Consider the following 143,670-nt stretch of genomic DNA (forward strand, 5'->3'; position numbering starts at 1 on the left):
TCTTTGCCACCAGCTATTGCAGTGCCACCCTCCCGGCCTCCACCTCCTCCAGGAAAAGTGCCTGGTCATGGCGGGAGCGGCAGAACTCAGCCAGGACCTGCTGGCGGTATTCCCGGGCCTCCCGGAGGTGTGCCCGCTCTGCTCGGAGCAGCTCCTCCTGGATGCCGTCCCGCTGTGTGCGTTGTGCCCGGCACAGGTGGCGCATCCGGATGGCCCCTGGAGTGCCTGAGACTGGCTGGGCAGCTTCTAGGCGCTGGACAGTGGCCTCTCCCCTGGCAGATGGGCTGTCTGTAGAGAGAGGAAATGGAGGGCCATCTTCAGCTACAGAACCATGGCATGGGGCATGAACAGGCCTTGGCTAAGGTCCCCAGGGAGTAGCCTCATGCTCGGGTGCAGGGCCAGGGAGATGGTCCCCAAGTCAGAGCAGTGTGGGGCTGGCACCCTGACAAGGACTGCGGCCATCCTGGGGTTGCCTGTCCCCTCCCAGTGTGTGTCTGGGCAGCCTGCTGCCCAAAGGGGGCCCCCACTTTGCCCATGGCCTTTGTACAGCTCCACCTGGAAAGGACAAGTGTCACAGCCAGCCCAGCCTGTGGTGCCCAGCTTCTCCCATTACTAGGATAGATGCATTGCTCTACAACCCCTGGACCCTCAGTCACTGGCTCCAGTAGGTGCGGAGCTGCAGCCAGACAGGCACACAGCCCTGGTGACACTACCACCTCCCCCCTGCCCTTCTGGCCAGGACCGGCTCCATCCAGCTGGGAGTTCTGGCAAGGTGGGGAGGCTGTCCTGCTGCAAAGGCTGGGCTGGCACGGCAGAGAAGTGGGGGTCAGGAGAGGAGGGAGGAGTGCTGTTCCTGCCTCCCCATCCCAGGCCTAACTGCAGCGTCTGCCTCTGAGGAGGAGTGCCCACCCTCCTCACCACAGCAGCTGGGGTCCTGGCCACATCGGCGTGGCATCTGCATACAGAGTGGTGGCACACAGAACCGAGACCGGGCTTAGAGGCCACCAACCCAATTCCCTCCTCCCTTGGTGTTGCCCCTGCCCCTGAAGACTTTCTTTTCCCCCTGGTTCTTGGGTAAATAGTTGCAGTGTAGTTCTGGCTTTGTGCTCAGGGGACAATTGAGTGAATGATGGTGAGGTTATGGAGGGTCCCGTGTGGGGTACTGTTGCAATGTTGAGCTGTTGGTGTTGGGGAAGTTTTGGGGAGAGGGAGGGCAAAGTTGATTTTGTTTTCACAACAGCCACACTGCCTATGCTGTTGCAGTCCTGGCAGTGGGTGGGGGTGGAGACCCCTGGGCAGGCAGCCTGGCATAGGCGGCGAGAAGGCTGATGCCTGACTCAGGGGGTGGGCCTGAAGATAGGCAGTGATGGCCTCATTCACTCCTGTGTGCCACCTTCGGAGGGGGTGATCATCTGTGACACTGTTCCGAACTGGTCAGCTCTGCTGCTGCTGTAACTGGATGTGCTGTGATACACGGCAAGCTTCCTCCATCCACTTGGACTCAAAGATTTCTCCCTGGGTCCCTCATACATTATGGAGGACATACTCCACATCATCGCTGCAGTGTATGTGCTGCAGCACTGCCTCCAGACAGCTGGCAAGGCTCCGCCAGTGCCCCTTCAGCTGGCCAAATGACCACTCAACAGTGCACTGGCAGCAGGTGATTGCCTCCTTGTAGTGCTGCTGCCAAACATCCAGGTGCCCCAGGAAGGGGCGCATCAGCTGGGAAGGAGCAGGTACGCAGCATCCACCATGTTCACTGGTGGGATGGCAACATCCCCAATGATCTGGTCCTGGATTCCTGGGGCAAAGGTCCACGCCTCCATCAATCTTTGGAGTGGGAAGTGGTGCAGCATGTGTGTGTCATGGGCCCACCCGGTGTTAACGTGCGTGAAGTGGCTGCGATGTTCTATGACTGCTTCAAGCACCCTCAAGTGGGCACTGTGCCAGTTGACATACTGCTGCCCTTCCTGGGGGGCAGAAAACGAGGATGTGGGTCCCAGTAAAAGCCCCAGAACAGTTGGAGAACCCAAGGATCCCAAACCCCACTACCACCTTCCCAGGACTGGCCAGCCAGATAACCCACTTGGCTAGGCCCACCTGGATGGCCCCACAAACATCCAAGATGGCACGGCCATTGGTGGACTTCCCCACAACAAAGGGCTGGGCACATCACAGTGTCCTGTCGCTCAGTGTTTGGAGCCGGCTGGGCCACCAGGTGCATTAATGTGCCCCTTGACATTCTGAATGCTCGCACACAGCGTCCAGCGTCCCAGGTGGGGAGGACTATGAGCTCCCAGCAGTGTTTACTGGTGGCCCAAGCCCAGATGTGGTGGCAGATGCAGGGGGCATCAAGATCTTCATCATCATTCATCATCAATGAGTTGACATGGCATAAGGTGACCAGTGGCATTCCTCAGGGTTCAGTACTTGGACCAGTGCTTTTCAACATATTCACCAATGATTTGTATATGGGTGTTAAAAACATACTGCCAAAGTTCATGGATGACACCAAATTATGGGGGAGTGCAGTCATGGTGGAGGACAGACTGGGGATCCATGCTGACCTTGACAGGGTTGCAAAAAGGGAGGATCAAACCCTGATGACTTTTAACATGACGAAAGTGCTCCATTTGGGGAGAAATAATCCGCAACACACTTACAAGCTCGGTGGTGCTACACTTACCAGCACCACAACTGAAAGAGACCTGGGGGTCGTAAGAGACCACAGAATGAACATGAGCCACCAATGGGATGCTGTAGCTGGCAAAGTAAATAAAACACTGGCATACATCCACCAATGCATGTCAAACAAGACTAAGGATGTCATCCTCCCACTCTACTCAGCTCTTGTGAGACTGCAGCTGGAGTACTGTGTCCAGTTCTGGGTGCCACACTTCAAAAAGGCTGTGGAGAAGCTTGAGAGAGTCCAAAGGAGGGCCACACACGATTAGAGGTCTGGAGAACAGGCCATGTGAGGAGAGGCTGAAAGACATGGGACTGGTTAGCCTGGAGAAGAGAAGACTTAGAGGGGACTTAGTGGCAGCTTATAAGTATATAGGGGGCGATATCAGGGCCTGGGGGAGCATTTGTTCACCAAGGCACCCCAGGGGAAGATGAGGAACAGTGGACACAAATTGCTAGAAGAACATTTCAGATTGGACATAAGGACAAATTTCTTTATAATTCGAGTTTCCAGGGTCTGGAACAGACTCCCTCCAGAGGTGGTACAATCATTTATCCTGGAGATCAAAAAACGACTGGATGCGCACCTTTCTGGGGTCATCTGACCCCAGCAGTCTTTCCTGTCCAAGTGTAGGGGGGCTGGACCTGATGATCTTGTGAGGTCCCTTCCAGCCCCTAACATCTATGAATATATCCAAGTAATCTTCCCCTTCGGTCAGGTCTGGGCTGACAGGGGTGAGGCAGAGGGCAGCAGCAGGGGCATGCAGGGTGGGCTCCATCCTCCCTGGAAGGGGCAGCCGGTACTTGCAGATCTGAGCCAGGTGGCTGACTCTGGCCCTGAACCAGGCTTCATGGACACAGCTCTGCAGCCATGGCCTGCTTGCAGCTGGCCCAGAGATAAATGAGGGTTAGCTGGAGTGTCCATACTACATCCCAGGAGGCTGTGTGGTCCCTGTCTGGGTCCAGCAGGCGTGCATCATGGGGCCACAGGTCCAAGGAGGCAGATGCTGTAGCCAGTGGCAGCAGGTCTCAAAGGTGGCAGTACCCACAGCCAGACTGATGTAGTGGGTATAGGGTGCAAGGGCCACCCTAGGTCAAGGCTGCTATGGCAGTCTAGCTGGCTAATGTCCCTAGATACCAACTGCCTTGCTCCAGCCTCCAACTCCCCCTGGCTGAAGAGCTGGGAAACGATAGTTTGCCAAAAGTGGCACCCTTTGTTGCATGACAAAGCGCACGTTCAGGCGTGTGCACTGAGGCACCAAAGTTGTGTCACTACTATTTCTGGAGCTACAAGCACATTCCCCCGCATGTGTGGATGGAGTCACTGTTAGAGTGTAATAAGTGCGCGTGTCTCAGAGCAAGAGTCCCTCTCCCCTTTTGAAACTGCTCCTAATACACAGGCATCCATTAGGGGTGTGTGAAGTGGGCCCGATTCGATTTGGATTTGGCCCAAATCCGGGACAGTGATTCGATTAGTTGATCTGGATCACTGTCCCTGATTTGATTCAGCTGAATCTGAACCTGAAGATTCAATGCCGATTCAGAGAATCAGCGATTCAGACACAGACAGAGCTTTGTAAGTTTTTTTCTACATACCTTGAGGTAGCAGGCACGGCTCGTGATCGCTGCAATGCTGGGGTGCATGGAGCGTCCCACAGGAGTACAGGGGTGGGGTGGGGGGAAACACCCTACAGATGCTCAGCGGCGAACTTGGAAGTGGATCAGAAATATTTCTGGTCCACTTCTGGGTATGCCGGGGAGCACGCTAGGGGGCCCCCCACGCCTCCCCAGCTCAGCAATCAGCCGCGGGGAGACCCCGAGTTCTCCCCAGACCCAGGAGGCACCAGTTGCCAAGCCGGGGGAGCCCCCCATGTGGGGGCACCGGAAGTGCTTCTGGTCTACTTCCAGGTCTGCTGCCGAGCTTACTGGTGACCCCCCCTGCGCTCTTGTGGGATGTGCCATGCGCCCCAGCATCTCAGCATTCACAAGCCCCTGCTACCTATAGGTATGTAGAAAAAACATTTAAAGCTGTGTCCATGTCCAAATCTGCGAATCTTTCTCGAATCGATTCAGAAGGTTCCGATTCGATTTGGAGAGATTAAAAGGTCCTCTGATTCGATTCGGATTTGGAGGTTCAGCCACTGAATCCGGCTGAATCAAATCAGGGACTGAAGCTTCGCACAGCCCTAGCATCCATACTCTGTAACAAATCTCAAAAGTTATCCGACATATTGGCCCCTCTAGGAATTTTGCCTGTCCGAATACTCCATCATAAATGCAGTCTCAGGAAGCCGTGTTTACAGAAAGCCCAGGAGCTATTAGCATGCTACCAGCAGGATATTTTTCATGAGGGGATTCTTATCTCTGTAACATTTTCCCCCTGTTGTTCCAGGAGAGCTTGGCTTTATTAAAACAAATTTTCAGGGCATGTTGCAAAACTCCCCTTTTCATTTAGATATGCTGTTTATTAAATCTGCACTAATGATTTTGAAAGAACTGAGAAGCCAGGTCCTTGGCAGATGTAAATCAGCATGGCTCCACTTAAGTATTTTGCACCTCCTAAGCATTTGGTCCATTGCCTCAGAATATATTGGAATTCGATATCTCCTAGAATAGGGAATATTGGAATAGAACATTTTATGTATGATTTATCTGTTTGGGGATTATGAAGTGGGTTGCCTATCCTATGTTGTGGGTTGGTATCTGTGAACTCTGGAAGCTTGCCTTTTAACTATATCAATACTGCGCATATTTTAATAAACAAACATTTTGGCGAATAAAGTTGCTGTTTTATGGAAAATGGATCCCTACTAGGCCTGTGCAAAGCAGCTAGTATTTGATTCAGATTCAGCTGATTTGGGGGACAGTGATTCAATTTGGTGATTCAAATCACTGTCCCGAATCGATTCAGCCAAATCTGATTTGGAGTTTCGGCTCCTGCCCACCCCTGGCTGCTCTCTCAGCCCTGCAATGGCTGCCCGCCTGCCCCAGCTCCTCACACTTGGAAAAAAAAGCCCCAACTCAGAGGATGCTGCTGGGGGTGGGGATCCCAGCTGTCCCCCACTGCCCCATGCTGTGTGGGGGGCTCTGCACAAGCCCCCTGACCCTCCCTGCTCCCCCAGCCCCCACATGGCTGCCTGGCCCACGCAGCTCTGGCCCTTTAAAAAAAGGAGAAAAACCTCGGATGCATGGTTCCTGTCTGGTGGGGGGCGATCCTCGCTGCCCTGCACCATGTAGGGAGCTCTGCATGAGACCTCTGAAGCCCAAAGGCTGCTGCAGGAACAGTGAGTCCCAAGGCTTTTCTCAGCTTTTCTTAAAGGACCGGAGCTGGGGTGGGCGAAGCACCCATGGTGGGGCTGGGGGAGTGAAGGGGGATTGAGGGGCTTGTGCACAGCCCCCACAAAGCATGGGTAGTGGGGGGCAGCAGGGAACACCCCCCTGCCTGGCAGCACCCCATGAGCACCAGGGCCACTGGGGACTGCCCAAATCACCAACGCTCTCTGAATCTTTTCCAAAGATTTGGAGAGCTTTGAATTAATTTGGACCTTTTAATTGGTCCTGATTCAATTCGAAAATTTAGCCATTGAATCGGGCCGTATCTCCTCCAAATCAAATCACTGCCCGAAGCTTTGCACAGCCCTAATCCCTGCAATGGGAATAAGACCACCCAATATTTGTTATTCTGACTTTTACAAATATCGGAGGGCAAAATTATGGATGCGCGAGTCAGCTGAGGTGCCAGGCAGTGATGAATATTGGAGCCCAGAAATGGCTTGTAGCATTTTTAAAGTAAAAGTTCTGTAGCTCCTTTAAAAGTAGAAAAGTCCTGTGAATATTATGAAGACATCATTAAAACACAGTTTCATCTGTAAGTTTTCGTAATTACATTTTATTTTTGAGGATGATAATATTATTAACTTTGCTTGTGAAAATGAGAGATTGACCTTGTTTGCGGGGGGGAGGAACCTTGAGAAACAATATGAGAAAAGCTTCACTTGTTTTTATGGTCTTATGAAGCTATGATCTGCTTAATCTAAGTTTATAGTAGGTTGTGCCTAAATTAGTATTCTTATATCAATACTTTCATTATACTTTGAATTCTCCACTTATTATTATATAAAAGAGCTCAAGTATACAGAAATAGTCATATACTGTATAACTAATTCTAATAGGAACACCATCAAAGTACAGTTGAAATATTTCAGCTTTCCTAGTTCATATTTTAGATTATGAACAGATGCAAAAGGGAAGAGACAAACCAGTGATGGAATGTACAATCCAATCCCATTTATATAACTAGTCCTGCAGGGCTAGCTTGAAACAGGGAGCTAACCCCTTAATCAGCTAAACCACTGCTCTGGCTTTCAGCTTCTCTTCTCCCCAGTATGAATGTCCTGGGTGGGAGAGATCCATACATGCTAAGTGCCTCGGCTCCATCGCAGGATGCCCGAAGCCCACCAGCCTAAACAGTGTTGTCCCCCAGCTGTTGAGTGATGCCGGCCAGCAGGACAGAACGATCGAGAGAAACTGAAGATGCGAGACACCCATTGTACAACTATCCTGCAGCACACAAACAACAGAATTCATACAGGAGCTTCCTCACCAGTACCCAACCTCTCAATGCCATACCACAGGAGACATGACTACGGACGTGGAACGAGAGGGTAAAAAAACCCCAAAAACCTGACAGTGAAAAAATGGACATTTCAGCCGCTAGGTCTTTACCACCAAGGGCTGATGAACCACAGAACAGGTGGTGATGTCAAATGCCTACGCACCAGAGTTGGATGCTCCAAGGAACTAATGAAGAAGTAGGGATATACCATTGGTTCAATCACTTGTGACTGCAGCACGGAGTCTCAGGCTATGCAACACCTTCTGCAACGCCCAATGCTTGAAGACACATGTACAATGGAAGATCTTGCAAAGTACAATAAACAAGCACAAGCACGTGCAACAAAATGGTCAAATGTGGTACAGAGACACGAAAGAGGTCATGCAGGTGAGTTGTCCACGTCAAGTCAATAAGTCTACTCAGATAAGACCCACTTGTGTAACAAAACGTGAAGATTTACAGCCTGTGTCCCCTAATCTCCACCGTATCTTTTATATGCACACACACACACACACACACACTCAAATGTGCGCGCGTGCGCGCACACACACACACACACACACACACACAGAGTGCTCTACAGAATTAGACAGTACCTCTAACAAGAATCAAATGCATAACAAAAGAAAAAGAAAAGGTGGAAGCAGAGGGAAACGGAGATAACTCTAGATGAGATCTGAAATGAACTGGAATGCTAGTGAGGTACAGATATTAAAGAAAGCTGTTTCCATTGGCAAGCATTACAGAGAAGGCTGGCTCTTCTCTCGGCATACAGTGTAATATGTGAGGGAAGCAGGCAAAGGAGTTCGGATAAATTCTGCAAGGCGGGCTGATGCAAGTCCACAGGGCAAAGAGGCTATATTGTCCCTTTCTAACTGGGTTTTGAAACGAATGGAAGGCAGCATAATCACTGGGAAGATGTGGATGCATTCCTGTTCACAGAAATGATGGCCAACAACACAAGTCTGCAGTTGCTACAGTCCAGACAGCTCAGACTTGCAGAGACCAGACAAGGGAGAACTGCAATAAGTGAGGAAGGGAAGATGAGAAATAGATGAGAAATACAACTGAGACAGTGCTGAGACAGCACTATATGAAGGAGATGATGCAAAGATGATGAGATAAATCTGCAGCCCCAAGAGATGTGAAAAAAAAGAGGAGAGTTCAGAATAGAGGGCTGCAACACTGTTCCAGACAATTAAAGCAAATGGGAAATTAGTTAATGTAATTTATTTTGGCTGTCTGGAAAGAAGCAGAAAAATACCTTAGTTTAACAGTGAAGGCCTTTCTTTGTAGAGCCGTACTTCCATCTGAGGACATCAAAACATTAAAACAGCCAACAGGATTAAAAGATGGAAAATGAAGCAGATTTGACATCTGGTTTCAAACTAGAGCTGATGTATCAGATGAACATGGTTTTCTAGATCTGGCATTTCTATATAATCTATTACAGAACGTGACACACATTTAGGCCCAACAGTTCTCTGCTAATAAAGAGGGAAGTCAGTCCCCGTAAGTAAACCTGGGAATATGGCCAAAGTAGGAGAAAAGGAAAGGATGGAACTAATATTAAAGGTTCTTTTGTGCCAAATCATGACCCAAGACATGCCTGCATGGCAGTATATAACACAGACCTATAATGATCTGCCTATTGTTTAAATCATAAAAAGACAACATCAGGAATGAAGGGCTGAAGCTGCAGACTTGTTTAAAGCACTGTTTCCCCCTTAAAATAACAACTGCAACAACAAAACCTGGAATTGATTAGAAATGTTATCATGAAGTGAAAATGATGAAGCGACTTTTGTTTGGTCTTAAATATCCCCTTCTGGTGTTTGCCCCCCAAACAGTCATTTCTGCATGATGTCACTGTGTAGAGGGGCTCCCACGCCAAATGGCTACACTAGGATGGGGCCTGTATGCTGCACGCTCAGCAGGGCTACGTACAGACATTCAAAAAGTCTGAGCCTGAACTGATTCAATCTTTGCAGGTTAGTTTAACCTACGTGGATTGAACAGACAAGCAAGTGAACAGACATTCACTTCTGATTCCAGAAATGCAGCCACTTGCCAGGAGTGACCCAGGGTAGAAGCTGGGGGGACACTACAGCAAGCCCTCCCTTCTCTTGAAGCTGGATGGAAGCTGAGCTGGGGCAGGCCCAGGAAGGCCTAAGTATGATGGGGGAGGGGTTTAAACCCCCACCCTGGCCTACAGAGAGCCCAGCCAGGGTCTGCCCAGCTTTCCCACCATGCATGTGGCTCAACAGCTCAACCCCCAGAGCTCTCCTCCCAGCCAGGAAGCGATCCCACTCTGCCTTCTCAGCTGCTGGGGCCAGTTTTGCTTGGGACAGCCCAGGAGCAAAGGCCAGATCGGGGAGGGAGGGGAACGAAATGGCACCAAGCCCAGGTGGGGACATGCACAGACCAGAATACAGAGGGACTGTGGTGGTAGGGGCTTCATCCTGGACGTGAGCCCCACTGAACAAAGGGTACCAGGCTGTGGGGGCAGGGAAGGAGCTCAAGCGTGTCGGTACTAGCCCAGGGCAGAGCCAAGCATGCAGCTGGAGGACCAGCTCCTTCTATCCACAACCCCTTCTACCCACTAGAAAGTGGCGCTACGCCCTCACACTGGCATGCACGGCACAGGCTTGCCCCGCTCAGCCTCTGGCATTATTACCTTTATCTCCCAGGCTGCCAGGTGCTGAGACAGGCGTGCCCGGCTCACTGCTCCCCTATGCAGCAGCAGTGGTGCAGCACAGCCCTGTGTACCAGGTGTAGGATGCTGCCCCTATGGTTTTCCTGACGCCATCTGCCTGCCTGGCAGCCGACTGCAGTTTGGCAGTGCCTACCAGTACTGCCAGTCGATGGTGGCAGGGAAGCCATAGGGGTAGTGCCCTGCACCTGGTACACGGGGCCATGCTGTAACCCCACCACTGGGTAGGGGAACAACAAACAGGGCACACAGCTCACAGACTCACCGTTTCTGCATGAGCCTGGTTAGGGATCTGCTACCGGATTCATGCTGGCAGCCCTCGTACCAGTGAGTATGGCGCTCGGCCTGGCCCCTGCTACACATGGTGAATCAATAGAAAATCAGGGCTGGAAGAGACCTCAGGAAGTCATCTAGTCCAACCGCCTGCTCAAAAATAGGACCAGCCCCAACTAGATCATCCCAGCCAGGGCTTTGTCTAGCTGGGTCTTGAAAACCTCTAAGGATGGAGACTCTACCACCTCTCTGGGTAACCTGTTCCAGTGCTTCACTATCCTCCTAATAAGAAAGTTTTTCCTAATATCCAACCTAAACTTCCCTTGCAGCAACTGGAGACCATTGCTCTTTGTTCTGCCATTTGTCCCCACTAAGAACAGTCCAGCTCCATCCTCTCTGGAACCCCCTTCCAGTAATTAAGGCTGCTACCAACCCCCTTCCCCCATCTTCTCTTCTGCAAGCTAAATAAGCCCAGTTTCCGCAGCCTGTCCTCAGCAGTCATGTTCCCCAGCCCCCAAACCATTTTTGTTGCCTGCCACTGGATTCCCTCCAATTTCTTCACATCTTTGCTATAGTGGGGGACCCAAAATTGGACAGTACTCCAGATATGGCCTCACCAGTGCAGAATAGAGGGGAATAATCATTTCTCTCAATCTGCTGGCAACACACCTACCAGTGCAGCCCAGGTTGCTGTTAGCCTTCTTGGCAACAAGGGCACATCGCTGGCTCATATTCAGCTTATTGTCCACTGTAACCCCCAGGTCCTTTTCTGCAGAGCTACTGCCCAGGCAGTCAGCTCACCTCCTCCCTAAACTGTTGCAGTAGTGTGGGAGCAGACTCTGCCTGTGAAGATAGAGGTAAAAAAGGCACTGAGTACTTCAGCCTTTTCCTCATCATCTATCACTAGGTTGCCTCCCACATTCAGTAAGGGACCCACACTTTCCCTGACCTCCCTCTTGTTGCTGAAACCCTTGTAGAAACCCTTCTTGTTAGCCTTCACGTCCCTTGCTAGCTGCAACTCCAAATGCACTTTGGCCTTCCTGACTTTATCCCTGCATGCCCAAGCAACATTCCTCCTTAGTTATCTGTCCAAACTTCCATTTCTTGTAAGCTCCCTTTTGTGTAAAATCACTGAAGAGTTCTCTGCCAAGCCAAGCTGGTTGCCTGCCATATTTGCTATTTTTCCTGCACATCGAGATAGTTTGTTCCTGTGCCCTCAGTAAAGTTTCTTTAAATACAACCACCTCTCCTGGACTCTTTAGCCCCTCAGACTGGCCTCCAAGGAGATCCTGCCCATCAGCTCTCTGAGGAAGTCAAAGTTTGCTTTTCTGAAGTCCAGGGTCCTTACTCTGCTGCCCTCCTTCCTTCCTTTTGTCAGGATCCTGAACTCAATCATCTCATTGTCACTGCTGCCCAAATTCTCATCCGCTTCTGCATCTCCCATATATATCTGTATCTATATAATCCATTATCTAAACTACGAAATAGGAAGGCTGGACCATTTCAACTCTACTTTGATGATATTTCTCTTAGAAGTATTTGCATATGACTACCTCTTACTGTACACTTCAGCCCATATCTATCCATCTATGAGATACACATCCCCCATATATATAAAAAAATAAAATACACACACATAGATATATACATACACACACACACACGAACATATATAAACACACAAGGCAGGAAAACTGTATCTGCAGAAAACATCAAAATAAAGCCAAATCTCGCTCTATTACCTGGACAATTAATCCTACTGGTATGAATTTTAGAAAGTCCTTGAGCTGTAATAATTTCAGACTAAACTATCAACATACATTAAGTAATTTGCATATATGGTTTTTAACTTGATGGTGTCCCTGCAGATTTTAATCTTACCAGTACATGATCACTGTTTTAGGGATTATTTCAATACACACCCATTAGCTCTTTCAACAAAAAAGAATGACTAGTATCTTACTAAAAACCAGATCCTCCCTGATGAAAATCAGTTCTGTGGAAGATAGCATATACCATAGTGCTTGGATGAAGGTCTAGACTTCTCCACTGGCTCAGCTCTTCCAGTACTTTGTCTAAAAAAAGTGGTTTCCCTGGGTCCTTGATCCAAATTCTCCCCTCCCACACCACTGTTCTCCATGTCAGTTAGATGCTGTGGTCCACTGCAGACTGCAACTGCCCATGTTCTATATATATTGTTTGTGGGGCAGTTGGTAATATTTGGGGATGAAAGGTTATACACATATATACAGTATTATTATTGTTAAAAATGAATTTATGAAATCAAGTAGCTTCCTGGGCATGCAATAGCCACTATTAAGGTAATATAGGAAAGCTTTAATTTTCTGTGCTGTTACAATGCAAAGGTGTTGTTTTTTTGTTTTTTTTTTAAAGAGTGAGAAATAAGTAGAGTGGAAACCCAAGACAGAATCAAATGACAAATGGGTAGATCTTTTTTCTGAGCAAAGCTCATTATTCTCTTTGATTTATTTTAGATGGCATTTAACATTCAGATTTATTATATAACACATGACTAAATGCAGCAGCGAATAAAGAAAAATGGTGCAGGAGTATCAGCCTGTCCTTCGAGAGCTGGATAGCAGCACCCCCCACTGAAGGCACTGTCCTGTGTATCGAAATGATCCCCGATAACGTCAAAAATGTAAAAAGCTATCAGATAGCAAATCTAAATCATTCTTTAAAGAAACCAACTGGACTGCTTGCCTTGTCCCCACCTGGAAATGCTCTTTTCTAAAGAATCTTGGGAAAGTGTTGATAAGCAATAATGAGAAAAAAATAAACCCTCTGCTATTTGCAGCTAAAGCCATCAGTAAAAAGGGTTGCAGAGCAATTTTGTATTTTCTGTGGTTACAAACACCTGTCAAACATTTTCTTTCCTCCAACTAAAATGCTCTACTGAAATACTCTACAAGCTGGAAAGCTTGCGATTAAATAATTTTTTTTGCAAAAATCCTGTTGTTCTAATATAAAAGATACCATCTCTACTATGAGTCCCGATTGCCTACAAAAAAAAAAAAAAAAAAAAGGGAACTGAACAGTCCCTTGAGTATACTGCCTTATTTTCAAACAGAAACCCATTGCCCAAATCGGCCACAAAAGAAAAGACAACCAGCACCCTGTCCTCAAAAACGTGGCATCAGATTATAAATCAGATTTCTCCTCCCTCCCCATCACATGGGGAAGGGCAGAGGTGGCATCTAGCCCGTCCCTCCGTGACCCGGGGCATCCCTGAACGTGGGGGGACGCCTGGCGGGTTGCGGCACCTGCCCGGTCACAGGGGCTCCGGGAGCAGGGGGGCTGCAGCCAGAGGGCGAGGGGATGCCAGCCCCGGGCACTGCACGGCGTTACCTGGAGGATGCAGAGCTGGCCCCATCCTGGGCTGGGCGCGGGGCGGGGCGGAGAGCCGCACTGCTGGACTCCTTCTCTTCTGCGGCACGTGCCCGCCAGTGCGCTGCCCCCTCCCGCCTGTAGGGGGCGCCGCTCGGCCCGGCTTGTCCAGCAGGGGGCGCTGCTCCCCCTGCGGCCCTCCCAGCAGGGGGCGCTGCTCGGCGCCCACCCCCGCACCCCCAGCAGGGGGGCGGAGCGCGGCGATGACACGCGCGCTGTGATTGGCGCGCGGGGGGCACTGGAATGAGAGCGGCGTTGGGATTGGCGGGCGGTGCCCCGTGGGGTGGAAGCCCTGGCAGGGGGCTCCCCTTTGCCCGTGTATTGGGGGGCCCCTCTGTTCCCCCCCACCCGGCTGCTCGGCGGCTTTTCGCCCCTGGGGGTTCCTGTGCCCCATCCCCACAGGCGGGGAGCGCCTTGGCCAATCAGCACGCGGCACTGGTGGTTGTTGCCAGGCAGATTATGGTAATGAGGCCGGGCGGCCGCCCCCCCTCCCGCTCTGCAGCTACCATTGTGAGGTGAGGACAGGTGGGGGGTTTGGGGCCGCCACGGGGCCTGCGGCGGCGGCCGGGGCGCGGCTCCCGCACGGGACCCCCTCAGGTAACGCGATGGGACGGCCCGGGGGGGAAGCCCGGCGCGGGGGCACTGCAGGGACCAGCCGAGGGTTTCGGGCTCGTTGTTTTAGTCGCACCCAAGATGGCGCCTGGGGCCGGCGGCGCCTTAGCGCCGGGGCCGGGACAAACCGTTCGCTCCCGCGGGTGGGGGGGGAGTTGGCGCACTCGTTCCCCCCCCGCCCCGCGGGAGAGGTACAGTCCGCTCCCCCCTCCCCGCCCGGCGCGGGATCCCCCACCCGCCCCGGACAGGGGGAGAAGGGGCTGCCCCCGCCTGTGTCCCCCCCGCCTGGATGGTATAGTCCGGACCCCGGCACCTCCTTGGCTGGGGGTGGCGAAGCCATCTTACTGCCCCCAGCTCTGCGGGCGCCTTGCGCCCAGCGTGGCCCGCGCCCCCATCCCCGCGGCCTCCTGGACCCACGTCCCTTTCCCTGGGCGCTGTCCCCTTCCCTCCACTCGGCGCCCGCGGCTCAGCCCGCACCCTGCCTCCCCCCCGCACAGTGGTTGGGGCGGGGGCCCTGGCGCCTCGCCTGCTCTTGGGGGACCCTGGGGCTTGCGGGCCAGGGGCTGCGCCCTCTGATTGGTCGGGGACCTCGCGCCCCTTTCTCCCATTGGCTTGTTTTGGGGGGGAGGGTTGCGCCCCTTCCTCTGATTGGCTGCTGGTAGGGGGATGCTTTGAACGGGTGCATTTTGGGGGGCTGCTGGGATTGGGGGGCTGGTGTCTGGCCTTTGAGCGAGGTTGCCTGGGTGGGGGGGTCCTGGGCCTGGCCTGGTCTTGGGCCTTTGTGGTCTCTGACCCCTGGGGGGCACCTGGGGAATGCTGGTTGAGGGGCCATGTGTCGCCCAACCTGTAGGAGCAGTGCGGCCCTCTGAGACGTGTCCGACTGGCGGCCTAGGTGTCGTGCAGTTCATGATTGTGCGCTACCCCCCTTGCCCAGCTGCCCTGTTGCTGTGGGGCTCCTTCTTCCTCCTCCCCTCCCTCCATGTCCTGTTGGGGGGCAGGCAGTGCAGCTGGGAGCTAGGCGTGAGTCTGGGGGAGTCAGAAAAAGGTGGGGGTGATACCTCAATCCTGCCTTGGGAGCATGCATGTTGTTCAGGGACTTGGCCCATCCGCCTGCTATGGCAGGAGTGGTGCCTGGGGGCGGGGATGAGTCGATGTGGCGTACAGCGCTGGGCACGTAGAAGTTGGGCAACCCTGCTCTAAATGATGGGCTGCCCCAGCAACACTGCAATGGGAAGTCCTGGAATAGTGACTGCCTTTCCCCATGTTTTTGGGATTGTGTTGATTTCTTTTTTTTTTTTTTTTTTTCTGTTGGGAACCATCACTGCCTGGTCGGTGCAGTGGTAAGGTGACATTTTACAAGAAGCCCATGTATTGGGATGTTTGACATAATTGCGGTAGGTGTAGCACCAGTGTCTGAGCAAGGAAAAAGTGCTCAGGAGACTTTTTATCTGATCACTGCACACACTCTTGTGTTTGTATTTAGCACGTTATGCCTCAGGTCCTCTGGAGGCCTGGCAAATTATAACCATGCATATATCTCCAACTAAGCAAAAGGCACTTATGCAGCATAATGCATTTGCAGTGTATTGTGTGCTAAATATTGAAGTTGTTTCTGAAAGAAAAGTCGAAGGTGTAAACTCCATCAAGGGAATATTTGTTTTGGTACCAGCTCGTGCATCTTTCCTCATCAGTTTCTACTATATTTTCTCTATATGATGCGGGAATGCTGCAGCTTGACCTTTGTAACTTCAGTGGAATCTGAATCTCTGAGGTCAGACTGGCATAGCAGCTGAGTGATGTTGTGCATACAGCAGCCAATAGACAGCTATTACTTTGCATAAATCAGGCATACAAATTATTGGCAAAACGGTATGGAAAAAAATGAGATATCAGTGTTTTGATGGCTTTAACCATTCAATAGATTGAAGCAGCTTCAGTATTTAACATGCAATACATTGCAAATGTATTATGTTGCATGATTGCCTGTTTCTTGCTTTGAGATATGTCTTTTGTTATATGTATTTATGTATGATGTTCTATCATTGTTTTAATGGGAATAAAAGATACAACTCCTGTATGGCTTCCCCATCTTCTTACAAATGTTTCATTATTACAGTTATGTGTTGGGCTTCTGGATATGCTTGAAATGCTTGCCAAAATGCACGTCCTGATTAAAGTGAGCTGTTGTAGGTGTTTTTTCTGTAGTCTGTGTCTTTATTATGGAAACACAGTAAATATCAGGTCAGCTAACTCCTTCATTCTTAATAATTAAAAATACGCATATTATTCAAACTGATCCTAAAATAAAAAAATATGACTCCTGAATTGTTGGAATTATACCCTAGAGATGTGTCCACTTTTCCCAGTGAATCCTTGAGGCATATGAATGGACTGTTAGTTCTATGGACACCCATAATTATTCCCTGAATTAAGTATATGGAAGCATCTTTAAAAAGCTATGTCCGTATGAATGGGATAGTGGATTGTATGTGTGGCTACTACTAATGTATTAAATTTGACAAGATTGTGTAATGAAACCTGTGTTTATAGCCAACAGCTGTCTCTGAGCACTTGCATTACTAGCTTTCAAAGAATATCTCTGTACAATCTCCTCTATATTAATTTGCAGTGTAATAAGTAGCCACCTTTATAATGTGTTTTTGGCCACCTGCAACCATTGCCAGCTGTGCAAACTGAATCATAATTGACTTGTTAAGGCAGCTGGGGAGTGAGGCTGTTTTAAGATTAGGGATTTTGTTTTTAACTGGAAGATGTTAATAGATTAATTTGCCACTCTTATTTATGGGTTATCTGAAGCATACAGAAGTGAAAGTGCACTGCAGTCCATAAGTGGAAGTACCTTGAATCGCCTTTTCTGACGTGCTGTAGTAAGCATCCACCTGCTATAATTGACAAATAGCATGGAAAATCAAATCATTCTAATGCACAGACTCAGTATGACTTTGAATCTTTGTGATAATCCTGATCACTTCAGGTATGAAGTTGGAAATTACTGCTTTCTCCTGATTTTTTGTTTGTTTGTTTTCACTTTCAACAGGGAGCCATTTTGCAGTCTCTGAAAGGTTCAAGTTACACACCTGTGGTAGTGCCACAGCTTTTGTCTTCCCAGCAGTTGGAGGGGTTTAAAACTATTGACTTAACTGAAAGAAAGAGAAAGGATAGAAACACTGAGAGGAGAAATGCAGTACCAAGGCAATTAGGGCTGCATGACAGGCAGCCAGAGGCAGATTAATACTTACTTTGTAAATGTTTTAGGGGCCCGACAGGCCAGATACAATGGCCTGGCAGGCTGCATCTGGCCTGTGGACTTGATTTTGCCTACCCCTGGGCCAGCGCGTTTCTATCCTGTCCTTTTTTCAAATCCTTTGTGCATTGTGTTTTAGATATTCTGTACACAGCACCTCAGGGGCACATATTTGGCAATGACCTTTATTTTCCTTTTTTATACATATACTATAAAGCAAGTACATCTTTTAAATTTAGTTTCCTTGTTACACTACTTTTATATTTATGTGTCTGGAAAATGTGATAGACGAGGTCCCCCTTCCTCAAGCTGCTTGTATTCTAAGGATGGGAAGGAAGTGTGATGGGCCCAAAGGCCAGAAACCTGCATGGCTCGGTGAGATCAGAGTAGGAAATTTTTGAGGAAGAAGTGGGTATGATGGAGGCTGTACCAAATTAAACGGAGTATAAAAATCAGGAAGCCAAGAACTGGAGGGAGAGAGCTGTTACAGAGGTAGATATGTATTTGAATAGCAACTGAAAAGAAGGTAGATGATAAATGAAAGCATAAACTCTGGCAGGAATTTGGTTGATGAAATCACTTTAGTCCAATCAAAAGAGGCAAGGATCGTCTCAGAGTGTTAGTGAAGTAAAAATTACAGGTGGTAGAGGAAATCATATTTCTTTGTAAGCAGATTTTTGCCATAATTCATGGTAGCCAGTTTGTAGGATCTGCTTTTTGAAAAACATTTCCTCATTAGGATGTTTGTCTGTCCTCCTGGGCCTCATTCAGAGCGTTGATTCTTTATATTCAGTGGTATAAATGAATAGATTTTTAGCAGCAAATCTAATAAACTGTGGGAGAGTGTTTAGGAACATCATAATGTAATTGTAGGTACTCAGATTATATGATGATGGATGTGATAAAAGCACTTGGATAGATCAATCCATTACACACAATTTGAGTAAAAAACTGTTTGTGTTTGGCTGAATTATTTTCTTTATTATACAGCTGAATAAATTGCAGCCATTCCTCCTTCCACAGAAATAAATAGATTCTCTTGTCCCAGCTGAATATGTTATTTCCATCTCTAGCCCACCAGTAAAACATAAATACTGTGGTCATGCATTACCTGATTAGCATCCAGCCAAAATGCACTAGAGCCAGAGTTCCTTGAAGCAATATGAACATTTGATGAATGAGAATGCAGAAGGAAGACCGCAGTGGTGACTCAGTAGTCAATGAGGTTATAAGTCTATTGTACTTCTCAGCCTTTTTGCTGATATAAGAGCAAATTCTTGCCAAAGGATCTCAGGAAATGCACTAGTTTTGCCTTTTAGGTGTGCTGGGATAATTAACTTAAGTGTAGGATAGAGTTTCTTGTGGACACGTGTAGTTCTACTTTTGTGCATGATAAATCATTCTTATATTAACAGCTGGAAGAAGACCAGCAGCATAATTCAATATAAAGCCTAGCTTTTATAGCCATCTTGCATATGGTTAGCAGTGAAAGAGAGTGCTTAGTGCTCAGCGCTTGTAGCATTAAGTTAATAACCATTGATGTTCAGGGAAACCCTATCTATGCAGACCTCTTCCATACCCTAGAGTAAAATCAGACCAGCCCTTCCATGCACCAGTTTTGTAAATGGGATTCTCATTTGAGGTACTGCAGTGTCCTGTGACTTTCTGAGCTGAAGGTGGATCATTCAGGCAGTTCCAATCTTCTCCCATGCTTATCCTCTTGGAGCAGGGACAACAATACGTTTTGGAAGCCACAGAATATTACTTTCTCTGTCTCTAAAAACACTCAAAGGGGCCACTACCACTGTCAGGATACGGCTGTAGTATTTTTATCAGTTCCCCTGCGTGTTCCCATTGTTGAAAGCAAACATCTCTCCCCAAGTGCAAATAAGCAGTGTATAAGAGCATATAAAGGAATATAAACAGACACAAGTCTTGAAGAAATATAGCTACTGTTCAGTGTTATTTTGTTGTCAAGAACGGCCTCATCAGAAACTCTGGGAAGAAGAAAATAAACATTGAGCTTAGCCCAGGATAATAATGCTATCTCTAGCTAAATGGCTTTGATTTGAGAACAGGTCTGCACAATGTTAGGCTGGGAAGGGAGTGTGAAAAAATGTACGTTCTTAATTTCTACAGTTATGCCAGTAGTCCCCTTTCTTCCCCACCTGGTGTGGATAAAGCTATATTGACAGAAAAGCACCTTTGGGGGATTTTTCAGTAGAGCCATGCTGGCAAAGCTGTTACCAGTAAAGCCTTTGTATTATTGACTATGTCTAATTTCCTTGCAAGGAGATAAAAGAAACTAACTGCTTTTTTCTACTTCCCTAACTAGAGGAGGAGGAGGAATACTTGTGCGGTCAGGCTGCCATAAAGTAGGTCTTTGCTCTGTAGACAGTCACATACCTGGGTGAAGCTGACCAGCAAAGCGTTCTTCCTTCATTATCCGTCCACGCTGAGCTAAGTAAGCTATTCCAGTGAACTTGCAGTTATGCCAGGATAGCTTCTGACAGCAGAGCTGTATCTGTCAGAGATCATTCCTCTTCATACCCTGACTGACAAACCTGTGCTGGCAGAAACTAATGGGGTAGGTCCAGTGTTGGGACCCAGAGTAACTGTGGCTTAGTCTTAAAATTAACAACTGGTATAAGGCCCAATTTAACGTTACTAAACATAACACCAGTTATACCAGCAAAATTGCATTTTTGCCAGGATAGTTTGTTTTGTTTGGGATGGTGTGGCAGCCAAGCAGCTCAGGATGCATTAGGGTTTGCCCATAGAGGTTAAGCCAAATGAACTGAAGTTGTGACTTTAAAGTGTTTTGGGTAAAGTGCATAGACCTCTGCCTAGATGCTCAATCAGAAGTAAAGTTGGCTTTAGCTTAATTCAGGCCATGCCCATGGTCTAGGCCAGCCAGGCAGGTGGCAATAAATCTCATTCGTTAAAGTGATGTCCTTTTTCAGAGTCAGCAATAAACACAGCCTCTCTTGGACACTTTGGTAACAAAGGGACACTCCATATCTTTGTCGAATGGAATGGATCCATCAGAATGGAGTTTTCAGTCTTTCTCCTTAAGAATTTAGGGCAAGCTAGTATTGGATCTGTATGCCTCCGTAAGCAGCAGCAATATAGTGTACTTGATATAAGCGTGCGTGCTTAGCCTCAGGACTGAAAAATTGGCTCTGCACATACCCAAGTGTAATCAAAACATTCATCCATGGTTCTGTGGTATTAACAGCTCCCAAACTGATTAGCTCCCTTCATTTTCAGGGCTTATGATGGTTTTAGGGCTACTATTGGAAGACTTGAAAATGAGTGGAGGTATTAGACCTGAAATTTGCTGGCTCTCCTCATTTCCAAGATTTCCAGTACCAATCCTTAGACAACTGCTTCCCCTTTCCCTTTTCCGGTACCAACTCCTATGCAGATAAACATGTTACAAAGTTGATGATGGGCTTGAAAGATGCTGTGCATGCGAGTCGTCTATGCACTTAACCAGGGTGCAGATAACCGATATGTTTTGTAATGTAGGCAGTAGTCAAAATATTGGGACTGGCACCACGGTATGTGTACAAGTAGAGTACACTATAATGCCACACTACCGAACCCAGGGCTTTGAGTACACCCCTCATTTACTCTTATAAGCTGCCAGCAAGATGGTTAACTGGGCTGTGGTTTTGGTGACGTAGATCAGTGGTCTCCAAAATGGGGTGCGTAAGACGATCCATTGGAGTGCGGGAAGGAAATATTAGAACTTCTATTTCTATTTCTATTTATATAAATATACATATATTGGGGGTGCGTGCTCAAAAATGTTTTACTGATATGGGTGCGTGATCAAAAAAGTTTGGAGGCCACTGATGTAGATGACTGGTTTGCTGAAATCTGAACTAACTGCACTTTGAAGTCAGTAGCACAGCTCTTGGGTCAAGATTTCAACCCCCATCAATAATTCACATTCCAGTAATCCAACGCTAACAACTCACAGCCCCCAAAGAAGCTGGATTCAAGCTAGCAGACTAGAAGTGAAGCATGTTGTTCTTCACTGCTAGCTTCTTAAATTTTCAGGTGTTCAGAAGGATGTGTTTTTGTTTGCTTTTTTACTTTTTGTGCACTTTTGTGGTATGGAAAATATTTAAATATTAGCATATCAATTTTCCTGTAAAGGACAGATGGTACTGGCAGAATTCACTTGTAGGTAAAGGTATGTGGGCATTGTAACTCCAAAAGTAGAAAGCAGCTACTATTCTGTGCATCTTAAATAAATATAAAGCAGTCTGTTCAAATCCCTGTTCAGCTCTTAATTGAATTATTATTTTCCAGAAGTATAATATTAGGGTCCTGTGATTGAGAGAATTAGTTAAGGGAGGAAATTAAAAATTAAAAGCTTGTGAGTATTTAGCAACTAATCCACTACACATCTTCTCTCCCTGGCATTGCAGTATCAGCACGACTGAAGTCACAGGGATCAGTTTTCATTTTCTGTTGCATCAATATATGGTTGATTAGTTTCTTTTTGTAGTGACGTTTTCTTACATTAGGGCCTTACTGAATGCACTACCTGAATCGATGCAACTATTGCTGTGCATCAGGACTCCTGAATACACTCCTCTCAGCACATTCTTTTTTTCACCAATGGTGGTACAAAAAAGACGGGTCTCTTTCCTTTCTCTTTGACCTCAACTTATGCCACCAGTGACACAGACAGTGTGCATTCTTTGCATTGGACATTGAGGGAATCATTATTCAGTGTATCAAAAAAGGAATACAATGCGTCTTCCTTGAGATTCAGGGTTTTTAAATCAATGCACTAAAAGCTTCCATTATGCTAATTTTTTTGTCTTGTATATATTATCCTAAAATCCTTCCATCTTTTCTTTTAATGATGGAAAGTTAAACAAATAAATGATTGAAGCCAGTACAGCAAAAGTTTTTATCATCTGGAACCCAGAAGCTAACATAGGTGTCATGCTGCGATGAACTGAAATGGCATGTTTTTCTGCCTCGTCATTGAGTTTGTAGCAAGAAATGTGCCTACTTTGGGTGAGGCTGTTGCTGGATTGTATGTGTGGGAAAGGGGTAATGGATGTTTTGTAATGGGGCAACTAGTGCAAGGTGCTGTTGTGGTTTAGAGATAAATCTGTTGGGTATTGGTGTGTTTGGTTTGGGAGCCAGCCCAGAATGCTAAATATGGGTAGGGGGCTTGTGCTGGGGATGGCAACACTGACAAAGGGACTACTGAATTCATAGTGGGGATGCTTCTACTCCTGGCAAGAGCTTGATTCAGGCCATATCTCTTTCCCATGCTCCAGAGTTGAGTGCAGTGAAAGATGAAAGCTTTACTAGAATTGGTTAGGAGTGAGAGCAGAGCAGGAAGAGAGTGGCTGGAGACATGGCACCCAAGAAGGCAAGTACCCTCCTGGGTCCTGCTGCTTCCTGACTGGTCTATTCAGCTGCTATTGCAGGACCACACATCACTCAGAGTCTCGGGTTTAACTCCACATTTTGTACCTTTTTCGTTTTCAAAGTCATTTTGGGGGTGCTCGCTCATATTTGGCTTCACCTCAACCACCCTTTCAATTGTTGAGGACTATTACTGGTAATAGAATAAATTGTATTGTTTGTCGCCTTACCAAAAATTTTGCAGAATTAATATAATTGCTATTACAAATAACACATGGCACAGCTAAAGAATAAAATAGGAAAGCAAAGTAAGACAGTATCAAAAGTGTAAAAATGGATTTCTGGGTAAGATTTCTAAAGGTATGGAGAATTACGCAGGCAAAGATGCCCAGAGAAACTTGCCAGACGGCAGAAGCTGCAAAATAGAAGCATCAACTTTGATGAGATCTTGGAATGGACAAAAAAAGGCAAGTGTTAAAAAAGTGGGACAAAGTCTTTGGCTCTGGGAAGAGTAAGTTCCCAGAGAGTTTCAAGACAAGGACAATTTTAAATTGCATCCAAAATGAACAAAGAGCCAGTGGAGTGGCTGGAGGATTTTGTTGATTAAGTTGTATTTCTTTACATGTTTAGGAGCAGTTGTCATGTACTGACACCTGGAAAGCTGGATGCAGGGTTTGCACCAGAACAGAACAGGGGGTTAAATAGTCAAGGCTGATCATTTCATGAGCTCTCTCTTGTTGGAGACTGCTCACAGGTATTTGGATACGTGTACACAAAACAGTATTGTGGGAGCTTTCCTAAAAATAAAGGAAAATGTGTGGGTTTTCTCCTCATCTGCTTGGTTGTTTCTGCCATGTCTTATTGATGTCTTGCTTTCACAGTGAGCTGATGTTATGAAGTATTTATATCCATTATCATTGCAGTCATCGTGTCATCACCTGATTTTGTACAGAGTGAGGCATAACTGCTATTTTGAGGAGGGAATTGATCCCTTCATGGTTGCTGTGGCTAGTTTAGCATCTTGCCCACTGGCATCACCTCCCGCGCACATCACATTCACATAGTTTAGCGTGAATGTAAGCCTCAAAGATGCAAGCAATTGATTGTTACCTCTGATCACATAGCATCTGCATCCATCCTTCTGATGCAGCAGAATCTCTCACTGACACTCTAGCATTGCCATTCATATTTTCCTAAGATGTCAAACTTTTACAGGTTGTATAGAAAAATGGCAAGAAATTGGAGAGAGAAATACACACAGGTTGAGAATGATCTACAGATGGGTAGTATAGAGAGAGAGCAGAGAATGCTCTCTTATTATATCAGATGTCTGGCTATCCTAGAAAAATGAGAAATCACCTTCAAAAAAGTGTAGAGGCCCAGGAAAATATTTGTGTGAGGTACATTGATAGCCCTAGTTGTAATGTCAAACTTAACATATAGTTGAACATCCTTGCAAATTTGTGTTAGATTTTTGTGCAAATTATTGTTGTATGTAGTCTTTATGTAGGATCTGAGTGGGGCAAAATCAACAGTTCAGTCACCCTAAAGTGGGACCGTTATGAAATAAGTGGTAACTCACCAATTACCACCAGGCTGGTGCAGCTGATTTACTGTAAACAGCTTATTGGATGTAAAGCATATAAAGGATACTAAGAGTTTTCAGTGCGCATGTCTACACAAGGTACTACATTGCCATAGCATTGGCAGACAAAAACCAGGATGCCACAACTACTTCACCGTAGCCACAAGCGTCTAAAAATAACCGTGCAGCTAAATATAGTGCAGCTAAAAATAACCATATGCCACCGGCACGACGCAGTAACGGCTGTTACAATGGCGTCGTAGGGGCACATGTAGATACACCCATTGCTAGATGAATTGACCCAGCTCACTCTACTCTTTAATACTTCCTTAGTCACATTCAAACTTGGGCATCTATTGCTTTACTATGCGTGGAGACAGCACTTGTGGGAGAACTGAGAAAAGTGGAGAATCTAAGAGTCCAGAGACATAACTGATTTTTTTGTAGGGATTACAACTGATATTGTGGAGGAATTTGAAGGCAAGAATAGGAGCCTCAGGGTGGTAGGGTTGCCAACCCTCCTGGATTAGCTGGGAGTCTACTGGAATTGGCATCGGTGACTACTGAAAGGAATTTGGAAAATAGATATTGTGAACGAGTTGAACAGTACCGTTAATAACATTACGTCACATTGGGGGAAAAAAATCTCCCAGAGTTGCTTCAGTCAGAGTTGGCAACCCTAAGGTTCATAAAGGCTGTCAAGAAAAGGTATTTTGACCTGTGTCCGCATCAGCCCCCATAAGCTCAGGCTTAAAACCTGTTCAGGTATTTCATGGCAGTGTCCCTTTCAGTAATGTAGGGCACAACATGGTTTCCAGCTCAATTGTTTTCATACTTTCTACAGCTGCACATACTTTTTTGAAAAGTCTCATTTGCCCAATGAGCATTTTGCACCAGCCTTATGGCATTGGTGCAGGTACACAGGGTGGGAGGTACTGCAGTGATATAAAAAGTGACTTGCAGAGTCATTTCTGACTTGAAGCCATGCATACCACTCTTTTTCATACAGGTGGCGGATAGGTTTGTCCTAATGGAGCTATTTTGGTGCACAAAACACATAAAGGGCCTAATGGAAAACAAAGGATGCCCTCACTCCTATCAAACTGATTTAGGAGCAAGTTCTCGGAAGACTGACATTCTCTGTTTAGCCTCAGAATGCTTTCTGGGTAGCATCAGTAGAAGCTACACATACCACACTGCCAGTATGTCTCCTCTTTGTTCACATGGCCTGTCTACTGGGAAATTAATTTTGTACTGCACTTTCAGTCTTTGGCCTCTATACTAAGCCTGTCAAGAAAGCTCCCAGCTACAGTCGTGGTTTGAGCACAATCAAAAATTGCAATCATTTAAACTTTTTTGCCAAACCTTTCTTTGGAAAGCTTAGAAGGAAACCCCTTTCCAGACCCAGTTCTGGAGCCAACAGAGACTTTGGCTTGAGAACTGTGGTTCCAGGGAGATGTACTGTGCTGCATATTTTGCTGATTATTGTAGCAATACACACAAAAAACCCCCTAATATTATGCCAATTTTTGGCATTTTGGAGCTATACACCTTCATCTTGCTAACCAGATTGCTTTTGAGGTAATTAAAGTAATCAACAAATCCCGCATGCTCCAAGGAGTTGGTGTGCCAAACCAGTTTGATCAAGGATCCTTGGATTCCACACAGGACCTTGGACTTATCACCTAATTGCTCTGCCCTAGTGTACTCTCTTGTAAGTCAGCTTTGCCCATCTGTAAACAAGTGTGCTCTGATCAAGATCTCCTCACAGCAGGCCAGTTCTTTGGCCAGTGTAAATTAACATAGCATAGTTCAAGTGCAGCTATAGCAGGCTATTACCGAAGCTGAGTCTCTGACTCATTAATTGTAGAATAACTTTTTCTTGACTTTATTGGGAACTCTCAGAGCCGCAGCAAAATTGTAAATGTTGCCCTAAACTTTCTCCTCTGGTTTGGCTTCTTCCCGTATTTCCTTGCAATGGCTTATCCATCCTAAGGCCAGGTTCCCGAGGATCAAATTGGCACTTCCACCTCCTTTTATCCTCAAGGTCAAAAAGACATTCCTGACGCAGTGAGTCAGCAACTGCCATCCTAGCTCCAGAAAAGCCCTGCCTCTTTCATACCATCTGGAGCTTGATATATCCATGCTTGCCACTTAATTCAGTCCTTGGCTTGGATAATTAAATCTTTACTAATCAAATCACAAAATTAAAAATAAAACTTCCAGCATTTATTTTGATTGTTTTAGGCAGTTAGTTATTGGATTAAAAGACTCGCTGTTGCTAGTCCAAGTAATTGAATTACTTATTGCTTACTTATCACCAATGGCCAAAATACAGAGTAAGTTGAAAGAAAGGACTCTCAGGAAAGATAGGCATGATAATAGGAGCTATAACCAAATGTGGGGTTGTTCACACTTTGTCATTGACGTTAGCAATGCTGTCATGTTCTACAGAGACTGTTATCTATACACCTTGGTAATCATATGCCTAACCAACAAAAAAAGAATTCTTTCAATGAAGGGAACAATAATACATTTGAAGAAAGCTGTATAAAAATGCTTGCTTACATCATAAATCACCATGAGAGAGTTTGGGTGAAAGATGGTATAGTGGGGCAATTATTATCTATTTGTAAACTCTTTCTTTTCTAACACTTCTGGGTTATAACATAGATGCTCCGAGTAGCTGGATAGACGATGGCCTAACCATTGTTCAGTGCACCTCAACTTCTATCTCCCTAACAATTTACGTTAAATGTAATCACACCTGGCTTAAGTGTCACTCACTGACCTGTCATTGATTGTTTCCCCCCCACCCTTGTTTGTTCTTTGCCTGCATTATGTTTATGGGCTTACTCACGAATGCAGCGTTTCTTTTACTTTTTCTCCAAAGCCTAATAGCATGAAGCTAACATGAAGTCACATCACACACCCTACCGCAGAAGCATCACGTGACATGTATATGATGTGTTGCTCATCGTGGGGGAGCCAGTGAGAGGCTGTTTTCAATATGACATGCTGTCTAACGGGTCATAAAAACCACTTTTCTGAGTTGCTTATTAAAAATAGAAAGGGTATTGATTTCCCACCCTCCCATCATTCAACTGAATGATGTTATGGTGACACTTTTCTGTATCTTGGATTTGTGTCTTCTAGGGAAGGCCTGTACTATGTATGTGCTCAGGTTCCATGGGGCTCCTTTGTTGCTGATGAGATTAACAGAAGGTAGAAGGTGCCTGGGTTTGTTCCTTCTTTTTTTTTAGCTTGTCAGCAACAAGCCAAATGCCAGTATTTATGGGAATAAATTATGACTAAAATAATTTGCATTTAAAATGCAAATGAACAAAAGCATCAGTGAGGGGCCTTCTGCTTTCTTCCCGGTGCACAGGCGGGTACTGGCAGCAGCTCAGACCAGCAAGGCAGTCAGTATAAAATAAAGTTAATTGGACTTGCTGAAAAATCAAACAGGCTTGGCCTCACGCTAATACCCAAGTCTGTGATTTAATGTGACATTGGAGACGAAGGACTGGGAAGGTGCTGAATGACTGACTAAACCAATCAGCAGAGCTGTAAATTATGCTTCTGAGATTCCCAATGGCAGATTGAGAGGGTCCAATAAAATCACAAGGGTGAATAAAACCTAGCCTGGAAGCAATTTGTCAAGATTTCTAGGCTTACATCAATTAGAATTTAAGCTCCATTGTTCTCTCTCTCTCTCTCTCTTCCTCTCTCGCTCAAAATTTTCTATTTTAGCAGTATTTGAATGCCAACTTGAGAATGCAGATCTGTGCATGGGGAAAGCTACCTTACAACCAGTTTAACTGAGTGTTCTACCAAAATAGAAAAAATTAAATTGAGAAAACAGTGGCTGTCTGAACATAGCATTTTCTTGTCAAAGACCTGGATTTGTTTCTCAATCCAATATCATGATATCTGGGCCATTAGTTACTGTGAGAACAGTAGAGAGAACACTGTTGATCCCCTCTGCTGAAGGCAGGCAGTAGCAAAGAATCTGATCCCTGGTTCCTCTTAGGTGAAACATGATCACTGTAATGTAAGGAGCTTGAGGGAGGGAAAGTGGGATGAACCTTGTTAAACTCCCTCAAAACAGTTACCTCATTCAGTGTTTCAGGAAGGGAGGGTTGCTTCTAAGCAGTTATTTCTGCCACACCTCCTAAAAGTCTGCTGATTTCAGTTATTGGTCTACCTACTCATCAGTGGCAAATGGAAAATACAGCTGTATCTAGGAATGGAAACAGAACAAATATGTTAATAAAATCAAGATGTTTCCTCTCCTTATAGTATGTTCCTCCATGTGATAGATAAAAAGGGGACAATAAGGTGTTACTCTTGTAATAAAAAATGACCACAGTGTATTCACCCATTTAATATCTTGTCTCTCTGTTCTCTCTTTATAGCCATGTTACAGAAGATCGCTGTGTCCTCTGTGAGTAGAAAGATAGCAAACAGATGAATCTCCAACCGCTGCGCCAGTAATTGGTTTGTCATTATGGAGCACCACAACAGGGATGATATGGACTCAAAAGAGGAAAGTCCACAAGTATGGTCTGAATCTGCTGAGCAGGAGCAGAATACTGCTCAGGTGACTAGCTGCTCTGAGAACTCTCTGTAATGACTTTCTGTAGTTGGGCTTGCTTACAGGAGCTCAGCCAATGGGTAGTTTCTCTGAAGCCTGCCAGCTTCTGCTTCAAGAACTAAGCTTTCATTTAAGAAGTCTCAACCTGGCCATTATGTTTGCAAAGTTAAGCTTCAGAAAGCAGATGGAGTGGAAGTTAATGCTGTGCCTGAGTTTGCAAACAACCCAAAGAGAGAACTAAAATAAAACCTACCATCATTTAAATACCCACATTGTCCATGATTTCACTGCTGATACAAGCTAGGGGTGTGTGAAGGGGACCCTATTCAATTTGGATTTGGATTCGGCCTGAACTGGGGACAGTGATTTGATCTGTTGATTCGGATCACTGTCCCTGTTTCGATTTGGCTGAATTTGAATCTGACAATTCAATGCTGATTTGGTGAATCAGCGATACAGGCACAGCTTTTAAAAGTTTTTTCTACATACCTTGAGGTAGCAGGCGCAGCTTGTGATCACTGTGGTGCTGGGACAGATGGGGCGACCCACAGCAGCGCGGGGTGCTCTCCAAGGTGCTCAGCAGCCAACCCAGAAGTGAACTGGAACTACTTCCAGTCCACTTCCAGATCTGCCGGGGAGCATGCAGGCCCCCCACCCCCCGGCCCAGCAGTCAGCCGCAGGGGCATCCCAGGTGCCCCCCTAGACCAAGGATGCACCAATTGCCAAGCCAGGGGAGCACTGAGGGGGCCCCTCAGCATGCTCCCCAGTAGATCCAGAAGTGCTTCTAGTCTGCTTCTGGGTCTGCTGCCAAGCACGCTGGTGAGCCTCCCGTGCTTCTGTGGGATGCTGCATCTGTCCCAGCACTGCAGCGTTCAGAGTCCCTGCTACCTAGATGTATGTAGAAAAAATATTTAAAGCTGTGTCTATGTCCGAATCACTGAATCTGTCCAAATCTCTGAATTGATTCGGAGAGATTAAAGGGTCCTCTGATTCGATTTGGAGATTCGACCGCTGAACCGGGCCAAATCTCCACCGAATCTAATACCGAAGCTTTGCACAGCTCTAATACAAACATGTAGGAATGGGGACATAATATAAAGATTTGTACAATCTGCTGTTAGTGGCATCTCATTTTTGGCATCCTGCCTAGTAGGAGCTGAGGCTATAGGTGGATTACCACAACTCATTTTTCTCCTGCTCATTCTCTAGTTATAGCATAATGTTAATTGGAAAAGGGGATGATGGCAACAGAACTACAAAATCTGCAGTGACCTGTAGGGCCAAATCCTGCTTACCTTTTTTACACATAAATAAGAAAAGATTTTGGCCCACAATATTGATACACTGGATATTTGTGCAGTTAAATCTTTAGTTTATTGATGCTGAACTATGTGACTAGCTGTCCTGTTCTACCCGTGACAAGGTTCCATTTCAGATGTGAATGAAAATCTTCCCCATATATGAGTTACTATAATAAAACACTTTGGAGATCCCTGTGCATACATATCTTCCTGTTTATCTATATTCATAATAAAGTGAAATTTTAGTTTTTAATAATAGTGAATATCTAAGCTACTGTCTTTGTTAAATTATGTCAGGGTCAGGAAGATGTAAAATAGCATGTTCTTGCTATGCTTGTAATTTATTTAGGTCTTCTAGGTGAAAATAACATTTATTTAAAAGAACATGTTCAAGAATGGAGGAGGAATAACTTTTTTAAAAGTACTCAAGTAAAATTGCTTATTTCATGTTTTATCTTTTTTCCAATTCACTGTCGTTTTTTAAGATTTAAAACTTGATAAGATACAGTTATGCTGTTGGTTAGAGCAGGTTGGAGGATTAAAATGAAAATTTAAAAAGTTTATTGTAGCTCACTAAAGCATTTCTATTAATTTTAGCTTTCCTGAATAGTTTAGGTAATTTTTTGAGGCAATCTGGTATCTGCCCAAGATCATGAGCAAGTCCAAAGAATTTGGCTTTTCTAATTACTTGATTTTTTTGGACTTGAAGGAACCACACTTCTCTATGCTTAGGTTTCAGTACCCATTAAACATTATCTCTTGCACTTGGGAATTGTAAGGATTAACAGATACTTACACTGTGCCCTCTAAATGCATTGTATTATGTGCATTGTTATTAATAGGTTTTATAAGATATTTTGTGTAATCTACATTTAGCACCTATGCTAATGTAGTCAGTCTTTTCCTGGCTGGGGTAGGGGGAATCTCAAAAGACTAAGTAAAATTAAGCAGGCAAGGTTCTTTGGAGAGACATGATATCTTTTATTAGACCAACTAAATAGTTGGAACAAAATGTTCTTTTCAAGCTTGCAGGCACGAACACCCTTCTTTAGGCATAAGAAGACTCTGCTGGTGTTGTGTTGCCAGCAGAGTCTCCCTATGCTTGAGGAAGTACTATTTAGTTGGTCTAATAAAAGATATTGCATCTACCCAAAGAACCTTCTCTGCTCCTTAGACCAACACGGCTACAACCAACAACCCTGCAACATGGTAAATAAAATTTAATTACTTTATAGCATTTTATATTTACAAAACAAGATGTTATTTAAAACCGTGAAAATACAGTATCTGCATACAATCTGGCTAAAATATTTTGAAAAAGGATACTTAAAGTTAGATTTGTATTTAAGTGGCCCAGTTTACCCAAGTGCTGAACGTTCAGTTCAGGAAGTGAGTATTTTTTAGTTAGCAATCAGCCTGAGAATACCAGCTTATTGCAGATGGGCTGTTGAACAGCTAGGTGGAAGATAACCTTTTTTGTTCATTATCACCTTAGTTAGATTTGAACTGCTGTCCTGGGGATGTATTTCTTTAGCAATCTTAGGATTCATTACTAATACTTTTGATTATATTTTTCTTAATTAAACGGCCATATTTTCTACTAATACTCCATGGGCATGTTACAGGGAAACAATCAAACACATATCAGAGATGCAATGATATTACTGGAAGCATATCTACAGAGTTAATAATTTTTAGCCATTCAGCAAATAAGAACCAAATAGTTACTAACCAAATATAAGGCTAATTGAATGAACTATTAAAAATTCAGAAAGTTATATTAACATTTCAAGTATAGATTAGTTGTGTTTTGCAAATTTCAAAATGGAGAAGAATGATTTAAGAACTAGTTCAAGGAAGGCCCCAAATAACATCTCTAGTTAACATGCAGAGTGAAAAGGAAAAACAGTAATGTTTTTTATGTCCAGGTTTCTGCCTTGCTCATATTTACCTTAGACTTTCTGATCCAAATTTCACAATGATTTTTGGCTTGCTTTCATAATTGGCCGCCATTTGGATTCAAGAGGTTTTTTCATTGTCTGTCTGTTCATGGATGCTCAGACATAGGCATAAGTCTATAAATATGTATTTAAATGTCTTGTCTTACGTTTCTCTTCCAGGTGCACTTTGTCCCGGAAGGTGGAACAGTGGCACAGATTGTGTACAGTGATGATCAGGACCGTCCTCCACAGCAGGTGGTCTATACAGCAGATGGCACCTCCTACACCTCAGTGGACACCTCGGAGCACACACTTGTTTACATCCACCCTGTGGAAGCCACGCAGGCATGTGCAGTTGTGTATCCAGTCCCTTTTCCCCCTGTGCAGACTCTAAAAGGAAAAATATTTGTTCAGGATTAAAGCCATCTACTTTTGAAGCATTGTGATTATAGGATCGGAGGCAAACAGGGCTGGAAGGGACCTCACAAGGTCATCTAGTTCAGCCTCCTGCTCAAGGCAGGATTGTCCTAGTAAAATGTCTGTCCGGCCTGCTCTTGAAAATTTCCAAGGATGGAAATTCCTGTTCCCAAGCTATGATCACTCTCATAGTTGGAGAGTTCTTCCTGAAATTCAACCTAAATTTCCTTTGCTGCAGCTAGAGGCCATTGCTCCTAGTCCTCTCCCCTAAGGCCGCTGAGAAAAACGTATCTCCATCCCCTCTATAATCACCTTCCAGATAGTTGAAGACTGCTATCAAGTCCCCATTCAGTCTTCTCTTCTCCAGACTAAATAACCGTAGTTATTTCAGCCTTTCCTCCTAAGTCTTGCCTCCCAGACCCCTAATCATTTTTGTCACTCTGTGCTGGTCTCTCTCTAATTTGTCCACATCCTTCTTGAAGTGTGGGGCCCAAAACTGGACAGAGTACTCCAGGTAAGGTCTCATCAGTACTGAATAGAGAGGAAGAATCACCTCCCTTTGTTTGCAAGGTACGATCCAGGATGCTGTTGGCTTTTTTTTTTTTTTTTTGCAACTGTTGATTTATATTCAGTTTATGGCCCACTGTAACCCCTACATCATTCTCTCTAATACTGCATCGTAGCCATCCATTCCCCAGTCTATATTTCTGGATGTAATTATTCCATTCCAAGTTCAGGACTTTTCACTTGTCCATGTTGAATCTGATCTAACCGATTGCAGGCCATTCTTCCAGTTTGTCCAGGTAATTCTGGATCCTAGCCCTACCTTCCAAAGTGTCTATGACTCCATCCAACTTGGTGTCATCTGCAAATTTCATAGATTTCATAGACATTAGGGCTGGAAGGGACCTTGGGAGATCATCGAGTCCAGCCCCCTGCCCAAAGGGCAGGAAGTCAGCTGGGGTCATAGGATCCCAGCAAGATAAGCATCCAATTTACTCCTGAAGGTGTTCAATGTAGGTGCTTGAACCACTTCCGCTGGCAGACTGTTCCAGACCTTGGGGGGGCTCGGACAGTAAAGAAATTCTTCCTTATGTCCAGCCTGAAACGGTCTTGCAGGAGTTCGTGACCGTTCGACCTCGTCATCCCTTGGGGCGCTCTGGTGAGCAACCGTTCCCCCAGATCCTGGTGGTTACCCCTGATAAACTTGTAGGTGGCCATCAGATCACCCCTGAGCCTGCGCTTTTCCAGGCTAAAGAGTCCCATGGCTCTCAGCCTGTCATCGTAAGATCTGTTTTCCTGACCTCTGATCGTGCGTGTGGCTCTCCTCTAGACTGTCTCAAGCTTCTCCACATCCTTTTTGAATTGTGGAGCCCAAAACTGGACGCAGTACTCTAGCTGCGGCCTCACCGAGGCCGAGTACAAGGGGAGAATGATGTCCCAGGATTTGCGCGAGAAGCATCTATGGATGCAAGCCAGCGTTTTGGTCGCTTTACTAGCCGCAGCATCGCATTGCAGGCTCATGTTCATCTTGTGGTCAATGATGACCCCCAAGTCTCTTTCTTCTGTAGTGCTATCCAACGTAGCACTGCCGAGCCTATAAGGGTGCTGAAGGTTTTTCCTCCCAAGGTGGAGAACCTTGCATTTTTCGGTGTTAAACACCATGAGGTTCTCGTCCGCCCATTTGCTGAGCTTGTCCAGGTCAGCCTGGATCACCCGCCTGTCTTCTGGCGTGGATGCTTTGCCCCAAAGTTTGGTGTCATCGGCGAACTTGGCCAGTCCACTCCTGACTCCAGTGTCCACATCATTAATGAAGATGTTGAACAGTATGGGTCCCAGGACAGAGCCTTGAGGGACCCCACTGGTCACAGGGCACCATGATGAGTGACTGCCATCGATTACAACCCTCTGGGTCCGACCACAGAGCCAGTTTCCCAGCCAGCGGATCGTGGTGGAGCCAAGGCCACAACTGGGCAGTTTGGCCAAGAGGTGATCATGGCATACCAGATCAAAAGCTTTTTTGAAGTCAAGATATATGACATCAAGCTCTTCTCCCTTGTCCAGGTGATGGGTCACCTGGTCATAGAAGGAAATGAGATTGGTCAAATAAGACCTACCCACAACAAACCCGTGCTGGCTATCCCTTAGGATGTTAGCCTGGGCCAGTCCATCAAGGATGGCCTCCTTAATAAACTTTTCTAAGATCTTCCCCAGGATAGAAGTCAGGCTAATGGGCCTGTAGTTAGCCGGATCCACTCTCCTCCCTTTCTTGAAGATGGGCACCACATTGGCCTTCTTCCAGTCTTCGGGCACTACACCAGAGCGCCAGGAGTTTTCAAAGATCTGTGCCAGGGGCTGGGCTATGACGCTCGCCAGCTCCTTGAGTACCCTGGGGTGCAGGTTGTCAGGGCCAGCTGACTTGAATGTATCCAGCTTCTCAAGGTGTTCCTTCACGAGGTCAGCATTTATGGAGGGTAGGGGATCCCTGGATCTCCCTGTCCCATAGCAGGCATGGGCGTCCCATGGGACTGATGAAAGACTGATGCAAAGTACCTATTGAATAGGTTGGCTTTTTCCTGGGCGTCAGTTGTCAGTTGCCCCATCTGGTTTAGCAGGGGTCCAACATTGCCCTTGCTTTTCCTCCGGCTCCCCACATATCTGAAAAAGGACTTTTTGTTGTCCTTGATGCTTGAAGCTAGTTGGAGTTCAGTTGCAGCCTTGGCTTTCCTGGTTTGCTCCCTGCAGGACCAGACCAGCACAGAATAATCCTCCTTGGAGGTGAATCCCATCCCCCATCCTTTGTAGGCTCTCCTTTTTAGCCGCAGGAGGTCCGCTAGGTCCCTGGAGAGCCAGGAGGGCTGCTGTGTCCTCTTGCTGCCTTTCTTCCGTGTTGGAATAGATTTAGCTTGTGCATTGAGGATCGCTTCCTTGAGAAGCAACCACTCTTCTTGAACTCCCATCTCCCTGGGGTCACGGTCCCTGAGGGCCTGACCGACAAGCCTCTTGAGCTTGTCAAAGCTGGCTTTTCTGAAGTCAAGGACTTCTGTGTTGCTGACTGACTTGCCAGCTTTACGGCGGATGGTGAAGGTGATCAGCTCGTGGTCGCTGTCACCCAGCTTCCCATCGATCACTAGGTCGCTGATTAGGTCATCCCCCGTAGCCAGTACCAGGTCAAGCAGCGCTTTGCCTCTCGTTGGCCCATAGACTTCTTGAGTCAGGTAGAGGTCATCCACGCACGAGAGAAAGCTTTGCGACCGCTCAGATTTTGCTGAGTGATCTTCCCACGAGATGTCCGGGTAATTGAAGTCCCCCATGACAACCAAGGTCCTGGAGCAAGCGGCCTCAGTCAGTTCCCAGGCGAACTCCTGGTCAAGCTCGGGACTTTGAGCGGGAGGTCTGTAGTAGACTCCCACTGTTGTGTCCCCTGTGCCGTATTCCCCCTGAATTTTTACCCAGAGGGTCTCTAGCTGTCCATGCTGGTCGCCAACATCAGCTTGCAGGGAGATGTAGCTTTCCTTCACATAGAGAGCTACACCCCTGCCCCTTTTGTCAACACCATCCCTCCTGTACAGGGTATAGCCCTCTATACCCGTGGTCCAGTCATGGGTGGAGTCCCACCAGGTCTCCATTACCCCAGTGACGTCATAATTCTTTGCACTGAGCAGGAGGATGAGCTCGTCCTGCTTGTTACCCAGGCTCCTGGCATTAGTGTACAGGCAGGCAAGTGTGCCCTTGGGGGCTCTTGCCTTGCCCACAGATTATGCCAGGGCTGGGGCAGGGGTGGGCTCCCTTAAGTGACTTGGTCTGCTGGCTTTGCAAGGGCCGCTCAGCAGGCCAGCAGTGGCAGTAGTCCCCCCATCCCCCATTCACTAAGCATGCACTCAATACTGTCATCCAAACCATTAATGAAGATGTTAAACAGTACCAGACCTAGGATAGACCTCTGGAGAACTCCACTTGATACCTTCTCCCAGCTAGACGTTGAGCCATTGATGACTACTTGCTGAGCATGATGACTCGACCAGTTATATATCCATTAGGGCTATGCAAAGCTACAGTCCCTGATTCAGTTCAGTGGAGATTTGGCCCAGTTGGGTGACCGAATCTCCAAATCCAATTTGAATCCGAGGACCCGTTAATCTCTCCGAATTGGATCGGAACACTCCTAATTGATTTGGAAAGATTCGGAGATTCGGACATAGACACAGCTTTAAATGTTTTTTCTGTGTAGCAGGGGCTGCGATGCTGGGGCACGTGGAGTGTCCCACAGAAGCACTGGGGGCTCCCCAGCGTGCTTGGCAGCAGACCCGGAAGTGAACCAGAAGCACTGGGGGGTGGTCCCCTGGTTTGGTGACTGGTGCTTCCTGGGTTACAGGGGGAGGGGTGCCCAGCGCGCTCCCCAGCACACCTGGAAGTGGACCGGAACTACTTCCAGTCCACTTCTGGGTTTGCCACTGAGTATGCGGAGGGCACTCCTGTGGGATGCTCCATGCACCCCAGCATCGCAGCATCACAAGCTGCGTCGGTACCTCTAGGTATGTAGAAAAATTTTTTAAAGCTGTGTCTATGTCTGAATCGCTGATTCTCCAAATCAGCATTGAATCTTCAGACTCGGATTTAGCCGAATTAAATCAGGGACACTGATCCAAATCAACAAATCGAGTCAGTGTCCCTGATTTGGGCCAAATCTGAATCAAATAGGGCCTGTTTTGCACATCCCTAATATCCACATTGCAGTGCTTTCATCTAGTCTCTATTTCCTTTGGTTGATAATGAGAATGTTATGGAACACAGTGTCAAAATTCTGCTAAAGCCAAGGTATATCGCGGCCACTACTCTGCCCCCAATTCACAGAGCCTGTCACCTTATCAGGGAATCGGGTTGGTCAGGCACAACTTGCTTGGTGACTCCATTCTGACTGTTCCCTAATGCCACCCCCAGTGCTCCTTCCTGCCCATAGCAGGGGGTCGGACTAGATGATCTGTCTAGGTCCCTTTCGACTCATTGATTCTATGGTTCCTGATCACTTTGTTCTCTCAGTGCTTCACAATAGATTCCTTGAGGATCTACTTCATGATCTTTCCAGGTACTGAGGTCAGGCTGACTGGTCTGTAATTCCTCCTTCCCGTTCATAAAACTGGGCACTATATTTGCCCTTTTCCAATCATCTGGAACTTCACCCAACGTCCACAAGTTCTCAAAGAGGACAGCTAATGGCTCTGAAATTACTGCAGTCAATTCTTTCATTACCCTAGGGTGCATCCCATTTAGTCCTTTTGAACTGAAAGCATCTAGTTTCTCTAAGTAATCCCTAACTTGTTCTGCCATTACTCTAGGCTGTTTGTCTTCCTTCTCTCTCTCCTGCCAAGTGTACTTGTCATCTGATAGCTGTCCTATTTGTGAAGACTGAAGTAAAAGAGGCATTAACTGCTTTAGCCTTTTCTGCATCAACTGTAAACTAGATTGCCTTCTGCTGTCTGTAAGAAAATTGTGATTTCTTTGGTCTTCCTCTTACTTTTGACATGCTTGTAGAATCCCTTTTTATGATCTTTTATGTCCCTTGGCAGTGGCATCTCAGATCATACCTTGGCCTTTCCAAGTTTCTCCCTACATGGCCATGCAATACTTTGATATTTTTCCCTAGTACTATGAACACATTTTTTGTTGGATTCATTTTTGAGTTTCAGCTCACTGAAGAGATTGCTGTCTAGCCAGCTTGGCCTCCTGTTCCGCTTCCCATTCTTCTGTTGCATTGCTCCTATGCCCTTTAAAGGTCCTCCTCACCTGACCAACTCACCTGGACCCCCTACCCCTCACACTTGCTTCCCAGGGAATCCTGCCCAGCAATTCCCTGAGTTTGCTAAAGTTTTCTTTTCTGAAAGTTCATTTTCTTTATTCTGCTGTTCTCTTTCCTTTTTCCCCTTAGGATCTTGAACTCTGTCATTTCATGGTTGCTATTACACAAGTTGCCTTACACCTTCACATTCTCAACAAAGGCCTACCTGTTTGTAAGCAGCAAATCAAGAAGAGCTTTCCCCCTACTTGCCCTGTCTGTCAGTTGTATCAAAAAATATCCCCAATGCACTCCAAAAAAATTCCTGGACTGCTTGTGCATTTATGATAGTGTGATGATTACAGGTTTCTCTTGCCAGCCACGGTTTTGCCAACCACAGTTTTGAGTATCCACACTTAATATTGTATATACCATTTTGACTACCATAGTATATAGTTTCGAGTAACCACGGTTTTCCGTGGCTACGCACCTGCCACTTTTCCCATAAGCCTTTTGTCTTGCCAACCATGGTTTTGCTAACCAAAGGAACTTTTAAAAACTTAACCCCAGCAGTTGGCAAGGGAAACCTGTATTAGCTGGGCATAACCACGTAGCCCTTGGTAAATAGGGAGTTCATAATATTTATTTGAAACAAATGTGGCAATCCAGAGATGATGAGGCTTTAAAGGATGCTGGTCTGGCAATTTCACTTTGGTTCAGCTGGCCTGTAACTGAATCAAAGGCGTTCTTAAAATGCTGATGATTGTTATAGATGCTGCACCTCACTTACCTTCCATAAAATTGTACCATGAATATTTAGGAATGGGAAGAAGTGCTGCTTAATTTATGCTTTTTCTGGAAGTGGGTTCCTTTATTTGCACAGCCAGTTCTTGAAATTAATGATGATAGTAACAATATACTCTGCACTTGTATAACACTTCTTTTTAGAGGGCCTCAAGAAAGCATGGGATTTAATCTTGCAGTTTTTGGTCAGACAAAACTATTGTTTTTAGAGGGATGCCTTTTGTCTTGAATAATTGTTAAATTAAATAGCTAATAACTGCTGCCCCAGCAGTCTATATGAAGTGCATGAATGTGTATGTGCATGTATGTATCTCTCTCTGTCTATATGTAATAATACTGAGAGAATAGATTTTGTCAAGAGCTGTTAGTCAGCCCTTTGCTGATGTTGCAAGGTTAATATCTATACCTTTAAAGGCCTGTATTTGATACGTGGCTCAATGCTGGCATTGTGTTCTGCTCCATGTTCTCTATACAGCATATAGCTCCCAACTACTAAATGTATGATTTCACGGACTGGGCTATGGATCCCATCCAGATTCTGCAAGAAGTGGGGATGGTGATTCAGTGGGTGGCTCTGTGTATTATGGAAACAATGCTGGAGGTATCATCTCTCAGTTTTTAGATTAAAAACTGCCATCCTGACCACTTGTAGTCATGAAAGATTTCATGGCAAATTCAGTGTGAGATTGGTTTGATATCTGATGCATCTTCTTTTCCCTAGCGGTTTTCAGTTGAATACAGCATTGTTTACTTCCTGCCATCAGCAGTAATGTAATGTTACTGAGCACCATCAAATAACTGTTGTATTTCATCCCAGAAGGATTGCATTTTAAAATGGGCAAAGTGACTTCTATACATAACATCAATAAAGCCTTTAAAGCCCTTTTGGTATGCAGATGAAAGGTGCTAGATAAATGAGAGATCAGTATTTTTTTATGGAAAAGTCGCTAGAGTGTCATTTTAATTTCTCTATATATAGGCTCATTGGGGTAAGTTGAATACAGCTGCCATGGCAATAAGCATTTTAGAAACTTCACAAACTCAATAATTCTTGTATAGGTTGCTTCTCAGCAGGGGAGTAATTCATCTTGTGTGAGCTGGGAATAAACTATCCTAAGGCCAGTTTGATAAGCCTTTTTCACTTTGTCTAGACTCTGTTTACAGATCCGTCCCAAGTGGCTTACGTCCAGCAAGATGCCACAACGCAGCAGGTAAGAAGCACCTTTTTCTATTAAATCATGAGTACCATAATAAGGAAACTGAGAAGCAGTGCAAAGAGACACTTATGGGTGTATATTCTATTATAAGACTTTGAGATTTGTCCAAAGGAGATTGTGTTCTTTCTCAGTTATTCACCAGCAGCACAATAATCACAAGCAGCCAATCCTGGAGTAATAAGCCAGGGCTAGCATGTCCAACATGTTTATGATTGGAGAAAAAACATTTTAACAAAGTGTGTTTAATTTTGAGCTTTAAAGGAATTTTGTTACTAAAATCCTGATTCTCTTTTTCCCTAACATGATGGATATTGTGTCCTTTGAAACTGTGTGTCAGTTTCTTGGGGTTTTTAACATAATTACAGGTATGTGAGGGTCTTCATATAGGGTCTCATCCAAAAGCCATTAAAGTGAATTGGAGTTCACTGTTGCCAGTAGACCGAAACTGTGAACTGGGCTCTGATATTCTTTATAACCATCAATGATTGGCTCCCGGGTCTTATACGCATATTACAGATGTCCTTGACTTGCACACTCGTGTGGAATTGAGTAGAAGCAGCATGGAATTAAGGACTATGGTTGTGAAGTCTGGATGATGAAGAAGAAAATATAGGATGGGTGGCAGGGAATTGTTCTTTATTGTATCTAATATGTCTGTAGAGATGGGATGTTGAGGAAATGTTAAGAAAATATGGATCCTTTCATTTCTAGGTCACTGGTTCAAACTCATCTCTGGTTGATAGTGACCTTAAATCATCATCATTTGCTAGGTGTTTAGTGGCCTGTGTGAAATGAAAATGGTTGGTCTCAATTTGTTCCACAATATAGAAGTGAGCTTTAACATTGATGTTAATTTGTAATCCTCTTGATGTTCTCAGGGAGGGAAGAAAGATTGAGTAGACACAGAGAATAAACTTCCCTATATTAGAAGAAAATCCTTCAAATTGGAGTTGAGTCACGTTGGCAGAGAGCAATTTGAGAGGAGCTTGCTGTGTTGGTCTCCGTACCTGTTATGGTTAGAAAGCTTCAGTGTTCTGAGTTGTCCATTAGGCAGTTCTCACCAGACTAGATTTGTGTTTTAAAAAAAAAAAGTAAAGCCCACATGTACTCCTGCCTCTTAAATCAGTGCCCTTTTAGCAGCCTTTTAACAGTAAACATGGGATCAAACTTAAGATCCTAACCCTTATGCACACTGTGCAAGTTTTGTACTTAAAACACTAGCAGAGAGTGCTGGCTTCTGTCATCACACCTGCGGTATCTCTTGATAATGACAGGACATGCCACCTAGGGCCTAAATACTTTATCTCTGTGTCCCCAGCCCTTCCATCAAAGGTTCATTTCACACCAGCACCCACAGCATTTCCAAGGCAGGGATTTCTAGTTTGTTTGGGAATTGTTGTCATATCATTAGGGCAGCAGCGATTTTTTTTATGTAGACATTTCCTGTAAGAAATCCCTGAACTAATCAGTTGTTAAAACAATAAATAATTATGTACGGTACATTTATGTTTTGACGTCTGATATATGTAGGAGGTGGTACTGTGATATATATGGACACAAGCTTTATATGAGGTTCTCATTGATGGCTGTTCTGGAGGCCTGCAGTTAAATACTGATGCCTTTTACATTGCAATTTGGCATTAGGAATAGCAATACCAGACAGTGCACTTCAGCCGTTGTTCTGGCTGTTTCCTAGTCAGTGCTGTTCCCCACAGTCTTCTGTAGTCATCATTGTAAAGCAGTCTCATAAATTGCATCAGTTAAACCAAAAACAACAACCAACTCCAAATTATTTTAATATACAAATTCCTAATAGGTTTGGTTCCCTGAACCTGTATTTCCCAGGCACCTGGGGAGCTGGACTAATTTACCAGTCACTAATATAGCAGCCAGTACTTTTATTCACTTGTGCCCAACTTGTCCACAGTGGAGCCTGGGCTGCTTTCTAGAGCAGAACTAGAGATAGAAGACTGATGCTTTTATGTGGAGGGTGGGTCTCTCCCGCTCTGTCACCCCCTGATTGCATTGTGTGTGTGTGTGTGTGTGTGTTTTATTTGATTATTATTTAGCCTTCCCAAAGCTTTCTATAGGTGGACAAGGGCTTATGTCTCAGTGTGAAAACTGCTTATGCAATTATTTGCAAAAGCCAACACTACTGCAGTGTTAAGGTGAAAAATCCAGATAGCCCAATGGTGCCCAGGATGTAAACAGACAGAAGAATAGAATTATCAATTCCATAGATAATAGAATTCAGGACTCAAAAGTAAAGACAGATCATTTCTGGTAATGTTACCTCAGATACATTAACCTGCTACATTGTGCTATGGTTGAAGTAAATCAATATACTCAATACTGTAAATTAAGATTTTTGCTACTATAACAAGGAGTAATACTGGGAACTAATGTTACAGATGTGCAATGTGACCACATGGGGAAGTAGATAAAAATAACTTTAAAATTTTCTGGTGCGTAATTGCGCAACTGTAATCTTGTAATCCTTATTTATATCACTGGTAGGTTTTAGAAAAAGAAACGGAGAAAAACAGAGGAGGTGTATTTTTTGCAATGGAAAACTGAAAGAGAGGAAAAAGTATAGATATGGGAAGAACCAAAGTAAAACCAAAGTCCACAGTTCATTAGTCTGAACAGGAATCAACCAGCTAAGGGCATTAAACCTTCTTGTTTCTTGCATAGTTATAATCCCAGACCATACCGACATAAAGTTAAAACTAAAAACTGGAAATGAAAAATTCCAAAGCAGCAATATTTCAATGTGGAGTGAAAGCTCCACATCCCCTTTTCCTCTGAAATCTGGAGTGTGTGGAGCTTTGTTCAAGACCATAATTTTTTTTTTTTTTTTTTAAGTGCACTTTTTTGTGTAGCATAGAGTTCCAGGAAACTTTGCATGCAGGGCATTGCCCGTATGTAAGTGACTGATGGAAATGACGCAGTGCTAAAATGAGTGCCTATAATTTTAGGTAACTGTGCTCTTGCCTGCTGCTGCTCAGAGCATGAATCCCACCAACCTCTCCGTGCTCGGCAACGTTGCCGAATCCCCACAGCAAATGGCTCTGGAGCAGGGTCCACAAGCAGATAGAGTAAGTTGCTAGGCACTCTTGTCTTTTAAATGTAAACGTACTCTCATTTCATTGCTCCGTTGAAACAGATGACCAAATATGTTTGAGTGATATGCAAAGAAATGCAAAAAGTTTTAGTGCAGGTTTTGAAAGTGTATTACAGTCTCGCCATATAATGTGGGGATTTTAGGGAAGATGATTTGTTCAACGTGCAGTGAAAGCTATTCTTTGAATTCTTCTCTCATCTATAAACACTTGAAAGTATTTCTCCAAGATCTGAAATCTTAAATTTAGCAAAAGGTAATTCCTACTGCTATATATGGCCAGAATCCTCTGGTCTTTTTGTTAGTCCCCTGCTAAGACAGGTTTTACCTTTTATAATGTTTCTTATTCTTTTTCCTGAGATACCTGTTTGGGATGTGGGGTATTTTGTATAGCATTTACATTTGCTTTCTACACAGGGGCAAAGTAAAATTACACACACATTCTGAAATCCCATAACTGTCTTTCATATCCTATATTATAGGTGTTTGATTTTGATTATCTCCTGCCTTATTGAATTCTGAATGTGTGCTTGGTGGATTGTTTTCACTTTTTTATGGTAGGAGGGCAAAATCATTGGTCAAAATATTCAGTGCTCACAATTAATAAATTAAAATAGAGGACTGAGACCCTAGATAAGTTCTTCAAACATAAATGGGGAGAGAAATTTGTTTAATTGCAAAGACCCTCTGTGAGGATTCAGCATTTTTTTGACTTGACGTATCCTTCTGAAAAGTCACTATTTTCTCTAGTCGAGTTGATATCGTCACAGAGCCCTTCCCAGCAAGGGTCAACACAGCATTGGCAGTGAAACATTACAGGGCACAGGACATCAACAGTCATAAACTGTGGTTTCACTCTCCCTCACTTTGCTTGTTTACCAAAGGAAACAAAGCATAGAGTAGACTGTCAAGAACTTCATTTTTTTTGCCTTTGTAACTGAGACGATTGTGTGGTGGTAAGCATACATTCACTGTTGTTGGAAGATTGGCCTAAGTTTGTGTTTTGAACTCTTTCCTCAGGCATCATTACCGGTGCATAACCAGGTGTTACCTCCTATGGAGGCAGTGGATGGTTCTGATCCTTTGGCACCTCTTCAGACCCAAATGGAAACAAAGGAGGAAGATGAGGAGGAGGAGGAAGAGGATGAAGAAGATGGGGATGACACCGACATGGATGAATGGGATCCAGATCCACCTAGACCTTTTGATCCCAATGATCTGTGTAAGAATAAGTGGAAGTATTTAGCATATAGGCTTCTTCCTGTCCCTGTTCATTTGGGTTTTCCATTCAGCCACTTGGTAAGCAGACTATTTGTGGCTTTAGTTATCATAACCGGCACCCCGAATTGCATTCAGAAACATGTATGCTAATGCCACCTTATTCTCTCTAAATTGGAACAGTTAATGTGTTCTGAATTAGCTGGAGCCTTTGAGTTGCCTTCTGGAGGCAAGTGCACTGTTTCTTTAGAAGCAGAGCAGGAAGCTTTGTTTATATATTTTGTTTAAAGATGAAAGCCCTCTATATTTCAAAGTAGAGACAGCCCATTGGCCTGAGTGCTGTAGTACCTAAGGCTGTTCCTGGCAAGTACAACAGTGAGATAATATCTTGTGCCTAAGTGTCTTTCCTGTGCTGGTAGAAGGGAATTTATGACCCATAGTCATGTTCTCTTTTGACTTTGTGTCGCAGGGTGTGAAGAGTGTAATAACGCACATCCCTCAGTATGTCCAAAACATGGACCCCTGCACCCAATCCCAAACCGGCCAGTGCTGACCAGAGCAAGAGCCAGCCTCCCTCTGGTGCTGTACATAGACAGGTTCTTGGGGGGAGTATTTTCTAAAAGACGCATTCCCAAGCGCACGCAGTTTGGACCTGTGGAGGGACCTCTCGTCAGACAAACTGAACTGAAAGACTGCTACATTCATTTAAAGGTTAGTCATGCATGTGTGTGTGTGTGTGTAACAGTCCAAGTGCCTAGTTTTTTTCATGTATTTAAATCTACAGCGCTGATTTTATTGACAGTATTTTTCTGACATTCTTATCTTATGCCGGTGCAGCAGTTCCCAAAATTGTACAGCCAGAGAACCACGTAGGTAGCTACAAGCAGATACAAAGCGTTCCTGGTAGGCCTCCTGATACTATGGTGTTGTGACTTATCTATATCTCAACACCAGGTAGTACGACTCTCAAAGAAAAGCAGAGGCTCAACACAGACACCCTGTCCTACTGACAGAGTGAAAATCTTGGCTCTTGCTGCAGTACCTCCTTGGAGAAGCTGTAGTTGTTGGAACAGATTGTTAAAGGCTCTCATTTCTGCATTATGTAACCGCTGCAGAACATTAACTACTGTGTTTTGATTTTTCCTCTCCTTGTGCCCAAGGTGTCTCTTGATAAAGGTGACAGAAAAGACCGGGATTTACAAGAGGACCTGTGGTTTGAACTGTCCAGTGAGGCTTTATGTAATTGGATGATGTTTGTGCGGCCAGCCCAAAACCACCTGGAACAGAACCTTGTGGCCTACCAATATGGCCATCACATTTACTATACAACGATTAAGAACGTAGAGCCCAAACAGGAACTCAAAGTATGTAACTGTTTACACTTTGTAGTTCATTTTTACTGTGAGAAAAAATGTAAATTGAATTGTACAATATATTCCAAATGCCCAGCATAGCTGTGATCCCACCTACACTAAAGATTTAAGCTGTACTGCCATCATGTTCCTTGACTTGGTTGTAATTATGGAATAGACAAGACCTTTATCATTATGGTTTATTGTTCTGGGATAATAAGGGCAATCTGCCTTGATAATGCATATTGGGGTCTGAATCAAGCATTTTGAACTCAGTTGAAAGACTCTTGTTTAACTAGCAGGCTTTGGATCAGACCCTTAATGAGGAAGTCTAACAAAAAAGTATGCGAAGATCTGTCTCCTGCTTTTTACTTGTAGCAGCCATTTCTTATACTCCATTGTTTATATCCTAACTTGATCTTCAGCCACTTATAGCTGTCTTTCTTTTCTCGTTAGCCCCACACTTACATGAATATGACTGGCTGCCTCTGTAACAAGTTATCTGTACATGAATGTGACCTCTTCAGCCTGCTTTCTTGTGACTTTTGAAGCTTAGAAAGAACATATGGAATCTAGTTTTTGATGCTTCTGATTAAGAACATTGTGACTTACTTCTGAATTACTTTTTTAATTCAGGTGCGCTCAGACTGGGGCAATTGAGAAAGACAACTTTAATTATAAATGTCCAGTTTGATGACTGGCAGAGTAACAAAAAGTCGCATTGCTTTTGTCTGGCATTTTCTGGGTCTCTTCTGTCCAAGCACAGGAATTTCATTATGTTTATTTACACCAGTACATAAACCCATGTAGACACTTTATTTTAAGTAGAACCATTTCTTATTTCACTTCAAAGTTATACCTAATCATTTAACATGTGTCAGTAGAAGCCAGAGGATTCATTATGAAAGCAGTAAAGGTGTCTGTGTGCACCCACCTGTCCTGAGAGGTGTGAGTTCATCCCTGCTCTTGGGTAGTGTTGAAAGCTGCCTCCTGTTGGCCCAGCTGTAAATGGTACCTGATTGTTCAGGCTGGGGACTCAGAGGTGTCTGGACATGATATTAGTCACGTCTATTCCTTGTGTACTTTTGGTTATAGAAGCTGGCTTGCCTCAACCACACTAGCCTGACTGATCTCTCACGTTTGACTTGACTTGACTAGAAGTCTGGATTGTACCAGTTTTCCAATTGTTTAACTAAAACAGTTTTAAATCAAACTTTAGTTAAAATTTATAGATTTCATAGACATTAGGGCTGGAAGGGACCTCGGGAGATCATCGAGTCCAGCCCCCTGCCCAAAGGGCAGGAAGTCAGCTGGGGTCATAGGATCCCAGCAAGATAAGCATCCACTTTACTCTTGAAGGTGTTCAATGTAGGTGCTTGAACCACCTCCGCTGGCAGACTGTTCCAGACCTTGGGGGCTCGGACAGTAAAGAAATTCTTTCTTATGTCCAGCCTGAAACGGTCTTGCAGGAGTTTGTGACCGTTCGACCTCGTCATCCCTTGGGGCACTCTGGTGAACAAACGTTCCCGCGGATCCTGGTGGTCACCCTTGAAAAATTTATAGGTGGCCATCATTTATGTATAGACAAACCATTAATCTCATTCCCTTCATTAGATGTGTCATTTGGGGTTTAAATCAGGCTAATAATGGAAAGTGAGTTTCTTCAGCACCATCATGTTTTTTTTCTTTCAGCTAGATTGGATTTTCATCATTGGTGTAGGTAATCAGTTGCATGTAAGGATGGAGCTAGGAGGATCATTTAGCAGAAGCTGTGGGAACCCTTGCATTGCTTGACGGACGGAGACACCGGTGTTGTTAATGAGCTGTTGGTTTCCCTTTAACCATAAATATATGTCCTCTTATTGAGGTTCTTGGAGAACAATACATGTTCACGAATGGCTCCATCAGCGGGTCAGGAGTGTAATTTTTGCCACTGCAATAAGCAGGCTTAACCCCATAGCAATTTTCTGTCTTGCTTACTGTAATTTCTTCCTCTGTCAACTTCTTAAATTTCTGTTTTCTAAATGAAGTGGGAACCAGACAGTTGAAGCCTAACAGGTGTTGTTGTCCCCCCTCCCCCAGGAAAGAGGACCACATTGATTCAAACAGCTATTACCTTAGCAAATTTTAAATGAGTCTTCACAGGCTATACACACCTATGCTCAAATACACATACAAGTTCTGTATTGGCATCCTTTAAGGTCATATAGACAGATTAACAAGATTAATCTAACTTCTTTGTAGAGGTAACAGTATGTGAGATGAAGAGTCATATTAGGAACTGTACCTTAAAATTAAATGGGTGTATTATGTAAGCAGTTCTGTTTTACTCCCCAGTGGGGGCACACTGAACTCAGCAGGGCTTATTATCAAGGTTAGAGGAGCAAAAGAGTTACTAGTTCAGCTGAGAAGCTCCAAGGAATGAGACTTCAAGCCTCCAATTAATTTCCCTTTAGTCTGGGTTCATTTAAGAAAATGTCTTTTTGCCTTACGTGTTTGCTCCAGGTGTGGTATGCTGCCTCCTATGCAGAGTTTGTGAACCAGAAGATCCATGACATATCTGAAGAGGAGAGGAAAGGTAATTGGGTGCTTTGTTTTTCCCCTCATCTGTGTGGCTGTGTTGCTGTTTTCCAAAAGAAGGTGGCTAAGTTTATCACCTATCATTGCATTCTACATGCAAAATTCTCATTGGATCTGAAGAGGAATTGACTTGTTTTAGGCCCATGATGCTGGATCCTCCATTTGTTATTACATGTGCTAACATAAGGATAATTCAACTTTCTGCATCAGGGCTTTGGTTAATTTGCAGAGGGTAAGAATGGAATTTTCTTTTGTGTACCTGGATATATTACTGAGTATTGTAACTCTGTTTAACCAGATGCAAAGGGAATGATTTTTGATGGTCACTTCATTCAACTTTAATTTCTGCATATTTTGGCTTCTAAGTTTTAATGATTTATTTGACACTTCCATTAGGTATTTACAAATGCAACTTAACATAGGAAATTTGTTAGGAGGACTTGGGGCCAATGTCACTATTTAATAAATTTCTTCTTTTCATTACAAATGTTCCTCAGTCCCATTCATTGTTACCCTTGTCTTTGTACAATTAGCTGGGCTCACACTGTAGTTCAGGGGTGGTCAGGGTGAAGCTTGTAAACCAGTTCGAATTGTGTAGCATGTTCTTCCGTTGGGGCGTGAGAATGTGGCCCAGAGAGGACAAGAGGGCCTGGAGAAAATATAAGATATAAATTAGTGGTGACTGAATGGCTGCTATTGCTACTTCCAACTTATAACAGTTCTTCGAGACCAAGAGAAGAATTGGCCGTGTTATGAGTGCAATCGTCGCTTTATGAGTTCAGAGCAGCTCCAGCAGCACCTCAACTCCCATGATGAGAAGCTGGACTTTTTTAGCAGGTATTTATTGTTAAGCAGAAGCTGTTTCCCAAAGCTCAGTATTTCATGTACTGCTTGTAGGCAATGATGATAGGTGAATCTCAAAAGGCTTTGCTTTATTATGATTCATGTAGAACTGTAAATGCATGTGATGCCTTGCAGAACTACTAAAAGAAAGTGCCCCTGCTGAAATGAGCTCACAGTCCAATTTGGACAAATATGGTACAGTGCATTAAAAGGCTCAAGAAGCAGAGAGACATTGTTGGGGTGGTGATGTGTCTAGAATACTGTACAAAATACCTGGTTTATATGAGGGGGCAGTAGGAGTGAAATTCTACCCCACTGAAGCCAGTGCAAGTTTCACCACAGATTTCAACATGGCCAGGATTTTAGGAATTTGAAGATGTATTGGAATCTCCAGGCATCTTGGACATACAGGTTTAGTCTAGAAATCACAAGAGGATGATTTTCCTGATGATATTTTTGTCTTATCAACTTGTTAAAACCTTGTTTCTTTGGCATTTGTTTCATACAGCTGGAAATGTTTTCCAGGATGCAAATAGTGTAGGCTGTTAGAAGGAAGAGGGCTACTTTTGGCTGCCATCGTAAAGACTCACGGGGAGCCAGTAGTCTTATTGCTTGTCTTTATGATTCTTCATATACTGAAATATATTTCCTTAGCACAGGCTTTTATTTCCAGGAGAAGATGAGATAAAGTTCCATTAATCTGAGCGCTAGTTTTTGCTGCCAACGTTCCTTCAGGTTTTGTGATATACTTTAGGTCATTATTACTGAACTAGGTGGTTTAACAATGATTGCTTAGAACAAAGATGCTGGAAATGAGTGGAATCCAAATCCATTTCCTCCTTCTCTAACCTGGAGCACTGTATGTTCTGCAGAGCAAGAGGCAGAGGTCGTGGACGAGGAAAGCGGCGGTTTGGACCAGGCAGACGGCCAGGGCGCCCTCCCAAATTCATGCGCATGGAAGTAACCAGTGAAAACGGGGAAAAGTGTGAAGAAGGAACACAGGTATACATGGGGAAGGATAGGAGGCTGGCATCATTTCTGATGTAACCCCTTTGTTAACAAAAGTAGGCTCAGATTCGCTATGTTCCACCAATGGAAGCCAAGGGTCAGAAAGGACTTCTGATTTATAGCTGTGTAACAGAGACCAGAATGAGGCTCTTCCTTTTTATTATTCTGGCAATGAAACTTCAGCCAGAAGAGAGCAAAGTAATTTGTTTCTATGAAATAAGTTGCATTTCTACAGCACCTTTTCATCCTGAAGCACTTCATCCATCAATGAAGTACAGTTATGGGATAAAACATGACAGCTGCTTAATAGTACCATAATATTGTCCACACCCCCTACACAGTAGTATAGGGGGTATTGTGTAAAGGTCACCTTGAGTTGAAACTACAGTGGGAATGTAGGTAAGTAGCAGAATTTGTCTTTGACATAAGGGCCCCATCTGTACTCTGGATATTTTTGCTGATGTAATACTGTTAATTAGGGTGTGCTTATTTACAGTGCTTTAATCCTGGTTAAAATCCAGGGGACAGATATTATTTTCCCTACGACATGCCTAAGGCACCTTAGTTTGGTCCTGTTCTTCCCTGTTTGAGTCCCTGAAAAGTCCTTAATGTAAAAAATGACTGGGTCCTCCTCCTCCTTGCTGTTTTTTGTGCCTTACTCTTAAACCTAAGATGGAAAAAAGTTGTTGTACCATGCTTTCAGAAACTCTAGCAGGGTAGAAGAAGATCACACACAGGTACCTAAGTACTGGTTAGACATCTGATAGGAGGAATGGGATCTGGTCCCTAATGTAGGCACAAGTTATACAAGCAGAAAGCAAGGCTGATTCATGCAAGGAACTAGATGGGTTACTGCTATAGCTAAATCAGCAGAGCCTCTCTGATGTAGACCAGGCCTATGGTTACTGCCGAGCATTTTATGAAATGTGTCACAAGGGATTAGTGGCTCGGTTTTATGTCTTAGCTGAAAGCTGACATCTGGAGCAGTAATTTGCCCTTTGGCACCATGCTGGAGCATTGGTTCAGTGCTGATTCAGAGGGGAGATTGCATACATTGCATATAAATGATTGTCATTCATCTTATAATACAAAAGTTAGTGTTTTCCTCAGAGTCCAAGTAATACTAGGTACAACCCTGCTTGGTTTAGCAAATAAGTCACCAGGTTGGGTGACCACAGAGAAATCTCACCAAGTATGTCCAAAACATAGAAAGGCTACCCTCTACTAAAAAAATCCATGCATAGAAACTGTATGGTAAGAACCTGCTTTATTCGGCATTACTGGGGCAGAGGGATGGAACCTATATAGCGAAGCATCTCATCAGGGAAGTTCTCAGACTCTGGAGCCCTGTAGCTGTGGAAGATTTGCAGTTATCATTGCACTTTGGAGCACAATGAAAAAGACCTTATGCTCTGCTGATTTTGTATTGACTTAGTTTGGTGCAATGTGCTATCCACTGCTTACACACTGACCTTGCTCAGCCTTTCATAGATTTTTAAGTCAGAGGGTCTTTCATCAGCATTTAATCTGACCTCCTGCATAACACAGACCATAGAATTTCACCCAGTAACTCCTCATAAAACTCCTTAGCACCCAAACCAGGGTTTGAACTCTGGCCTCAGATTAAAAGTCTCCACTGACTGAGCATTCAGGGCTCATAACAGGATGCGTTCCTTCTTGGAGTTACTTTTTTTCTTTTCTGCCAAACCTGCAATACAGATTTTCTGGAAAATCCCTTGAGCTAACACACACTTCGTTTCCCATTACCTAGCTTTTGTCTTGCATACAGTTCCCTAGTTATTTGGTGAGTAAATGGAATTATGATCAATTTTTTTTCTTCGGGAATTGGAATTTTTTATCCCAGAATATGTACTGGAAGCTGGGGGAGGGTGGATTTTGACTTTTTGTTTCTCATTCCCAACACTGCTTCTTCTGAGCTGATGCAAGGAAGCAGAAAAACAGCTCTGATGTTTAATAAATGCAAACTATACACCGCTGGGTATTCCTTCTGCTTGGGTATATCTAGCAGCTTTGCTAGATAGGACAAATTTTGGACATCAAAAGGTCTAGGTTGCAGGGTACTGGCAAATAATTTTCACAAGAGCTATACCGTCTGCATTTCCCTGGAGGCCTCGTTTATGCTGAGCATTTCACTTTAGAGTTTCCCACTGCACCTAATCTGGGTTCATCTCCCTTGATGACAGCATGGGAGGGGTACAAGCATGGGAAGGCCCTTTGTGATTTAACTGCTATACCGTCCTGATCCATGAGACAACATGGTAGCTAGGATGGGTAGGAGTGTCCACCTGCAGCCCTGTCTACACGAGTGCTACACATGTTGCATACTGTCAGTAAAGCTAAACTGGTGTTAGCAACAATGGAACGTTTTGGAGGAAATATGTCAGTATGGACACAGCCTGCATGTAATGAGTGTGATCATTTAGAATATGCAGGAGTCTGACTACCTGCCAATTGAGTATTATTAGAGCCTCTTTCAGTGGGTGGGGGGAATAATCACTAGCTGTATGATTTGCGATTTCAGGACTTGCTGCATTTTTCCAGCAAGGGGCAGTTTGATGAGGCTGGACAAACCACACTGAATGGGCTGGAACAGCAGGAGCAGACTCCAGTGCCACCAGAGACGCAGTCAGCACTGGATCAACAGCCAGAAGGCCACCCACTGCAGCTCCAGCAACAGCATGATGACAACGTGGTGCCTACGCAAAGCACCATGACAGCAGATGACATGCGGCGAGCAAAGCGTATTAGGGTAAGTGAAGAGGGTGGTGGCTCTTGCCCCTTCCCCCCCTTTCTCCCTGCTTTAACTTGTGGAAGTCATGATTTGCCAGCTGGTAGCGGCTGGTCTTTTCCCCCCCGGTGTAGTGTCTGTATCCAAATCCTAAGCACAGCATCTCACGTCCAGCAAATTCCCTCGTTCTGAAACTAAGACAAACCTCATGCAATGAGTTAGTGTCTCGTGAGATGTAGTGAGAATTGGTCATCAGTTGGAGCTGGTTCAATTCCAGCACAGTAATTCTTTCATAGAAACGTGGTCTGTCCAAGCTGGCAAGTGTGAATGCTCCAAACAGCCGGCTGAATCCTGGTGCTGTGGCATGGACTAATGGCCTGTTCAGAGCACCATCTGTGTGTCTCACAAATCTATTTGCTTTAGAATTTGTTGCCAAAGAGGCATCCTCGCCCCAGTTTGTCTCTCATCATTCAGATGATGCTGATGGTGACTTTCAATGATAACATTCCTTTGTTGGAATCAGAAAATCTCCCCTCTTTGTGATTAAAGCCTGGGCTAAGAACTTTGCATGCCAGGAACAAATGCTTTGAACCTGTGCTTTGTGCTAACTGAGGGAGCTGCTTTTCCACTATGTGTGGGAGGGAAATGATTGAGGCAAATAATCCTCCAAAGCAATAACTGTGTAATGGGTTTATTCTTTTTTTCTTTCTCCTCCATGTGTAAAATTGTGATTGTAGAAGGGAACAGCTGCAAACGGGTTGAGACTTCATTTTTAGGAGATGAGAGAGAGGGGATTAAAAAAAGAGTCAGTGAGTAATTCTCCTGGAAGACTGCAGCCAAATTTTATTCTCAGTTTAAACCAGTGTGTGTGTGTGTGAGACAATCAGTGGTGTAACTCTCAAGTTACAGTGACATATCAGAGAGCATAATATAGGCCAGTCATATAAGTATGGACCTGATAAAAGGGCTTGGTGTCTCTGAACGACAAGCTTATGCTATCAGTTTAACTCCAAGATGCCAAACAAGGTGGAAGCAATGTTCTGGGAACTGGTCTTTCTGCTGATTGTCCTCTCCATTAACAATACAAGCTTTGAAATGGCATGCTCACCAGCAGCACTAGGAATATGGCTGGTAGGGGCACATAGAGGGCAAACTATTAGTCAAGAGCCAGTGGCTGAAGCTCTGATAAGAAATAGCATTGGGCCTAATCTCACGCATGTTGAGATTCACTCTTTTACTGCAATTTCTTTCCTGAAAGCTGCAGCCCTGGGTTTGGGGAGAGAAATGGTTTCACTTGTTTGCCATAACTACTAGATTTAAGAAGGCCTGGAAGCCTTGCAAGAGAAGAGCGAGAGATTGCAAGCTGGTTTGTCTCATGCATTAGTCTGTGTTTCCTGGAAATTTGGAAGTGGGTTACGGGGGAGATGAGCAAGGTGCTGGGTTAGTCTTCTGTGATAGGTTTATATCACAGACCTCTTCCCCTTTATCTCATCAGAGTGGCACATTTGGCAGCAATTTGTTAGCAGAGTTCTATAATTGCAAAACAAAGGTTCTTCAAATCAGGGGCATCCGGCAGAAGTGCATGTGGCCTAGTTGCACGGTGTCCACCTATCCTCAAACTGTGATCAGTGCTTGCATTCTCTGATTTACAAGAGGATTTCAGCTAGGGAACTGTCACCGGACATTTTAACTGTAAGATCTGAAATCGAACTGTGGCAATTTATCAGAACTTGCTAATCAAATATTTGCACAACTCACTACACCCTTTTATTTCTGTGGGGAGATAAAAGTGTCATAAACCAACCAAGGGAAGCTGGAGTGCTGGCTTTAAATGTGGAAATGTCCTTTGTTTTCAAAGAACAGGAAAAAAGTTACAGCTACCAGCTGGGCTCTGGATTGAGGTAGCTGTATTATAGCCTGATTACTTGGATCAGATTTTTTTTTTTTTTTGCTTAGAAATAATAATGATTTGTATGCTGACCCGACGGGTGAGGGACAGTAAGAGAGTCCTGGCCATCATTTTATCTTTGTAAGTCAAACATTGTGAATTGCTTGTGCCTTTTGGAGCAGCAAATAAAGCATAACATGCTGGCAGAATTGCCACATTTTCAGACAAACATTTACAGTCAGAATTTTAAAAGAAATAATGATAAAGGGGCCTTGTTTGACTTTCAGTTCTTTTATTAGGCACAGACCTTATGAGTTTTATTATGTCTTCTTTTCTTGTGCTGTGAAATTAAATGTATATGTAGGTACCCTGGTAGATGACCAATATTAAAAAATGAATAGAACTTCTACAAGTGTTGGATCAATTTAATCTTCAATGTGTTAATATTAGTTGATGGCACCATACTCAATGGACTGACCTTTGTAATGACTTGTGATTCTTTTATAACAGCAAGAAAGGGGAGTAGCGTTCTTTGAATTTAAATAATAAAAAGTGACTTCTGCTGACCAGGACATGGGAATAGTAAACTGGTGTTTGAACAGTCAGACTTGTGCAAGCTGGTAAGGTGCAAGGTGGCTTTATATCATGCTGGACAATGCAGCTGTAGAGGCAGACATAAATACACACAGCTCTGCTTATGGATAAAAGGACATGGGTCCTGATTCAGTGCCCACTAGCCAGTGAAAAGGTTGTCATTTGCTTTAGTGGGTGCCAGATTGGGTCCATGCTAGAAGAGGACAAACAGATTCTCGCTGTTGAAGAACAAACCAAACGTATCATTACTTGGACAGATCTGCCACTCCTGCTGGGTTTCTTATCTACAGCTTAGGCATTGATTTACTTTTGCAGGTCTAGAACCTGAGGCGCACATTGAGAGTAGTGAATGCTACCTTTTCAGGTTTGTCCCACAAAGTGAATAACCTCCTTGTGACACTTGCTGTTTTACTTATTTCTGTGACATTGCACATTGTGAAAGGTGTCACCATGTAGTGTTACAGTAGCCAAAATAAATGCAGGGCATGGAAATACCTGTCAAAGTCCAGCAGTGTTCTATATATTTTGTGAAGATGGTAGTTTTATCTCTGAAGGAGCTACTGTATAACAGAAAGGGGTAGAACATAATATATATGCTTTACAAGCCAGAGGTGACAGCTTTCTAGTTTGAAACATTGAGACTCTCTGGAACTCCAAGGTCACATCCTGATAGGATCAATTCATTCCTGCAGCCTTTTGAAGAGTTCCTGGAGTTTACCCTTCTGGGGATTTTGAAATCAGAGCTTGAGGTCTTGTCTATTCTGTGTCAATATAAAAGATCCCATGTGGCACACTTTGTAAGAATGGTGCATTAGATCATTGTCCGTGCCCAAAATAAATCTTTCTTGCCTACCTTTTGTGTGGCCTTCAGTGTGTTCATTACCCACTGTCTAGTCTCAGGAAGGACTGCATTTCAAAAAGGCCATACTGACAGAGTTGTTCCATGTGAGCGGACACCTGCGCTCACACAGGGTACCTTGAAGGATAGGGGCACAGATTGTAAACTGGAACTTCAACAAAAATCCCCCTTTACTTCCCAGCAGTCTGACTCTTTGTACCCTTCCTACCTTCCTGCTGTGAATATTTCATTCTCACTGATACTACAGTCTTCACTGCATCACTGTTAAACTCTGTATCTAAGAGACTACAAAAGGTGAAAAGACACTGGATCTTAAACATTCTGTGACTTTCATCTTCATTCTTTAAGTCCCTGTAGACAGCTGTTAACTGAAGAGCAAACCTTAAAGTCCCTGCCTAGTTCTTACTGAGACAAAACCCGCACAAGTGATTCAGAATTTGTCCCTGCCTGATAGACCCTCAGGAGACTGACTACGGCTGCAGTCACATCTTCTGTTTTACAGTCCATTTCATAACATAAATATTTTTCTCTCCCCCAATGCTGCCTGCGCAGTTGGAGCTGCAGGTAGGTTTGTTTATTTTGCTGTGTCTAACCTAACGGAACGTAACAAAGTTGCCTGCCATGTCATTTTGTGCAACCTCTGCATAATGTCTCCGGATGGAATCTGCATTGTTGATGGTCCTTTGTTTGCTCTTTTGTGTACAGACCATGCACAAAATTGAGTGTTGTCTCAGTAACAAAGTATTTACATTCTTTTTAGTTCTCTTCCCACTGGTCCAGATATTCAGTTGCTTAAAACATATTTAAGTTAAATTGAAACTAGCTGGGTTTTTTTTTTTTAATTGATAAAATACTGTCCCACTGGTAGACGACTTTCTGGTACCCGTGGCAGAGCCATCTTTCTGTTTACACATCATCAATCCTTTGTTGCATCCCAAACTCTCCATGTATCTAAAAGCAGTCCCAAGTTGCTTTAGGTGGCCTTTCTGCATCTGCTGTAAAGCTATGATTCTCCAATTGGAAGGGAAACAAAGGTTTTATGCCGTCCATACCTAGAGTCCTTTGAAGGAATGGGAAATTTCTTCTTCTCTGTGTGTTTGACAGTTTGTCTAACCAAGCGACAAACTTTCTCTCAATCCTGGTTCTCCAAGGGCTTCAGCCTGTCATACAAACATTACAGTGCCCTTTTGTGTACCTAATTTTGATGGTTTATATCAATCCACAAACATCTGAGAAGTCTATCAAAGATCCCATCATAAACCTCTCTGACTTCACACAACAGTATCTACTTAGGAAATACTGAATATGGAGCTACATGCAATTTGGGAGGGTGGGACCAGGGGAGGGGAACATTCCCAAGTAACTTAGGTGACCAACATTGGACCAAATACAAGGAACCTTAAAATCTAACTGGCATGTGGAGAAATGTTCACATCTAGCCAGCATAAAAGTCATGTTTAAACAAAATATCCTTTAGCCTTGTTGGTAATAACATTTTCTGTTACAACCATGAGAAATTAAAACATCTAATAGACTTCTACCATTTGCTTTTTACCTGCTTTGAATGTAAATGAAAAGAAATCATTTATTTACATTTGTAAACATGATTATCAAATGTCTTTCAACACATTTAGAAATATAACTTAAATAACAAAGAAACAGTTGCAGCAAATAACTGGACAGACCACTCAGCATTGAAACTGGTCCGGTCAGTTTCAGTCTTAATTTCTAGTAATTTTCAGTTTCTAATTTCTTTTGTACTGACACATTTAAGTAGTACTGGTTTACATCCCAGTGTAAAGGGAATGTTTAAATGCAAAACCAAATGGGAAAAGTCAGAAGAACATTTGTACTGATAGGTTTTGTACGGTCAGTATTTTTTTTCAAAAGCTAAATGATAATCGTGAAACCAGTTGACAGGATCTTTTAAATGAACAGTGTCTCCAAGGCAGTTCTGACAGTCATGATGTTGGCATATAGTACTGTACATATAAACATAGGAATGGCCACAATTGTTCAACTATATATACCATACCAGAAACATGAGGAAGGTATAAAAACTTCTCCACAGATGAGGAAATAATGGCTGAGAAAAGGAACTTTTCTTACTTTTGGATCCTCTCTTCAAATCCTTGGGACTGTAGAAGAGGCTGAAGAAGGGACTTCTTGTTGTCACACAGCAATTTAAGTGTTAACACTTAATCCATTGCCCACTGAACAGGTGTTTACATCATAGTTAATCCAATCTGATTGTCTCAACAGAGACATTCATGCATGTGGGCTGAGCATAATATTTGAATCGGGATCCATTATGATGCTCTGAGAATAGAATTTTGCTCTAAAATTAAGATGAGCCTGACAGTTTTTGTAAAAAGCTATTCATTTTGGTTATCAATCATATCTTATATATACTATACCAGTAAAGAAGAGCCTGACTGGCAATCTGGAGAATGCAGCTATCTATGATTGTCTGTAAGGATGTGTTGTTTGATCTTTTATAATCTCTCTAAGATACAAAGATGCCAGGCGTCATCATTGTTTCAGATTCTGAAATTCAGTACTGTTAGGGCTGAGAAAGGAAATGGACAAAAATGGTGAATAAAAGGTATATTATTGTCAAGGTTCTCTGCAATAGACAGGAGAATTTATAAGCCTTAAAGGACCAATGTTTGTAGTCCAGATTGTTTTCTGGTGTCAACTGGAAATATCCTCCGTGAGATCACGGAGGCAATGGTAGAGCAGTAAAACATCTTGCTGTGACTCTAGCACGGTGGTTTTCAATCTTTTTAGTCACAGCACCTCTCTACCACTATTTTGAATGTGGCAACATCCCTGGGTGAGAATCTCTGTTGGTGCTACCTCAACTTCCGTCAGTGATTCATAAATGGGTGCTGCTGCTTGCAGGTAAAACTGCCCTGTATGCTTGTTGTGACACCAGACTGGGAAGGGTTGTGGCACATGTGCATCCTCCTCGTGTATAGTGTCTCCTGGAAAAAGAAATGTATGGGGCAGGTTGAACTGCCTGTGTGTGTTTGTTTCTGAGAGGAGTGTGGATGGGAACCAGACCAGGAAGGACTGCACCATGACTTAGCTCTCCTGCCTGCTTTAGGGTTGTCAGAGAATCCTAACGAAGTAAGAGAGCGCACACACTTGCTACATCCCTGCACGTGGGCCAGTTGTATCTGCTGCCACAGCAGTAGCATCACCTGCTTTGTGGTATACTTGAGGTGGTATTGTGCACCCTGCTTTAGAGGCTGGGAGTTTAGGCTCTCCTCAGTCAACCCAGCAGTAAGTACAGTACATCATTAGTGATCACTAGTGCTGGGGAATCAAAGGCAACCAGATATGACTGCGGAAACTCATATACCTTGACCACGCAGGCTCCTAGGCTCAGGACACCTTTGGCCTGGGACATCAGTGCTGTTATGTTGATTGTTAAGAATTGGTATTGGAGAGAAATTTGGACTGTAGTTTTTTAGAGTATTTGTTTTCCTAATAAATGCCTGAAGTTAAAGGAGAATTACATATTTTGTATTTAAAACTACATTGTTATATACACAACAAAAAAAATGCAAGCATGAGATTCTGTTGCTTTGTAAATGTGTGGAGGGATTTGGACCTGATGACTCCAGGGTGAAATTTGGGCTGGTGGTTTTTAAGAGGGCTGATTTTTAGATGTAAGAGCTGGAAATGGAGAGTCAGTGTATTTGGGGTCTGTCTGACTACCATTGGCTGTCGATGTGTGACTTTGAGGAAACCACTGCACCACTCCTTGCCTCAGTGCTCCCATCTGTAAGGCAGAGATGGTGATACCTGCCAGGGGTCCTTCGAGCCATGAAATGTCTTCAGGGCTGAAAAATTTCTGTAGGTGTGTACTATTTGTTGTTTACTTGATTTTATATACTCTCTCTACTGGAATGAAAGGGTGAGTTGCTCTTTTGGAGTTCAGACTTCAGGGAGGGCTATTCAGATTTTCTTCGTGTATCCGTAGCCAGTACTCCAAAGTAACTCCCAAGGTGCTTTCTGATTCCAACAGAGCAGCTTCTTATGTTACTTTGTCAGCATCTGCTGTTTGACAAACACTAAGGACAGCAGTGTATGCCAGCCAAGAAGCTCCCATAGGAAAAGAGAATAGAAACTGCTCTGCCAGAGAATTCTGTTTCCTAGGGCCTTGTCTACACTACAAGGGGAAGTCTGCTAATAACAAACATCTTTAAACACTGATGCCAGCAGTATACTAGTGCTGTTTCTCCAACCAGCATGATTATATTTTTAATGGCTGAGAAGCTAGGTAGAAAGGGACATCAGTAAATAATGGAAGGGAAGTCCTGCCTTGATGGATTAAAAAAAAAAGCTTTGATCTCAGTAGCGCCAAGAGAGAAACTGCAGAATCACTGTGCCATTTCAACTTCCTGCTGCAGTGTGATATGGGCTTTCACATACAAAAGCAAACAGTATGCTCCCATATTTACCACTAGGCAGCATAAAAAGCCCTCATCCACTACTGAAATGCAGGCCTTGCAGGCAAATAGCTATTTCTACAGGCTGCAGGTCTGGCTGTGACTGCTTCTTTAACAGCCACACAGGTATCATGAGTTGGAAAGCACCTCCAGATTTATCTAGTCTAGAAGTTGAGAGAAGGAAAGAAATACCAGTTATGAAATGTTAAAGACAAAGTAGCTTGAAGGAAAACAGCCACTGAAAAAGGAGAAAGGGTGAGAAGAAAGGATATGCAGGAGAAAGAAAGAAAGAAAAATTGGATTGAAGGAAAAGGAAAAGAGAAGGAAGAACAAAAGCAGGAGAGACATAGTAAGTTAATTTTTAAAATGCATTTTGAATAGATTTAATGAGAAAATGTTATAAAAAAGCTCCTTTGAGTGAACCACAGAATTCTGCCCTTTAGCTCTCTCAAACCATGTGTGCATTTGTTGTTTTTTTTCTCTCTCTCCTTCAGCCTTAGATACACATACATGGTGTACATTCAGTGGTAGAATGTTGTAGTTCACTCGTAACCCATTGTACAGGAGGCTTCTCATCTGCCTCTACTGTAATGTTTTTACAGTTCTCCTATTTAGTAATAAAGAGATCGCTTGGGTTGTCATGAGATCCATACAAACATCTTCCACCAGGAGAAGCATTATGTTGTTGCTGCAGATCTCTCATGTTCCCTGATGCAGAAACAGACCGTCTGAAATGATACAGAATTTCACAGGACCATAGACAGGCGACACGTGTGAGGATGTGGCCATGTGTCAGGGTTCCTGGATGCGTTGGCTAATCTTTGAAAATAAAAGCAGAGAAAATGGGAACTGCCAACACCTGGCCCCTCTTGGGCGCAGCCCTATAGCTAATAGGGAACATTTAGTTTACAGTACAAAAAAATCTGCCAAATACAGTTAGAGAAGGGGAGATGAAGGTGGGATTTGTGAGTTCTGTTCCTGACTCTTTTGTTAATTCCAAGTAACCATAGGTGTGTCCCCTAATCTCTTTGTCTGTTCCCCCATCTCTGTGAGGGTGCTAATAGGCACTTACTTCGGAGGGCTTTTTTGAGATTTAACTCATCACTGTCTTGGCTTGCTTGAAACTGGACGACTTATGTACATAAAATATGTCCAGAATGATTAAAGCTGACACGCTTTATTGGGTTTCTCTTTCAGAATGCAGCTCTTCAGCACCTGTTCATCCGAAAGTCCTTCCGTCCCTTTAAATGTCTGCAGTGTGGGAAGGCCTTCCGGGAAAAGGACAAGTTGGATCAGCACCTGCGGTTCCATGGGCGGGAAGGGAATTGCCCTCTGACCTGTGACATCTGTAACAAGGGTTTCATCAACAGTGGGGCCCTGGAAAGTCATATGAAGTTCCACTTGGACCAGAAAACCTACTCCTGCATTTTCTGTCCAGAATCTTTTGACCGCTTGGATTTGCTCAAAGATCATGTGGCCATCCACATCAATGATGGCTATTTCACCTGCCCTACTTGTAAAAAGCGCTTTCCAGATTTTATCCAGGTGAGTGCCATGCTGATCACCCACACTGGCTTCCAGGCCTTTGGTCTGCGTTATGATTCTCACCATTTTGGTACAGCTTCCATTCTGCCTTAGAGCAGCTTATGCTACAAGTCACAACGCACTCTCAAATTAAGCGGGATCTGCCTGGGTCAGCACTTGGATGGAAAACGGAGAGTATTTTGTAGATGCCTTTTCACTGAGTCAGTAATCGCCAACACCTCATCATGATACTAGTGTACATTGTCCTATGGTTGGAGATGGAGTCTCTTGGACATGAAGCAGAGGTCCTGACTATTTACTGGCATTAAAGACCCTGGTATAAAAGATTTTTTCTTTTTGCTGGAGAGTAGATCTCAGAATGGACACTTGTCTCTACTTGGTAAATCTGTATATCATACAAAATGTATTACATAAGTATATACGCATACATAGATTTATATACATGTATTTTACTATCCATTCGCCTTCATTGCAAAAGTGGTACTGTTGAAAACCGTGCAGTAAATCAGAGCAGTTTAGTACATTCTGTTTCCCTAAATTTCTCCTGTAGTTTCAGCTGGGTGCTTTATGATTCTTCATTTCCACTTTCTGTGGTAGAAATGGCTGCATTGGAGCAGTGAGTAACGTAACTATTTTGTGCAGTTTGCAGCATTGTTCAAGATGAAATACACTATTAAAAAATACTATTTTCTTGTTCAGTAAGAAAAAAAATATAAACCTACCTTGAAGATGCTCATTACATTTAATAGGAATAAAGAAGATGTAGATATCTTATTAAGCTGCCTGGGCTTAAATCTAAATCAGGAAATTCATTTTTAAGTAAAGTGATAAATTCAGAAACTGAGAAGCATTATTTAGAAGGCCAATGAACAAAAGATACAGGAGGGGAATTATTAATATGAACCCTCATCCTAAAGTAATTCCAGCTTATGTTAACCTGGAAAAGACAGAAAATGATAATAAGGCAGTTATACTGCGCAATGAGCTGTACCCCCATAAATTTTCTTTTGAAACTGATCAAGAAAGTGAAAGGATCCCAAATTCTTTCTAGTTTTCAGCTCTACTTTGGAATTTAAAGATAAATTTTTCATATGCTGCTGTATGAATAATTAAATCTAGTCATTTTGTGAATCATTGTCTGCTTCCTGAGCCCCTTATGTTGAACAGATATAGATACCAAACGGCTCCATGTGTGATCAGAGCAGGAAGAAAATAAAGATTTCAGCAAAAATCTAGTTCTCCAGCAGTTCTGGGATTTTCACTGTCAAACCTCACCAGCTTTTTCTTCACTTGCTCTTTTGTTAAAAAGCATGTTGTACGCCTGATGAGGCAAAGAATTCCCAAAATATGCAAAGGAAATTGCCAGGCAAGAAAATGTTCAAGATGAATTGCTGCTTAATTCCCATGTATTCTGTAACTGCATCTGATTCTTTCTGATTAAAAGGGATCACTCCCTGTTCTCAAATTCCTTGCAAATAAAGTTCAGGGGACAAGCATCAGCTGAATATGGTAACTTGAAGGTGGTGATCTAGTAAGATCCTTGCCACTTCGTCAGGGATCTTTCTGTTGTCCTTAAGTTACCCAGCCATGCAATAGCAGGTGCCTTCAAGAATTTATTCCTGAAGAAATCAAACTGCCTGTGATAATCTGGAACAAAGATAGGAAGCTTCATTCTTTCTGCTGTTATCATCTGTTAAGATGTTATCAGCACCCTAAATATTCTGGTAAACTGCTGCTTTTGCACTACAGCAAGCTAGAAAACTTGTATAAACTCTTTTGGCCCATCTCCAAATCTCCCAGATGTAAGAAGAATAGGATTCTGAAGCACCGCTAGGGAATTGTTTTGTCTAATCCCGTTTTCTTGGAAACTGTTATTCAAGGCTGTACAGTATCTCGTGCTGATGGACTCTGTCCAAAGGAAAGAGCTTCAGTAGTAACCTAGTCTCCCCCTACCGTTGCTAAGAGCTCCTGAGACCATTCCCCAAGCTGTTCTCTCCATGTCTGAGTGCACTTTCTTGTGCTCTGCACTGCCAGGTGAAGAAACATGTGCGCAGTTTCCATTCGGAAAAGATTTACCAGTGTACAGAATGCGACAAGGCTTTCTGTCGTCCCGACAAGCTGCGGCTCCACATGCTGAGACACTCGGACCGCAAGGACTTCCTGTGTTCCACCTGTGGCAAGCAGTTCAAGGTAATGTACCTAATGGATTGTGGCATTCCTGATGGGAGAGTGGATCGCTGCTTTCTCCCTCTTTTGTCAACCTGATTGTCATCTTGGAAATGGAAGCAATCAACCCAGGTAGACATGCTAGGTTAGCATGTGATGTGTATACTGAAGCATACAAGTTGTAAGGAAGCATGATTCTCTCTGCTCTGGCCTGAACAAGTTGTTTGTATATCATCTCTTGTAATAAGCTTGTTTAACATCCCTGGGACAGCTCCATCTATCTTCCAGCTACTTGTAAAGAGTCTGCTCATTTCATAGTTTAAGCGAAAACACCATTAATGTGCTGCTCCTCATTACTTGGTTTAGAAAGCCTATTTTACTGACACCAATGGATTAATAATCCAAAGAAACCAAGAAAAATAAGTTGTAATGAACTGCCATGGATGTTTAGCCCTATAATTACAACTCCAAATAGAAGTTCGACTATAGACATTTTAAAGGGACAGTATGAAGCTGAGCTGAATCACCAGGAAGCTGGCAAAGGAAAGCTAAAATCCTGTAAATGCATGAAGGATTTTTCCGGTTAGAATAATGGTATCAGTCTGGTCATTGTGAAACTGCAGGTGCTTCAACCTTTTAAAAGTTAAAATGACCCAATCATACCATCAACAATTAAAGGTCAGGTAAAATGGTGTTATCTCTGTTGGCCAAGGAAAGGATTACTTTGTAGGAAAAGTAACGGAACTGGGAAGATGTAATAAGTAGTGATGCTGAGAGCAAGGCATTTTTTAATCTCTTTTAAGTCTCAGATTTCCCCACGGTGTGTGATTTAATATAGAATTTATGGTATCTTTGGAGGATTATTTTATTCTTGTAAAGCATTCGGAGATGACATCGTCCATAACGGTGTAAAATGTTACTACACTGTTACGTATTATGATTATAAAGCCATTCTCAACAGAGGTAAGATCACCCCTAGTAGTTTCTGTTATCGTAAGGCAGAATGTAGGACAAAAATAAAGAAGGTAAAATGACAGCCACATAGTGTGCTTTTAAACAGAACTCCCCAGTAACATCACATGCCTTGTTACTTTAAGTATAGCAAATAGCAGTTTCCCACGGTATTTTCCCCTTCCATTATGTATGTACTTGTGAAAAATGCTATAATTTAGCCCTGGAAATCTCTGTCCACAATTAGCCAATACAGGTGCCAAGCCTCAGCTCTGTCTTCAAGGGGCAAGTTTCACTGCCATCAACAGTTATGCTTTTGTGCCAATTCAGGTGATGAGGATTATTTTGCCACTAGGAACTGGACTGAGATCTATGGGCTCATCTTGCACAGAACCCCAAATTAGTATGAGTTGGGTAACAGCTTTCATTCCCTATCAGCCTGAGCTGGAGTTGGACCAGAAACCAGGAAATGAAGAGTTCTGAAACTTAGCAATTCTGAGTCTGAGTCCCACAGTCATCAGTGAAGCCTGCAGAAGCAGAAGTTTCCAGCATGCAGTGCTGCATCAGTTCTGTAGCAGCCTGATGGACCCCTATATAGGATGTATTTTGGCCACTAGCCCTTAAGAAACAAATACTGTAAATGCTGACCATTTTTCTTCCTTTCTCACTGTTGCCCTGAACAGAGAAAAGACAAGCTCCGAGAGCACATGCAAAGAATGCACAATCCAGAACGAGAGGCCAAAAAAGCTGATCGAATCGGCCGCTCCAAAGCCTTCAAGCCTCGGATAGCTTCTACTGACTATGAGAGCTTTGTGTTCAAATGTCGACTGTGCATGATGGGGTTCCGGAGGAGAGGCATGCTGGTCAGTGTCTACATGCGAGCAATAAACTTTGTCACTTAGAAAATGGTTTGCTGCACCTAACAATTTCTGATTTTCAGGTGATTAGAATGCAGGGTGTAGAAAAAACTGTGAGGTTCTTATAAGATGTCCTTTCTTTCCTGTTTAGTTTGCCCTCTCCCATATCCATCCATCTCTCCCATTTTATCACATCTGTTTCTTTCATGTCTACTTGTCTATCATGTCTCTAAGGTGCCTGTCATCATGGTATCTAGGCACTGTGATTTATAAGCGAGCCATCATAGTGGTGTCTGAGCACCAAGTATACAATTAAGAACAATTACAAACAAGATGCAGGCTTTATCATTCAGTGTCTGTACATTGCTCTGTTACTGAATGGAGTTTCTTTGGGCCCTCCTTCTGCCCCCTACTATCTTTCTTTCCTTTTTTTTTCCTTTTCATTCTTCTTGTGAGGGTCCTCTCCCAGCTATGTCCTTTTATTGTGGGGGAGAAAAGGGGCTGTGCAAACAGACTTCATGCTGCATTCCTTGAGGACTCAAGCAGATTATGATCCCTGCTTGGAAAGGATTCTACAACCAGGGATCTCCTGCTGAGAACACTTTACCCCCCAGCCCTGTGGAGTTTAAGCCCATTCCCTTCCTTTTCTCATCTTTGATCCTGCATGAATGTGATCACATCTGGCCCTCCTTGTGAGGTTACCAGAGAAGAGGCTGAGTGCTTTGGGGACCTTATTACAGATCCCTGCTGCAGTGCTGCCCTGAGTCAGCCAGTCAGCATTTGAAATTGTATCTCACAAAGGATTTTCTGTTGCACCGACTCAAAGCGAATTAGGGTAGTGTGTATAGGGAGAATTCAGCTGAGGGAATGTGTACTGTAGTAATGTTGCTTTTCCCTTCAGCAGTTCTTTCAGCCAGAGAAATTGTAAATGGGATCTAGTATGACCAGGTTAACCTTCGGCAGTTGACCACAAGTGTATGTTAACCCTGTGCCATCAGATGAGTTATGTGCTGCTGGTTAGCAACAGTGCATTTTCCTGGTGGGATGTGACATTGTAGAAACACTGACTTCCCATGTCCACAAGAAGAGGCAATTGTATAGCTTCCAGCTGTAACATGCTCCCTATTCTGTTTTCTTTCTTTCTCTTAGGTGAATCATTTATCAAAGAGACATCCAGACATGAAAATAGAAGAGGTGCCAGAGCTAACATTGCCCATCATCAAACCCAACAGAGATTACTTCTGTCAGTATTGTGATAAGGTATGTAAGAATATCACACATTAGAGTGTAGCAAAGCTATAGGCTTATGTGTAACAAATTTGTCTACATGTGTAGACATCTGGCAGAGCTTGTCATTTTCTTGAGAAAATATCTAATTGAACTGGCCAGTAGCATTATTCCTGCCAGCACTAGCAAAGCAGAAATGAAAATGAAATGCTCTGAGATACCTGAAAATTTAGTTCTGTTTCTCTCCTCTTTGTTTTGGATATTTTTGAAGTCTGTGGAGCTTGAAGGTTTTAAGGATACAGTGGCAGATCTCTTTGTTGATGGCTTTGATCTAGTAGAACATATGCATATGTATAATCCTGTTCAAGTCTTTACACTGCACAAGGCTGTGGGCCTGATTTTCATCAACTACTCCTTTTGGCTTGCAAGTGTCTAAAAATCAGGGCCTACATCCTTTTATTAGGAGCTGCCTACTTCTTAGCCATATGGCAGTGATTCTCAATATTCAGGATAGCCTGCAGCTTCCTTTGCTTTGGCTTTGGATACTTACACTTTCAGGATGCAACTTACTCACTGAGCTCCATTTTTATGTAGGCTTTCATTTATCATGGAAAATGCCCCAGCATGTCTTGTCATCTATCACCGATGCCAGAGTCCCTGGTGTACAGGAGAGCCCTGTTCCTAGCGGGATGCTTCCCAGATTGGTTTAGCTTGCTATTTGTTTTTGCTTTTTTTTTTAATTACATGATTACACAAGATTATTATGTTGGGTTTTGTAGCTTCCATGCTACATCTAATGAGACTAGATTTAGAAGAGTCCTGCTGATTACTTAAGGTTATTAAAAAGTCTCTAATACTTTAAGCAAGAGTACGTATCCCCGGTGGCTAGACAAATTCCAATTTGGGTGTTTACAGTCCCAATCCCTGACATTTCCCTTTAGAGTATCAGTTGAATAGAGTTTTCCTCACTTCCTGACTGAATTAATTGTTTAGTACTGATTTACTGCACACTGTCAAACAGTTTCCACATTCCACCCTAGAGGGAGTTGCTCTCAGTAGCTGACAAAAAGGTGTGATACTTGTGTGTATGCATGTATGTGTGTATAGATAAAACCTAAAATATTTGTAATATCAATTGAATATGGATATTTTATAATATCCCTATTAATGGAGACATGTTAACTTTCTGGATGGAAACAAACAAATGCTATCTGTTTTCTGCACTGCCATCAGTGTTACACTGCTCTCATTCCAGTCATTTTTCCTGCAGGTGTACAAAAGTGCCAGCAAACGCAAAGCACATATCTTGAAAAACCACCCTGGTGCTGCGCTACCTCCAAGTATCCGGAAATTACGCCCGGCAGGCCCAGGCGAGCCAGACCCCATGCTGAGTACCCACACCCAGTTGACGGGCACAATAGCTACTCCGCCAGTCTGTTGTCCTCACTGTTCCAAACAATATAGTAGCAAGGTACAGTGAATGTGTCCCTGCTTCCAAACACTGCTCCTCCCCTCTCTTCCCCCTGCCCCTCTCTCTCTCTCTCTCTCTCTCTCTCTCCTCCCCAGTGAAGTCTAGTCATTGTCCTTGTAATCCATCAATCCATGGGGCTTGGTCTCTCATCATGAGTCAGACAAATTATTTCAAACTGAGTGCTAACAAAGTTGTGAGCAGTTTACTATATTTACAGTTTGCAAAGGAAGGGACTGTTTAGTGGTTAGATTAGGAAACTGGTGGGGTTCCTGGGTTCTATTCCAAGCTCTGTCTTGAATTGCTGTATGAGGTTGTGTAAAGTACTCCATCTGTCTGTGCTTCAGTTGGAGGAGAAAATCCTTGCTTCTCCTGGATAAAGGAGTTTCAGTGTGATTTCACCGCCCCCCTTTTCCAGGGCTGAGTCCTAACAAATTTTGGTTTTCCAGAAGCAGACTGACAGGGTACAAACAGGGCTTTCACTCAGCATTTCATGCCTCTGCCAATTTTTAAAATAAATCTGAATATTTGCCTGGATTTTCAGTAATGCTTTCTGATTTTCAAATGCCTCGCTTTTGGGTAACCCGGTTCAGATATCCTGGGTCTGACTTTGAGAGATGATGGGCGTCCACAAGCTCCAACCACAGATTTTCAGCCCATCTCAAAATAGGCAGAAGACATCCCAAGCTAGTCATCCAGAATATCAGGGCTGTTTTAGAGAATGTTGCCCGCAGGTCTGGTTATTCAAAGATGTACTTCTAGATTTGTTTAGGCAATGGATTTCTTTTTTTAAGGTTGTTAGAGAGGAAAGAGAGGGTCAGTGACAGAAGAGAGACTTTCTTCTGTCATCTCAGAAGGGTGTGTACTTGGCACATGTACTTGGCAGTGCTAGTGAAAGGATTTCAAAGAATCACAAAGTTTGAGGCAAGGTCTGCTTAATACAAACACAGTCACAGTGCTTTTTGTTTCCTCATTGGTCCCTTGAGCATTGCACGGTTTGAATTACAATGCTCATTGTTTGGGCAAAGCAAAGAGCTAAGATTCACACAACTGCTGATTTCACTTGCATCAGAGATGATCTGTTGGCCTGCTCCCAAATTCTCTTCTACATCTTTCCACAGACCAAGATGGTACAACATATTCGCAAGAAGCATCCTGAGTTTGCTCAACTCCCTAACACAATACACACGCCATTGGCAGCAGCTGTCATCAGTTCTACGCCAGCAGTTTTAACCACTGACAGTACCACTGGAGAGACAGTTGTGGTAAGGATGAAAAAAATGTTAAACCGGGCAATGCAAGTGAAACAGCCAAAGATCCTGGGTTGTAGCTATAAGCACTTATTGACGCCATCACTTTGGTGTTATGAACTTTGTCAAGAAATTACTATAAATCAGTATTTTGGGGCCATTTTAGACTCAAGGCGTACCTTGGAATGTCAACTCTTGGTTTTCACTTGATTTTTTGATAACACAAAAATAATAGAGCAGTTCTTCTGTTGCAAAGAACTCAGGAAGACCACAGCAGGCCAGAATGCTTTTTAACTCTCTGGAGTCCTATGTGAAATCTCTGGGTTTATCTTATGAATCATGTTTGCACACCTAACAGTGCTAACATTGGGCATCTATACAGGTGCTCTGGGGTGGAGGGTGGGAGTGCTTTAATTAGAGTGGTTTTGAGAGCTACTCTAATTAAAGTGCCTACAGCATCACATGTATTCAGCATCCTGCACTTCCAAATGGCGGCCAGGGCGATTGAACTAAAGTTCATACAATAAGCTTTAGTTAAAGCACCCCTGCTGGAATTTTGAAGTGCGGGGACACTGAGGCTGCTGGAGCGCGATTAATCAAGTCTGTTCCAACACGTGCTAATTAGCATGCATCGGAACAGATGTTTGGCATGTGTATAGGTGCCCATTGTGTGGCACTCCAGGGCACCCCTGGAAGGATCTCAAGGTACTGTAGCTCTGATTAAGAATCACTGCTGTAGATCTGAGTATCAAACTCTTCTGACCTTGTGGCCAGATGAGTGGCATGGGACCAGACCTGGGCCAGAAGAATGGTCAAGGGCTGGCCCCTGCAGGCTGGATTGAGCCCACAGCACCCTCCCTACCCCACATGCCAGAACCAGTGCCTGTGGCACTTGCTCCAGCTGGTCCAGGATTGAGTTGCCTGCAGTGGACACTCTGGCCAGATCAGATGAGAGCTGCATGTGGTGCTCACTTTAACTGGTCCAGGGTGGACTCTGCGTGCAGTGTGTGTCCCAGACTGGCCGGAGGAGGCACCAAATCTCTTGCATGTGAGGGACCTATGGAGCCTTCCCCCACAGCCCCACATGCTGGATCCAGTGGTCTACCCAGTCCAGGACTGCAGTGCCTACTTTGGGATCTGTGCTGCATATGATGCCTCCCCTGGACTGATCGGAGGAGGCACCACTTGTGGCACAGTCCCAGAGCAGGTGCTGCATCTGGCATGTGAGGGAGAGGGGGAGGGTCCTGGACTGGCCCTGGGGACTGGATGATGTGGCTCTGCAGGATGTATCTGATATCCTTGCTATAGATCATTCCTGCCATTGAAGTTTTACATTATATTTTTGTTCTCCCAGGGGATTTATATTTCCATTTTTTAGAGCTCTGAGGATGTACTTATTTCCTAAGTCCGGTTTCTCCAGTTCTCAATATCCATAGGCTGGAGACTCAAATGATACTTTTGAATGCACCTAACTGACTTAGGACCACGAGTCCCAGTGAAAATCTGAGAACCTGTGCTCTTAACACACATAGTCAGTTTGGAAAATCATGTCCTCTGTCCTGATGGAGGAGGACTGGATGCAGTTCCCTTCGGTACAACGTGGAGTGAATATAATAGCACCCTTTAATCAATCAGATGGGTGCTGTTGAGTGATATGAGCCTCTCACCATCAACCGCAGTTAAGCTTGTGGCTTCCACAACATACCAGCTGTCAAGACAGTGAAGAGAGAGGCTAGATAATTGATCTTGTGTCTCCTCAATGGCACTAAGTGTTGGAGGGCGGCTCCCCTGCAGTATTTTAGAAACCAATTATCCACACACAAACCATTATTGCAAGATTGTGCTTTGAAGCTATAAATAACAGTGACCGTAGTTTGCTTGAAATAGGGCAGATTCACCCCTGTCCTATTCACCCTATTCCTGGTTTAATGCATCTCATTAGCTGAACGTTATGTTTTACCTCATATTCTGTAAATAAGGTAACACATTTTGCTCCAGTGGGAAAAGTTAGTTGAAATAGGTTTGGAGAACATATTCTCCAAGCACAGATTGGACCCTGGGGCAGACAAAGTTTCCGTTGCCATAAAGAATAATTTAGAGCTGGCAAATATAACAACTGTATTTTCTGTGCATTATGATCACATTTAAAAATCTCAAGCAGGATCTGGGCAGAACAAGCGCTCCCAGTGGCATCATTGCTGCCAGACTCCAATTAAGCAGAGCTCCATGTGCAGTAAGCTCTTGTAAATAACTGATTAGTTTCCAGTGATTCAGATTAGGTTTCCAGAGCCCTGAAATAATTACAAACATGTAAAGTATTTTGTCCAGCAGATAATATTGGATGATGAAGTCTGTCTCTCTCTCCCCACCCCAGACAACGGATTTACTGACCCAAGCAATGACAGAACTGTCCCAGACCCTCACCACAGACTATCGAACACCACAGGGAGATTACCAGCGAATCCAATACATCCCTGTGTCCCAGTCCACAGCTGGCCTGCAGCAGCCCCAGCACATACAGCTGCAGGTTGTGCAAGTGGCCCAGGTAGGTTTCTTACTAATGACTAAATTGTCTCTTACCTCCCTCAGTCCTAAATTGTGCCAGTTTTGGAGATTTTTTTTTTAATTTCATGATAGAGAAAGGTAGATATTGTCGGAAGACTGATGCTCTGGGTTTTATCCCTAGAAAAATACAGAATTAGTGCAAACTTCCCTCATATTCCACTTTTACCATGTGTTCTACCTCTGTTCTGATGGGAAAGGATGTAGAATGTGATATAGAGGTTTCTGTGGTCCATTCTGTTTTTGGCATCTGATGAAGCTTCCAGTAAGGAGACCAGTTATGGAAATAGTATCTGATGAAGTGGGTTGTTGCCTATGAAAGCTCATGCCCCTGAACCAGTTAGTCTTTAAGGTGCCACCCTGCCCTGCCTTCTGCTGGGAATAATCTCTCTGGTGTAGACACTAGTGCACTGCGTTAGGAGGAAGATCACCATCTCTTCTTCAAACAGGCACCCATACAGCCATCACTGAGGTTTGCGACCCAGGAGTTGGTAAAGTGTATCAGGGGGTGACCCACTTCTACATTTGTGAGCAGTAACTCATAGATTTTTATTTTTAGGGCCCTGGAGCCAAAATTTGCAAGTTTGGAAAGTGTTTGCTTTACTTTTGCATTAACTGTTGGAGGATTCATTTTCTGTGACGTTCAGTAACTGCCTTAAAAATAAATGTAGAACATAACAGGATTAGGTGATCTGGGGAAAATGGACTTCAGGCAGCTCTAAGTACTCACGAGAGCCCTTTTAAATCTATCAGTTGCTGATTGCTTGGATGGATCTGAAATTGCCGGATAGTTGGTATTTAAGTCTTAAGTCTTTTTTTGTTTCTCCTTTTTAGCAATGCCACGCCTCTTGTTAGTGATGCCCTAAACAATATAGCCGTTTAACATTATTAACAGATGAAGATTTAATGATGCAGCTGTTTTGAATTCTTATGGCTGCAGTTTTCCATTATCTTAACAAGATGTGATGCCTCTAATTAAATTACTATATTAATTAGAAGTTGTTGCCCCAAAGAGTCTTTAATAAAATAATAGAAATTACTCCTGTTCTGTCTGATGTAGATCTGTAGCTAATCATAGCATGTTCTTAAATGTGTGAATACATATATTTACGGGGAGGGAGTTGCTTAGGGCACTGTCCTAACTCTTGGGAGACCTCGCCACAGGATCCATTCTCTGCTGTAGGTGTCTTGTATGATCTTGGGCAAGTCACTTAGCCTTTCTGTTTCCTCACCTGTCAAAGTACTTTTAGTAGTTAAGGTAATTGTCCATTGCAGCTTCTAAGTTTGTCATTCGGCTTCCATCATGCCACAGTTTTCTTGTGTTGCTTAAAAATTAGCAATATCCTCCCTTTGTACCACACATTGATCACTGGGGATTATTCTTTAATATTTTTAATTTGGTAGTGCCCAGAGATCCTGATCAGGATCATGGCCCCATTGTTCAAAGCATTATACAGTAAAATGATGGACACTGTCCCTTTCTCAAAAGAATCTACAGTTTCTAGCTCTGTTTTGATTTGTCCCAGGCTACCTCACCTCACCAGTCCCAACACTCTACTGTGGATGTTGGACAGCTGCACGACCCTCAGACGTACACCCAGCATGCCATCCAGGTGCAGCATATCCAGGTCACAGAGCCAACCTCAGCAACTCAGTCATCATCACAGGTATCCCACACTTTTAGTGTAAAGAGAATTACCCATGACAGGATGCACAAGCTCGAACCTTGGACAGCTTAATCTGCAGCAGCTTTATCCAGAGCATTCCCCTTGAACTCCCATGAAAAACTGCCCATGAAATGGGTACTCTTTGAAATCGTTAGATAGTTCCCAGTTGGTCCAATTTATCTTACCATATGCAGGGTAATTATGGAGACACAGTAGGTGGGCATATTTATGTCTCCATATGATTAAGGCAGTGTGACACATTAACAGATGTATGAATATGGGCCATCCCCACAGGGAACCTCCAGGAAATAGGTGCATCATCTGAAGGTGTTGTTACACATTAACTTGAATATGTGTTAAGGGCCCTTTAAAACAGGAGTGTCCACACATTAGGGCAGAGAAACACAGTGCTAAGGGTCCTCAGATTGGGTCAGAGATAATCCTCTTCCATTGAGGATTGTCTGTAACTGGTTTTGGGCAGCTCACGTTGCAGTCATGTATGACTGCTCCATAGGCCCAAAGCCAGTTAGGAGTGGTCCTCCAGCATCCCAAGAGGAACCACTTCCAGTCGCTCTATCTTTCTTCATAGTGACAGCACCTAAAGGTAAGAATCCCTCCTCTCCTCCCACTCCAGGTTTTTCCTGGCCCCCAGGGCTCCCCCTGTTCCTGCTCCCACTCCTGGGGCTCCTCCTCTGCCCCCACCCCACTGGTCCTTGTGGCTTGCCTCCATTTCCTGTGTCTCCCAGCTCACTTGTAGCTTCTGGTACTGTCCTAGGGGAGCGGGGAGGGAAGAGGAACTCACCTGCCTAGCCACCACCACTGTGGCTGGGCTACTACTGCTCTTCAGGCTAAGCCCAGCCCAGAGGATAGCTGGAAGGCAAGTTCCCCTTCCCTGCTTGCTCTGCTGGGACAACTCCAGGAGTTGCAGGTGAGCTGGCTGCTGGAGGGTGTGTCCAATCTGAGGATGCAAGGGGGCTGGCTTGATCTGGGGGTGGGGTAGGCAGTGCAGTGGACCCAGTCCTGGGAGGAGGGGGCATTGGTGGTGTGGCAGGTCTGATCTGGAGGGAGGGAGCAGACACTGAGCCCAGTGTCAGCTTGATCCAGGCGGCGGGGGTGTGAACCCCTTCCCGTACTGTCCTGGATTGGGCTTGCACCCTGGATCCCTGCTCACTGCCCCCTTCCCCTCATCCCAGGAGCTCCTGGCTTAACCTGTGGCTCCTGGCACTGACCTGGTAAACCAAGCAGGGAAGAAGAACCAGCTTGCCACCACTACTTGCTCTCTGGGCTGGTCTCAGCCCAGAAGGTAGTAGTGGCCTGGTGACAGTGGCAAGTGGGTTCATTCCCCTTTCCTGCTGCTCTCCTGGGACATCTCTGGCAGTACAGGTGAACCAGGGGACATGAAGGCCAGGGAGGATGGGGAAGCCCCAACGGGCAGGGAGGGAGCTCTGGGAGTTAAGGGGACAAGGTACAGCAGGGGGCTTGATCCAGGCAGTGGGGGGCAGCAGGGACACAGTCAGGACAGGCAGGGGCTGGCAGGCCCAATGGGACCCTTCCAGCCCCTGGCTGCCACAGTCCAGGCCCCCTACTCTGCCCTTGAGAACAGGTGATGCGGGCAGGCTCAGAAGCCAACTTGGTTCTTAGCCATGCCCCTGATCACCAGCCCTCTAAGGGCAGGTCAGAGCAGTGCACATTACAGGGGGCATTAGCCCTCAATGTGCAGCTGCTTAAACCACATGCTAATGTTGACACCAATTACAAGTAGCACGTGCTAAGTGTAATAAGGCCTTGAGAGTGCCAGAGGTTTGATGATGGCTGTAATACAGATATTTACTCTGCTGAGAGCTGCACTGAAAACACTGATTCCTGTCTTGCTGACAGTCTGGTTGACTGTCATTCAGTGCTAACCCAGGCTGAGGTTTACATGGGATTAGTGTCAAACTCCTGTCACTGATACAGCAGCACAAATGTAAGTTTCAGCATGCCGGAATGTAAACAATAATATGTGCTTTTGTGGTCTTGTTCTAGGTGGGAAGTCAGCCACTGAGTCCCTCCTCACAACAATCGCAGCAGGAACTCAGCCCTTCCCAAATGCAGACCAACACATCGGCACAAAACCAAACCCTCCAACAGCAGCAAACCTCCTCGGTCCAACACACATACTTACCCAGCACGTGGAACTCATTTCGTAGCTACCGTAAGTATCAGGAATGTGGGAACAGTGCCACTGACTCCCTGGAGCAGGCACATGTCTGTCCTTGACTGTGGATTGCCCACACATGCAGTCTGAAAGCACTCACACAGGGGTGACGTGAAATGGGCTTTTCATGCCAAGTATAAATAACTTGTTGTACAGTTCTGAGAGGCTGGAACCATTATGTGTCCTTGAGTAGTGCATGCTTAAGGAGTTCTTCATCTGTGGTGACAACAGGATGTGATGTCTAGAAAAGGGCCAGATTCTCAGCTGATGGCACTTGGAAAAGCTCCACTGAAGTCAATAGTGCTATGTTATTTTCACTATTAGAAAACTGGTTTCATGTGCCTGATTTGTTCAGCAAGGAGGGCTTAATCTTTGCAGGGAAAATTCACAAAAAGCCTAACATGTAAATCTGGCCACCTTAATCTTGCAACCCATAGAGACAGCAGATGCCAACATGCAATCACCATTTCATTTGAGCAGTCCTGCTGCATTGCATCCTGGAACCTCTCTTTCCACTTACCTCCACAGAAAAGCAGGATGATCAGAGGGCATATACTATAGCAGTCTCTGGGCTTGCTTTAGAACAGTGGTTCTCCACCTTTTTAGACTCAAGGCACCCTGCCATAACTTTTTGTGAATTGAGCAGCACATCATTTATATGTTGTAGTGCTTACCCGCTTGAAGAGTGGCTGGGAAGGAGGAGCAGTCAGCAGGGAAGAGCCTGCACTGCAGTGAGTGGGGAGAGGAGGAGCAGCTGGAAGGAAGAGCCTGTACCTACCTGTCTTATCTCCTCACCCCCCACAGTACCCTTCAAAGGCTGTCATGGTACCCTGGTTGGGAGTCACTGCATTAGACCTTCTGACCACTCTTATCGTCTTCCTTTACTAACCTATGAGAGTGTTTGACTATGTTTTTTCCAAATTCTACCTTTTAGCATCTGAGATTCAGATGATGGCCATCCCACAGGGTCAATATGTGATTGCAGAGACTCCTGTCACCACAGTAAATACAGGGCAAGTGAAAGCAGTCACCCAGGTAAGCAGGAGGGTGCAGCTTTTGTTCTGGGGGGAGAAATAAAGCTTAGCCATAAGGTCTAACCGTATTAGAGAACACCAAAACAGTAATCAGGGGCACATGAAGTAGAGAACATGGTAATGGTAGTGTCACAATAGGGGAACAGTTGTGTTTAAATTGGAAGCTAACATGAAAACTGAATGTGTCTGCATAGGAGTGTGTGGCAGATGGGATTACATAATTTAAAGCATAATAGGCTTTCTGCAGTACTTGGACCAGCTACCATATTGGGACAGAATCCATAGCCAAGAAGGCAGTCAAGAAGTTATATGACCTACCTGGTCAAAATCGCCCTGGAATGAGGAGGAATGGATTAGGGTTTTTTGGACTCCTTAACGGAGAAAATGATTTGTTTAGTAGGAAGGAAGCAGTCATGCCCTTCCAGGAAAGCAGTTTCTTACTTTTGAAATAGTAGCATGGTACTTTAAGAAATAAGGAAAACTGAAGGTGCTTGCAAGTTCTGAATTTGACACGCACACACGCGCACACACACACACACACCTTTGAGGAGCTGGCTACAGATATCATGTTTGTTCTGAAATAAATCATTTTATCCTGGGACAAAGTTCAGCTGTTTAGATGTCCACATCTGTTGTCCCAGAATAAATCCTAAAAATGTTAGAAGTACTAACAGTTTATCCCAGGACATTGCAAAGTGTATCTGAACAATTATCTCAGGACTGCATTGTTGAATCAATGGTAGAAAAGTGGCAGTGCATTCAGCTGCTCACTGAACCCTGACTAGAAGGGCAATGTTTGTACACGTAAATCCTGGGATGGTTTTGTTCTGGCATAAAGAGGCACAACTTTTCTAGGGACAAATGCAACGTCTGTTTCTTGCCATTGAGTTCATTGCACTGAATACAGAGACTATCCACTTGGATAAATATTTGAAAGATCAAAGCTCAAATTATTATCAATTTTAGTTATAAATTTAGGCAATATACTTGAATTTAATTTTCAAAACAGTATTTTTGGATGCCTTTGCGGTTTCAATTTCTGCATAACTGAATGGTCTGAATGACCTCTCAGTGGAAGCTTCCAATGTACTGAAAGTACCTTGCAAGAGAGCCAACATATTCATGGAAAGTAGAACACAGAAAATGCAAGTTTGACTTAAGTGCAAGGTAGAATAATAGACTTTCACAATGGTTGTGAGGTAAATCCAGTTGTTTAATTTTAATTTCTAGGAGATGTGTTAATTACACTGGTTTTGGCCTATGATAGATTAACCCTTCGTAAGGGAGTCCAGCATACATTATGACAAATTGAAAGCATCTTATTTGTGTTGTGCTTGTTTCCATAGTTGTTTAAACATGATACAGATCTTTCATTCTTGCCAAAATATCTCCCAGCAGATAAAATATAAAAAATTTTTAGAGAAAGATGGGTTTTCAGCTAGTATGAAACATTTGTGTAATTTTGCTTTACCCTGCAGACTCATTATGTGATATCTGAAGGTCAAACCGATTTGGATGTAAAACAGAACTCTTCACTCTCCAGTGGGGTTCAGGTGGGCGTGTCTCAGCCACCAGCCCACTCAGATCCCTTGGAAGCACAAGCAACCAATCAACAGCAAACAACCCAATACATCATCACTACGACCACCAATGGAAACGGAGGCAGTGAAGTGCACATCACAAAACCAAGAACTTTCCCAGCAGAACATGAGTGAAGAAATCCTTCAGTGTCACCTGACCATAAGGACAGCCACCCTCCAAAAAACAACCCCTCCCCTGGGTCTCATGGAGCTCATTATGTTTTCAAGTATTCGTTCACTTCAGCTAACATCTTGGAGTTCTTGCTAATGCTTTAAGGGGGTCCAAAGTCTCAGCGACAATTTAAAAGGTACCCTTAAAATCCTTGTGGGGTCCCACCATTTTATGCAGCTCTTTAATAGACAAGAGAAGTCAGGAAATGAAAACTATGCTTGCTCTACTTTTTTGGCATGTCTGATGACCCTTATTTTCCTTTGTGGAAGTATTTACAGTGTACAACATTTAGTGTAACAGTAGAGGAGATGACTTGTCAAACAAATGGCTAAATGGCGATTTATGCTCTGTGTATATTTTTAACATCAACAGTTAAACAAAACAGCATAATTTAAACTGCCTGTGTTGTTAGCTGTATGTTGGAACTGCTCCCTCTGTCTTTGCTTTTTAAATGGCCAAGAAGGAAGGGCACTTACCAGCGTGGTAAGAAGCAGATCACTTAGGAAGATGGAGCAGCAGCAAAACAAAGACTCTTTGTGTGTGTGTGTGGGACAGACGTAACAATGAAGCTGTGAAGCTGTGCAGAAACAGTCAATTAAATTATTATTTTTGCAGCCCATTAGAACTGTTTACATATTGTCTGCCTTGCCCTGCCAAGCAGTTCTAGGGAGAATGAAAGGTATAGTCTTGAAACCTCAACACTTGGATGAATGGATTGAAATCATAGTAGCACATGATGGTAAACACTGAGCCTATGCTGTGTTCCCCCTACACTAACTAGGAACTCTTCTTTCACCTGTAAACAAGTGAAAGGCTCAGTAATGGTTTAACCTGCACAGCAGCTTTTGCTGTGTCCTATGATGATGGTTGTATCAGGAGAGAATGGATGGAGGGGAAACAAGTGGATGTTTTTACCCTGATTTGATCATTTTAAAGTAAAAAGGCACTCAAAAACCAGTGCCTTGCAGTTGCTGTTTGAGACATACTTTAACCTGAAACATTGGAAGAGAACCTCTCTAACCTCCTCTCCCTATGCACACCCCTTTGCAGACACTGAGGTAGTTATCTCTAATGCTGCCTCAAAATGTGTGTATTTTTTCCCCATGAAGGTTGGATGGAAAGTTGATTACTCACATTTTCCGTGGATCTTGTTAACGATGCACTGTAATTCCTACGGACTGTTTCATAAAATGACCAGCCTTGGACTCAGGAAACACAAAAAAGAACACTAGTCGACCACTATTAAAAGGACAATGAAAGCCATCCCAAAGGATTGCCTGTGTTCATAAACCTGGTCTATGTACAGAACTTGTCACGCTTTGGGACCAGGAGAAAGGGAAGCTCTACTTTTAAGGCAGTTTGTTTTTCCTTCAGTTGCTCCTCTTCAAGGGTCTGGTTGGTTGGGGGGGGGGGGGTTTGTCTTTAAACCAAATGGAAGGGGACCATTTTCACTTTACCTGGGAGAATATGACTGCAGCTCCAAGTACTGTTGATGGGGGAGATACTGTATATGCCTAAACCTCTAGAAATTCTGCCTCAAAAGTCATCCCAGAATGCCAGTATAATAGGATAAATTTATTCCAGGAAGTGTAAGATTTGGTTGCAACAGCATTTCATGACATTAGAGACATCAGTAGGTTGAATAATTCTTTTCCAGTGCCGCACTGAGTGTGAATATGCAACCCTTCCTTCCATCGGTATTCCCACCAATTTTGATGGGATTACTTATGCAAGTGAGGACTCCAATACGCACAGAAGTTGCAGTACCAAGCCCTATGAAGCTAACATTTAAACGTAAGAGAACAAGCTGAAGTCATGAGGTAACACCATAACTGGAGTACTGGAAAGCTTACTTGCTGGCAAGACCTCATGCCACATATCACGTTAATATGGAGTGTAAATCGTTACTGTGCATGATGAAACAAGCCCTGTCAAAATATGGTAACAGCTCAGCATTGCTTTGGGGTAGCCTTGAAGTGATTTGCCAAAATGTAGATTAAATTTGTGCCTGGGATCTCGCTTCTTTTATCGTCCCAAAATGCTGGGGCATTAAAAAGCCTCTTTGAAGATATTAAGGGCCTGGGTCCTGATCCACACACAGTGCATTGAAATTAATGAGTGTCTTTCTTTTTCCGTAGTGGATTTCAGTCAGCCCTTTTCTTGCAGTGGTGCTAATCTACTGCAGTTCTCATTAATTTCATCCAGAGTTGTGGATGCTGAGCACTTTTGAAATTGGGCCCTTGGTTTCGTTGTTTGTGTGGGAGAGGAAGTTCACTGCCCTGTTTTGCCTCTCAGGTTCTTGTTCAAGAGAGGAGGCTTTCCTCAGACTGCCAGATGATGTAGTGACACTGTCATGAAAATTCAAAGAGCCAAATATATGCAACAAATGAAGGGAAGTGGAAAATATGGAAATGTCATGTGGCAAGTAGTTACTGTTTTATGGAAGTATTTTAAAGTCTTAAAAGGCTCAGTTTTCATACATGAAAATTGAACCTTTTTTCCTTTAAATTGTTGTAAATGTAGAGTTTAAAAAACTATTTTTTTCTTTGACTTTGTTTAGAAAGTATCACAAAATGTGGACACTTGTTTTTGTACCAGTTCTTTCAGGATGAACACAAGCCCAGTGTTATGGAAAGCAGTTTCAAAATGGCCTCTTTGAATGTGCATCTTGCTTATCCAGGAGTCTGTCCTTTTTTTCCACAGCAGCATCATACACAGAATCACCAGCCAGAGATCAGTGTGCTGGTTCACTTCATGTCCCAAATTAATGGATGCATGAGAGGATGTTCTTCCCTGAGAATTAAGCATCATGCATATTCATTCCAAGTTAATGAGTTGGCTGATTATAATGATTACACAGATGTGGAGAAAGAGCAGCAGACAGGGCCCAGTTTTGCAGCTTAGAAATCCTACAGCATGTCAGTACTGCAGGACCCCCTTAAACAAGAAACAGCTTTCATGGACTTCCACAGTGCAAGACACAGGAATTTTTGCTGAACCAGCCGAAAGGTCTCTTTGTCCCCTAAATAATGTTCCATCGGAGCTTAATTCTGGAATTCACTTCTTTTGCTCACTGCGAGCTAAATTCTGCCCTAAGAATATGCTAAGGGAGTCCTCTTTGGCTTCATTGGGGGTCCCTGTGCTCATGCCTCCCGAGTGCAAAAGTTGGCACCAATTCCTTACTCTCCAAAAGGATCATACCTGAGCTTTTTCAAAGGATTACTAGAACACCTGGGACTAAATCTGGATGTTTCATGAGACATTGAATCTGACATACGTTGCATCATTCTGACCCTGTTATTTAAATGTGTATGTTTATTGTACATTCAGTGACTGTTATAGTGTTAATAGTCTTGTGCTACCTGGCAGGTGTAAAAACAAAAATAATAAATCTTTTCTTTTTTTACATACCAAACATGACCTGTGCATTCAGGAAGGTGAGGTCATCTGTACTGCCACGTATATGTAATCATTGTTTCATTAAAACTTTTTGTCTCCACATCCTGGGGAAGGGACCAGGCTTTTCCTGAGTCTCCAATGCCTCACACACATTGTGGTGGCTACCCAGGATAAAATATAGGCAGATCAAATCTATCCCAAAGTCAGTCGCGTGACTATAAGTAGACACCACAAGATGACTGGTAGCCTTTGAGAGCATGGGTTTCAGTCCAGATGTCCACAGCACGAGAAAAAAAGAAGTAGGGGATTTGTTGGAAGTCTCAGCAAAGGCTTCACCTTGAATGGGTCAAGGAGCCTTATTATGCTCCTTTTCTTCCAAAATCCATCTTGAGCCAGGGTAGAGTTGAGACGCATGTCTGCACTTCCTGTGTCAGCGAGACGCCGAAGACGTGAGCGAGGCTTCTCCAGAACTGGAGAGACCAGGGGTGCTTAATGTATGGCCTGCTGGGCTACCGGAGGGCGCTGTATGGCCAGATCCTGCTCTCCTGCTGCCTGTGCCCCTGCCTCGGCTGTGGGCTCCCGTGCTGTTGCTGGGCCCGTGGCAGCTCCTGGCCCAGGAGGAGCCCCTGTGCGTTTGGCACCCCAGGATACACTGTAGCTGTGAGGCAGGTTGGGGGGGCTGGTTTGGTAAGAGGTGCTGGAAACGCCTGGAGAGAAGGACATCTGCGCCAACAGCCCCATGGGTTCTTTAATGTCCCGCTTGACATTTTGTGGTGCATTTTTTGCCCAAATAGCACAAAACTCGAGAACGGGTATCTGACAATAATGTTTTCCCTTTAAGAAAGTTTCCTAGGACTATGGAAATTAAATGACATGATCGTATATTGGATGCTCAAAATTATCATATTTGCTGAAAAACTATTGTTCCCTGAAAAAAATGTGCAAAAAAGTAGGCGTATAAATCTTCTCTTTTACTTTGTATTGCACAGCGTAATTTGCCAGTGAATGAGGGAGAACCGGGTCATCAAGTTGAAGCATTTCTTTATTTCGGGGCAAGGAAGTCCTTCTTGACAGCAAGCCGGGAAATCGGTGATGACTCCTGGACACTGAGCTGGGCTTTGCATTTGCTGCAACTAGTGGCCTCAAAACTCGCCTTACATTTTGCAGGCGAGGCTCTTTTGAGGAGATGCGATCTCTTTTATTAGAGCAACTCAGGAGCTGGAGGGAAAAAGTTATTTTTTTCCAACTACTGAGTTAGTCTAATCAAAGAGATCACATCTCCTCAAAAGAGCCTCGCCTGCCTCTGTCCTTAGACGACCAAAAACCCATCCTACATTTTGGGATACAAAAAACCTAGAACTCTCGGTTCCAAAACGATGCCTTTTATTAAACTCACTGGGAAATCGGAAGAAAAATGGTCCTTTTCTGCATGTTGAACACTTTTTTTTTTCCCCCTACTGTTTTTGATTGCATGTCACACGAGGGTAAAAAAAATTATTGCATCGATACGACACTGACCGCACCCGCTCAGCCCACTCCGCGCAGGGTTAAGCGCTGGAGTCGGGCCCCCGCCCGCACTCCACTGCGCATGCGTGATGGGCTGTGCCCATCCACCTCGCGGGGGAGGGAGGAGAGGGCGCATGCGCAGGAGGCTCGCGGGCCTGGTGGGTGCCGCTCGGGGTGCGCATGCGCGGTGCCCCCTCCCCGGGGAAGCGGAAGGAGCCGTCGCGGCCTGGACCTGGCGCGCTGAACGGTGAGGGGGGTCCGGGCTGTGGGGCAGCCTCGTGTCGCGGGGGATCTGGCACTGACCGAGCCCTGGGTCTGCCCCGAGCCCAATACGGGGCGCCGCCCCTGAACGATCATTTGGGCGGGGGGAGTTCCCCTCTGATACCGACTTCTTGCGGGACCCCGGGCACGTCCCTTAGCTCCTCTGCACTGGGACAAGGGCTGCCCCCCCAGCTGAAACTCGGGGTTTGCGTGAGCCGGGCTCACAGCGGTATCGTTACAGAACCGGAAATCTCCCCGGGGTCACGGTTCAGTTGGGAGACAGAGAGAGGAGCCTGTAGCTGCCGTTCACCACTTCGCTCCTGTTGTTGCGAATCCAGGTCCAACGTCTCGTGCTTGCTTGCAGGGGAGGTCAGCCTGAGCCCGCCGTGCTGCTGGCCCTGGCTCCTGGCTTTTAATGCTGTCAGCGTCTGACGACCGGGGTCGTGTTGCTTGCCAAAGGTATTGACTCCCTGCTCCGAATCCACTTCATTTCTAAGGGATGCTCTTCAACTGTAAGATGCTGGATCAACCCCTGCTATATTGTGGGCGGGGTGAGATCAGCGTAGCTGTTTCTCAGTAAACGTGTGAGCGATTAATTAATTTTGGTCGATTCCCATGTTAGGACTTGGGCCGCGGTCCTCATACGCAGCCCCGTGGGTTGGGGTTTGGCAACCCATGGCACACATGTCCGTTAGTGGCACGTGGAGACGTTTTCCCCAGCATGCTAGGAGGCGTTCAAGGAAATTGCTTTAAAATATATATGTTTAAGTTGCTGCTCCAGGCTCTCTTAAGATGGCTGTCTGTGTCCCCGGGCTGTGCCCTCCAGCCCAGTCTGGTCCCCAGGGTAGCTGCGGGAGTCCCGCCTGGGCAAGGGCAGCACCTGGGTCCCAGGACCGGGCACTCGGGGCAGGATCTGGGTGGTGTGGGGAGAAGTAGGTGCAGGGGGAGGCGCTGCAGGTAGGTCAGCTCTGCTGGCCCCTTGGGAAAGCAAGGCCTGGAGGGGAGCGTGGCTGCCCTGGGGCTCTGCAGCCTCTGGCCTTAGTGGGCTGGCAGGCAGGGGCATCCAGCAGCCCCTGAGGTGGGGCCCGGTCCAGCCCGCGCAGCTCCATGGGGATGGGCTGCAGCCACCTTAGCCAGGAGGGGAGGCTGTCTGGTCAGAGCAGGATGCTGGGTTTGGGAGGCTCTGGACTCGGCTCAGCCTCCCTGCGTGCCATGTTTACTGTGAGTGGGGCTGAGCTGCCCCTGGTGCAAGGGCCTGGCTGTGGGAAACCTCCTGGATCCCAGGAATAGCTGCTGTGGCTGCTCCAGCCTAGGTGGGCCCCAGTCTTGCCCACCCTCAGCTCCCCTCCAGGGGCCGGGGCTCAGGCAGGGGTTGTGCAGGACCGCTCCCAGCTGGCTTGGCCACGCTCATGCATGCCTTCTGGTAGATGCTGGTGGAGGGGCCAGGCCTGCGCTGTCCTGCCCTGTGCCCTGAGGCATGTGTTGTAATCACTGCCAGCACAGAGCTGATCCCAGGGTCCAGAGCCCCAGCACCTCAGGGTGGGTGGCAGGGAAGGGGCATAGGATTGCGCTGCCTCGGACCCCTCCACTACTGTCTGCACACAGCAGCCACTGACACAAAACCTGGTTGGCGTCTGGAGCCCACAGGGGTGGTCCTAAGAGGGGGCTGTGGCCACTGCAAAATTCACCTTAATCCCCCTCCCCGTATCCACCTCTCCAGCACCTCCCGGGCTGCTGCTGCCTGCCCCACTTCTGAGCCCAGCCCACCCACCAAGGAGCGCTGCACCTTTGCAGGCTCAGCTTTGGGAGGCGGGCACCAGCAACCCTGCTGAGAGCAGTGGCTATGGGGGAGGTCGGAAAGTGGCCATAGCCCCTCCCAAGCCCCCTCTAGCGCTGTCCCTGCAGCTAGCTGATGGGCGGGCCCTGGGCTGGGGCCTCGGTGGACTGCGCTGCAGCCTGAACTCCAGCTCCCCAGGGAAGCACAGGGGCTGCGCTGAGCCCAAGGCATCATTGGTTGGACTTTGTCCTGTGGCCCACCAGCCCAGCCACATGTGTGCGTGTGTACACACATGTCTGGTTATGTGTGTGAGTGTCTGGTTTTATGTGCATCCGTGTGCATGTCTGGTTGTATGTACACGTGTAGTATAGGAAGTTTTATTTACTGTTGCCAGGTTTAGAAATTTCAGAAAACCTGATATTTATTGTCAGACTTGCTCATCTTAGCAGATCTGTAGCTTGAAGTATATTCTATGACACGTAATGGGAAATACTGTTTATTTCCGGGAGGGTTTTTATATGCTTACTCTTTGAAGCCCCATTCCTGGGAAGTTTTTGTCCTTTTTGGTTTGCATTGCCTGCAAGTTTCGCTCTCTTGATAAATAAATAAAACCGATTTTTGTCTAGGCAATTCTTTAGAAATCCCGTTGGAAGTGTTGTGAGACTTTAAGCATGAGTCATATTGTCAGAGTGAATTTAACGTAAAAGACATCTGAATTCAAACCTGCATGCTACTTTCTGTATGAGAACATGTTTTTAATTTGGATTTAAACATTCATCAGCTGTATTTCACTCTAGTATTGCATTGCTGAAATCAAACTGACATTCACCAGCCCAGTCTTATTACTAGAGTGTAATGACAACAAAATATAAACTACATTAAAAATGAAAATGATGTAACATGGAAGTGACACAAGTAAGAACATTTTAGAGCTATCAGTATTAATCAGCTAGTGTCCATTTCTGCTTCTCTGAGATTCTGCATGTATACCTTAGGTCTGTGCACTTGCACATCTCAACTGAAAGTGGAAGCTTCCTGTATTTTTGATGTATTGTTGAATTTACCACTGCTAGCGCATTGGTGGAGCACAATTACCCATTCAGTATAATTGGTTGACTACCCAGTTTTATGCACCCATTTTGTTAAATGCATGTTCTAAAAAAATAATTCAGTATCAGTTGCATCAGAGATGTGTGGGCTTCATTGTTAGATTAGGTGATGGCAATAGATGGGGTAGTTGTGTGATGTTTGTTTGTTTGTTTTGTTTTGTTCAGGGTCATAAAGAAGAGTGAAGAATGGATTCTCTGGATCATATGCTGACAGATCCTTTGGAGCTAGGACCATGTGGGGAAGGAAATGGTGCACGAATCATGGAGGACTGTATGCTGGGTGCAACAAGAGTTAGCCTGCCAGAGGACCTTTTAGAGGATGTGGGTGGTACTAAGAGCACTGTTTACTTCCAAAGTCCTTGACAGACAATGTTTTCAACACCCTTGGAAAATAGATAAATACTCTTACTTTATCTCTGTGAAACAGTAAGGAGTAAAGAAGAGATAATATTTTCGGGTATTGCATTCCCTATTGAAAAAGGGTGTTTTTTAGAAAACAACTTATTGTTTAGTTTGCTCTTTGTTTAAATCAACTTAATAACTTGTTCCCTTTACAAATCTACCCTTGAAACTGCTCTTTGTGTAATAACTCTGATTTTTCTCTGTCTCATGGCCTCATGACTGAAATCATTTAATTTGCTCACCTTTTAGTGTCTTTATTCCTACTACTTTCCACAGCCTAGCCTGTTGTCTTGTCATCTTTAACTGTAGTTAAAATGCCTTGAGGGATTCACATTTGTTAAGGGTGCTCGGAGGCATTCTGTTTCACTTTTGTTTTGTTTTTGTTTTTGTTTTGTTCTGTTTTTTTAGCCTGAGATCTTTTTTGAAGTTGTCAGCTTGTCTACATGGCAGGAGGTGCTTACAGATTCACAGCGCGACCACCTGAAAAAGTTCCTGCCTCATTTCCCTGAAAATAATGCTGAACACCAGAACAAACTCATTTCATCTCTTTTCAGTGGAGAGAACTTCCGCTTTGGAAATCCATTGCACATTGCACAGAAACTCTTCCGGGGTCAGTGTCAGCCCACTTTTAACTTTGTTTTTAATTGGATTGTATTGTGTAGGCTTCTGGGTGAAAATCAACAGCCTGAAGCACTCTTCAGCTGCACAATTGGTACAGATTGGACAGCCCCATATGCTGCTTTGCAGCATTCTTCACATTTAAGTAGGACTCATGCAGGAAAAGATGAAACTTTGGTCTTTGACCTCTTTTCTAAGACAGTCAGAAAGGGGTTCAGTCAGTGGCAATTGTTCTGTTTCTGTGATTTTTATGCCTCTCTGTTGAGACCTCAACTTATTTCTCAGAGGATGCTGTATCATGGCAACAAATCCTTGATTTGCTGACCTAGAACAGTGAGGCTGCATATCTGATTACCACTCCTGAGAAATCTGCTCTTTAATACTGTAATTCATTCTTCAGTGTAGCAAGAGCTACCACAGTATCTGGATTAATTAGGAAGCAAAAATATAGGACATTTTAATTTTTGCTTTTAAAAAAACACTCTTCTTCACTCGCAGCTGAGCATTTATTCTTTTCTGCAGATGGACATTTTAATCCTGAAGTTGTGAAATACAGACAACTCTGTTTCAAGTCCCAATACAAGCGCTACCTGAGTTCCCAGCAGCAGTACTTCTACCGGTTGCTCAAGCAGATCCTTGCCTCCCGCAACGTAAGTGCCTGCAGGGTGCAGTGATAAGCCTGATGCATTATATGAAGAGCAGGATAAGCGGGTATGTTTGTCTGAGATCAAAGGATTCAGTATGGGCTTGTCTAGCCAGTTTTCAGCTAGTTTTAAAAAAGAATACTGCAGTTCTTATTTTCAATCTTTTACTGAAAGGATTTTGGACAGTTTCACAGATATTGAGTATCTTATTCTGAAACTAACCATATATCGCTTACACACTTACCTCTCAGGACTTTGTTTTACAAACTATAAGCAGTTTTGCCCTCTCTTTCCTCCCCCCCTTCCTATCAATTCAGTACTCTTACACTGTACTATTTTACAGCTAGTTGACCATCAGTTTGCCAGATTTCTCCAGCATCAGCTGGAAAGCAGCAAAACTGGAATAGAATAATTTTCCTGACTTTCTGTGCTGATGGTTTTCCCGTCCGTTAGAACCATTAGTACTTACTTTGCTCTGTTGTAACTGTTAGTCCTTTCTCCTTTCATTTTAATTGTGGTATTTTGGCTTTTAAAGACATTGAATTTGGAATGCAAAGAACATAGGCTATGGTTATCTGCTAACCTTCTTTGATAAAGCAGTATTGCTTACTAAACTTAGCTTGCAAAGTTGGCTGGTCACATAGTTAAAGACTAACTAGAAAGCTTTTCTTATGTTAAGGTTGAGTCCAAGGTTTTCAGTTTTTCCTGCAGCTTGTGGTAAACATAATAAAAAATCTGACAGCTTTTGGATATTACAGGTGCTTTACCCTGTAGCGCAGGGGCGGACAATTATTTTGGGTAAAGGGCCACTTACTGAGTTTTGGCAAGCCATCGAGGGCTGCACGATAGGCAGCCAGGGACAGATAAATATTAATTTTTTTAATTTTTAGGGGCCCCACAGGCCAGATAGAATGCCTTGGTGGGCCACATCTGGCCCCCAGGCTGCATTTTGCCCACCCCTGCTGTAGCGGGATATGCAGTCAAGCTGATATACTAGGCTTGCAGTAGGTGAAAGAAGAGGGCCTGGTTTCCAAATAAGCCATTTATTTGTAATTGGGCCTTCACACATGCTGTTGCTTTTAGCTGCCCCTTCTTGCGCAGCTCTTAATTATGTGAGTCCTGAGCTTTTAATCTTAGGATGTCAGGTAATTTCAGGGGCTGATAAAGCTTCTCTGTTTCTTAGAGAAGCTGCCTTAGAAGGCAGAGTTTATGTAATGTTTGACATGCAGTGAAAGTGTTGAGCTAGGAGTGCAGAATGTTTCTGGCTGCTGGATACAGTGCAGGTCTGGACTTCTGAAAGGTCCTTTCTTACACTGCTATATGAGAGGCTCCTTCCTTTGATCTCTGCAAGAGGCAGGCAAAATACAGCCTGACGGCCGGATCCAGCCCACCAAGTGATTCCATCTGGCCTGCAGTGGCTCCTTTTGGCTGCTGCTGTGTGCTGGCACCCTGGCCCATCTGCCCTGCACCCACTGCCAATGGTGCCAGATGGAGTGGGTAGGCAGGCAAGTGGGGTTTCCATGGAGACTGGCCCAGGACCCTCATTGGCAGGGCACGCTTGGCCAGGCAAATGGGCTAGGGCCTCAGGCAGGTGGGCAGCAATGTCTAGGAGCGGGGCAGATGGGAGAGGCCAGGGCTAGGATCACAGGTACCTGTCAAAGGAGGGATGTGCAGGGAGCAGATTGCAGCTCTGCCCTGGGCCTGGACTCAGCCCCATGCTGTTTCTACCTAGCGCCACCCACCTGTGCCTCCTGGGTGCCACTGCCTGCCTACCCATGGCCCCCTCCCACCTGTCCAGCTGAGCATTCTCTACCCACAGGGGTCCCAGGCTGGTTTTCATGGTGACCCTGCCCACTCCATCCTGTGACCCCAGCAGCCAGTGGGTGTGGGGTAGATGGACCTGAAGCTGGTTAGGATCAATTGGCATCTCTTCAGTCTCTGCTGTGCCAGTGATGTAAACAGCTGTGATGGAGGGTCAAGGTCAGGCAGAATGCCTTGTGGCTACTTTTTTACTACTCCCTCAGGTCCAGAATCGGAGGGGGGGAAAGGGGCTGAAAGTAGTGAATTACTGGGCTACATGCCTTGAAAGTCACTGCAGTTAAAGCTGGAGAGCCAGGGAGAATGAGGCTCTCCACCTACAGAAAGGGTGATCTTGACCCTTATACTATTCGTGAAGGAGTGAAATAGGAGTTGGAAGGTAGGGTTTGTGTGTAGCACTTTTTTATTCTAATGCCTAAACCAGTGTCATTTTTCTCTGGAGGCCCTTTTTTGTCCCCATATCTTTTATGTAAAACTGGTATTTGAAGTCCATGTTCTCAGTTGTGTTTCAGGACAATGAGTAGGCAGTTCTTGATAAAGTGGATCATTTGGAGTGAGAATAAGGGATAGTGGAAACGGGGGGGAATGAAGAATACAAATCAGTTATCTGACTGCCTCTTATTAACTGCTGGCCTGCTTCTTAGAGCTGTCTGTATGCTCAAGGTTTGTCCACAGTAAGGTTCAGCATCTAAAGAACTGGGGCAGATCCTAACAATTTAACATGGATGTTGAACATTTACTTTTATCAGACTAAATGGGTAGTGTGGTTTGAATGTAAGTTAGTTACATTCCCTACAGAACTGGGTTCTGTATCCATAGTCTTCCAGTGGTGTATCTGTCGTCTTCTTTCAGTACTTGCTGGACCTGGCTAGGAAAGGAGGGCCTGATCTGACCCTTAAGAAGAAGCATCCAGCACCTGCACATGGCCCAGAAGAACGGGATAGACGGACACATCGGCGCTACTTAAAGGTTTTGAGGGAGATAAAGGAGGAATGTGGAGACGCTACTTTATCCTCTGATGAAGAAGGTAATGTTCATTTTGTTCTAGGACTAGTGTAACAGATTGGGCTGTGGGCATGCTAGAACATTTTGTGCAAATAGTTGAAAACTTTCCTTAGAGACCAAACCAAGAAAGAGTGCCTTTCTGGGTTTCTCTTGGCATTTAACTTCCTTGAATCAAAGTGTCTGTTATAAGACCCTTCTGATAACCTGCTCTTAGGGGCAGAGTGAATGGTTCAAAGAAGTCACAAAAATAAAAACAGAGTTTTCCACTGGTAGGTTATCATAGTCTTCAGGTATTTATATCACAAAGATTATCACCTGAACTTCCACATAAAATTGACAGTTTCTGTGAGCATAGGTAGAGAAGCTTGCAGAAGCTGATCCTCATGCACTTGTGTTGAGATGTAATTAATCACATTTCTTGTTTTTCAGAGAAATGAGTCATGTTCTTTTGGCTTAGTTCTGTCTAGTTCCGGGGAACAGAGTGAAATGGGGTTGAATTTAACTTTTTTTCTTCTATCAGATCTGAGTTCCTGGCTTCCAAATTCCCCAGCCCGTTGCCCAAGTCCAGCAGTTCCACTCAGAATGACCCCCACGTTATCAACGCAAGACATGAAAACATCAGGTGAGAACTGAGCTAGGATGTGCGGCTGCCTGCAGCAACTCCTGCAGGTGTAGGTTCATTGTAGACCTTCTAAAGAGTCAAGCATTGTCAGTCATGGTTACCCATGACAGTACAACATAGATTCTCACCTATACCAGCTGGGGAAACATGGAAAGCATGGGGTGGGTGGCACACAGATAAGCAGCAGGTTGTCTTGAATCTGCCGAGTTCTCCAAATTTTCCTCCAGCCTATGCCCAATATTTATGAATGATCTCTGATTGGTTTTATTTAAATTTCTTTGTTTCACTGAAACTTTTGGAACAGGACAAAGCCAGATGTTTTGTGGACTTAGAAGGTGTCAGTTAGGATTTATATTCTTGGGAAAGACAGAGGGAAGGTTTCTTATCACCTTTCCTTCCTCATTGTGGAGTGCTGCTCAGCACTGGTCTGGTTCTTCTTTACCTTAGTTTATGGTCTTCTCTGACAAGGTTTTTTTTGTTTTTACAAATTATCTAAGCATTTTAACTAAAATATATCTATTATAGCAGAATAACAATATATTTGGTTACATCAATCACTAGTGTTAATATTTTAAGATAAAGCTCTGATATTGTATATATGGATTATTTAATGTATGGTCTTCCCTTATCTCCTTTCAGGCCTTGTGCTCTTTTGTGTTTGGCCTCCTTTATTTTGCTGACCAAGCTTTTGTCACATCTGCAAAGGTTCACACTAGCGTCACACAGAAACAGGCTTTTGGGGCCTGCTGCTTGGCAACATTTCTGCAGCTTGGCCTAGGCCCCTTGAAAATGGCCAAGGCTGGCAACCCCTACACGTGCAACCAAGTAAAGTTAGATGGCTCATAGAAGAAAGTGTTGTATTCAGTGTTCCCTACTTGATCTGGTGTGGGTCACAACTCGAATCTTGAAGCTTTTGAGGAAAGTTGAGCTCTTGCAGGCTGAAGATTATGGAAGATGCGGATGGATAAAAAAAGCTTTTTTAGTTTACTGTAATAATGGACTGACAAGGAATGCTAGTAATAGCCTTTGAATTTTTCATCACAGATAAAATAGAACTCGGGGAGAGTGACCTGAAGATGATGTTGAAGAAGCATCATGAGAAACGGAAACGTCATCCTGTAAGACCCTCGGGAGCTTAGGGATGGGGATTTACCTGTGTTGTGTTTAGACCGCCTGTCAGCTGGCAGCTTCGGCTGGCAGAGTGACTGTCGTTTTTTATGGCCCATGTTTTAACCTTTATCGTGCCCTACAGTTGACGGCAAATGGGATGGTTACTTCTTGTCTCTTTTGGTTCTTGCATAAATCTTCTGGAACTCAGTAGTCTTATGTTATGAAAAAACTAAATGCTGATTTTAGACTTCCAGAGTTAAGTTTTTTCCATAGTTTATCTGCAGTAAATTGAGTTTTGGAGGAAAATCATAGATAGATTTTAGGAATGTCAGGCTCTGACTTCTGTAGCACCTTCTGTATCTTAGCACTGCTTTTTATCTCCTATGTCTGCTTATTTTTCCCTATTTCCTTTTTAGGACCACCCTGATCTAATGACAGGAGACCTGACTCTTGATGACATCATGACCCGTGTGAATGCTGGCAGGAAGGGTTCCCTGGCAGGTGCGTGTTTTAGGTATAGTATTGTTGTGGGAAATGTGCCCCTGGGGCTGTTTGTAGCTGTAGTTCTCTAGGGAAAAAGAGAATGGTTGTCTGTCACCTTATATCACAACTGAAGAAGCTGCAAGAGTAAGCACTTTAAAACTTGAGCAAAAATCAATGTAACTATTGATCTGGGTCTGAAATAATTTTCTTCTTGGAAATAATCTTAAGTTAACAAATATCTGGGAGGCTAGGGAATTACTGTAATGTAATGTAGGTGCCATATACCATCCCTTTGTAAAAGGCTGAAGGTCAAAGCAGTATGAGTCTAAGTAAATATGTCAGCCAATCCAATCTGGGATAGCATCTATTTTTAAATATCCCATTCTCTGACCAAAAAGTCTTTTTCTAGTCAACTGCAATAAATTAAGGAAGAAACAGGATATTCCATGGGATCCTTACTAATCAGAGGATCACATAAACCACTGAGTTCATTGCCAAGTCTTAAAAACCTCCAAGATGGAGAGTCCACAACCTCTCTGGGTAACCTGTTCCAGTGTTGTACTATCCTCCTCCTGAGAGCTTTTTGTAATATCTAACCTAACTTTCCCGTGTTGTAACTTGGGAGCATTGCTCTTTGTTCTGTCATCTGCCACCACTGAGGACAATAAGTTCTAGCTCCATTGTCTTTGGAACCACCGTTCAGGGAGCTGGAGACTGCTAGTAATTCCCCTCTGTCTTCTCTTCTCCAGACTTAATAAGACCAGTTCTCTTGGCCCCATCCCCTTAACCATTTTTGTTGCCCTCTTGTGGACTCCCTCCAATTTGTCCCCATCCTTTCTGTAGTGGGGCCAAAAATGGGCACAGTACCCCAGATGTTGCCTCACGAGTGCTGAATAGAAAGGAAGAATCACTTTCCTAGATCTGTTGGCAACACTCCTACTAATGCAGCCCAGCATGCCATTAGCCTTCTTGGCAACAAGGGCACACTTAGCTCTTATTGAGGATATTGTCCCCTGTAATCCCCTGGTCCTTTTCTATGGAGCTGCTGCTTAGCCAGTTGGTTCCCAGCCTGTACTGGTGCATGGGATTGCTCCTTCCTAAGTGTAGGACTTTGCATTTATGCTTATTGACTTTTGTTCTTTTATCTAAAGCCTTGTTTGACCTTGCAACTCTCAAGAAGAAGGTGAAAGAAAAAGAAGAAAAGAAGAAAAAGAAGCTGAAGGTGATTAAATCTGAGGTGGAAGATTTGGCTGACTCCCTTAGCAATGCTGAGGGAATCCCACCAATATCTCAGGACCTGTCCCCTCCCCCTCTGCCATCTGTTAAAGAAGAGTAAGTGGTTCCAAGGAAGGTTCTGTGTGTGTTACAGACACAGAAATGGGTGAGGGTCTTGCACTCGCTATTAACTTCATTAAGGTTCTTTTAAAGTCACCACTTGTCCAGGCTGTGGTACATTACATGCATAAGAGCAACTGGAGATGATGTATAATCAGTCCTTTTTTAAGCCATTCTGTTTAAAGAGAGCTGTCAATGGAAAGGAAAACCCTCTGATCTCTTTTCAAAAATAATTCTTCATGATTTTTTTGCAACATTGTGAATGAAGATCAGACATTGAAACCCATGGTGGTCAAGTTCATCAAATTCCTGATACTATACACCTGAAACATGAGGAACCCACTTGATAAATTGAGCTAGTAGTATTTTTAATTAATCTACTCGCAAAGCTGCTAAAATGAGAGGTGGTATTGTGGGTCACTAAATTTGGTGAGGTATATTGGCATAGCCCTGTACACTTCTCAAGATAGTAATGGCTACAGGTACTGCAGCTCAGGTTTGAGGTACTTTGGCAAGGCTATGGAATATGTTGCTTCTAACCAGCATTTAGCCACTCTCAGCTCATTTAACCACAACTGGGGAAGTCAGAGCTGTGTCCTATTATGACCTTATGTCCCTGTCCAGGTGTGGATGGTATTTAGGTAATACCCTGGAGGTTGCTTGCCTCTGTTTTGTGAAGGATGGTGCGGGAAGACTGCTGTAATTATATAGTGTTGATTCTCATTTGTGGCTGTTTAACTTATATTGGTTGTGTTCCCTTACTTTCAGACCTCTTGAAGACATCAAGCCATGCCTTGGAGTAAATGAAATCTCTTCTAGCTTTTTTTCTCTCCTTCTGGAGATCCTGCTTGTAGAAGGACCTTCTAGTCTGTCTGTGGTAAGAATCCACTCACTCCCTGTTCTTCTAGAAACCTTTCTAGGCGTAGCAAATTTGGAGTTTACCAGTCAGGAAGTGGAATTCTCTGCTAGTTATGAGTATCAGTGATTCCATTACCAGAGTGGTTCCCTAGAATCGTGTGTATAAGTCTTATTAAGTGAATACTCGCATAAGTTTGTAATGGTTTGTAATCTCAGGCAAGTTGAGCATGCTATTCAAAAGAAATGTTGAGCCATTTAACTCTAGATCTTCTTTCGCACCCTTCTTTCTGTCAATCTCTTATCAATAAGCTTGTTTTTTCCACATGTTAAGACTAATCTTGATGTTAAAGCTTCCCCTTTGCAGCTTTTGCTGTCTAAAATATGTTCTTCCTATGTGTGTCTCTGCAAAACTCTGCTGTTCATATTTTTCTGCTTCCCTGTGATTTCTACCTCTGCCATTTATTATTTATTATAGTAAAACCTTTTACAGCTTGCTTGAAAGATGCTGTGAATTCACTTCTTTTATTTACAGCTTGAGGATAAAGTCTTGGATTGGCAATCATCCCCAGCCAGTACCTTAAATAGCTGGTTCTCCTTTGCCCCTAACTGGTCAGAGCTGGTTTTACCTGCCCTGCAATATTTGACAGGTGACAGTAGAGGTAAGACCTCTTGTTTAAAATACTAGTTTTGTTTTGTGCTGCAATTCTACACTGGTCTGTATTTGAATCCTAGTCAGCAATTAATTCACCATAGTACTGAAGGTACTGAGTCATTGTTAATACTGCTTGCACCTCTGTGAGGGTGTTGCAACATTGGGATTGTTTGGGGGGTTTTTTTAGCATTGCACTCTACTTGCTGTATTTTTCCTGATCTCTCTCAAAATGTGTATGAATTGGAATTTGGTGAAAGGTGTCCTGTGGATAGCCAGGAAGACTGCAGTCCCCTGATTAATAAATTATCTATAGAAGAAGTACAACTTGAGTGGTGACGGTACAGGCCTATCACATCCACAGATGCAGCAAGGCCCTAACACTTGCAGTATGGGGGAAGTGCGCTCTCCATGACACACTTCAGTCCTTGGGTTCCTAGTTGTGGCTTTTAAAGGTGGGGGCAGCATTAATATATATATATATATATTTTTATAACAGTGATTGTAATATGAATACTCTGGGAACTGAACTGAAGAGTTCTAAATTCATCTTACATAGCCAAGAAGTGTCCATTGTATGGTAGCAACTTCAGGTTTCTTCCAGTCTGAACTGGATTTGAACTGACAGCATCAGTGAAGGTTCAGGATCTTGCTCCTCTGCTCTCTGGGGTTTGCAGTGCCAACCTTAAGCTGCTGATATACCCTCTAGCACCTTCAGCAATGACATATGTAGAGATGTGGTTAGCTAATCAGTTAAAGTGCCTTGTTCATCATTGCAGATCTAATTTGGCAGCTTTAAATGTAGTTTAGAATTTTCCATGTGTATCTTTGTAAAGCATTGGACATGAAAATCACATCTTTTTAATTGCAGATGTTCCTCCCAGTTTTTCTCCATTTGTTGAATTCAAGGAAAAATCCCAGCAGTGGAAATTGCTTGGTCAGTAACTTGTTCCCTGCCTTGTGTTTATAATAGTTACGGTTAGATGTTTTTTCTAGGTGTCATGTTTCAGCTACTTCAGTGTTCAGCACCTCTGTCTTTTTGTAGCCTGCAAGGTTTTTCTTGTCTTATCAGTAAGGTCAGCAGGAGAGATTTGGGTAAAGTGGGATATGACAGCTTCCTTAGTGTTGCGACCTGACTGTGCCTTCTCTTCTTCTCCAGGCTGCTAGAACATCTCATATTTGCTCTTTTTTCTATTGCCTTACTTCTAAGGAGCACTAAGTATACTGCACACACTGATGAATTAAGCTGCTCTGTGAGACAGAACAGTAAAACGGTCTCCATTTTAAAAGGAGAACTGAGACCCCCTCTACATGTGCAGGTAAGGGCACAAAGGGATCTAATGTGTAATCCCCACAATCCTGCCTCCTGCATGCCACGCGACTGTGGGATCGCACATTGGATCCTATTGTGCCTTACTGCTGGTTCAGGGAAGCCTGATCCTGGGTTCCCCCTGCATCAACAAGAAATAGGCTCCTGCACCTGGAAGCCCCCTCTGCTGATGGGCTGCCAGCTGCAGGACATCCCACATACCCCCTGGAGCTGGGATATCACAGCAGCACCCCACATGGGGTACAGCCAGAACAGAGAGTCCTGTCAGCTGTGGGACTCTTGTCGCAGCTGTGCCTGGGGCACTGCTGTGATCTCCCAACCCTGGGGGTGTGTGAGGTGCTCTGCGGCTGGGAGTTCACAGCAGATGTGGTGTCCTAGCTGCTACATAGAGCACCTCAGTGGCTGAGAGATCTGCAGCAGCTGTGTCTCCCAGCCTGGGGACCATTGCCTACATGTGCAAATTAAACCTGGATAGAAACCAGCTGTAAAGTTATTACACATTTTTGAGCAGTGACCTTACAGCTCGTTGGACCTTTTTAAGGCGCCATAGTTAGTTTGCACATGTAGCCAGTCTAAATTTATCATGTAATTAGCCAGATAATTGTGTAATAGATATAACACAGGGGACCTGAGATGCAGATTGATAAGGAGCTTGCCCAGTGAGTTAATGGTACAGCTGGCAGCAGAACCCAGGCCTCCTGCATTCTAATTCTGTTTACTTATCTGGCCATACTTCATATCTTAACCACACTGATTCTCGCTCAGATTTGAACTTGGGAAGATACTCTTCCAGATCCTTGTTTTCAGAATCATGGGAGTGGGGGTGTTACGCTCCCTTTTGCTGAGGGATTTGGGTTCTCTTGCACCATTCAACATGCCCTACTTCATTCACCATTCCTTTCCTGCTCAGACAGAAGCTACAGTTTTAATCCTTTCACAGCTGAATTACTAGCAGTACTTAGCTGCTTTGAAAAGCTGAAACTGTAACTGTTGCTGAAGATTGGACTCCATGGTCAGATTTTGTAAAGAGTTAAAATAGTCAACGGGGCTGTGAAATAAGAGAACAGTAGCTAAATTGCTAAAGAGAGAATAGCTTGATTAGTGGAACATCAAACCATTAAAAAGGAGAGAGGAGGATCATTAATACCTGTTGAGTGAAGAGCAATTAACAGGAAATAAGTAGGTTCTAATGAGCTGTGAAATCAGTTGACCCTCTCAGGGCTGCCTGAGTAGAAATGCCACTGCTGCTATTCTGGACAGAAAATCAGCTTTCCTGCTTAAGACACACACCCCAATTTTGGACAGCTAATTTTGTGGGGGATGGTGCATGTGGTATGCAAGTAAATATGGTAATTGAGGTATCTCTGCTGTGATCTAAACAATGAGGGGGGTTTTGGACACTAATGGGAGAACAAGCAGCAGGGTGCTAGTTACAAAAAAAGTGACTCCTGTTGACTCTTTCCTGTGTTCTTTTTGTACCAGGCTCTTCCCAAGATCTTGAGAAGGAATTGGCAGCACTTTTTCAACTCTGGTTGGAGACCAAAGACCAGATGTTTTTCAAGGTGAGGCAGAGAATCCCTTAGTAGAGCTGATCCCAGCTGGTTATGCACCTGTCTGACGTTTCTTTGTTTCTCAATAGGAAAATGAAGACAGTCCAGATGCCACCACACCAGTTCCCAGGGTGTAAGTATATGGTACTGAGGTAGCCAGAAACTCTGGTCCTACAGCGGTGGAGTTCAGTACTCAGGCCTGTGAGCCTAAATCACTGTATCTGCAGTAGATATTACTAAGTGCACTCCCCTCTGAAGAGCTAGTTACAAAAAAACACCACTTGGCTGGTGGCAGTTGCTTAAGTGATAATGAAAAATTCTCCCTCCCCTTTGTCAGCTTACTGCAGATAGCTGCCTCAGAGGTCTTTGAGTCTTTGCTGGCCTTACTGATGACATAAATAAGCCTTGCAGATCCAGTACAGTCTCAGGAGAGTGAGCTGGATTCTGTCCTATTTTATGCACTATCAGCATCAGTTCATTTCTAATTATGTAATCTTCACTGCTAGTGATGATATATTAGCGGTAGAAAGAACACAGCTGGGCTTTCAAATCCCAGGTGTAATTAAGTGTTCTAGCCAGATTCCTACTCTGGAAATTTACTTTCTGCTTCCCTGAGCTCCCTCTACCATTTTGATTAAATGGGAGGGGTTTGGGGGAGTTTTTTTTTTCCCCCCCTAGTGCTGGATTGATTGTTTTGTTATGGCTGTGCATTGTTAACAGAAGCTACATTCCAGTCTAGCAGTTGATGGTCCCATATTACGGATACACAGTGTGTGAAAAGATGCTCATAGAAATGTGTAAGAGCTTTCTGTATTCTGATAAATCTACCTCACAGGGAGATTCAAATATCCCCATGTTATAGAAACAAAAATCATAGTTTCATAGTTTGTAGGGTCGGAAGGGACCTGAGCAGATCATCAAGTCCAACCCCCTGCCATGGCAGGAAAGATTGTACTGGGGTCAAACGACCCCAGCAAGGTGATTGTCGAGCCTTGTCTTAAAGACCCCCAGGGTAGGGGCCAGCACCACTTCTCTTGGAAGCTGGTTCCAGATCCTAGCTGCCCTGACAGTGAAGTAGCACCTCCTGATATCTAGCCTAAATCTCCCCTCTGCCAGCTTGTGTCCATTATTTCTTGTCACTCCTAGGAGTGCTCAGGGGAACAGGGACTCCCCCAATGCCTGCTGGTCCCCCCTGACTAGTTTGTAACAGGCCACTAGATCCCCCCTCAGCCTTCTCTTGTGGAGGCTGAACAGGTTCAGGTCCCTTAGCTTTTCCTCGTAGGGCCTGCCCTGCTGCACCCTGATCAGATCGGGCTGCGGAGAGACAAAGTGACTTTTCCCAGAGTTATCCAGATGGAATAAGGGGCAGAAGCCAAGCTTCCTGACTCTCAGTACCATGCTCTAATCGTTAGTTGGCCCCCACCTTTCTCCAGAGGCAGTCTTGAGAACACTAAGTTCTGTACAGAGCATTTCATCCTTATAAAGGTAAGTTCATTCAGAATCAGTTTCTTCTCATGTAGAGATATTTGCAGAGAGGGTGTGAGGAGTTGGTCCTATATGATGTCATTTGGCTGCAGTTTGTCTGTAGTCACTCAGTGCTGATGACTGTCTTTGTTTCAGAAGGACTGACTATGTAGTCCGACCCAGCACTGGGGAGGAGAAACGTGTCTTCCAGGAGCAGGTGAGGAGAAAATACTCTTTGTTTTAACATGAATGGCCTTAAAACTGAATTTGCTTAGGGTATGGTGAATCCATAGCCTGATCTGGAACAGGAATTTTTTACTACAAATTTAAGCAAAAAAGTGTTGCTGTAACAAATACACTGCCTTTACATGGCTGCTGCAGTTACTAGCTGAATCATGCTGCACTGAGAACATAGCCTGGCAGTTTCTGCTCCAAATCCAGCAGTGTTATTCCTACCAGGTATAAAACAGCAAATCTATTCAGATAGTAATGCCAGGATTTGTATCCCCATTGGAGCTTCCAATACTTGAAGGTGACTTAGCCACGTGCACCTGAGCTAGTCTGGACTGAAGCAGCACAAAACAAGTGGTATATGCATGTGCACACAGACCTGGCAGCATTATTTGTAGCACTTGTTGGTTCCAATAAGTCTTTTTCAACTAGCAGTCCATTTAAGGATTAATGTACTGTGGAGCAGATATTCACCTCTTCTGTATGTGTGCCCACTGATAAGGGCAGGTCTGTGAAAGGCCAGGTATGGATCTGGAGATCTTTGCCAAATGACGGTACAAAGGATTGGGAGGATGTGTTTTATATGTGGACGAGAATTCTCGCTAACATCTCTTACCTGTTCAGACTACTTTGCTAAAAAGAAACTAAGCTGATGGAATTGCCCTTCCATGTCTGGCATCTCAATGATTTAAAACTTATGATAGCATCTTAATTTCTGCCATGACTAGTGTACTTTACGCTTAATCTCCTTGACCCTGATAGGGCTGCTTGCATTAGCAGGCTGAAACGCAGCAAGACTTGTTTTTCTTAAAAATAAGCCTCATGTTAACATGGTGTCCCATATGCTGAGGTTTGGGAAGTGCTCGTAGTTGGGTGCTTCAAAGAGAGGCTTGAGAAACCCTAATGCCCTTCATTGTGTAGTGCTGAATCAGAAGAAATAGCTGATATTTGTTTTAAGCCTTGAGGCATGAGAAATGGCAGTGATTTCATGCTTGCTACAGGGTAGATGTTGGTGTAAAAGTAACTGCCATGCTCATGAGGAGCTAATAAGATGTCTTCACAATGTAACTTATTCTCCACTGTTCCCCTTTTATTCCACACTTGCAGGAGCGCTACCGTTACAGCCAGCCCCACAAGGCCTTCACCTTCCGCATGCATGGCTTTGAGTCAGTTGTTGGTCCTGTGAAGGGCGTGTTTGACAAAGAGACCTCATTGAACAAAGCTCGAGAGCATTCTCTCCTGCGATCGGACAGGCCAGCATATGTCACTATCTTGTCCCTTGGTAAGGCAGTAGCACTCTTTGCAATACAACTTTTTATGATACTGTTTAATTCAAATTGCATCACAGGGGGCTTTGCATAGCTAGCTCATAATAGTAGAATGGAATTAGATGACCTAAGCAAGAAAGAAAAGATGCTTGAAATAAGGTATTAATAGGGTGATTCAGAGAGCTTGTTCCAGATGACAGAAATAGAAGAGACTGGCTTTTCAGCCTGTATTGATCTGTGAGTAAGAAGTGGGGAGGAGAGTGAAGGAGAGATGCACAAATGTGGAGCCTGGCTAGGAGAAGTACTCAAAGTATTAGAAAAACAACAAAGGTGCTTTTGAACTGTGTCCTGGTACAATGGTCCTGTGTGGAATGGTTTGGATATGTGCAGTGACATAAACGTATGACCTTCCTGCGTGAGAAGGTAGAGGTCAGGGTTGTGCATGTGTGGGACTTGGAGGTGGTTGAAAAGGAAACTGCTAGCCAAGATAAGCAAGGTGAATACGGGATTGGAGTGGGAGTAAACCTAGTATCACTCTCATAATCTAATGCTTGCTTTTAGCTCTCTTGAGTAGCATTTTGTCTGGGATTTGTGGTGGGGGTGGTGCCCATTGAAGAAAAAAGTATGAACTTTACAGATCTTCCATTAGTTTGGAAAGAGCCTATTGCAGACTAGTGATCCAGGGGGTTTAGCTCATGTCTGAGTGTGCAGTATGTTTTTCGTCACAGCATAATCCCCTTTGGAGGAGAGAGCTATCATTCTTCTGACGGAAGGCCTGTTAATGTGGTCTGCAGTGCAGGTAAAGCTAGATGAGACTCATGGCTGCCCCCTGGCTGTAACTGAGTTGAAGACAAAGGCTATCAATTTCAAATTTTTATTGTTGAAGTGATCTCTATTCATTTACTGAGGAAAATTCAGATGGGAACAAGTAGGAGAATAGAAGGTATTTTTACACTTAAATCATTGAATAAGAGGACATGATCATGTCCTAGCTTGGGGTCCTCTCCATTTGTCATAGTGGTCCTCTGTCTTTGGGTACTCTAGTTTGTGGCAGAGCTATGCAGGTGATAGAGCTCAGACTCCTGAGGTCATTTCTCTAACACCCAGGCCAGCAAGTGTTGAAGATGCTGCATATGACTAGTTCTTTATAGTCTGCTCAGTCATAAGTATTAATGGGTTCTGGGAAGGTATTTCTGGATAGAGCTTAGTCAGAGGAAGAGCCTTTGAGTTTTCCTCATAGAGCCTAATCTTTCTCTTTTCAGTGCGGGATGCAGCAGCCCGCCTTCCTAATGGAGAAGGAACACGTGCTGAAATCTGTGAACTGCTTAAAGATTCTCAGTTCCTGGCTCCTGATGTCACCAGCGCCCAAGTAAGTTAGACAAAAATGATCCATATAAAGCTCAGCATACTTACATTTCGGAAACAAGTATCTCTCCTAAAGCATGCACTGTTCAGAAAAGGCAATATTCAGTGACTCAGTAGCTTGTGGCTCGTTGATTTGGAAATGGGATCCGTGTGCCGTTTTACTGTTTTAGTACAACACTCTCGCCTTGTGCTCTGGAGGACTAAAGCACAGATAGTAGGCTATATGTGTCCGACCGAGTTAACACTGTGGTCTACAGCTTCTCATATTAAGTAGGGTGTCATTGCCTACAGAGACTCCATCTAGGTAAGGCTCCATCTGAATAGCAAGTAACATCCTATATAGTCATTTGCATTTCAAAGGCTGCACCTCCTTATTCAAAAGAAGGTTGCTAACAATTTGTAAGATTCATACTCCTCACCATTTATCAGTATGACCATTGTTGGGCCAAACTTGGGCTCTTTAAGTTATTGTGAGTTTTGACTTTTTATCCAGGTTAATACTGTGGTTAGTGGTGCTCTGGACCGGCTCCATTATGAGAAAGATCCTTGTGTGAAATACGATATTGGACGTAAACTATGGATATATCTGCACCGGGACAGGAGTGAAGAGGAGTTTGGTAGGTCCTGACCTGTTAATATTGCTGTTTTTACCTTAGTAAAAATTAAAACTTTAAAAAACTCATTTAACTTTCATTTTTCAAGCTGCTTGTTGTGGATGAAGTAACTGATAGTCAGTCTTTTTTCCCTCTTTAGTCACTTTCTGGTCCTGATGAAACTATTTCATCCACAGTTAAACTGATCTATGGAATAATATAACAAAGTGAAAGGCTTGACTATTTAGTCAGAAAAATTACGTTCCATGCACCAGAAATGTGTGTCCAGACATGCACACATGACTGATGATTGAGTATTTGATTGTTAGCGCATTTCATGCATATTTCTTACTAATAGTCTTCCTTGTTTCTGGACAGGCTACGAGGTCTTTCAGTTTGCTATATTATGAAGTTGATTTGTTACTGACATTTCTGATTATAGTGTCTCAAAATGAAGGTACAGCGATGAATGAATGGTGATGTGGCTCTGCTGCATCAGTTTCAGTCTCTGTTCAGGGATTGTAATTAATTGTTCTTGTTTACAGAGCGGATTCACCAAGCTCAGGCTGCTGCAGCAAAGGCCAAGAAAGCCCTTCAGCAGAAACCTAAACCTGCAGCCAAGACAGTAAGTTGTCTTGTTTAGGGATAGGATGATTTGGGGAATTGAGACTGGGATACAGAGTTATTGAGTCGAATTTAGCTTCTATCCCTAGTGGTACAGAATAACTGCCATCAACTGGACCTAACATTTGTATATACAGAATGAATTGGTGATTCGTAGTCCCAGGAACATGGATGCTAGTCCTCTGGAAACAAAATCACCACCATGACTGGCATTAATTGTCAGCCCTGTTGGTGGTCTCAACTGAAAGGCCATGGGAACTGAACTACACTCCCTGCCTTGGGTATGGACCTCCACAGCTCATGGTTTGTGGGGGGAGGGGGGTGACATGCCCTTCTGTTGCCTGTGCTATAGGCGTGTGGATAAATAGGAGACTTGGCTCTCCACAACTCTTGGTCCAGCATTCATTTATTGACATGAAATGAATTAAACAATTTTAAGTGACATTTTCAACTAGTGAATTAGCCAACTAGCAAGAACATAAGAATTGCTCTACTGGGTCAGACCAATGGTCCATCTACCCCAGGACCTTGTCTCTGACAGTGGCAGGCATGGCTGTTACAGAGGGAGAACAGGGAGATCTGTCCTGTTTTCAGTACCTGCCTGGCATCCACCATTATTGATTTAGAGCTGACAGAGGAAGCATCTGCAACTTTTTTGTTCCATAGCTGTTAAGAGGTGGGAGGCTTGGGTTGCATGAACTCTTTATACATCTACCACTGTTAAAATGCAGTCCCCTCAGAACAGCAGTAGAGAAACTGCCTAAAGCCCCCTGTGCCATAATGGTAGAAAACAGGATTGTCACTTCTTATTTCAGGGTCCAGCTCTGTGGGTTCATTCATATCTGTGTAGAATGTGGTGCTCCAGTTTAAGATTTCCCATGCCCAGAAGGTGACCTGGGCTGTTTTCCACAAGGATGCCCACCCTAATTATGATTCTATTGCAGAAATCTAGTAGTAAGGAGAGCTCTGTGAAAGCGCTCCCCAGCAGCACTTCAGAGCCAGGCCAGCTGAGCCTCAGTGACTCCAGCATGCCACCAACCCCCGTGACTCCTTTGACTCCCACCACACCAGCATTGCCAGCAACACCCATTTCACCCCCACCAGTTTCTGTGGTTAGCAAGAACGTGCCTAGTGTTGGACCAGAGCCAGCTAAACCCGGCCCAAGGTAACATTTCTTCTTTTACTTTTCCTCTGCCAACAAATAGCAAGTTTATTACCACATGAGCACTTGGTTTCTCTCATCTCCTTTCTGCATTAATGTAGTGACTTTCCATTTGTCCATAGCGTTCTCTTAGTGTCATCGCCTGCCATGCCGCAGCTCGGAACGCTTCTTTCCACAGCTCAAAGTGCACAGACACAAGCTGGGCCGCAGCCACCACCCCCTACCCGGGTGGTAAGCCATACTGCCTCCTCAGGGCTTCCACAGGTCCGTGTAGTGACTGCACAGTCCAGCCTCCCACCTGCATCTCAGCAAGCCCCTGTGGTAGCACAGCAACCGCAACCTGCATCAGTGCCTCAGATCCGCGTTCCAGCTACAGCCACTCAAACCAAAGTACTGCCACAGGTGAGAGTGGTGATGTGGGGAGCATGGGCCAAATCTAGTGCCTTTCATCATGATGGATCCTGTAGCGTTAGGAGTTACAGGCTTTAAGTGCCCACTTCTAATAGACAGTTGCATCTGGAATGGAACAAATGAGCTCTGCACAGGTGCTCAGTATTTTTATCTTTCATTTATTTGGCTCCCGGAGTGTAAACAGAACTCAGTCATTGGAAAAAATCCGAAGAACCTGCTGCGTAAGACCAAGCAAATGATGGCTAGGAAAGGAAGCTGAGTAGAGGGGTCATTGGGAGAAGGAAGATGATTCCAGGAAGAAGTAGGTTTTAAGAATTGTGTGCAAGATGGCCTTAGTGAAGGCAGTTTGAGGAGGAAGCCGTGTAGTAGACAAGGAGTGAAAAAGAAAATCAGAAAATGCAGGAGGAAAAAGAGGGACAAGATTTAAGGCAGTAAGAGAGAAGCCTGTGAAGGGACTCAAATTAGAGTGTTGATATAATCAGAACGACTTGCCAGGAAGGTGAGGTTTGTTCTGGCTGGAAATTGCAGAAGTGAAAGGTGGGGAAGCCAGATGAAGGGTAATTACAAAAAACAGTGATAGGTGAGGTTTTGGGGACCAGGAAGGTTCCTCTTGCGACACTTATATAATGCACTAGGACCCTGATTACTAGGTGTCTTTGGGCACCACAGCAATACAGATAATTGCAAAGTTGTGAAGTCACAAAGTGACTGATACCAGCAACAGAAACCGGGCAAAGGATGCATGTCCTTAATAACAGCAGTGCTCATATTCTGGCCCAGTTCTGACTCACAGCCATGTTATCTGGTCCATCAGCCTCCCCAGGAGTCTGGATATTTGGCAGTGAGGGAGCAGTGGCAGTGCTAATTGCCATTCCCTTGCTGCCAAATTTCTAGACCTGTGGGATGTCCTGCAAGCTAGGTGATGTGGCCTGGCATGCAGTGGGGCTAGAGCCTGAGGTCATGCCACAGCCAAATCAAGCACATAAGGTTGAGTTGGTAGGCAGACTGGCCCTGCACGCCTCATCTGGCCTACCGGGCCAGAAGATTGAGCTCTCTGCTTTATAGTAAGGAGGAAGAAATAACAGGGTGGAGGTAAAAGGGGAGATAGCAGATTGTAGAGTTGTCTGAAGATAGTGTTTCAAGAGGAAAGACGGTTTGATTTGGGGAACTGAGGAAAAGTCAGAGGCAGCAGGAAAGTTAGAATGGGGGAACAGCTAATACTGTTTATGTGGATTACCAACATTTTGGTCTTGTACACTTGGCAGTATAGATCTCTGCAGTACAGATTTGTGGATAGACTGGGGTGTTTCAAAACCTTGAAGAAGAGAGTATCAGATAAGGACTCGGAGATAGGAGAGGTGCATAGATTGGATCGGGTTGAAAGTTCCAGTTAACCTGGGCCATGTAGGATCAAGCAGAATAAAGGTGTGATGGAGCCAAGTACCTTACCTGTGAACATGTCTCTTGCCTTCACATTAGGCTGTTATGACCCTACCAGTGAAAGCTCAAACCAGCCCAGTGCAGGTGCAGCGACCAGGAGCTTCTGTGCCAGGACAGACGGGCATCACTGTGACAGGCCTCTCTGCAGCACCCAGTCCCACAGTAAAGCCGGTAACCAGCTCTCCTGGCAGCTCTGCACCAAGCTCCTCCTCTACCACCACGGTCATCCAGAATATAGCTGGCCAGAACATCATCAAGCAGGTGAGAAGTGCATGGTAGTGCAGAGAAGTGCTCTCTGTAAGGTATCTGTTTCCTGTTTATTGTGGCCTGGCAAAGGGCTGGGGTACCCAGATGTGAACAGCTAGCACAAGATGCATTGAGTTCCTTGCTGTTTGAGTTTATTGCCCACACAAATTCAGGCAGTTTATGGCTTGCCATAGTTGGGTGCCATTTGCAAATGTCAGTGCCTCATTTGCAACGCAGTTGGGCACATTTACAAGTAAGATTAGTTTGTATGGAATGTGCAGGCACCACATGGAAATTCTGATCCTTTGATTCACAAGCCCAGAATGTGGGCTGTTCTCTCCCTCAACTCAGTTGCAAGGAGACTGGCTCCAACCATCTGTGTCTCTTGTGGTGGTGGAAAGGGCCATCTAATGAGTGAGTTGTCAAAACCTTTTCCAGCATCGCATCAGGCTCTAGCATCTTGTTGGAACATTGATCCAATTCTGAGAGGAAGAAAGAAGAACACCATCTGCTGAAAGACAACATTTTTTTGCGTTTGGGTGTTTTGGGGCATTTGCTAGTTTGATATAATTATGGTACTTTGTTTTTTAGGTGGCTATTACGGGGCAGCTAGGCATGAAGACCCAGGCTGGAAGTGGCATCCCACTCACAGCTACTAACTTTCGGATCCAAGGCAAGGATGTGCTGCGCCTGCCTCCCTCCTCCATCACCACCGATGCCAAAGGACAGACTGTGCTGCGTATCACTCCAGACATGATGGCTACTCTTGCCAAGTCCCAAGTCACTACAGTCAAACTGACTCAGGATCTCTTCACAGCTGCTACTGGAACCAGTGCTACTGGGAAGGGCATCTCTGCAACTTTGCATGTGACATCCAATCCTGTGCAGTCTGCTGACACCCCAGCTAAGACTAGTCCAGCCAGTTCAGCTTCTCCCAGCCCAGCTGGCAGCACAGTGGTTAAAGTAACTCCTGATTTAAAGACTGCAGAGTCAACAAGCTCAGCTTTCAGACTGATGCCAGCTCTGGGCATGACTGTGGCAGATCAGAAGGGCAAAGCTATTACCACAGCAGCATCCACTGAGGCAAAGCCAGCTGCCACCATACGAATTGTGCAGGGGTTAGGGGTTATGCCACCCAAACCTGGGCAGACCATAACTGTAGCCACTCATGCCAAGCCCTCTTCTTCCACAGTAAGCATGCCTGGCACAGTTCACACCTCAGCAGTCTCTTTGCCAACTATGAGTGCCACAGTATCAAAAGCAGTTGCTGTGGCCTCTGGAACAGCTGGCACTCCCATAACCATTGGAACAGGGGCCTCTGCTGTGAGGCAGGTGCCGGTGAGCACCACAGTGGTATCCACATCCCAGGCAGTAAGTTAATTGAGCTTTGGTTCTTTTGTTTGTTTGTTTGTTTTTGTGGGGGGGGGTTTGGGGGGGGGGAGCTCCAGCCATTCTGAAGGTAGCAGGGGGGCAGCCCAGCCACAACTCAGCCTCACAAGGGAAGGGGGCATGGCATGGCCTGGCCCTGCAGAGGGCAATGGGGCATGGCTTGATCCCTGCATGGGGGAGGGTTTCATAGTTATTAGGGGCTGGAAGGGATCTTACAGATCGAGTCCAGCCCCCCTGCGCTTGGACAGGAAAGAGTGCTGGGCATCAAGATTCTTTTTGAAGATTGCCAGGGTGGATGACAATACCACCTCTGGGGGGAGAACCTGTTCCAAACCCTCAGCACTTGACTTGTAAAGAGGTTTTTCTTTATGTTAAAGAAGTTTGTGACCTGGCCTCAACTGGCCCTGTGAGGGAGGAGGAAAGGGGGGCATGGTTTGGCTTGTGGGAGGGGGTGGGGAAAGGGGCATGGCCCAGCCCCAACTTGTCCCTGTGCAGTGGGCAGGGAGAGGGGAGGAACAGGATGTGGCCCTGATTCAGATTTTGGGGGGAAAGAAGGGCATGACCCAGCCTCATAAGGAGAAGGGGGCACAGCTTGGCTGCACAAGGGGAAAGGGGGACTCTGCAAATATGACCCAAAGTTTTTGGCAGGATCACTGTAACCTCCAAAGCACTGCTGGTGAAGTCTTTTCTTCTTTTAAGCTTGTTTCACCGATAGCACTATAGCAGTGGCTAAAATTCCTGCATCTTGCAGTTCAGTGTTTTTGACCCAAAATAAGAATCTCTTGAACACTTATTTCTGTGTATGGAGAAGTTCTTGTTGCCTGCATGACAAGGCAGTTTAGTAAAATGAATACTGTAATTTTCAAGTGTTATGCACAGCCTTCGTAACCTAAAACTATATCTTGGAAGTTAGATTAGTGGCCTGTTTCTAGTTTTAGATTTGCATGCTTTGAAATATGGGAGCTAAAATTAAGTAACCATCCTTCCCTGAGAAGTACTGCTATAAGAAGGAGAAAGTGATGTAGGGTGGATGGGGGAGTGAAATTTTAATGAGCCAGAAATGGTACAAAAACTTTATCAGCAAATGTAATAATTGTCATTGGTTGCAGAACTGGGTATAGAAATAAGCAAATGTGATGCTTGTGCATTGTCAAGCTTGTTCCCTGCATAACAAGCTCTCCACTGCTACTAAAATAATTGAATATGCTTCTGTTTTCCCTAGGGTAAACTGCCAGCCCGAATCACAGTGCCACTATCGGTGATCAGCCAGCCAGTGAAAGGCAAGAGTGTGGTGACTGCTCCCATCATCAAGGGCAACCTTGGAGCCAAGTGAGTATTGTACAGAGAATGGAGAAACCTGCATGGCTTCCAGTGAGCAATGCTTCTTGCATTAAGTGATCTGGAGAGGGGCAGTAGAGGATCAGGTTCACGTGTCTGTCTTATATGATCAGAAAAGGACCCTTGTTCAGCACACTAGTCTGATAACTTATCTAATACCATTCATAATCGCACCTTGTTTGCGCTGAGAAACTACTGCAGAAGTCGCTGTTTCAATGCGTGTTCAGTAACGTTCTAGTAATAGGCCATTGGTCCTACTAGTGTTGCTGTAGTTAACACCTTCAGACAGAGATTTCTACATGGTGGATTGCAGTTTGCATGCACTAGGATGACATCTAAGCAATCCATGCCTGTGCAGCCTTCCTAGAGATGTGCTGTGGTGGATGACCATGACTGCCACCAGTGTTGCAGTCACATGACTACGTGCAGTTTTTACGGCTGGAGTACATGGTCAATTTTTACATAACCTAGTCACTCAGTATCAGACCTTGCAGTCAAATGGGGAAAAATATTCGTACTAAACTAGCACCTAATGTACTAGCTAAGTACAGGTTAGTTATATCACTATATGCACTTAAAATCTCTTTTGCACAATAACCTGAGTTCAGTAGAAGCTCTGAGCAATACTTTAGTGTCACAGTATTTATAAATACCATGTAATGAGGCCATATCAGAATCTCTTGGACCCAGGCCGCTGGTCCCAGTCGGGAGATCAGGGCAAGTCATCCCCTGAACAAGTGCTACTTGCAGCAAGCCCAGAGTTGCTGAACTCTGGTCCCAGCTGGGCCGAGTGAAGCAGTTCGGGCAGCCAATCCCCTGAAGCTCCAGGCAGCAAACTACCCACTGCAGCCATAAAAGCTAGTCCCAGCCTGCAGTATCCTTGTCCCAGCAAAGGTGAAAGTTCTTGTTCCAGACCTATGTGCGTCCTTGCTGATCCTTCTGGTTCCGACTCCCCAGTCTGACTCTGGCTTCTGATTTTAATAAGACCCTTGGCCTTGCCTGATTCTGGTTCTCGCTCTTGATTCTGGTTTGACCTTCAGCTCTGGCTTTTGGCTCCTGATCCTGGTTAACCCTTGTCTTACTCTGTCTCCTGCTATGGCTTCTGACCTCCGCCTGTTTTGACTTGGGCTAAACCCAAATCCATTTCTGATGCCAGACCCCTTCATATCCCCCACTCCTTGGGAAACTGATCTGGACTGTTTGCGTGCTTCATGTGTCTAACTAGTAGGCAAGACTGCCCAAATCAGAGTTCCCTAACATACCTGTCCATACAAGTCTTAGGCTGAGTGTTACTGCGTTTGGAAGATCCTGTCCTATTGCCTCACTACTGATTTCTTAAATGCTTTGTTTTCTCAGCATTAGTGGACTGGGTAGGAACATCATCCTGACTACGATGCCAGCTGGGACCAAGCTGATTGCTGGGAACAAACCTGTGAGCTTTCTAACTGCACAGCAACTGCAACAGCTGCAACAACAAGGCCAGGCCACACAAGTAAGGGCACATAGATGAACTGCTTTTTTCTGATGTAGCATCTCCATGAGGGTGTCTCGCCTGATATGGGAGGTTCTGTGGAAACTTATAGTGTCCACTCTGTGAATGCATGTATGTAGCGTCAGCACTTAGCATGTCTGACGTCTCATCCCATTCCTTTCTGTTGTATATTCTGTCCAGATAGTTGTTTTAAATCTTCATGAACTGAGTTACTCAACAATGAGAGGGGAAAAAAGCAGGAATAATATTAGCAGGCAAACAGTCAACGTGCAGGCCTTCCTTCCTTCCTTTGTTCTCAGTAGAGGCTGAAGAGATTGCCTCTTTTACCTTATACTGCTGTAGCACCTACTTCTAGACACCTGCAGTTCTAACTCCCTCTCTTTCCTGGGGTAAATCAGCTTTATGCACAAATAACCCAACCCGTGACTTGGGTCTGATGCTGTAGAATACTGTGCGAGCCTTTCCTAATGCTCCTGTGGAAATGTATAGTATCTTACCAGATTCCTTATTCCAGAAAATCTGGGAAGGCAACAGATTTGGGTTTTTGTTCAAATGTCAGTTGAGCCTTTTTCTTTGTAGTTTGTTTGGCTCGCCCCCAGCATTCCCTCTAATCTGCGCAGTGTGCGCAGGCGGACTTATACCATACTGCCAGGCACGCCTGCGCAACTGTGCATGCCACACAGCTTAGAGGGAACACTGCTCCCCACCCTCGCCACATCATCCTGGACCATCTGTGGATGCAATTATCTTGTGGGTGCCAGACTCTTCACTGCATGCATTTTGGGATCAAGTGCTCATGTGGAGGTCATTACCCCTTTTAGCTTTGGTTGTGGTTTGAAGCAAGTGAAGGCTCTGCCCCCAGTCACAGTGCTGCTGTTTCATAGAGTCATGACATCAGACTTTGCTCTGGAATGAGTTAAGTGTTCTTTCATTTCAAACAGGTGAGAATTCAAACAGTCCCTGCCTCTCATCTTCAGCAAGGAACAGTGTCTGGTTCTACCAAAGCAGTCTCCACTGTTGTAGTGACGACAGCACCATCTCCAAAGCAGACCCAGGATCAGCAGTGAATGTTGGCTGTGCAAATGGATTGCTTTCCAAGACCTTCTCTGATCTTATTATTCTCCTGTTCATCACCAATCAGGACTTCTTAGGTGCAATCACAGACTGTTCAGCCTGCAAGGTAGAAATTTGAGAAGTCCTGTCTGTGCCAGAAGCAACAAATGTTTCTTGCCTGGAGTCAGCATTTTTGTATACAGCAGAAATCCCAGTATAACTAACATGTGATGCTGTATTTAAAAACCTGAACATTTCAGTCCAGATTTGCAAAACAAGCTCCCCAGCAGTGACCTTACTAGAGACTTCATTCTACTCATCTCTTTCTAGTTGCCCTTCATGCAAATACCAGTCTCTCATTTCAGTGTGTTCTGGGTTACCTTAGGTAAATAACCCGTGGTCTTCCTTAACTAGGAGAACCAGCTGTAAAGGGAGCCAGATTCTGTAATTCTCTAAGGTCATGGCCAAGCACATCCTTATTGGAGTCCAGCTGTCTGTTGCGTTTATACTTTGTAGAGGTGATTTTAAAGTTGGTGGCTTGAACACCAGATTTTATTTGGGACATAGCCTGTAGTAGATCCCTAACAAAAATTCTATATATTTATTTATTTTATAGCTTTTAAAGACTTGTTCCTGCTTCCTAACCCATATTCCTTGTTGAGCTGCTGTCACTGTTAAACTGAAAAGGTTTTTTCTTTTTATTATCTTAACAAAAGCAGGATAGAGAGTCCTTTCCCATAAGTGTGCCTGATCAAGGCCACTGCTCTTGTAAAATGGCTAGTAATTATTGGGGGAGGATCAATATATGTATGTCTTATTGCAAGTGTGAGCACCCAGCAATGGAATAGAAAGAAGAGTCTCTCGGGGAGTTTTCTTTCTTGCATTCCTCGCGAGAAGACGACTGAGCCTTTTTCAGCTGGAGAAGACTGCAGTTTGCTTTTAATGATGGAGAACACGCTTTCAACTGTTTGAACTGCATTCTCACAGATTCTTGCAGATGAAATGTTTAAGCTCACTGGCCTGGCCTCTGTTTTTTGTTTTTGGGTTTTTTTTCTCTGATTTTTTTTACCTTGATATACAAGTTGTTGGGATTTTGCACATTACAGATCAGGAAGTGATCTGACTTTGACTTCAGACCAGTTCTGACATCCCCTGGGTTCTTTTTCTGAAGGAAGCCAGAGGATACATGGGGCAGAAAGAGAATAAAGATGCAGAAAGCCTTACAGATCTAACTTCCCTCCCGCTTACAAGATTCTACCTGCCATCTCTCTTCAGTTCCCTACAGGACAGTTCATTTCGGCAGGGAAGGAGTTTGACCATACTATACTATGAACTGTGAAGTGTGATCATCTAACCTGCCAAGGGCTAATACTATTCTTCTTCTACATCTGTAAAAAGGTTTCCTTTATGTTGTTTCTCTTGTGTTGTTTCTTTTTCTTTCTTTTTTTAATATGAAGTTTGCCTTTGATTTTGTCAGTAAATGCATTCTATTTAAAGAGGAAAACCCTGCTGTTTGTTACATTCCAGTATTTAGCTGAATTGTGTAAAGCTGGATTCTGCTCAGAACCCTTGGTTGTAGCTCTGTGTTGCTGGCTTAGGTACAGTCAGTAATGTCAGTAGGAGGCTTTGATGGAATTCAGGTTGAACTCTTCCGTGTTGCGCAATTTTTTTGAAATGTAACTAACCTGGTTTGGAAAAGTCGGGTATAAAAAAAATGGAATTTTTATATAAATCCAAGCCCAAATCAGGAGACTCACTTTGTCCTATATCACTCCCAGTCATGTCTAATGTAATGGAATTAAGTATTGGATGCTCCTTACAGCATGTAGTACTGTAGCTTTAGGCTGGGTACAGACATTCAAAAAGCCCGAGGTAGAATCAGTCTAAGTTGCATGGTTTTCTGTAAGCAGTGTAGTTTTAGATCTATAGTGAACAGAACACACATTCACCCTTTAGTGTGTGTTGGAGGAACAAATCTAACACTGGGTTCCACCCTTTTTAAACTAGTCAGTGTGTGCCGAACTTCTGTTCTGCTATGGGTATAGACTAGTTTCCAATCACTTATACCGGTAAAAGTGTAACTTCTGTATCTGGCCTTAGTGTATCTGGTTGTTGTTAATTAGTTGTATTCTGTGACACATGAACTCCTGACATTACTAGGATTCAAAACACAAGAAGCCTGTCATATCAAGAACTTGACACTGGTGGTAAGATTTCACCCCTGCTACAGAGGGATAGATTTACTCTAGCCCAGTCAGGTCAACGATGCAAGAGAACTTCTCCCACCTTCCCAGATCCTTTTGATGGCTCCAGTTCTGCTTTGTAAATAACAACTACTAGTAGAGGGATATTATTTATCAGAGTCACACCTCAAATCTAGTACTCAGAGGTCGGGGCTCTATTTGTGTTCAGTGCTATACATACACAATGAAAATAGCCCCTTCCCTGAAGAACTTAACCCATGAGTTTTTGTCACCCGTCCAGTCACTTCTCCCAGGCACATTAACCTTGGTTCCGCTAGCCCAAAAAAACGTTGAAAGGTGTCTTCACCCAGGCTGGGTCTTCAGAACCTTGTTTCCTAGCATCCTCGGGGTCATTAAATAGAAGTGGGTCCTTCGTTGCTCTGCTGTAGCTACCGAACATGGGCATGAGCGGCCCTCCTTGGAGTACTGCTGTTCTCACCACCATTCTGTTAGCATTTGAGGTAAGCTTCTCTTAAAAGGTGCACAGTGGATGGCCTGGAGGAAGTCTACACTGATGTTGCACATTCTCTGTCGTTTCGTTCTGCAAGGCCTATAATTTGCAGGGCTCTTGCTTTTGGTACCTTTTCATCACTAAATCTAGTGTAAAAATTAGGACCTTGCTATATACAGAAATGTGGGCTGTTTGTTTTCCACTGTGTTAAGAGATTACAACCAAAGCTATGAGCCAGTTCTTCTTAATCAAACACCTTTAAGTGCTTGGGCGTAAAAATGCCTTTATTCCTTCTTCCTCAACCGGTGCCATCAATGCACTTTTTCACACCAAGAACTAATAAACAGTGCTTACGAAAAGCAGCCTAAATACATGCCCGTCAAACCAATGCCTTTCATTGTAACCTGAGCTTGATTTTTAACAGTTGCTGTTACTTGATATCATACGCCCCTTACGTTCTTAATATAGGGTACCTTACGAGTGACATATGAGTTGAGTTGCACAGAATTCTGTTTTAATGAGAGGCACAAACTAGACCCTGATTTAAATGCTTTTAGGGGCCATGTTCCATCTTCAAAATACTTCACTGTCATTCTGGGCCACTGAGACTTGGTCAGAGGCTCATAGGATTTCAGGGACAAATCCAGGCTGAGCATATAGCCATTCCTAACCCCTCTAACTGAACACTGCCTATTTGTAAAATTTGGGCATTTTCCTTCCAAGCCTTACTTACTTAGTGCTGTACCTATGATGCCAGCTCAGCACCTCATCTCAACACATGCCTTAAAACAGTCATCTCAACCACCGTGCTGTGGCACCCTGGGGTGCCTTACCATCATTTCAAAGGTGCCACTCAGTGTTATTAGCGCTAAGTGAAAGCATGATTGACAAGATAAACCCAGAGATTTCAAAAAAGAATATACTGTGTTAAAAACATTCTCCCCTGTTGTGATCCAGCTGAGTTCTTTGAAGCAAAATTGCTCTAGTATTTTTCTGCACTCAAAAAAGGAGTGAAAACTAAGAGCTGGCATTTTCCACAGAATGTCTCCAGTCGAAAAAGGTCGAGACTCACTGCTTCAAAAGCACAAGTAGATGGAATACAGGCCGAGACCAACCAGAGCAGGCAGTTATGTGGTGAGGGAGAATGTGCTGCTCTTCCGCTTCTCCCTTGAAAAAAGGAGCCTTGCTTTGCAAGTAGGTTTTATTGTTAAACTTTGGTTTAAACCTGATGCATAAAAAGAAGCAGAGGGCAGGGATGGACTAGTGATACTGTATTACGTAAAATTTTCACAAGTGTCTAAATCAGGAGCTGGCAACCTAGCTAAAAGGGAAGCTTACACGCAATGGCAGGGAGGAGCCCATCACCAGGGAGGACTATACTGTGGTTGCTCGGGGCTGCAGGGGGGAGGTCAGGAAGGGCAAGGCGGAGATGGGACTGGGACTAGCTTTCCGGATCAAGGACAAGAAGAAGGGGCAAAAAGAAGGTACCAGGTAGTGTGGGGCCCCTGCAAGACACGCTAGGAAATCAGGTCATCACACCAGATGACAAAGCTAACCTGTTTAACAACTTTGCCTCCATTTTCTTGAGCAGAGACCAGATCAGCCCCTCCACCAGGTCCCCCTCAGGCCCCAGGGGAGGCGCACCTAGGCCAAGGGTCAGGGAACTTGTGGAGGAACTGGATGTATTTAAATCAGCTGGTCCGGATGATTTCCACCCCCGAGTGCTGAGGGAATTGCGGGACCCCTGGCACGGCTACGAGCACTCGTGGTGCTCTGGTGTGGTGCCAGAGGACTGGAAGGGGGCCAATGTGGTTCCCATCTTCAAAAAAAGGAGGAAGGAGGACCTTGGGGAACTATAGGCCAGGTAGTCTTACCTTGATCCTGGGTAAGCTTTTTGAGAGAGTTATCCTGGCTCATGTCCATGAGGGGCCAGCAGGGGAGATTATGCTTAGGGGTGACCGACACAGATTCATTAGTGGCAGGTCCTGTCAGACCAACCTGGTGGCCTTCTACGGCCAGGTCACCAAATCCTTAAGACACAGGGGTAGCAGTGGACATAGTCCTTCTGGACTTTCGGAAGGATTCGACACTGTGTCTCACCCCGTTCTCATTAAGAAACTGGGGGCTGTGGTGTTGACACCCACACAGTCAGTTGTGTCGCCAACTGGCCGGAGGGCCGCACCCAGAGAGTGGTGGTGGACAGCTCATGTTCGACCTGGAGGGCTGTGGGCAGTGGGGTCCCCCAGGGCTCGGTCCTCAGGCCCGCACTGTTCAACATCTTCATCAGTGACTTGGACAAGGGGGTAAAAAGCACCCCGTTCAAATTTGCTGATGACACTAAGATGTGGGGGGATGTGGGCACGCTAGAAGGGAGGAACAGGTTGCAATCGGACCTGGACAGGTTAGAGGGGTGGGCGGATGAGACTAGGATGGGATTCAACACTGACAAGTGCAAGGTGCTGCACCTGGGGAGGAAGAACCAGCCCCATACCTACAGGCTGGGGAACTCCCTTCCCATCAGTGCAGAGGCAGAAAAGGATCTTGGAGTCATCACTGATGGCAAGATGAACATGGGCCGGCAGTGTGGGGACGCGGTCAGGAAGGCCAGCTGCCCCTTGTCATGCATCCACAGATGCATCTCGAGCAGGGCCAAGGAGGTGATCCTCCCCCTCTATGCGGCACTGGTCAGGCCGCAGCTGGAGTACTGCGTCCAGTTCTGGGCGCTGCACTTCAGGAGGGATGTGGGCAGCATGGAGGGGGCCCAGAGGAGGCCACTCGCATGATCCGGGGCTGCAGGGCAGGCCCTACGAGGAGAGGCGACGGGACCTGAACCTGTTCAGCCTCCACAGGAGAAGGCCGAGGGGGATCTAGTGGCCTGTTACAAACTAGTCCGAGGGGACCAGCAGGCATTGGGGGAGTCCCTGTTCCCCCGAGCACCGCCAGGAATGACTAGAAACAACGGTCACAAGCTGGCAGAGGGGAGATTCAAATTAGACATCAGGAAGCGCGACTTCATAGTCAGGGCGGCTAGGGTCTGGAACCAACGTCCAAGAGAAGTGGTGCTGGCCCCTACCCTGGGGGTCTTTAAGACAAGGCTCGACAATCACCTTGCCGGGGTCGTTTGACTCCAGTACTCTTTCCTGCGAAGGCAGGGGGTCGGACTTGATCTGCTCAGGTCCCTTCCGACCCTACTAACTATGAAACGATGAAACCTCTAACTGCAAAGATATCTGATCTGCCTCTCAAAGGTCCTGTCTGGCACCAGGGAGTGGTGGCACAAAACTATGCTATTCTACCCCTCCCCTCCACAGTGAATGCAGCCAGCTGACCGCTTTGGGAGACAGAGACTTCTGGCCTACAGCTACAGTGCGGTCACAAGCTTCTGCCACACCAACAAAAGGCTGCTTATCTACCCCTGGCTTAAGTGCCCATCCTGCTGAAAGTTGCTTCTAAGTCGTTTTATTTGAGCTGAATGACAAAAGTCTGTTTGTAAATTGTAAAAATGCAGTATTTTTTGCAACATAGTGCCTAGAAAAGCAGACCATGGTGGGGACTCTGTTCTGCTAGGTGCTGCACACGTTTATTTTAAGTGCTCCTGCCCTGAGGAGCTTACAGTCTAATGGCCCCATGCAGATGATGAAGGGGAAAGTTGTATCACCCCATCCTTACAGCAGTAAAGGAATACAAGACTGGAAGGAACCTGTATCCCTGGGTGTTTTTACACGTGGTTATGAGGGTGGGTGGGCATTTTAATTGGAGCAGCTCTGCCCTAATTAAAGCACCCAGAGCGTCTCGTGTATCAATGTCTGCACGCTGCAAAATGGCAGTCATGCAGTCTGGCAGCCAACCCTCCTGCGGACCGGCAGCTAACCTTCCATGGCCCGGGGGTTGGGAACCCCCACCCCAAATCCACTTCAAGGCCACATGCACTATAGGAAGAGCTGAGAACTAAAACCCAATTTTCTAAATCCCAGTCCTTTAGCCACAAAACAATCTTTCCTCAGCTTTTATTTAAGGTATCAATCCTCCTGGTTTCTGGAAAGGAGAACCACCATGAAGAGTTATCTTTCTCTGTGGTCTGTTGCAATCAGGGGGGTGTAGGAACTCCTACTGAACTTCAGTTTCCCAAATTCTCTGTGTGCACTGCATTTCTTCCACTTAATGCAACTGTAAGAGATTAATAGTAACATAAGCATAGTTAAGCCATGAAGCAGCTTCCTAGCTCAGAGGAGTGAAGCGAGAGTGCCAGGATTTATATTCTCATGTTCTTTTCTGGTATTTAGTTTTGATTTCTAACACAAATCTGTTGCTTAACAAGAGGCAAGTTCACGGATGGCCACCAGTCAGACCAAATCCAAGCGTGTAAGTTCGACGGCATGTGTGCTGAGTGTGCAGCATGCTATGTAAATTCAGGCAGATAGGCTTTCTTTGGTGTACTTCCGTTAATTTGACGCCCCTGACAGTCTACGCAATGGAGTGGGTGTTGCAAATTAAACTGCATCTGAAGTGAGTTTATCTTTTGGCAGCAGTAACATGGTGTAATCAGCACTGTCTTCTCTTCCTGTCTTCAATAATTTCAGAAGTAGAAAACACTCAGGGCATTTGCACTTTTGCACATTTTATTTTGGATATAACACTCCAAAACCCTGCTTTGGAGTCCATGGATACTTCCATCAAACCTCTCATTCACATCATAGAAAATGAGGGTTGGAAGGGACCTCACAAGGTCACATCTAGTCCTGCTCAAAGCAGACCATCCCCAAGCAGATCATCCCAACCAAGGCTTTATCTAGTTGGGTCTTAAAAACCTCCAGGGATGGAGACTCCACCACTTCTCCAGGTAACCTGTTCCAGTGTTTTATTACCCTTCTTGTTAAAAACTTTTTCCTAGCATCTAACCTAAACTTCCCTTGCAGCAACTTGAGCCCATTGCTCCTTGTTCTGTCATCTGCCACCGCTGAGAACAGTCCAGCTCCATCCTCTTTGGAACCGCCCTTCAGGTAGTTGAAGGCTGCTATTAAATCCCCTCTCAATCTTCTCTAGACTAGAGAAGCCCAGTTCCCTCAGCCGCTCCTCAGAAGTCATGTGCCCCCAGTCCCCTACCCACTTTTGTTGCTCTCTGCTGCACTCTCTCCAATTTGTCCACATCTTTTCTGTAGTGGGTGGCCCAAAACTGAATACAGGACTCCAGATGTGGCCTCACCAGTGCTGAATAAAGGGAATAATCACTTCTCTTGATCTTCTGGCAACACACCTACCAATGCAGCCCAGGATGCCGTTAGCCTTAATGGCAACAAGGGCACACTGCTGGCTTATATTCAGCATATTGTTCACTGTCCCCCCAGGTCATTTTCTGCAGAGTTGTTGCCCAGCCAGTCAGCCCCCAGCCTGTACCAGTGCATGGGATTGTCTTGTCCTAAGTACAGGACTTTGCACTTGTTCTTATTGAACCACGTGAGATTTCTTGTGGCCCAATCCTCCAGTTCATCTGGGTCACTCTGAATCCTAGCCCTACCCCACAGTGTATCTACTACTCCCCCTCCTCCCCGCCCCCCGGGTGTCATTTGCAGACTTGCTGAGGGTGCACTCTATGCCATCTTCCAGGTCATTGATGAAGATACCGAACAAAACTGGCCCCAGGATCAACTCCTGGGGCACTCCACCTGCTACTGGCTGCCAAGTAGACATAGAGCCATTGACTACTGCTCTCTGAGCCCAATGATCCAGCCAGTTTTCTATCCACCTTACAGTCCATTCATCCATCCCATACTTCCTTAGCTTGCCTGCGAGAATGTTGTAGGAGACCGTCTCAAAAGCCTTGCTAAAATCAAGGTACGCCACATCTACCGGTCTCCCCACATCCACAGAGCCAGTCACCTCATCATAGAAAGCAATCAGGTTGGGCAGGCATGACTTGCCCCTGGTGAATCCATGCTGACCGATCCTAATCACCTTCTCCTCCAAGTCCTTAGAAATGCATCCTCTGAGGACCTGAGGTGAGGCTGACTGGTCTGTAGTTCCCTGGATCCTCCACCTTCCCTTTCTTAAGCATGAGCAGTTTGCCCTTTTCCAGTTGTCCAGGATCTCTCTTGATCACCACATGTTTTCAAAGATTACGGCCAGTGTCTCTGCAATCACTTCAGCCAATTCCCTCAGTAATCCTGTCCAGCTCCATGGATTTCTACACATCCAGCTTTCCTAGGTAGTCCCTAACCTGTCCTTTCGGCACTGTTGGCTGCCCTCCTCCTCCCCAACTGTGCTGCCCGGTGCAGTAGTCTGGGAGCTGACCTTGCCTGTGAAGACTGAGGTTAAGAAGGCATTGAGCACTTCAGCCTTTTCTGCATCCTGTCACAAGGCTGCCTCCCCCATTCAGTAAGGGACCTGCGCTTTCCCTGATCTTCCTCTTGCTACCGACATACTTGTAGAAACCCTTTTTGTTTCCCTTCACATCCTTTGCTAGCTGCAACTCCAATTGCACTTTGGCCTTCCTGACTTCATCCCTGCATGCCCAAGCAATACTCTTATACTCCTCCCTAGTTAATTGTCCATGTTTCCACTTCTTATAAGCTTCCTTTTTGTGATTTAGTTTACTGAAGAGTTCTCTGTTAAGCCAAACTGGTCTTCTGCCGTACTTACTCGTCTTTCTGCTCATCGGGATGGTTTGTTCCTGCACTCTCTGTTTGTGCATAGTCAAGAAGAGCACAGCCCCTATTTGGCCATTCCAGCATTTCCACCCGGAAGGTGTCCCCAACACTGTCCAAAACTTCCTGGATTGTTTTATTGCCCTCCCAGCACATCAGAGTGATTGAAAGGGGGATCTTGTGGCTGCCTACAACTTTATCAGGGGCCAGCAGCAGGGACTCGGAGAAAGTATGGTCACCAGGCCCCCCTTGGAGTCACCAGGAACAGTGGCCACAAGCTGAGGGAGGAGAGGTTTAGGTTAGATATTAGGAAGAACTACTTCACGGTAAGGGTGGCCAGAGCCTGGAATAGGCTTCCCAGAGCGGGGGTGCTCTCACCTTACCTGGAAATCTTCAAGCGGAGACAGGATAGGCACCTGGCTGGGGTCTTATGACCCCTGCCCCCCCCAGTGGGGTTGGACTCGATGATCTGTCTAGGTCCCTCCCGCCTCATTGATTCTGTGATTCTAAGTCCCCCGTGAGAAACAAGAATTGTGATCAGGAAACTTTTACTAGCTGTTTGAAGAAAGCCTCATCCACCACTTCCTCCTGGTCTGGTGGTCTATAGCAGACCCCCGCCACAACATCACCCTTGTTGGTCTCCCCTCTGACCCTCATCAAGAGACTTTCAACAGCCCTGTCTCCAGTGTCATACTGGAGCTCTGAGCAGTTAATGACTTTTCCATTAAATGCAATTCCTCTTCTCCCCTGCCTGTCCTTCCTGAGCAGTTTGTACCCACCCAGGACAGTGCTCCAGTCATGCAAGCTCCTATCATGTCTCTGTTATTCTGATCACATCATAGGCGTGTGACTGTGGAAGGACTTCCAGTTCTTCCTTCTTGTTTCCCAGGCTTTATGCACGCACCTCAGGTAACTAGCTGATTGCTCTGCTTTCCCAGGAAAAATGAGAATGCCTCTCCTTTTGCCCACTTCCGCTTGCACTTCCTAGCCACTTACCTCAGGGCTTTGATCCTTGTGGCTAGACAGTTGTTTTGCTTTTTACACCAGCCATCATCTCCTTGTTACCTTATGCTCTTCATCTGGGTTTGGATCCACCTGTTGTTCTGTTCCATATTTTGCTTATAAATTCTTGAGTGAATGCATTTTTTGAGTGTGCACGGTGCCCAGCCCAGCGAGAACCTGATTCTGACTGAAGGCTCGTGGTGCTACTGCAGTCCATGCAGTCTGAATTTAAACAGCGGTGTTAAGTAATGTAGGTCTGTGAATAAGGGTTGTGAGCCTCTCACAGGACAAAAGCACGCTGGACTAAATACAGTAGCCAACAAAGAAACCTCAGATTGACTGACCTGCTTCTGGCTCCACTCACTCTAGGGACCATAAAGACTGATCTAGGATGAGAGAATCAGTCTAGACTGGGAAGCCAGTAAATGAGGAGCTCGTACAAGCATATAACTAAGCTGGGCAGCTCCCTGCAGCAGTTTTTCAATAAGGTCTGTGTGGACATTGAGAGCAGAGAGATAAAGGATACAAATGAACGAGGTGTTAGTAGTACCCACCCAGGGATATTGATGGACTGAGTTTGGAAGTGCTCAAGGGGATGGCTTAAGGGTGTGGACAATAGCAGATGGTCCAGTTCCCTTAGCTGTACAGAGACCTGGACAAGGTAGAAGAAGAGACAACCGCAGACTTTCCACTTTTCAGGTTTGCTCTCAGAAATCTGTTGGCTAAGTATGTCCATATTTGTTCTCCCACCCAGGCTCCCGCAGTCTAGCCCAGCTGCATTACCTGTAAATGATGGTGTAGTTGAAGATGACAAGGAGGAGGATACTCATATAGTGCCAGCAGAAGCACATGGTGGTGAACATGATATTTCCATGGTCAGCTTGGTCCCAGCCTGGCCCTCGCCATGGTGAGTACAGCACAAATCCAATCTGGTTAGAGTAAAATGATACAGTAAGCAGCCCAGCCCTGCAACCTTATCACTCAAGTTTCCCTCCCTTGTTATGCTTTGTTCCCAAATGTGGTTGCACTGACTAATGGGTTTCCATGCTCTCCATGATGTTGCACTGAGGTCTGGACAAACACTCCAGTTTACTGTGAAAAGTGGAATAATCTGGCTTCTAAAAAACTGCAGGCATATGATGCAAACCCTTCCTGATTAAGCCAGTCAGTTGGCTAGCTATCTCCACTTGTATTCCCTCTGGTCACTGAGATGACCTCTACTGGGCTCCAGTATCATCGTGATGCTTGGATGCGTTGTTCTACTCAATTGTTGGCCTATGGGCAGATTCTGCCTTTTTCCTGCTTGGCTGCATTAGTAATAAGGATCTTTCTGTGGTCGCTTGCTTTGAATTCCACAGTCTCTCTATGCTGCTCAAGGATGCTCGCTCTCACCCATTGTTCCAGCAAGTGAAGCTGTAAGGAAGCTCTTGACCTCCTCTTACTCTGAGTGGTGTAAAAATAGAGGCGGCCCTGGGAAAACAACATTGAGACTTAGATGTCTGCATAATGATAGTCCCTTGAAGCCACCCAGATAGCTATCAGCATGATGCTGTAGTGCTGATCCAAGGCAAAAGACCTGATGCGGCAGTACAGAAGTGTCAGAGGTGATAATTGCTGTAGTAATGTAAGGGACTGTAGACAGAAGGCATTTGTGGTGCTGCTGTGGCATTTAGAAATGAGCACAGTCTTCATTCTGGAAACTAGTTGGGTGGCAGTTTTTGGAAAATTTTCATGGGTGATCCATGGAGGTTAAATGATACTTGGTTGCCTAGTTTAGAAATCTTGCATTGTGCTGTAGCACTGAAGTAGGGGAGGGGGCACTGCAAAGGATGCTAGGATTTTAGCTTTCTTTGCCATTGAGGTAGCTCATGGGAAACCCCTCTAACAACTGAGCAAAGACTACTTATTAGTGTTTATCACAATGCTAAGTTTTGAAGTTTTATCCCATTTCACATCTTGTTTTCAGTCTGTCTTAGCTTACTCATACAGTTTGTCGATCTCCCTATGAGAAAAGCACTATAGCTATGAGATATCTACCAGGGTAAGTTAAGTCGAAGCCTTCTCACCTTCCCATAAAGATTTAGGCTGATAGTACTAGACCAGAATAACTAACCTGCCAAAACCACAATCCTTGTAGCAAGAACATACTGGTCCTCAAGAGCTCCAATATTGGGTGGTCTCGTATGAATGCTTCCAGCAAGGTACAGGCAGCACCACTAAATATAGCAAGGAGCATCAGTGAGTGACGGTGCTGATCCAGTGGAGAGCGGTTATGGACATGAGCATAGAAGAGCAAACCTGTCAAAATTTCAAATCACATTATTCACCTGTGCTAATGCTGCTTAAATGGTTAGTGAGGAACTGGAAACAGGATGCCAGCAGATGTCCCGTGAACTTGGACACTGGTGCCATTTGAATCAGTTGGTGAATCTGATATGTCAATTTGTTGTTCAGAGCGAGTTAAAAGAAAAGGTGAATGATGCTTGAGATTCCCCAAAAGGGCAAAGACTACAGTTCTGAGCTTACATCGGCCACTTGATTTTTGGAGGGCAGAGGGGAAACTATACCGAAGCTAGGGACCGAAGCTAGTTCAAGGCATTAGCCTAGAGCAAATCAGCATGGAGACAAGCATGCAGTGCATTTCAAACCATGAGAAAAATGCCATTAATTCATCCAGTTTAAATATGCCACTGATCAGGCAGGACTACATCACTTTTAAAAGTTTTGTTATAGTTTCATAGTTTCTAGGGTCGGAAGGGACCTGAGTAGATCATCTAGTCCGACCCCCTGCTGTGGCAGGAAAGATTACTGGGGTTAAACGACCCCAGCAAGGTGCACATCCAGCCTCCTTTTAAAGACCTCCAGGGTAGAAGCCAGCACCACTTCTCTTGATAGCCGGTTCCAGACCCTAGCCGCCCTGACTATGAAGTCGCACTTCCTGATGTCTAATTTGAATCTCCCCTCTGCCAGCTTGTGACCGTTATTCCTGGTCACTCCTGGCGGTGCTCGGGGGAACAGGGACTCCCCCAATGCCTGCTGGTCCCCCCTGACTAGTTTGTAACAGACCATAGATCCCCCCTCGGCCTTCTCTTGTGGAGGCTGAACAGGTTCAGGTCCCGTAGCCTCTCCTCGTAGGGCCTGCCCTGCTGCCCCCTGACCATGTGAGTGGCCTCCTCTGGACCCTCTCCATGCTGTCCACATCCGTCTTGAAGTGCGGCGCCCAGAACTGGACGCAGTGCTCCAGCTGCGGCCTGACCAGTGCCGCGTAGAGGGGAGGATCACCTCCCTGGACCTGCTCGAGATGCATCTGTGGATGCACGACAAGGTGCAGTTGGCCTTCCTGACTGCGTCCCCACACTGCCGGCCCATGTTCATCTTGGAGTCAATGATGACTCCGAAATCCTTTTCTGTCTCTGCCCTGACGAGAAGGGAGTTCCCCAGCCTGCAGATATGGTGCTGGTTGTTCCTCCCCAGGTGCAGCACCTTGCACTTGACGGTGTTGAATCCTATCCTATTCTCATCCGCCCACCCCTCTAACCTGTCCAGGTCCGATTGCAGCCTATTCCTCCCTTCTAGCGTGCCCACATCCCCCCACATCTTAGTGTCGTCAGCAAATGTGAACAGGGTGCTTTTTACCCCCTCGTCCAAGTCACTGATGAAGATGTTGAACAGTACGGGCCCGAGGACCGAGCCCTGGGGGACCCCACTGCCCACGTCCCTCCAGGTCGAACATGAGCCATCCACCACCACCCTCTGGGTGCGGCCCTCCAGCCAGTTGGCGACCCATCTGACTGTGTGGGTGTCGACACCGCAGTCCCCCAGTTTCTTAATGAGAACGGAGTGAGAGACGGTGTTGAAAGCCTTCCAAAAGTCCAGGAAGATGACGTCCACTGCTACCCCTGCATCTAATGATTTGGTATTTGATCATAGAAGGCCACCGGGTTGGTCTGACAGGACCTGCCACTGATGAACCCGTGTTGGTTGCCCCTAAGCATGAAATCCCCTGCTTGATTATAAGTATACAGGTTTGAATCGAGACAGCTTATCTTGCCCCAGAAAAGTTTGATTAGCTTCACAGGACATGTCCAGATGCGCATGCATGTGCAGGGGCATGCATTTGCCACAGCATATGTAGCTGTGACACAAAGCTAACGCTTTGTGCCTGAGGGCATGCCTTTGCATGCATGCACTAGCACACACCAAATTGTCCTAGGTGGGGTAGGGAAGGCTGGGGCCAGTACTTGTGCTGCCCCAGCAGCCTTACCCGGAGGCCTTGGGGGCCTCCCAGGGTAGCAGTGGTGCTGATCTGCCTGCATGGAGCCTGGCTGGCAGCCAAAGCATAGTTCTGGACAGCCAGGCTCTGTTTCTGGTGGCACATGCTGCTGCTGCATGCTCAGCGCCACTTTTTTCTGTGGCAGTTCTGTGGCATTTGACACCAGGATCTCCCACACAGGTGAACGTGCACCACATGAGGTTTGCACTGCCTCAAACAGCTTCGAGGTGCCACGGACTGCACACGCGTGCTTGTTTGGATGTGCCCACAGAGTACACATGCTATGGATTTTTCTCCTGCTTAAGAAAACTGCTTAGAAGTTATGCTGTGGTCTAAGTTTGTGCCTTTGCTTTTTGTCTGTGTCTCCATGGTCTTAATGATTAGAGCAGTGATTCTCAACCAGGGTACCACCGCAACGTTAGCACCATTAGGTGTGCAAACATGATTCAAAAGTTAAATCCAGATTTTCAAATAGGAATTCATAGTGTAAGAAACATTCTGCCCTGATGTGGTCTGTCTGAATTCCTTACAACAGAAGAATTACTCTAGTATTTTTCTGTAGTCAAAAAAGGAATGAAAACTAAGAGCCGTACATTTACCCCTGCCAGACAGTTTGAAGTGCTGGGTCCCAGTGAGTTGCATCCCATTGCCAACAAGGAGGGATTTGAGACAGCCCCTGGCTGGGTTCTAGACCAGGGCTTGGCCAAGTCCAGATGCTGAAAATCAGCTACGGTCAGCATCACGACCCTTTCATGTCCTGTGCCAGGCAGCCCCCGTCGGGTGCTGGGCGTGGGATTTAAACTCCTTCGCAAGGGAAACCCTTCAGTTCCCCCTGCCAGAAGCCTCTGATCCTCCATGCCCAGCTGCACTAGTGTCACAAGTGTAATGTGGGCCAAAGACTCAGCTCCCAACTAGTAGAATGGAGATAATAGCACTGCCCTACCCCCAAGCATGTGGTGAGGATTAATATGTTAAATACTGTGAAGTGCTTGGGTGCTCTAGTAATGAGGGGAGATATCTGGGAAGGAGGAAGCCCCAGCACACCTACAGGCTGGGGGGGATGTCCTCCTCAGCAGCTCAAAGGCTCATAGTTGACTCCAAGATGAACATGAGCCGGCAGTGTAAGGAGGCCATCAACAAAGCCAACCGCACCTTGTCGTGTATTAGCAGATGCATGACCAACAGATCAAGGCAGGGGATGCTCCCCCTCTGCGGCATTGGTCAGGCCGCAGCTGGAGTGCTGTGTCCAGTTTTGGGCGCTGCACTTCGAGAGGAACACGGGGGATCTGGAAAGGGTTCAGAGGAGGGCCATTGGCATGATTAGTGGTCTCTGTGAAAGACCCTACAAGGAGAGGTTGAGAGAGCTGGATCTCTTCAGCCTATACAAAAGACGGCTGAGGGGTGACCTTGTAGCCACTTACAAATGTATCAGGGGGGACAGCAGGGAATTGGGGATGCACTGTTTACCAGAGCACCCCAGGGAGTAACTAAGAATAAAGGGTGCAAACTAGTGGAGAGTAAATTTAGGTTAGACATTAGGAAGAAACCCTGGGGGTGTTTAAGAGGAGGTTAGATGAACATCTTGCTGGGGTTGTTTGATCCCAGTATTGTTTCCTGCCATGGCAGGGGGTCGGACTAGATGATCTGCTCAGGTCCCTTCCGACTCTAGAAACTATGAAACTGTGAAGAATTTTTTTACAATAAGGGTGGCCAGAGTCTGGAATGGGCTTTCAGGAGAGGTAGTGCTATCACCTAACTTGGAGGTCTTCAAGAGGAGGCTTGACAGTCACCTGCCTGGGGTCGTCTGACCTCGGTCCTCTTTCCTGCCAGGGGAAGGGGGTTGGACACGATGATCCATTGGGTCCCTTCCGACTCTAGAATCTATGAATCTAAGCTAGAGAAGTCTGATGGAAAAACCGGGCAAAGACCTGGGTGGGGGCCAGGGAAGATTAGCTTGAGGAGGAAGGCACGCAGTTGTGCCCAAAAGCAGGGAGGTGCAAGAGCTGAAGACAGAAATTCGATTTATTTTCTTAACCTGGGCAGATCAATATTTTTCCTCTAATCTTTCTGGGAAAGAGCTGGTGTGTTTTTAATGACATTTTCCAAAAAGCCTTCATTCAGCACGACAGACAAAGCTAATGGAAATTGCTGGGCAGGCTTCATTGCAGGCTACCAGCTCCCTCCATGATATTAGGAAGGAACAAAGCAAGGAGGGGAGGGCAGCTGATTGTTTTGTTTATAAGTTGCTTAATATCCTGCTGTGCCATGAATATTTAACACATCCCTTTTCCCCCAGAGCAACAGGAAATAAATGAACTGCGTCTCCAAACTCTGAACCTACCAGTTTTCCAAGCTGTAGTTCTAGTCCATACATGAGGCATTTAGCAGAGATTGCAAAGTAAATCTAGTAACGAAGTAACTCAGTGGTGGTGTCGTTACAACTATCTCCAGCTGTGACTGCCATTTCCTGCAGCAAGTATATGTTAATAGGAGGTTTTCTGAAGTCTGCAGAGAGCACTGCTGGTGGGGGGCAGGGGGCAGTTGCAGCTATGATGCTTTAGGGATTATTGAGACGATGCACCTGCCTCACATCTTATATGTAGGGGTCTACCAAACCCAAGGAGGTGGCTGGCCAATTTCATGGGCAGATCCCAGGGCTAGCTGTCATTTTTGCGGGCTGAGTGTGGCACCTGCCTCCTTCCCCCCCATGGCCCTGATTGGCTGAGGGGCCCTGGCAGCCCCACCCCGCTTCATAGATTGCCACATGGCCTGTTACTGTGGCATAATTACCCTGATTAAGCTCAGGGAAGTCATTAATCCATGTGTTATTAAGTGTGGATTAATGGCTTCTCCAGGCTTAACCAGGGTAATTACGATGTAGTTTTGGGTGACTCCTTGCATTTGCTGGTCATACTAGAGACCAGCATGTCCCAATTGACTAGATAGCCATATATAGTGTTGTATTCACATCTCATCAAAAGTAAACTTCTTTGTGTTGTGAAATTTGAAAAGTCTGTATCTATTATAGGTAGTTCATGGATAGAAACCTGTCTCCTGTCCTGCTTCCATATGGTTCTACTAGGTGCAAATAAATGAAGCTGAAGTTCATGGCTACGACATGGAGAACAGCTATAAAACATCACCAAAAACATATGGAGCATGACGTTTCTTTGGTCATTTTGCCAGCACCCAGTGGTTTCCCCTTGGGTTGTGCAAATTTTATAGGCTCTAATCCTCTGTAGGAGAGGCAGCCCTGAAATATCACTTCCTCCAAGGTCACATTTTGCCACAGGCAATCGATAAGGTAACAAAGCAGCAAAAAGGATTGATTACATAGAAGAAAAGAATTATACAGGAAAAACTGACCCCATAGTTTGGAGACAGAGTGAAAACAAACCCCCAGAAAGCTTCTTACCTTCTTTCCTGATTACCACATAATGCATCAGAGTCCTTTCAGAGATTTCAAACCTTCCTCCTCACTTTGCCAGCTCTTGCTCCTGGGGAACAGGATTCCCTCCCTCCAAAGGCCACCACTACTTAACAGACAGCTTCTAAGTACCTTCAAGACGGTTGCTCGCCCCATCAGTGTTGTTCTATGCACTGAAGAGTCTGAGGGTCCTCCAGAAGCTTCCCTCCTGCCTGGGGAACCTGGAAGTCCCCCAAGTTAATGGACCATACCTGTTGTTTAGGGGCTAATGATTCTCCTTATGGATAGATCGATGCCCCAGTATACAGGGTGCCCATCCCAACAACAGCCCTTCACTAGAGACCTGATTATAACTGTTTGACACAGTTGGAACATACATAGAGCATCACATAATCCATGCGGGGCTAGAAGTGATACAAATGAATATATCATTAGCTTTTGACAGAGACCAGACCTGAGGTTAAGGCAATCAAAGTTGGAACAAATACCTCTGCATGAGGCACTATGAACCCCCAAATCATTCCTACTTTTGGGGTAGGTGTGTGACACTCTGAGCACGTCTACACAAGATGCTTAATGCTCAGTAGCATGTCACAGCACAGATAGTACCAATACACTGCCACACAGTATTAAGCTACTGTGCAGTAACTCTAGTTACTGTGCATTTAGTTAGTACTTCATTAAGCAAGTACTAAATTAAATGCACAGACATTTTGTCACACTTTTAGCTTCTTTCAGTCCTTGGAGATCTCAACACAGCAGAGACTCCCTATGCCTGAAGAAGGGTGCTTGTGCCCAGAAGCTTTCAAAGAACTTTTTTTCAACTACTCAGTTGGTCCAATAAAAGATATCACATCTACCCAAAGAAGCTTGCCTGCCAGTAACTATTACACATTCATGAATGTCTAGATGTGCCCTCTGTGTATTTTCATCATCAACACTGCCCTATAAGAGCCAGCCACACAGTTTTATTTATAGGGGCAGGTGTAGCCATATTTCTGCTTGTGCTAACTCGCTTACTGTGTTGAGCAAGTAGTATAACACCCTGACTTAATAATAGCATTGGTCTACCCTTTACATGCTAAGGCCTGTCCTTATTACATGCACTTGGCAAAGTCATAAGCATACCACACCTGCAAGGAGAAGGGGGTGAAAATGGACAAATACAATAACCACACCTCCGTAGTTTTGGACAGCGTTTTATTTCTGCCAATCTTGCATGACCAATGCACTGAGCTGGAGTCTAGTAGGCCTGTGCGAGTAGGCAGCCATTCGATTCGGCTTCGGATCTGGCCGCTTCAGATGCCAGGGACCCGTTCCAGAGCTCCGGACTGGGTTCCTGCTTTGATCTGGCCGAAGCGGCTCCAAAGCTTCGGAGCCGCCTTGGAGATCCGGCCATAGGGTGTAATGGGGAATCAATGAAATATCTATAACTTTGTTGGTTTTTATCTGATTTGGATGAAACTTGCAGGGGTGGTAGCCCCTGGTGAGGCCACAAAGCCTGCCCAGGTTTCAAGAAGATAGGTGCAGGGGTTTGGAGGGAATCCTGTTCCCCAGGAGCAAGAGCTGGCAAAGTGAGGAGTAAAGTTTGAAATCACTGACAGGACTCTCTGATGGATTGCGTGGTAATCAGGAAAGAAGGTAAGAAACTTTTCATGAGAAAGCCTGGAGGGAATCCTGTTCCCCAGGAGCAAGAGCTGGCATGAGAAACTTTTCAACTGCACAAGCACCCATGGCATGAGTTTTGTTTGTTTCAAGTTTTCAACACAACCTCGGGTAAAGGGAAGCCTTGCTGCAGTATAATTTATTGTTTTCACTGGTGGTTTGGGTGGGACTGCGAGGGGTGGTTTTGGAGGTCCTAACAGGTTGGGAGTAGGGTTGAGGCCTGGGAGTACGGCAGAGAGGCTCAGAGGCAGGGGAGTAAGGCCAGAGCCTGGGGAAGGGTGTAGGCAGGGCACAGGAGCCCAGAGGCCTGAGAGGTCTGGGAGCAAGGCTGGAGCCCAAAGAAGAGCAGAGCTTGGGGCCAGAGGTCTCAGAGCCCAAGAAAGCAGCAAGTCCAGAGAAGGGCAGAGCCTGGGACCAAAGGACCTAGAGCCTGAGATGGGGCAGCAGAGCCAGAGCAGGCTCAGTGCCTGGGAACAGGGCGGAGACACAGCCCAAAAGCCAGGTCCAGCACAGTGGGCCTGAGCTAAAAAGCAAGGACAAAGGGGCAGAGGCTGAGAAGGCCAAGACCCCTACATGGGAGATTGATTAGATTAATGGGATGTCTGCAAAGCATGGGTGTGATGTAGGGAGTGGTTGGAGCCACATTATTAGCCCATAAAGCTACAGGTGCCCTGGGGCAGGGATGGGCCAAGAGTGTCCACTTAGCTTAAGGGCAGAACAGAGACCAGCAGGGTCCGGGATGGACCTGCTGGGGCTCCTTCTAGGATCCTTAAGCGGCCTCCTTTCCATTAAACAATCACGTCAGAGGCATGGGGGGGGGAGTAAGAAGGGGAGGGCACCCTGGAGCTGGAGCAGAGTAAGGGTTACGGCTATACCAGACCCTGGTACACACATTCAGTCACTTTGAGTTTCAGACTTTCATGTCCTTTTGTCCTTTCCTTTTCTGATGAAGCTATTCCATTGTTCACATGACACTGCATGTCATGCTTCTTCACCCTTATGCATCCCAATTAGCCTGGCTCTCTGATGGGTGCAAATGTGTCAGTGGCTTGTTCTCTGCACTCCAGTATGCTCTGTCTTGTCAAGGTATCTTTAAAAAGAATAAAATTCAGCCTGCCTTCTGCTGACCTGAGTAGAAAACCTGCAGTTTTCCTCCCCTTGTAAATCTTCAAAATACCAGGAACATTAACTCTGGTTTCCCCTCACTGACTCAAGAGGATTTGCTAGTGTCTATTCCCTAACCTGGAAGATGGGAGTGTGATAATAGAGATATCTTTCATCTTAAGTGTTCTTCAGATGTTTGAGTTAAAGAAAACTGTTTAATAAATGTCAGAATGCTCAAGTCCTGTTTAATTTGGATTTAAATGCAAAAGGTGATTTTTTTTGCTTTATTTAAATCTGTGGCAAAACTCCATCTTCTCTGGACCCAGGGTTTCATTCATGATGTCTTTTAATGCCATAACCCTGTTAGTTCTATATTTGCCCAGAGAGTTTTTAAAAGAAAACTGGGTAGAACAGAGTTGTTTTTGATGTAAACCCAGCCAGCCCTTGGGGTCACAAACATAGCACATGCTTCCATGTTGGTGGGTCAGCTCATCACACGTCACACTGGACACCTAGCTACCAGCAGCGTGTTTTCCCTGCTGGCTCTACTCTGAAAACTGCTGCTGCCACTGGTGCTGCTGGGCCCTCTTTGCATCAAGACACCTTAGTTTTTGCATCAAGACTCTTGCTTTGTTCTTAGGCAAAATTCCCTGGACACTGTCAAGGAACTGTCTTGAGATGTAGCTCCCAGTAAGGAATGACTACTGCCGCCACAGGAGAGGGTTCTTGTCTGGCATGGGCGCATGCCCTTTCTCCAGACTGCAAGGGGCGTGCAGCCTGCACCTCCCAAGCATTTTCCACCTGATCTGCCTCCTGGCATCCCACCTGACTGTGACAGCCCTTGTCACCCAGGCAGGATTCTCCACCCCAGACACTGCAGCCTTGAGAAAACCCTATCTAACCAGCTTTCATAACCACTGCCTCTTTGTAGCTAACTCTCCTAAGCAAACTTACCTCTTTGTTTTTGTTCCCTAATCATGGGTATTTCCACTGAAGAAGAAACAGGCCTCTACCTCCTTCATCAGATGGTGCCAGTAGTTGAATGATGTGGGTTGCATTACTGCCCTCTCTTGTCTGGAAGCAGGAGGGCACCGTTTCATTTTGTATACCTGCCCATCTCCTGCAAACAGCAGCTGGCCACTAGCTCTGCTGGTTGAGATCTGTATTTCGAAGCAGAGTGGGGAATGACTGGCTATGTTGCAGTACTGCAAAGAAGGACCTAGGGAAGGGGTGGCCAGATGCGGCCCACCAGCCCATTCTATCCAGCCCACGGGGCCCCTAAAAAATTTAGAAAATTAATATTTATCTGCCCCTCGCTGCCTGTCATGTGGCCCTGGATGGCTTGCCAAAACTCAGTATGCAGCCCTCCGACTGAAATAATTGCCTGCCCCTGACCTAGGGGTTACAGTAGACCATAAGCTGAATCTGAGCCAGCAGTGTGCTCTTGTTACAACAGCAGGCTGGGTTGTATTAACAGCAGTGTTATTTGCAAACCAAAGGAAGTGATTCTTTGCCTGTACTCAGCACTGGTGATGCGTCACCTGGAGCACCATGTCTAGTTTTGGGCCCCACACTTCAAGAAGGTGGTGGACAGCTTGGAAAGAGTCCAACACAGCAACAAAAATGATCACAGGACAAAACTTACAAGTGTGAACGATTGGTGCCTCTCGGGACCGGGTGAGCGCTGTTAGTAGGTGGTGTCAGTGGCGGTGAGTGGGGACTGCTCATGGATGCCAGCAGCAGTGTTGGTGGTTGGGGAGGGTGGCAAGGGGTGAGTGGGGACCGCCTGCAGACACTGGCAATAGCATCGGCGGAGAGCGGTGATCACCCGCAGGTGCTGGTGTGGCAGCAAAGGGGGGTGGGGAGTGGGGGTAGGTGGCAAGCGGCAACCATCCGCAGAAGCTGGCAGCAGTCAATCTCTGGGGGGCACATGCCACCTGTATCGCCCCTATGCATCACCTATGCTTACAGGCAGGGATCTGGGTTTTCCATTTGCTGTGGAAAAACATAGATCTTCCCTTTTAACAGAGAAAAACACAGATTTTCTACTTTAAAGGCAATGTGGAGGGGGGAGCAGCGGGGAGCACATGCCCCCCGAGACTTCAGCGCCCACAGCGGGGTGCAGGGCTGCAGCAGGCTGGGTAGCTTCAAGTAGGAGCCACCTCTGCAGCCCAAGGGGAGGGACCCAGTGCGGGACGGAAAACTGCGCTGCCAAGGTAAGATGCCCCCTGCCCACCTGGCAGCAGTGGGGGGCATGACTCTGTGCCGCTGCTGCCACACCTCACTTTGGCAGTCATGGTGTCACAGCACTCCCTTCCACACTGGGCTGCAGAGGTGGCTTGTGTCCAGAGCTGGTCCAGCCAAGCTGCAGCCTCGCACCCCGCTGCGGGCGCAGAAATCTCAGGGGACATGTGCCCACCCCATCCCTCCACCACGTTGCCTGTGCCCATACCCCCCTTTCCCACACACCCACCCCCTTCCATACACACTGGGGAGCTGGGGCCAGGGGCTGCGGGTTGGGAGTGAGGGGCACTGGCAGGGCCAGGAAGCTGTGGGCCAGGAATGAGGGGCAACGGCAGGGTCAGGGCACCAGCATATCAGGGTGGCTCAGCGCTGCAAAGCAATGGGGGGACACCTGCAGATGGACCAGTGTCCTAGTGAGCAAAGAGGGCAGGGGGAGCTCTGCTTTTTCCACGATTAAAAAAACAAAATCAAATGCCAAAATATATAGGAATTAATTTTATTATACTGATTGTGGCACCGGTAAGCTTCCAAATTGCTTGAAAATTGTAAATATATCAATAAAATATTGTCTTCAGCTGATACATATTGTGATAACGAGTGCTGTTAAAGAAGTATACCTTCTTGATAAATGCAAATCTTATTATCTTCATGAAAAGAATCTGTCAGTGTTTCGCAGACAGCTCTGTACAACAGCCAGCAGCACTCTCCGCTCTTCACTGGATCACCAAACATGTGCTCTGTCTTTCCGTTTCCAGCAGCTTCTCATAAAGAGGCCATGTACTCTTCTCACGTCTCCCCTTTTTAAACATCTAGCTTTCTAACTGTAACACACCTTTTAATAACCCATTTTTTTCTTTTTGATAAAGAAACGACATTATAACACTAACATTAACATTGCTCAATAGGTCTTTGTGGTGCTTGGTGCGTAGTCTGTTTGATCTGCATGGTGCTGCTTCAGCTTCCTCAGTAAGTGAAGCGCGTGTCTGTTCTTGTGCCTCTGTCATCTCTGAGCACCTTTCCTGGGTCTGCTTGTGTGTAGTAGTCTCCAGCTGTTCACTCCTCCTATCCTCCTCCCCTTGCTCAGGAATGTGTTGCAAATGTCTCCCGTTATGTGAAAAAGACTGTCCATCCTGAGTCAATATGTCGTAAGCTTGGGGAGCATCCGGCTGAACAACCTGCGCTTTCTGTTCCCAGCTTTCACCGTTATAAAGACGAACTGCATCATGGGGCTATAGTGCCTGCAATGCCTGGGACCCTCGTCACAGTACAGTTTGTGTTTAGCTTTAGCCTTTTGCTTATACCTGTGCAAGTCAGCATCAGTCCTGTGATTTGTTACTGTCAATCTTGGTAACCTAGTTCTCATCTTTCTCTTAAATAAAATCTCAGCAGGTGACAGGCCATGTGCTAGAGGAGCTGGCTTGTAACTGAAAATCACTAAATATGGATCACCACCTGAATCACTGGCTTTCTTTAATACTCACTTTATTATCCTATCTCCATTTTCCACAAGCCCATGGAAAGACTGTGGGTATCTCAGGCTTGATGTAACACGCTGAAAACCATAGTCCCATGCAATTTTTTAAAATTTGTGCCCTGAAAACTGGGCACCATTTCCAGACATAAACCTATGTGGAATTCCATGTCTGGAAAAGATTGATTTAAGGCGCAGAATAATCAGCTGTGCAGTCATACCAGCCGGTAAAGCAACTGCAGGATAGTGAGAAAAATCATCTAAAACCAACAGGCAATTGTTGCCAGCTAGTGTAAGCAAGTCAATGCCTACTTCATACCGTGACTCTTGGATATCATTGTCTATCCATGTTGGTTTCTTCTTATTCTTAGGCTGGTATTTTGGGCATGTGTCACACTTATGTACAGTATTTTCTATCTGCCTATTTATGAGTGGCCAATTAATGCCTCCCTGGCTCTCCTTTTGCATTTTTTCAATGCCCAGATGACCCTCATGTTTTCTTTTAATCATATCTGCTTGTAGTGCTTTAGGTACTTACTACCATCCTGTGACCCTTGAACAAAACACCATCAATCACTGAGAGCTCTGCTTTAAACTGAAAATATGGACGTGGTATATAATGACCAGGCCATCCAGTGGTGATGGCTTTAATAACTTTCTGCAGTTGTAACGAGAAGCCCCTTCTTGCCTGCACCCCCCATTTTACACATTTTTTTTCCTTTTGAGTATTGGCAGAGATCTAGCACACTCATGGCATGGGTGTGGCAAGGCTCTGAGCAAGCCAGAAAGCTTGAAGTAGCTTTCTGTAGGAGAACCCTACAAACTACATCTACATATCAATTGAGCTAAGTGTCACTAAATAAAGCAAAAGAACTAAAATATCCACTTCAAAGCAAAGCCTTTAAGAGACAAGACACACCAAGTTGCATTGAAAACATGACTGTAAATATACAGTCTGGTGAACATATTTCCCTTTTTATTAAAACCTATTTCCCAAAGAAAACTGCCCATATCTGTCTCCCAACTCACTTACTGTCCCCAGTGTTTGATCCTCACTACCTCACATTTGCAAGAGGTATATTTTCTTTTTATATTTCATCTGTCTTGTCTTTACCCTGGCAGTCTGTATTTTATATTTGATACCTTTTAACAAATGTATTTTTCTTTAAAGTACTTGTAGTACTAGAACTATTGTTATAAGAATGCATTGGAATTGTAAGCACTGGAATTGTATTGCTATACTGGGCTGGGCCCTCTGATTGAATGCAAGTATGTATGAATCAGTAGATAATTGAATGACAAAGCAAGTAGCCTGGGCAGAGGAACTTACCATCACAAAACTCTATTCTACAAGCTATTTTAAGCTAATCAAGCCACTGGAACCTACAGTCATTGAATCAATCAAGTCAAGGGTGGATTCCCAAAACTGCAGCATGGGCAAAACCCCCAGTGACTGTGACTAACAGCTGTCATGCACTACTCAAGACTCACTTGGGATTGGGCAGCTAAGATGATGCTGGGGGATCATGCAGGTCTGCCAGAAAGGGATAAAAGGCAATAAAGTCTGACCCTCAGTGGTGCCCTCGCATCCAGCACCTGACCTACTGAGACAGAAGGAGAAGCAGGCAACCCCCTTCTGGAAGAGACATCACCCTGGAGGAAGCTGACCATCGACAACAGATTCCAGCGCCCTGGATAGGTATAAGCCCACACTGGTGCTACACTACTATTGCAGCAGTTGTGTGTGTTAAGGTGGCCGGTACGCCGCATATCTCAAAGTTTATATTTCTAATTTTATTGGTAACTTCACACCCCGTACAATGAGTTAGAATTTATTATGATCCTGTGAGTTGGTCCTTTGTAGCCAACACTGTGCCATCCTGTGCTGTAGCCTCTATGAAGTTTTGCCACATCTCTTCTGATACCAGGTAATATCTTCTTATCCCGTTGATGTGCACAGCATCATCAACAGAGTTGTGAACTGCCCTACACAAAGTATCTGCAATCACTAGTTCTTTGCCTGACTTATAGTCTAATCTCTAATCATATAATTGTAACTGAAAAAAAAGTCTCTGTAGTCTGGGAGGTATATTAGCTAGCAGGGCTGTGTGAAGCTTCAGTCCCCGATTCGATTTGGCGGAGATTTGGCCTGATTCGGTGGCCGAATCTCTGAATCTGAATCAGATCAGAGTGCCCTTTAATCTCTCCGAATTGAACTGGAACCCTCTGAGTAGATACGGAAAGATCTGGAGATTTGGACATAGACGGAGCTTTAAATGTTTTTTCTACGTACCTTGAGGTAGCAGGCGGCACGTGAACACTGCAATGCCGGGGCAGATGGAGCATCCCACAGGAGCACGGGGGATCCCCAGCGTGCTTGGCAGCAGAACCAGAAGTGAACCAGAAGCGCTTCCGGGGCCCCCGCCGCTCCCCAGCAGACCTGGAAGGGTTCCAATTCTATCTGGAGAGATTATAAGGTCCTCTGATTCGTTTTGGAGATTTGGCCACCAAATCGGGCCGAATGGCCACTGACCGAAGCTTCGCACGGACCTAGTTTTTAGCCCTAGTATTTACATAGTATTTCCTGTGGCTATTACAAAAGTTTTTAGTTCAACTTAATCCTTAACTTTTACCTCTAGCTCACATACTCCTTTGGTGGGAATCATCTCTCCATTGTAAGCTCTTAGTTTTACATTTTCACCCTTGATCCAGTTTGCTTTTTTGTTTTAATTTATTAACAATTAGTTCTGGAAATATATTTACCTATGCACCTGTGTCCATTTTGCAATTAATGACCCTTCAATTAGTTTCTAGCGCAACAATCCAGTCATCTCTTGTCTCTGCAGCCAGTCCCCACATAGAATTGCTCCTCTGTGCTTTCATCAGTGTTGTCTTGATATACTGCATTAGTTTGCATGCTTTAACTTCTCTTTGATTGCCCCTTTGCTTGCTGTTGACTTGGTCTATTGTAGCTGTTTCTGATTTTCCCTGCATTATTTGTAGACTATGCAGAGTAACTTCCGCTGCCTGGCACATTTTCACTGCTTTGTCTAAAGTCAAACTCACATCCTCTAAGAGTTTTTTCTGTAGTTTCAAATCTCCAATGCCTATTACTATCTGATCCCATATGATAGATTCAGTTAGTTGCCTGAAGTTGCAGTCCTGGCTCATCAACTTCAGGTCTGTTAGGAATTCCTCAAAAGATTCACCCTCTTTTTTGCGCTCTTTTGTGAAACCTGTATCTTTCAAATGTTTCACTTGTTGTTGGTATGCAGTATTCTGCAAACTTCTGCAATATAGTCACACAGCTTTTCCTTTCATCCTAGTTTAGCTGCATGCTATTAAAGATATCAACAACCTCAGGTCCAGTTATATTCAGGAATTCAGGCTATTTTCTGCTTATCTTCCTTTGCTGCATACCCTGTTGTTTGCATGGATATATCCTGCCTTGAGGAGGGGAATGGACTAGATGATTAGGAAACTGCAACTAAATACATAAATAAAAAAGCTTGCAGAAAATTTTTTTTTTTTTGTGATTTCCTAGTTGGTCTTTCTAATAAAAGGTCTCATTTCTGAACTGAGAGTCCTAGATTTTTGCATTTCTTTTTGTCTCAGACCAACATGGCTACCAGATACATCCCTGAAACATGGAAGATGACAATTTTTAGGCAATTTTTGGATTTTAAACTTCATTGCTGAGACTGAGAAAAATGTTTTCACTTTCCTGCTTGTCATCTGACACCTCCAGGGAAGGAATCCTGCCTGATCTGCACAACAAAGAGCAACTCAGAACAACTCACAAAGACACTCTCATGGACCCAGAGGGACAGATTTCCATCTCCAGCTTCCCAGGTACAAAACTTAAGTCTACCTCCTACCTATGGGGACTTTTTACCATCTTTAATTTTCCCTGAGCCTGAAGAAGGGTCTTTGAGCCCGAAAGCTTGCAGAAAAAGGTAATTTTTTTTTTGTGATTTCCTAATTGGTCTAATAAAAGGTATCATTTCTGAACCAAGAGTTCTAGATTTTTGCATCAGTAACTCAGACACAGTCACTTTGTCATTCTCTCATCATGTTACAGGAGTAGCACTTTGCCATGACAAAAACCACTGGGATGGCACACCAGCAAAGCGGTCCTACTGTGAGTGCCCCTATCCTGGTACAGGAAACTATCCTGCATAAGCAAAGCAAGCTGTCCTTTTAAAAAGGCATCTGGATTAGGGGCTGGTGCTGGCACAGCTATGTCAACCAGACATCATAGCTCTTCATACTCCCTGCTCAATGTTGCTGGGCTGGCAACAGTCTGCTGAATTAAAAATCCTGGCTGGTTTCAACTGTCTGTGGATGTTTGCAATACCACATTCACCCACAGGAGGGGGGATTTGCATCATCTGAAGCCTCCTTAAAAGATTTAAAAAATAGGTTTAGGGCACGCCCAGATGAGTGTGCATGTGCAGTTTGCAGTACCTCAAAGCTGTCTAAGGCACCACAAACCACACGCAGCACATGTGCAATGATTTGCTGCACTGCAAATTTGCAGCACGGTGCCAAAATTGGATACTGGGAACCCCTGGTATCAAAAAAAGCTGCAGCAAAAAAAAAAAAAAGGAAAAAAAAAAAGCAATGCAACCCATGTTCCAG

General features: G+C 45.0%; 2 protein-coding genes across 7 annotated transcripts; both read left to right on the forward strand.

Moving 5' to 3' along the window:
* The first annotated feature begins 14,069 nt into the window (after window positions 1-14,069).
* On the forward strand, window positions 14,070-83,371 carry PRDM10 (PR/SET domain 10). 4 transcript variants are annotated; one of them, XM_090027573.1, is made up of 23 exons: window positions 14,070-14,209; window positions 28,978-29,162; window positions 32,578-32,742; window positions 40,543-40,602; window positions 43,587-43,706; window positions 44,750-44,951; window positions 45,417-45,658; window positions 46,108-46,311; window positions 48,805-48,877; window positions 49,599-49,716; window positions 50,595-50,724; window positions 53,273-53,500; window positions 62,478-62,825; window positions 64,860-65,015; window positions 66,626-66,805; window positions 67,949-68,059; window positions 69,297-69,497; window positions 70,616-70,759; window positions 73,119-73,289; window positions 74,833-74,973; window positions 76,999-77,167; window positions 78,105-78,205; window positions 79,683-83,371. In XM_090027573.1, the coding sequence occupies exons 2-23, from the start codon at window positions 29,070-29,072 to the stop codon at window positions 79,917-79,919; spliced, it is 3,594 nt and encodes a 1,197-aa protein (XP_089883699.1). In that variant the 5' UTR covers window positions 14,070-14,209; window positions 28,978-29,069; the 3' UTR covers window positions 79,920-83,371. The 4 variants fall into 4 exon arrangements, with proteins under 4 accessions (XP_089883699.1, XP_089883702.1, XP_089883700.1 ...); XM_090027574.1 differs by lacking the exon at window positions 14,070-14,209 and adding an exon at window positions 14,224-14,291; XM_090027575.1 differs by lacking the exon at window positions 14,070-14,209 and adding an exon at window positions 15,075-15,700.
* Window positions 83,372-85,047: 1,676 nt separating this feature from the next.
* Window positions 85,048-117,457, forward strand: NFRKB (nuclear factor related to kappaB binding protein). Of its 3 annotated transcripts, none has more exons than XM_090027342.1 (27): window positions 85,048-85,108; window positions 85,487-85,581; window positions 88,174-88,329; window positions 88,819-89,020; window positions 89,551-89,678; window positions 92,343-92,517; window positions 93,016-93,117; window positions 94,162-94,235; window positions 94,644-94,728; window positions 95,862-96,042; window positions 96,814-96,922; window positions 97,436-97,562; window positions 98,424-98,489; window positions 100,365-100,444; window positions 100,522-100,565; window positions 102,053-102,113; window positions 103,235-103,409; window positions 104,658-104,764; window positions 105,254-105,377; window positions 105,899-105,978; window positions 106,922-107,142; window positions 107,262-107,541; window positions 109,030-109,251; window positions 109,828-110,607; window positions 111,848-111,954; window positions 113,320-113,455; window positions 114,397-117,457. In XM_090027342.1, exons 3-27 carry the CDS (start codon window positions 88,195-88,197, stop codon window positions 114,520-114,522), a joined length of 3,927 nt encoding a protein of 1,308 aa, XP_089883468.1. In that variant the 5' UTR covers window positions 85,048-85,108; window positions 85,487-85,581; window positions 88,174-88,194; the 3' UTR covers window positions 114,523-117,457. The 3 variants fall into 3 exon arrangements, with proteins under 3 accessions (XP_089883468.1, XP_089883470.1, XP_089883469.1); XM_090027344.1 differs by having other exon boundaries at window positions 102,056-102,113; XM_090027343.1 differs by lacking the exon at window positions 85,048-85,108 and having other exon boundaries at window positions 85,159-85,581.
* The last annotated feature ends 26,213 nt before the right edge of the window (window positions 117,458-143,670 follow it).

Source organism: Crocodylus siamensis, chromosome 14, assembly GCF_052110815.1.
Source record: "Crocodylus siamensis isolate JL-2025a chromosome 14, ASM5211081v1, whole genome shotgun sequence".
Lineage (NCBI taxonomy): Eukaryota > Metazoa > Chordata > Crocodylia > Crocodylidae > Crocodylus > Crocodylus siamensis.

What these genes read in the sequence shown, in the direction of transcription:
- NFRKB (XM_090027342.1), top strand. Translation starts at nt 88,195, where the DNA reads ATGGATTCTCTGGATCATATGCTGACAGATCCTTTGGAGCTAGGACCA. An exon ending in TTTGACAGGTGACAGTAGAG is followed by an intron (nt 97,563 to 98,423) that starts GTAAGACCTCTT and finishes TTTTAATTGCAG; the next exon opens with ATGTTCCTCCCAGTTTTTCT. An exon ending in AACGTGTCTTCCAGGAGCAG is followed by an intron (nt 102,114 to 103,234) that starts GTGAGGAGAAAA and finishes CCACACTTGCAG; the next exon opens with GAGCGCTACCGTTACAGCCA.
- PRDM10 (XM_090027573.1), top strand. Translation starts at nt 29,070, where the DNA reads ATGGAGCACCACAACAGGGATGATATGGACTCAAAAGAGGAAAGTCCA. An exon ending in AGTGTGAAGAAGGAACACAG is followed by an intron (nt 50,725 to 53,272) that starts GTATACATGGGG and finishes TTGCGATTTCAG; the next exon opens with GACTTGCTGCATTTTTCCAG. An exon ending in GAACTCATTTCGTAGCTACC is followed by an intron (nt 77,168 to 78,104) that starts GTAAGTATCAGG and finishes TCTACCTTTTAG; the next exon opens with CATCTGAGATTCAGATGATG.